The following is a 140881-nucleotide window of genomic DNA, read 5'->3' on the forward strand; positions in this document are numbered from 1 at the left end:
GAAATGAAAAAGTGAACAAATGACGATATTTCACATTTGCACTTTTTCTTCACATTTTACCATAATTTGTTCACAATAAATGAATGCGCAAAAAAGATGGTAACATTTTATGTTTGTTTCATAACTAGCATGTTGTCAGTCGTCGATTCAATTTTCCCCCGAAATGATGAATTTCTTTTTCCGCCGTCACTAAATTTTAAGAAAATACTATATCTCATCAATTTTAAATTTGCTCTGATATAGTAATTTAGTGCGGAAATTGTATTTTTGACCTGAAGAATAATTTTTACTGATATCAAAATGATTGTTAAAATAAATGAAGTCTTGTGGAACGAAGAATTTGTCATAAAGTTCGAATTTTATCTATTTTCTCCTGACAAAATTCATTAAAGTTCGTTTATCATCACAGCGCCAAATAGCGTAACAAACATTAAGCGGCAAGAGTCGCAAAATTGCGTTAGATAAACTAGTCTAATCAAAAAATCACATGACCTTTAGAAAGCGCGAAAGCGCGAAGGAAAAGAAAAAATTCTGGTACGTAAACTCATTAACGATAAAGAAAGACAAGGAAGCCCGTAATTTGCGGTTGCACCTAATGCTCCCACCCCGCTCATTCACATTATTGACTTCATTTTCTACCGAATGAGGACGTGATAGATAATTTTCAAAAATTCAAATACTGTTCGAAAAAAAATCGGTGTATGAGTAAAAAAAAGCGGCATGAACTCAAATAACTAAGTGAAATAAACAATGCCGCAGCTTTCAACCATCAATTTTCAACCCGAAAAGGTCATAAAAATCACAACTAACAACTTATGAAACCAATAGAACCTGTTCTTTAAATAAAAAAAAAATTAGTTGTCCGAGCTAATAAATTACAAAAAAAAACAATTTTGGAGCCACTGTAACCAAAATATGCTAACTGAATAGAATTTATTTTGACTTGGGTCTCATATGAACATCAGTACGTACTGTTTTAGAATGTGTTATCTGAAATTTAACAAAAAAAACCAGAAATATTGACCAGTATCAAAAAGACGTAGTTTTTTTAATAAAGACTCATAGGTTCAAATTATCGAAAGCATCGCTAAGCATCATAAACCAGTTAAAACACCATACCAGTATATTTAGGTTTGCCGCACAAGAAAGTGGATGAGCCTGTCACTAACGACACTCAAATACAATTTGACAAGTTCAATATGTCGTGGTCGATAACACGGGTCAAAGAATTCAATAAGTTGAACTTTAAATTAAATTTTGACCATAAAATATACAAAAATTAGCTTGTATTTATAGCGGTTATCTATGCGAAAATATACAGAGAAAATTTAGATTAGCTAAAAATATTTTACATGATTGGCATGTGAATAGATCTTAACTCCGAATCCCGGAGGTGATTTTCTATTTTCATCAACATTTCATGAGAATCATATATGGCTTGGGTACAATCGAGTTCATTAGTTGGAGGTCGGTGGATGTTGGAATCAGGTTTCTGTTGGTGGGAGAATTTACTTCTGACATATGATTGATAGGTCAATAAGATAATGATAGCGCCAAAACAAAATTAGAATTGAGTTTAGTTTTGTAGCCATTACTTATCGACACAGCAATAAAGTTCGTCAGGTAAGTTCTCTTTCGTTCTTTGAAACTTTAATAAAACTTCTGAGTTTTTTGATGTTTCATTGAAAACATCACATCCTCCCTCCTTTTTTAAGCAAGTTTGTGGGTATAGGTTCTCCAAATCTGTCAGGTTGTTTTCTGTTCCTGGTTGATGTTCGTGAAGGCTCTGAGATTTCGGGTTGTTGGTGCTCTGCAGATGATGTGGCTGCAGAAGCTTCATCTTGATGTGAAGGTCCCACATCTGTGTTCTGAGGTTGTGGTTCTGATTGAGATATGGTCTCCTCCACTGCTGGTTCAGTTTTCACCTTGCCTTCGTCTTGTCTCAAAATTTGGTTGTCGCTCACTAGAATAGTCCGTGCTGAGTTTTCGGGCTGTATGAAAGATGTGTTCAGGCCCTTCCTTATGATGAAGGTAGCAGGAACTGTCTTTGTGTTTTCGTTAGCCTTGAATAGAATGAGTTCGCACAAGTCGAAATCTGCTATTGCTGGTAGTCTCACTCTGCGTCCCAACAAGAGTTCAACTGGAGTTTTGCTCCTCGTCTTTGAAGTGTTGCGATGTGTCATCAGTGCCCTTTGCAGGAATTCTCCAAATGACACATTAAGGTTGGGACTCCACGCTTGAAGTGCCCGCTTCACTGTCTGAACTGCTCTTTCAGCTAGTCCATTAGCTCTTGGATGATAGACGGGTGATTCTATTTTCTTAAATCCCACTGATTCACACCACTGTTTCAGGTCACCACTTACAAATTCAGGACCAATATCAGAGACTAAAGTTTTTGGTTTTCCGAATCTTGCAAAGATTTGACTAAGATATATTTTAACTGTTTCTGATGTTCTATTTCCCGCGGGGAAGGCTTCTATCCAACCAGAACCCGCGTCAACAATTACTAAGATATTGCCTTGGTCCTTAACATAACCCCAGTCCATGTGGAGCCGTTCCCAAATGTCGGCTTCTGGCCACGTAGAGACCGTTTTTCCCAGGCTAGGCCTGTTCAATTGACAATTCTTACATTTACTAACAAAGTGTTGAACGTCTTGGGTAATGCCAGGCTACCATGCTATCATTCTGACTGATGCCTCAGTTGCATTCTTTCCGGGATGTGTCTCATGCGCTTTTGCCAAAACCAAGTGTCGTAGTTTGGGTGGAATGAAAGGAACAACACCTCTGAAGATGATTCCATTATGCAAAGGGATCTGGTGCCATTCCCTCCTTTGAAATGGAGTATCCCAAAAAGCTAACGCTATCGACTGGTTTTGAGTTAGATTTTTCTCATTAATAGTAAAGTTTTTCTCACGTAGTCGACTCTTGACTGCAGGATTCTCTTGTCGAACTGCTCCTTGGTAGTTCCATACACCAATACATTGTCTTGAAAGATCACAATACCTTTAATTCCTTTGAGTGTTGATTCGATGCAATTCTGGAAGATTGAAGAAGAGTTTTTCAATCCCTGAGGTAGTCGGAACATCTTGAACAGTCCCGGAGATGTGTTGATTGTGCATATATCTTTAGATTCTTCGTCATGTTCAATTTGATAGTAGGCATCTGAGAGGTCAATTTTGCCAAAGTATGAGGCCCCATGTAGGTTGTGGAAGATCGTCTCCATGTCCGGTATTGGGTAGTCCTCATCCATGACCTTGCAATTGATGTGCACTTTCAAATCCACGCAAAGTCTCAGTTCTCCACTCTTCTCTCTCTGCCACACCACTGGAGATGCATTAGTGACTCCTCCTGGCAGTACCGGTTCAAGGATACCTTGTCTGACCATTTGTTCCAGCTTCTCTGTGACCTTGTCTTGAAGAGGTAGAGGTATTTTTCAGGCTTTGCAGAACATTGGCTGTGTTCCTGGTATCAACTTCACATGAGCTTTGTAACCCTTCAAAGCAGGTAGGTGCTAGGCTGTGATGTTGTTCAAGCCGTGCTTGGGTAGAAGGTCTCTACCAAGTAGTTCAAATTCTTTATCAGACTGCACAACTGCAAGTTGTTTTTGAGTGAGCCTGCTTCCGTTCCACTCAACGTCACAAGTAAGTGATCCCAGAAGCGTTAATTGATGACCATCATAAGCTTCAAGATGTCTTATCTTACCATCCAACTGAGGTTTACCAAGCTCAGTCCATATTTTTGATGATATCACTGTGCTATCTGCACCTCTGTCTACCTGCATTTTTACTTTGCAGTTATTTATTGAGATATATTCCCATGTCACAGACATGCTAAAGATTTGTTCTTTAGTATAAAACATTCCCATCTCCGATGCTGGACATGCTTGCTCTGAAGAAACATTTTCTTCTTCGCAAAAGTTATTCTGTTTATTGTACTTACCTGAATTTGGTTGGGGTCTGCTTCTACACATTTTTGAGAAGTGTCCCACCTTTTCACAGGTGTTGCATTTTTTACTTAGCGCCGGACAGGGTCTACTAGAGTGTGGCTTACCTCCACACCTAGTGCACATGTTGTTGTTTTTATTAGCCGTAATTTTTTCATTTGGTTTTCGAAATGTCTTTTTGAAGTTGAACCCAACTTCTTCTTTCACATTAAAGGGCTTATTACCTGATGAAGAACTTGCAAAAGCCATTGCTTGACTTCTGAACTGTAAGCTCTCGGTCATTTCAGTAACCGACATTGCTGGTTTTGCTTTAATGTGTTGATTGTGCATATATCTTTAGCTTCTTCGTCAAGTTCAATTTGATAGTACGCATCTGAGAGGTCAATTTTGCCAAAGTATGAGGCCCCATGTAAGTTGTGGAAGATCGTCTCCATGTCCGGTTTTGGGTAGTCCTCATCCATGACCTTGCCATTGATGTGCACTTTCAAATCCACGCAAAGTCTCAGTTCTCCACTCTTCTTTCTCTGCCACACCACTGGAGATGCATTAGTGACTCCTCCTGGCTGTACCGGTTCAAGGATACATTGTCTGACCATTTGTTCCAGCTTCTCTGTGACCTTGTCTTGAAGAGGTAGAGGTATTTTTCTGGCTTTGCAGAACATTGGCTGTGTTCCTGGTATCAACTCCACATGAGCTTTGTAACCCTTCAAAGCAGGTAGGTGCTCGGCTGTGATGTTGTTCACGCCATGCTTGGGTAGAAGGTCTCTACCAAGTAGTCCAAATTCTTTATCAGACTGCACAACTGCAAGTTGTTTTTGAGTGAGCCTGCTTCCGTTCCACTCAACGTCACAAGTAAGTGATCCCAGAAGCGTTAATTGATGACCATCATAAGCTTCAAGATGTCTTATCTTACCATCCAACTGAGGTTTACCAAGCTCAGTCCATATTTTTGATGATATCACTGTGCTATCTGCAGCTGTGTCTACCTGCATTTTTACTTTGCAGTTATTTATTGAGATATTTTCCCATGTCACAGACATGCTAAAGATTTGTTCTTTAGTATAAAACATTCCCATCTCCGATGCTGGACATGCTTGCTCTGAAGAAACATTTTCTTCTTCGCAAAATTTATTCTGTTTATTGTACTTACCTGAATTTGGTTGGGGTCTGCTTCTACACATTTTTGAGAAGTGTCCCACCTTTTCACAGGTGTTGCATTTTTTACTTAGCGCTGGACAGGGTCTACTAGAGTGTGGCTTCCCTCCACAACTAGTGCACATGTTATTGTTTTTATTAGCCGTAATTTTTTCATTTGGTTTTCGAAAAGTCTTTTTGAAGTTGAACCCAACTTCTTCTTTCACATTAAAGGGCTTATTACCTGATGAAGAACTTGCAAAAGCCATTGCTTGACTTCTGAACTGTAAGCTCTCGGTCATTTCAGTAACCGACATTGCTGGTTTTGCTTTAATACCGTCTAGTAGTCTGAGTTTTGCTTCAGGGTCCCTCAAACCTGAGATAAACTTTATTTTTACCAGCTCCTCTTCAGGGTTGGCCGCTGTTTTCAGTTTTTCGAAGTTACAATAGCGTGCTTCTTCACTAAGACGTGCTAGGAAGTCGTCGTCTGACTCCCCTACTCCTTGTATAACGGACAGAAATTTAGCCCTTTCTGCCGTTACTACTCTCTCTTTAGGAGAAATATAGTTTTGAATCGCCAATCTGATGTCTTTATACGGAGTGTCTATGAAATTCCTAGGACTCATTAGGCTCCTAAGTTTAATAACTGCATCTTGCCCGCACATACTAAGGAAAAGATTGGTTACCTGTAGGTCCTGTACAGTACCGTCGTTGTTGACCTCGTCCTCTTTCTTCTCTGCGCGACATTTTGCCACAAAAGACATAATCCACGCAGTAGCTGATTCTGCATTCTGTAGATCCAAAATTTGTCTGTCTGTAGCTGGTCTGGACACCATTGTCGTGGTCGATAACACGGGTCAAAGAAATCAATAAGTTGAATTTTAAATTAAATTTTGAACTGAAAATATACAAAAATTAGCTTGTATTTATAGTGGTTATCTATGCAAAAATATACAGAGAAAATTTAGATTAGCTAAAAATATTTTACATGATTGGCATGTGAATAGATCTTAACTCCGAATCCCGGAGGTGATTTTCTATTTTCATCAACATTTCATGAGAATCATATATGGCTTGGGTACAATCGAGTTCATCAGTTGGAGGTCGGTGGATGTTAGAACCAGGTTTCTGTTGGTGGGAGAGTTTACTTTTGACATATGATTGATAGGTCAATAAGATAATGCTAGCGCCAAAACAAAATTAGAATTGAGTTTAGTTTTGTAGCCATTACTTATCGACACAGCAATAAAGTTCGTCAGGTAAGTTCTTCTTTCGTTCTTTGAAACTTTAATAAAACTTCTGAGTTTCTTGATGTTTCATTGAAACCATCACACAATGTAACATTGATATTTTGAAAACAAAAAGGACAAAGTCATTCAATCCAATAGAAATCAACTCAATGTAATAATTGAGTTCACATATACCTTCAACGAAACTATTGCGAGCAATTTTTAGTCGTCAATTGTTAGATTGCTTCAAAAATACCATCAAAAATAGTAAAAAATGGAAAACTCAATTTGGAAACTAAATTTGTTCCTATTTGACCACCTTTCAGAGCCAATGGTACTTGACATTAATGCGTTAAACAGGGAGAAAATTAAAAAAAACGCAATTATAGGAAACTATTAAACAGTCAAAAAATTTTGCAAAAGTGTCAAATTTTTGCGCGTAGTATCAAAGTTAAAAAACAATTTCACCACAGTCGTTCCTCAATTTTCGAGCCTGTATATAAACAAATTATTTTCACTCAATACTGTATTCAACCTTCAAGGAGTTTTTTCGATCGTTTATTAGCGTTAATTTTCTTGGCTAATACAAGGTTTACTGCACGCTCAGATATTGGGTCGATCAAAATCTGGGTTACAAATGAATCTTGACTCAGAATCTGTTGAATCCGCTTCTCGTTGATTGGCTCCACCGTATGCTTGTCATGCACCCTAGTAATTCTGTGTCATTGCAACAATCTCTTCCCAGGCTGACTCCCGAATAAAAATTCTCTAGAAAAATGGAATTCTCCAGAAGTGTCTTCGTTTCAATGAAAGTTTTTGAATATGTTAAGATTTTCATATGCCAACTGCAACAACTTTGGTTCAGTGTTGATATTGGTCAGTGTTAGATTTTCTACCAAAGTGAGCTTCGAAGAGCAAAATCTGCTTAGTGCGCTGTTTGCGAATACGAAGTTGGTACGTAAAAGCAGGGAAAAAAGCTTTACATTTAACGTTCCTTCGTTTTACTTTTCCTTTTTAATGCATTCAAGTCCTCCTTTAGCAGTTTGCAGGAGTCGTTCAGCGAGGTCAATTCCTCTTCGACCTTTTGCCGGAGTTTCATTATATTTTTCAAGAAATTTAACCTAACGTTTGGTCCCTTGGTTTTAACAACAACCTCAGCGGACTTATATTTCAAGAAGCTGTCGACAATAGCTAATTTTTTTTGTCACTTCTTGTTTCTCATTAAAGATTGGCCCAACCAAGTCAGTTTGAATTTCTTGAGTCAGAACTACAAGATCTGCATGAGTTTTGAGTTGCCAAGCGGGTGAATTGCGACATGTTGAAGATTCTTTGCGGTCGCCGTGCAGGGGAGCTTTCAAGTGAACGGATGAGAATGTCGCGTTGCCATAATGCACAGTGGGCGATGCGAAGATTCCTTCTGCTTCCGGGATGTGCGCTGCGATTGTTTTCGAGAAATGGCTCGCAACGAATGTTGATTAGTGCTATTTTCTCACCACTGTAAAAACTTTTGAGGCTTAGACCACGCCAAAACGGGTTAATGCTTCTAATCATATGTTTACTAGCCTGATTTTTTGTCAACACAGCCAGGGACCTCTGTAAGAACAGCTTGTTTGTTTGTCATTACCGCGAGGAATTGATTGTTGAACACCCTCGAGAACATTTCATCCATTGAGTTTTCTCCCGGGGGCAAGATTGAAGATTCGTAGAAGCAGACAATTCGCCAGGCGAGTGGGTGGTGGTTGGCTTGGTTGGTGTAAATTGCATCTCAGGAGCTTCAAACTCGTGTTTTTAGCATTTTTCTAAGTGGAATCATAATGGAATTGATGGAATTTGAATCAAATTGCTGATTTTGGGAAAAAAATGTGCTACTAATTTCAATGTCGAATTTTAGCAGAGTTAAATTATTAGTTTGCGACGGCAAAAGATCAGAAATCTTGGCGGTAATTTTTCGATAGGCTAAAAATAAGACTTCACTTGTAATCGATTTTGCTAGCGAGTATTCATTGTTTAAAGAGAAGTACATGTATTAAATTCGTTACAATCTGGTCCTTGAAGTACGAGTGAAGTCGTGATTGGAATTTGCAGTAGCAAAAGACTGGTATTCAAGTGTATTTTAACGAGCATTTGAATTGTATGTGGACTTCGCGGAGCAACCTAGAGGAAGGTAATTTGAAACTCATTTGAACTATCAGATCAATTAGTTTGAAATATTTTCCTTAAATTTGATTGCAAATTTGTGGTCTCACTATTCAATTATTAGAGTGTAGTGCATTTTTTCGAATGTGTTGCGACTGCAAACTCTTCTTCATAAACAGATATTTGTTTCAATTTTTGGTTAGATTGTCTCGGTATTTATAGTCTACCAGACCCATTGGTACAATTGGAAGCTGTTCTATAACAAAATTATAGAGAAAGAGGCGGTAGATACAACGATTCAGACAAATATTGTGGGATTTATCAGAGCAATCCTGTTTCAGGAGTGAAACTAATTCTCGGTGATCTGTAACATTTGTAAAAGGTTTGCTCTAGAGATAATAATTAAAATCATCTATTGAAAACGGTATCGTTCTTCTGTTGAAGTCAAAATTTGCGCTGCGAAAGCATTAAGTTTCTCACCATTTCAATTTGCTGTTTCAAAGCAGCTCCAAGACAATCTGGACGCATCCGACTTAACTCGCGTGGCAAGTGAAGGGTTAAAACGAAAATTTTCCGATGGCTGGGCAATTTTTCCTTTATTGTATCAAAATGAATTCCAAGTTGCTTTTTCCAACCAAAATTAACGTGCCATTTTGACAAAGTTCTCAATGAATGACGTCATTGAGCTAAAATAAGAATAAAACTACTCAAGTGATGAACCGAACCTAAAAATGAGCGTAAATTTTTAACTGTGTTAGGTACAAGAAATGTCACAATAGCTGCAGTCTTTTCGTTTGTATTTTCTGTTCAATAATTGAGGGCGAAATCTCAATTTGCGTTAGTTTTCACCCTAGCCTGTCACATTCCGACTTTTAAAAACGACATTTTCGAAGTTTAACGCAGAAGTTATCTTCATCTAATACTTAAACAACTCTATAACAATTTCAAATGGTGTTCATTGAGCTTCTGCATACGATTTAAAAATCATCAAGAAAACAGTATGTATTTGGGAGTCCGATAGGACTGTCTTAAACGGATTTTTGAAACTCGGCTGGCATATCAGTGCGTCCATAAAAATCAGTATCAAAACGGTACGCTCGGTGTCTAATAGTTTTTCAATGTTAAAAATCTGATGATTATTTTTGTAGAAGGCCTGAATCTTCAATTTAGAGTCTCGTTATTAGAATTCAGCGATGACTTCTGAGCTGCTTTAAGCAAAATCTTCATTTGTTGTTAATTGCGGGTGTCCATTTTCATATTGAAGCAATCATTAACAAGCGGCATGTTTCACCGTTCACGTAGTAACTCACATTGCATCTCATTATCCAACATACTAGCTTTGAATACTTCAAGAATTATTGTATCTTCTTCACTTCCATGTTGGCAGGTCTCTGCTTGCTCTTCAAGTTTACCAATAAAACGCTTAAAAGAATTACCATGTAATTGTTTTTTGTTGTTAAGAAAATATGGTTGTCAAAATTAATGCTTCTTGGTCTAACAAACGCAGTTTCCATTAAATTCCAAAGTTGATGTGTATTAAGATTTTCTATTTCCGACATGAGGTTTTTTCGTATTCAAATTTGCGCATCTTTTTGTTCCAATCAACAAGAAAACAAGATAAACCATTCACAAGTCACATTGTTTTCATAGCTTTTCACACAAAACACATTTATCAGTAACACAAAACACATTTTTCAGTGACTTTTTTCCTTAATTCATATGCGAATTTATCTTAACTTGTGCTTTTCGAGTTTGTCTTTCGCATTCAGATTGTTTTGATTATCCCTCTATTGTTTTTTTTCAAAATAAGGTTCTTCGGGAAGTAAAACAGCCTCCGAAGATGCTTGTAGTAGGACGTGAATTTCCTATTTTCCCTCCTTAGTGCAGGATCACGAGTCCGCTTGTCCCAAAAAGGCTCGATCCATAACGACGTCTTGGGTCGATCAAGCACTGCTGGCTGCTCCAAGTCGTAGCGCCCAAATCATTTAATAATTTTGCATTAGCGAACTGCAAATCTTAGGTTTTTGAGTCAAATTTTGCAATGCGAATTCAAACTCAAATTAAATGATGATTCCGTAAGGCGAAATATTAAACTAATTTAGGCTCGGCAGCAGAGTCATATTTTAAAATTAAGAGCATTGGGGCCAGTTCCGCGCAGCAAGAGCAAGAGAATAAAAGATAAGCAGACAAGCTACGTGGTTAAATAAGTTTTTATATGGCGGAAAACAAAAAATTAGTTGAAATAGTGATTTACAGGTGAATCACGTACTGAACAAAATTCACAGATACTTATAGACAAACATCACGGAACAAATAATTGAATTAAATTGCACACTACAGAATATGGTACCGTTGTCGGCCAAAGTTGACTGAACAAAAGAACTTAAGGTAGAGTATGAACACATTAATTGTTGGCAGCTTGTTAACTTCTCTCTCTGAAACAAAGTTTATTGGAATTAATTTAGTCCTGTGGTCTTTTTAACGAATTTTTTGGCCAAATTTTCGTCTGATAATTTGATTTTTTTCCCTAAAAACGGGACAAACCAGTTGAGCCCGGAATGCGATAAAGCTCTCTGAGAGTTTTACAGTTTACTAGAATCTAAGTATGAATTTCACCAAAACTGTTTTGGATAGTAATATGTGATGTGACGGGCGGTTCTTAATCTCAAAGTTTTAAACCCTGCTTGACCAGCCAACCCCAAAACCTCCCCCACAACAGCACCCCTTAACCCCACTCATAGTTTGACCCCCCCCCCCCTCAGCTCACTTCCTCAAATGCTATCATCCTTTAACCCCAGCAGGCTACTACCTAATCCAATCCCTCGCCCGTCGTTTGAGAGCAATTCGGCTGACGTTAGTTGATTCTATTAAACTGTTTCCAGCGTAATAAACATCTCAAACATTTCATTGGCTGGAAACACTTTCAGCTTTCGTTGCCAGTTCTATGCTTTTAAAGCTGTAACTGCGTCTGCCCAGAGACTGCAGCTGTATACTATATTTTACATGTTCCTTCAATATTTGTTGTTGTCTGTGCGCATAGTTCAGTACGCCACGTCAAATTCTGGAGGTGGCAAAAAAGTTTTCGTTGAAACTGGCATAAAAAACGGGTCGGCCAAGTTATCGTGCATGAAACATCAAAGAGAAGTTTGCATCAACGTCTCATTGACATTGGACACAATAATGTATAGCTGCAGTGACAAGACTGATCGAACAACCTGGTTACCCGCGTACCATTATCAACGACATAAGACAAAATTTCGCTCGGTCAGCCAAAAAACTGAGAGCATTCATGGACGAATGAAAAAAAAAACTAAGATTGAAAGCAGCTTAGCCCAGAAAAAATTGTTTGGAATTTCAAAATCCCTGGAGCACTACAATTTTGTGGATTCTGTGAAAGGCTTGTTCAAAGTGGCAAGAAAGTCATGGTTCCAATCCTGGACAACCGAAGCCTCACCGATGAAAGACTCAGTTCAAAATTGTGTCTTGCAGAGCATACCATCAACGAAAGACCCCTGAAAACGGTAATTGACGATCCTGAAAATCACATCACTTTTTTATGGGAAGAGAAAATGACAGCGCTCCGTTCTTTCGATCGAATGAGTGCTACCGGGATCTGAGAAAAAGTTTCAAAACGGCTCAAATACATGCTGACATGATCTTCAAAACATGTACTGGCAAATACGTTCTGCAATTGAACCAGATATTGAAACGGTCAAAGAACATGTGCAAAGCCTGAAAGAAGACGAATTAGCTTGGCTAGTGGCTTGCTCTGTGGAACGCTGTCAGTACAAATTTGAACGAATAATGGAAGTTTTCAATCTAAATGATGGTATCGTATGATTCAGAATTGCTGTATTTTGGCAAGCATTTTCAATAGCTGTTTCTGTCTGTTGAGCTAGAGCACATAGTTCCGAGCCGGCAAGTAAGAAACGCCGCGTCGGTGCAGTTCACCGTCTTCCAATTTCTGAAGAAAGTGCAGTTTGTTTTTAGAGAGAGGGGACCACTGAGCATATGGTGAATGAAGAGACATCGCAAAACAAATTTTTGATGCTTCGCTGCGTTGAAGTATACTATTTTGATGGATATCTACTGGCTAAGAGAAAGAAAATCTCTGTTCTATGAAATATCTTCCTATTCAAAATTTTGCATCAAAGTCCGACTTTCCTTTCAGACTTTCGTTTTTCAGGCGTCATCTCATGCGAAATCTAAGCGGATTGAACATAGCAAGTCAAAATATCTAGCTTTAGCAACTCATTCTGAGCTAAACGAACTAGTTTTTTCCCCACTAATACAATTTTCATCCATTTGGAGTACGGTTGACACCACTTGTCTACATCAGCAAAAATTATCAGACAGCAAGAATTAACTTCTGAAATTGAAGGTACTCTTTGAATGAACACAAAAATGACCGAAACAGAAAATATTTAGAATTGGGACCGAAAATCTGTACACAGCCTTTTTTGGGAAGACAAACGCTGAACGAACCGAGGTAGCAGCACTTGATTAGGGTAGCCTCAAAGCTATCCATGAAACCAACGTCATATCTACAAATGTTGCTATGATCACTTATATGGTAAAAAAGTGCATTTTTTCATATATTTTCCTAATATTGCTAATTTTCATAATATGATATTTATGTCATTTCTTAGTTGTTTATTTTTAATCAATTGCCAATCAATTGAGGCATTTTGTGCTACGTACGGATCATCTTTGCTTATGTCAACAAAAACAAATAGTGCAGTAACCTGACATTTACTATAAAAATATTGATTTAATTCACTTTACTTGATCAACGAATCGAGAACCTTAATTAAGTAATTATTTAACATAACTGAATGTTTGAAATAGTTCAACCATAATGTATTTAGAACCGTTAGAAGGTGTTATAAAGAGCAGTTGGCTATCAGTTGGACATTAATTTGATCCTTCTTCAAGTTTAGTTTTTCCCCGTTTAGATTACTAGATCGTGGAGTCCGCGGTTAGTTGAGCTTTCTTACCAAAAATGAGCAACATTACTATCGTTGACTGAAAACTTGCAAATTTCAGTACGAGATTGAAAATAGTTTAACGCCTAGGATGTTCTTACCTTCAATCGAACATCAAGTTACAGTCCTTTAATACGTCCGAGCAACTAATTCTTTCGACGTCATCATTAGTCAGTAGGAAAAGAGTGATGAGTCCGGCCGGCGTAAAACTCGAGAACCTGGCCGTAAATATTAATTTCCGTTGAGATTTGTGAGCAGCCGCATTATTTCGCCCACCGACCCGGACACCAACATTGACACGGACGTTAACAATAACCTGAACATCAACAACGACTCGGAGGTTAATAGCCAACTGTACAACAATAACAGCAACAAAAGGAGCAACAAATCTTCAATTCAATTTTGTGGACCAAACCGGACACCAAGACGACAACACACGGAGATTAATTTAGTCAATCTTGGCAAGCAGTGAGTTATCGATTAACTGTGAATTGACTTCAACGTTACATTAAAGGACCTTCATTGTCACACCTGGGTGACAACAAAGCAACAGAATCATTGACTTAATACCAAAAAAGTTCAAGCTACAAAATGTTCGATTTACCTTAACGTTAACAGAAACCTTGGGACAAAAAAACATTCAGCGATTACTAAGGTAATCACAGCATCAGAAGCGAAATCAGAGAAGACATAGCCTGCTATAAACAAATATTCAAATCAGTGAACTCTGCTTTAGAATTGAGCAACTGTCAAATAGCGCGGTTGTCGTTTCAACAAGAGCACGAGATATCGAGTGTTAAAAATGATCTCAGTCGCGCATTCAGAAAGAAACAAGAATGTCTCAATTGATGGGACAAGCACAAAGAAGCTTACAATTTTTATAAACCAAAACGTGAAGTTTGTCGAAAAATGGACAGAGTGTTTTTATTATCTGAAAACTCAGGGAACAATTAAAGAACTTCTTAATATCACTGTTCAGAGGGTGAAGGTTCAACTCACCAGCCAACCGCAACTCAGCTTTAAACAAAAACTTAGATTTTCGATCCGAGTGGTTCATGAAGCTACTGACAAGTCCCTGTAAGGATGAAAAATGAAACAAAATACAAGTACAGAGAACTGGATCTCAAAAATGTCCACATTCAGTAGCCACGATTGTCGGACTCCAGTAGCTCCAATTGTAAAAAAAACTCAAACTGATACATGAGACAAACTGGTTTCAGCAAATACCTCACCAGCGCTGTGTTCAGCAACCAACAGGACTGTCAAGACAAGAAAGTATAAGGCAAACTTGTAATAACAGTAAAAGAGCTACTCAATTTCTTTAGCCAAAAGATGCAGGAGTGTAAAACAATCAACTCACTACTGTCAACCGCAGCACAGCTGGAAACAAGGAACCACAATTTTGTTCTGAGTAGTTCAAAAAATGACAGACACGTTCACAAAGGAACGTCTGTAAGGAATAAAGATGAAACAGGATACACGTAAAGAGAAATGCAGCGTGTAATTTCTCCAATTACTTTAGATCCAACTGTCAGACTCCAGTAGCTCTAATTTTCAGAGCCAGCCAATTTGATGCATGAGACCAAATGGGTTGACAAACTATTTCACCAGAACTCTATTTAGCAACAAACAAGACTGCGTCCAAAAAGTTTAAGGAAAAACTTGTACTAACAATTAAAGAGCTTCTCAATATCGTTGGTCAGAAGGTGAAAGATTATGAGTTGCTCAGCTCTCCCGAGTCAACCGCAGCGCAGCTGGAATCCAGGTTTCAAAATTCCGTTCCGAGTGATTCAAGAAGCTACAGACACGTCCTCAATGAACGCGTGTGTGGACGAAGGATGAAGCAAAAAACAATTAGAGAGAACTCGAGGGTGTAAGATTCCATTTCCAGTTGCTCCAATTGTCAGGCCTGGACTAGGATAAGAACATTTCGTTCAAATTGTTTGTCTCGAAAACAACACGTACAGAATCGAACACGGATTTATACACAGATAATAACAGCAGGAGAGAATCATGGGCAGCTTCTCAAATGGCAGATTGAAAAAAGAGTCCAATTTTAGAGGTTTACTGATCAAAAACAAAAGAAACGTCAGATTAATAAAATGAGAGTTAAAAAACTAATTAAAAAAAGAATGAGCTACAGAAGATACAAAATCAATCAAATTTCTTTAATAGTAAGATGCAAGATATGAATAGTCAGCTGGAACAAAAAATGTTGGCCAAACAAGACAAAAAGATATTCAAATGGAACACAAATGTGATAGACATTCAATGAAGCAACTGAGGAGCTCGATTAATACAAGGAATGCATTAAGAAACGGGTTGATTCTAAGCAAAACGGGGCTCACATAACAAAAAAATAAGTTGAATTTACAAAAGTGCAGGTATCCTTTTTACTCATCTCCCAAAAATTTCAAAAAGCCAATCTGAAGCGTGAGACCAATTGCTTTGACGGAATATTTTATCTGTAATGTGTTCAGCCACCAACAAGACTGCCAGAGACAAAAAAGGCAAACTTGTACTCCACGAAACAGTTAAGAAACGTTGAGGAAGAATAAAAAGTAGCTGCTGCAAGCAAAAAGTACCAGTCGTTTCATGAAATTGTTTGATGAAACTAAAGATACTCTTTGTGAGAACTCAAAAATGACCAAAACGGAAATATTCACAGAAAAAATGGAACCAAAAATCAGTACCCCCTATTTTGGGAAGGGAAACCCTGAGCAAACCGAGGTAATAGCACTTCATTGGGGTAGCCTTTAAGCTATCAATGAAACCAACGAACACTTGCATCATATCTACAAGTGTGGTTTTTAGCTTTTACACGGTGCAAAAGTTCATTTTCATTATAATGCCAAATTTCTTAAATTATTCATGTGAACTTTTACTCGTTTATTAATAATCAAATGCCATACCTATGAGGCCTTTAGTGGTACGTTCTTATCCACTCTGATATGAGCAAAAACAAATAGTGGTATTTTGACATTTTTTTTGAAAAAATTGATTTAAGTTACTCTACCTGATTAACCAATCAGAAATGATTTACAATGATGTTATAGATGATATTTATCTGATCATTTACTTTTTTTGAATGACTTAAATAGTTGAACCACAATGTATTGAGTTGTTAGAAACTTTTACAAAGACCAGTTGGCTCTCAGTTGGACTACAGTTTGATTCTTCCTCAAATTTAGTCTTCTCGTTAATTTTGCTAGATGGTAGAATCTGTAAATTGAGCTTGCTTACAAGAAATTAGTAACATTTTTAGCATTGACTGAAGCTTGCAATCTTCACTACCAGATCGAACATATTTTATCACTTACAAGATTCTGAACCTCAATCAACCCTCAAGTTACAGTCCTTTAATACATCCGAGCGATTAATTGTTTCGACGCCATCTATAGTCAGTTGAAACGGAGTGACAAACCAGGCCGGCGTAGAGCTCGAGTACCAGGCCGTGAGGATGGTTCGGCTGAGATTCTTTGACAGCCGCAACAAGGACTTAATCTCCTTAGGCATATCTCCAAGTTCGTTCCTAGCTGCTTCATGTTGTAGGTGCATTTACATTTTTTGTTATTGCTTAACTAACGGCAGCGAATTAGCTTATATAGCCTTGGAACTTAAATTCAAGTTGCGAAAGTAGAGATTTTAACTAAATTCAGTAGAGCGTGTCAAGTAATTTTTATTGATATAGCAAAATTATTTGTGTAGAAAACTAATTAGATTGCAACTGCTATAATGGAAACACGCTCATTGTTATCATCTCAACTTAAACCCATTTAAAGTTGTCGTAGACATTGGAGAACAGCGTTCTTCAAAACCATGCGCCAGCTACACCTAGGTCTACACATGTTTATTAGCTGCAGGGCGCCATAAAAAAGTTCAAGCAACTCTTATCGGGATGAACCTACACTTGCAGAAACATCATTTTTACAATGAACACATATATTAAATTGCGCCCGTTTATCCTCTCGTCAGGCTCTTATTCTTTACTTGTTTATATTTTCAGCAGACCTAGAACAGACGTCAACATTTCAGTTCAAATGAGAACTTAAACATACCCGGCAGATTGCCGGAAAATAGCCGCCGTTGATTCCAATAAGCATGATTGGGACTGAACGAATAGAATATATTGAAAAAAAGATTTTTGTACAAAAATATTTTTTAAGTCCGATTTATTTTGATGGCATTTCGTAGTTGAACATACTTCTGTTTCTTAGAGAGAGGCTACAGGGGCTACTATCAACACCAATAAGCATTAGAGGTGGTAACTAAGACTTATAGGAACGACGTTCAAATAGCGGGCATCTAAAATTGGGCTTTATGGGTTTATCCCGTTTCTATTTCTGATTTAAATTTTTTATACCGACTCTGTTCATTTTGAATTGCTTTGCTTAGCAACTGATGTTCAAATTCACTTTTAGCAGAATGAGAGAAGAGAGAAACTAGCCTAGAGAAGTCAAAAAGATTTCACGCAAAATGTCGAAAAAGCGGCAAAATGGTAAAGCGAAAAAAAGTTTGACGAAGTAAAAAAAATACGAGCGCAATAATAGCCGGCTGAGAAGATGAGGGCGGCTATTAATGATTTAGTGACAAGAATCTTTACCCCTTTGTTCGGATTCGTTAAGCATCTTCACGAATCGGTCTGCCAAATCATCATCTATCTTTTCCTCACACAACTTTCGGCTGCTTTGAAGCTTTTTAACTACTAATATAGTAGTAGTGAAAAAAGGGGGGGTCTACCGCACAGTTTTAGGATCCCTCCCATCCAGTCTCGAACCTAAGTCAAAATTACACTTCAACAACTCTAGATTAATGCCTAAACCACTGCACTACCAGAACTAACTGCTGTAAGGTTCAAACGCAATATAATTCGTAACTGTTACGGTTGTTAACACATTATAAAGTGAGTATTTCAACTGAAAATATGGTCATAAAATAAAGTCAACTTGGTTCAGTTGGTTAACCTCGCTCGCAATCCCAACTGAATCAGGTCGACTTTTCGAAGCCCCATAGTTTCCACCAGATTCCAACTAAAACTGAGAAAATTCCACTGAGACGGAGCAGGTCTTGGAATTTTCCCATTATCTTTCTTTCGTTATTTTTTTTATCAAAAGCAAATAAAACCCGCCTATAAAACAGGCCTTTTTCTTACAATAGCAACACAACAAAAATGTTGAGCAACCCACCGAGTAGCTTTCGATTCATTATATACAGTGCCCAAATTCTACTTCCTGCTCAGCAAACTGTTGAGTCCCTATCGGTCAAGAGACGTAAAACAGAACATGCCCAGTTAACCTTGACCGCTCAGCGACAACCGAAAGGCCTAGCTCATTGGATTGACCAATTCACCGATTGGCAGTTTGCAGTCGTCAACCATGAGCCCAACAAAATTGAACCAAGTGCATCCTTCAGATGGTGTGATGACATCTCCACGGAGCACCAGCACATCATTGTCCATTCAAACGATAATCCTAAACACATGGAGAAAACTATCAAGTCCTTTATTCGACATGAAGGCAAAGTACTCAACGAAATCAGAGCACGAGTGTTTGTGCCCCAAAGCGCCTTTCAGACATTTAATCAACAGTTCTTGCGATTCAACGTATCGGAGATTTCAAGACGAGGAGACATCTTCGAAGAGTTCATACGAAACACTGATTCTTTAGTTGAAGACATACCAAAGCGAAGCCAGCAAATGGACTTGGTGTGGGAAATTGAGAGATCTAGTCCAGCTCGCAGAACCGAAATCAATACATTAACCGAGTACCAGAAGCGACTAATTGCAAAAATTGAAAGTCTCGAGAGCACTGACTCCCCATTCAAGGACACCATTGAGGCATTTGTAGACATTCTGGCAGCCGGTTGGGGATCATTATACCGAACTGATCATTCAATGTTTATTGAAGTCCATTGTGGACTCACAAATGCACAATGTTCATGTTGGGAATGCTGGGATGCAGCAACGGAGGATGAAGAAATTATGGAAAAAACCAATGACTCACCAAAGTAAACAAAAAACATAACACGAGATAAGAACTATTAGATAACTTGATCATTATCTATTTCATATCCTTTTAAATCAGTCGCATGTTCCAATCTGCTGACATTAATAAAGTTTTGTGTAATTTCAAGCTTGTCTCTCGAGCGTTTCCACAAAACGAAAAGTCGAAAAATGGTTTTATTGCAGTTTGCATGCTCATAGATCCGAAAGTAGATGTCAATGCAGTTGACAAATTAGCTCCATATGGTGGACTTATAGGCCCGGGAGATAGTGCACTACATGAATACTTGAAAGATTCGAAAGTCCTTCGAGTGCATGCAATTTTTCACGACGCCTATGGTTTTATGAAAGAAAAGTACAAAACCGGCCCTGGTTATATGTACATGATTTCAAACTTTCCAAGCCATTTTCTATTGGGTCACATTAGCGGCATTATTCATTGGACCGCTTTCAAAGTGCTCTTGTCAGACACTTTCCAGAAGATGCCATTTTGATATGACAACTTATGATCCAAACCTATTCACTTTGCATATTTCAAAGTTAGCTGCTATTCAAGTTATACAAAACACCAACAGCTCAAGTATTGTATTGAGGAAACAATGTTGGAAAAAATTGAATGAAAAATTCATACTAGTTCAAACAGAAATAGATTTGACTTTAAATGAGCTGCAATTAATTTCCGAAGCGGCCAAATTAGCTCTCTACTTTTTGTACTTTTTGTCTGCTTCTGAAGAGGCTAACAAGTCAAAGCCACCAAAAGTGCCCGGCCGCAATACAAACTAATAATGGCAGATTCGCCGGACTGTTCGATCGAATTAGCAAACAAAATTATTTTTGACAAAGAAGATCAGGAACGACCCCCTTGGAAGATTGGATGCAGTGTTGAAAGATCATTGGTATTCTGTATTATACATTTATTTGTGCTCATTGGTTCAATTGTATCATGTATCCTTTATTTATTTGTTTTTAATCATGATAGTGACAACAAACCTCATATCTGGTCTGTCTTGGCCTTTTGCTTGGGCTGTATAATCCCTACACCAAAATGATTAAAAGAATCTCAACCGAGCCACATTTGTTGATGATGGTGGTAGGACCCAGTGGTTCAGGCAAATCAATGTTAGTTGCTGATCTATTAGTTAATGAAAAAATATTTCAACCAAGTTTTGATATAATTTTGTATATATACCAGCATTGGCAGCCATTATATGATGAACTGCGGTCAAAAAGTGGTAAAATCACCTTTGTTCACGGATTGAATTGGAAACAACTTAAGTCCCGCGGAAACACAAAAAGGCAGCTTTTAATTTTTGATGATATTTATAATGAAGCATGCAATCAAGCAGAGTTTCTTCAGCTTGTTGTCTCAGGTAGACATCAAAACCAACACGCCATTATTTTGAAACACAATTTGTATCAAAAAGGTCAAAATGCAAAAACAATAGAATTAAATGTCACTTAAATGCTGTTGATGAAAAACCCCCGTGACATTGTTCAAATTGATTGCCTAGGGAGGCAGTTGGGTTGCCGTTCTCTCTTACTATCAGCATATAAATCAGCAACCTCAAAACCATTTGGCCACCTATTGATTGATTTAGATCCTCGATGTGATGAGAAGCTGCGTTTATGTTCACAGATCAACAGCGACGTTACCATTTTTTATTGCTCGAGCACACCGCAGAACATAATCAAACTTGATGAATCGTTCACAACATCTGAGTACTTTAGATCTCTTTATAACTCTTAAACCATTACTGCAAAAAATTTTTCTCCTCCACTGTTCCGAGACGTTTGTTAAATTCATTATTGACTGCGTATTTAACATCATTAAGGGAACAGTTTCTCTAAACCTTGACAACCAAGCAATCAATAAATTTAAAACCTTCGAAAGAATTATTTCCATATTGTGTGACAGGCGTGTGAAAATCAACAGCAAGCGGAAACTGCTGTCAACAGACAAAGGGATCAGACTACTAAAAAATGATTAACGATCCGATTCAAAAATACTTCAAGTCTACAATATGACACAGTCAGCCGCCGACGAATTCATACTAATTTCAGTAGACACTTACAAACAACTTACTACCGCCGCAATTTCCCAACCGTCCGGAGAAGAAAGTACAAAACAAGCAATTCTACAGAACAAAAATCTAGGCGAAAGCGAGACATTAGCTCAATTGAGCATCGCATCAGCATTGAACTCAAAATCAGTAGAATTGCCGGAATCAGGGAGAGAAGACGAAAAGAAAAAATTGTCCCAAGAAGCTTCGCAATTAACCAAAGAACAAGTTGAGTGTGTTATTGATGAGCTAACAAAATCAGGCTTGAGCGGAGGAAAAATTGAACGCAGCAAGACAATAATCAAACTTTTAAATGAGTCAACACTAATAAGCATAGACGGTAACACTGGAAAGCTGCATGGTAACTTCGACGGAAGTTCTTCAACATCAGACCTAATCGAATTTTTGATAAACCTGCAGCTTCCAACGAAAAAAATATCCTCGGAAGATCTCCATATTTTTAAGGAACTGAAAATAGGTAGTCACCTTGTCGGAAACAAGAGCGCAAAACAAGCGGCCTCGTGCGCACCCCAACAACATTCTAACACCAGAGGTCAGCAGCTCCCATGGCTTTCGATGTTTTAAATAACTTCAAAAAAACCTTTGCCCATACAACTATTGTAAGGTTTCTGCTTTTAAAGGCCGGAATTGAAAGGCACCCAGGACCTTCCAAAAAGAAACTAAAATGCGGATCATGTAAAAAGTTTCTTGGAAAAAGTACAAGATTAAGGCCTCTATTCTATTGCACAATATGTGGTTGGGTACACTTTCAATGCAGCGGACTTGCAAATGCCTCTGAATATGATAAAAACACATTCACTTGCACTAAATGCAAAAGCGAGAGAATAGTATCGTCGGCGCTTACAGAAAACGCCGACTATAGAAAAGCTCAGAAATTTTACACACGTATTGGGTTTCCCAGTTCATACGGCAGCGTTGATCGCTTGGCCAAGGAGACAGGCATCCGAAGGTCAACAGTTGAAAACTACCTTGCAACAAATTCCACTTTTACAAAATTTAAACAAGCCAGGCAGCGCTTTCTGCGTCTCAAAGTGCAGTCATACAGAATAAACGAAATCTGGTCTATAGATCTAGCAGATATGCAGTCAATTGCCAGCGAAAATAAAAACGTTAGATATTTGCTTGTAGCTGTGGACACATTGAGTCGCTATCTGAGAGTTGAACCCATGAAGGATAAAAACGCATCAACTACAAAAAAAGCTTTCCAGAGAATGCTGAAATTAGGAAAGAAGAAAATATCTCCTGAAAGGGTATGGGTTGACGACGGAAACGAATTTCTTGGAGCATTCAAAAACTTTTGTGAAGCAAACAAAATTATTGTTTATCAGACTCACAACGAGAAAAAGAGCGCATTCGCAGAGCGAAACATTTGATCTCTAAAGTCTCTTATTTACAAGTACATGAACGAAAGTCACACCACAAAGTACGTTGACCAACTTCCGAATTTTGTTAAAGTTATAAACGGACGTGTGAATCGAGTAACCGGTCTAGCACTGAAGAATGTATTAAACAAACACACCAGTTATCTTGTCTCATTGAACCTAAACGGTAGGCTCCAGAAACCAAAATTTAAAACAGGCGATACAGTACGCATTCGGAGGAAAATTGAGACCTTCCATCGTGGATACAAAATACAGTTTAGCCACGAAGTTTTTCGAGTAACAGAAGTTTTAACATTAGATCCCCCTACCTATAGAATTGTATCTAATGACTCAAATGAAGAGATAAGCGGAAGATTTTATGAGTCTGAGCTTGTTAAATTCCTAGAAGAATGAAAGTACCTGCAAGCACTTTTACTGTGAACCTTATTTCCAATTCCTCAACTGAAACTTTTCCCAACAATACCCTCGCAACATTTTCGAATCTGCTACCAAGAGTCATAGATCTGAACAAATCGAAAGGTTTGTGGCAAGTTGCCCTATTGGAAATATCATGGCCATCAAATGTCAAAAATGTCACAAGTGGTATTGTTGAAATAAACTGTGCCCAAAACGAAGAGAGTGAAACTGATGAAGAAGAGGAAGATGAGGATGAAGCAGCAAATGCGGGTGAACTCGAAGCTCCAATTGAACCAGCGATAAACAAGGAAGTATTCGTACCAATTTCACGAAGAAAACGAAAACCAATATGGACGACAAGAGTTGAGGAGGATCCCCCACCGAAAAAAATTAGCATTCCCCAAGGAATTTATCAATCAGCAGATCAAGTCCTGGAAAAGATATGCGAAAGAGTCTACAATTCCAGAAAACAAAAGACATGGCCTATCGAGTGGTCAGTCAGTAGACATAGCCAACTGTTACGTATCCGACCAGCAGCAGCAAAGAGGGATAGAAGCAACGAAAAGAATCAGGATGAGGAAGCCGGCTTCATAACGGCGGATACAAACACAAGCGAGGATGAAAGTGTGAGCAACGATAATGATAAAACAATCAGGTTGGTTTCGTTGGATTTGAAAAACATACTAGGCGTTGAAGACCTCTCGCCAAATTCAACTCCAATATTTCCTGTAGACATCTCTGGAGGACGCCACACAATGTTTGTTTATTGTGATCTGATTCAAGACGAAATTTTAGGCAACACATTTACCTCACTTTTAAGGACAGTCGCTCTCATAGCAAACACAGAAGACTAGGAAAACAGGAAAGGGAGCATCATCAGCTACCGGTCTTTTTCAAACCTGCAATGGAAGACAGTTGTCAAGTCTTCTTTTCAATCAATATCAATTACCCTCAGAGACGAAACAGGCCAGCTAATGCCATTTTTATCAGTCGGCCGAACATGCTTGACCCTTAAATTCAGACAAGTTCAATGATAGATACCATTTCTTCACTGTATCTATCAAGTAGCAAAGTCAATCAAATCTTAAACAGTTGAAAATCAAACAGTTGAAAACAATTGAAACATTTGAACTCTTGTTCAATCAGTCAATCAATCAAGCAATCAATCAATCACCCAAATAATCATACATAAAATTATTAACCAGCTCAGCCAATAATTAATTTATTTATCCATTCATTCAATCAATCAAACAGTTAGTCAGTCAGTCAGTCAGTCAGTCAGAGCAAACAATAACATACATCACTTCAGATGGACGCTCACTATGATGCTCAAATTGGTACAGTCGGCGGCGGCAGCAGCCCCCAAGCAGCCCATGGAGGACCAGCTCGTCAATTTGGATCAGGAGCAGCAGGGCTTGGAGCACTTGCGGTACGAGTTGGGAGATGTGCTCTACCATTATTGAAAAAGTATGCTTTACCATTGGCCAAAAAATTGGGAAAAAACTTAGTGACAGCAGCAATACCAGAAATTGGACAGGTCGTTGCAGGAAAAAAGAAAATTAGAACAGCTGCTAAGGATTCAGTGAAAAAGTCAATCTCTGAAAGTCTCGCTGTTGCACAACCGTCCAATAAGCCGGCCAGGGCGGCGCGCCGGGTTAGCGGACCGCAGCGGGGGCGACCGGCGCAAAAAGCGCGACCCGTTCCGCCCGAGCGCGTGGCCCTCCCCCGGTTGGGATCGGTGAAAAAACGTCATGACGGAAAAGCGTTATCAGCACCAGCAGGAACAACGATCGCTGGCAGCAGAAAACGGAAGAACGCAGCTTCAAGCGTCACTTCTACAAAAAAAACCAACGAAACGCAGTCGGTCCGAAATTTTTTCAAACATCAAATACTATTAGCAAGCTAGATGATAGATAGCGAGCTAGCTAGCTAATCATCAACCAATCAACCAACCAACCAACCAATCAACCAACCAACCATCATAATCAAGATCATCATTAGTTTTATTAGTAGTAATAGTACAGCAAAATGACGATACAGTCCAATTCAAATTTGGAATTCAAAAGCCTGGCAGACGACATAGCAAACCCGGTTACACACACAGCTTTAGATTTTTTCGAAAAACCGAGCGTATTGATCAATTACGAGAGTGGACATGACCAAGAAGTCTTCCCCCAAACCGGACCAAGGGGACCAACACTAGACTTTGTAATCAGTGGTGACCAGAGAAACTGTATTGACATGAATTATATTCATTTAGCCGTTCAAGCAGCAATTTACAAGCCAAATGGACAGGAAAAAATAGACTACAGTGACGGTGAACCTGTTGTTTTTACCAACAACACACTTCACAGCCTGTTCTCTCAAATTGAAATTTATCTTAACGGGATTTTGGTTGCCGACAGTAACAATACATACCATCACCGAGCATTTCTAGAGACAGAGCTAACAACAAACAGTGACAGTAAAGACTCGTGGACTATTTGTCAAGGTTACGAATTCGATTCAGCTATAGCAGACGGAGACAAAGGCAGATGGTTTACGGATAGGTTGAAAAAAACATTAAATAAAAACTACACGACGGATTTATATGGCGCACTGTATGTTGATTTTTTCACATGTGAAAAATTACTCATACCCGAGGTAGAGCTCCGCATTAAACTTTACCGTGCAAGCAACGAGTTCAGCTTAATTGCACAAGACAATAAAATGTACGCAGCAATAATAGAAAAAGCATCTCTTTTTGTAAGAAAAATAACACTGACGGAGTCAGTACGTCTTTCAATTGAGCGCGCACTCACCAAAGCGCCAGCTCGATACCCCTACATTGAATCCCTTTGTAAAAGTTTTATAATTCAGGCAGGGCAAAACTCATTCATTAAGGAATCGATTTTCGGAACAGAACCCATCCGACGTTTGACCCTATGTATGGTCTCTAACGCCCAATTCAGGGGATCATACAGCACAAACCCCTTTGACTACCAAAAATTTGACCTCAAACGTATTGAAATAGTTCGAGGTAACGGGTTGCCAATTGCAGGGACACCAATTGATACAGAAGACAACACTCGTCTGTATTATAACACGATGACAGCATTGGGTTTCAAAAACGGGGGAAACAAAATAAGTCTTGACGGCTTCGAAAACAAATACATGTCCACCTTTGATTTGACCTCTTCGCAGGAAGCATCGAAAAACTTGACCTTGTTCCCCGAACTTACAGGAGCCCCGATTACTTTGAAATTATTATTCTCAAAAGCCCTGCCGGAAGCAGTTGAAATCTTTCTAATCGGAGAGCGCTTCAGTCAAGTTTTCATGGATAGTAGTCGCAATATTGCAAAAAATCAAACACTATTACATGGATAATATCACCATAGAAAGAGTCTGTCAACAATTCAGTAATTTAAAATTCGCCTTTGGAGGAGTGTGGTCAGCTGATAACTTTCCTCGAATTAAACAAAGCGGCAAAATCCGCTTTCAGATAGTCAATACGTCACCAAAAAAACTTCCTGGAACGCACTGGATACTTATTATTTCTTTCCCATTACTTTTCAGAGCAAACGCAGAAAAGCCTGTCCGGTTCACAAACATAGTGATATGGAATAGTCTTGATATATCAATCAGTTATTTTGATCATCTGTACCGACGACTTGCTAACCTCTACTCTGATAGGCACTCTTACGAAGTGCATTCAGTTGTTTCATCGCCGCCCATTCAGTCTAAGTCGTCAAACCTGTGTGGACTCTACTGTATCTATACAGCCCTTGAGTTAATTTCAAACAGTCATCATTTATCTTTGAACATATTTTTCTCAAAGAAGACCAGAATGGAGACTATGAAACAACTGAAAATTAAAATTCTTAAAACTGTGCAAAATGTTGGACGAATGAATGAGATAAATTTGATTCAATTTTTTAATACAAAGCTGAAAACCAGTTATGTGTTTAATATTATTTAGTAATAGAATTTTACAACTGCAAGCTTTTTTGTTGTTTTCTAATGCTATAGAAGCAGACAGAAAGAAAGATTAAACAACCAACTTAATAATTTAGGTTACATTGAGTGACTGATTATTCCTTCCAATCATTTAATCTAAGAGTCGGAGTCTAAGGCCAGAATATTTTGCCGTCTCCTATATTTCGGCAGAGGTTGATCACTATCACTGCTTTCATATTTATTAATATAAGAAATCTTTTTGGGAGTGTTAGTAGTACTACTAGTAGCGACAATTGTATTCAAATTCGAGCCAAAATCTAGTGCTTCATCACTGTCAACTTCGCTTTCCGAGGCACTGCATTCTCTGGCCTCATTATCTATGAACGGATTACGAGATAGGTCGTCCAATTCAGAAGCTTCCTCTTCCAGATCACTCAAGTCACTCCAATTAACAACTGGCTCATTGTCGTCAATTTCTCGGTACAAGAAACCTGGATCAGGAGGTGCTGAAACAAGAAAAATTGTGTCAAAATCGAAACCTGGAAACACACAAAAAAATAGAAATAACCGAAAGTGTCAGCCGCAGAAGTAGCTGGGCTAATCTGGTTGTTTGGTAAAATTTTAAAAACAGGAGGTTCGCCTTCGTCTTGCATATCACTTTCTTTGCTCTCACTGTCACTGCTCACTAACTCATGCTCCGAAACAACATTTTCATCTACCGGCGGCACTTGCTGTAAACTATAATGTCCATGAGGAAGTGTGTTGATACCATTTAACTCAATATATCGCTTGTCATCAAAACAACTGAGAGCAATTTTATTCGTTGTCGAAACTTTTATCTGGTGGTTATCGGAATGAATTCTCGTCATTGCTGCTCTAGTGCTCTTTCCCGATTCAAGACATTCTAAATACTTGTCGTGATGAAGTGTTTTCTTTACGCACTTTTGCACCCCTTTAGCGCTTTGCTTGGTCCCACTTTGAAATTGAATGCTGTACATTTTTGATCGGAGTACAACACATTCCTGCAAAATTTCTCCGTTCAATTCGTCAGTCATGGTCAGAGGAACCTTTTTGTTAACCGGATCATAAAGTGGGTGTAAAGGCGGGTAATCACTAAGGTCCAATAAGTGTTTGAAACTTTGCATGTCTTCATACAGGTCGTCAGTTTCAATGCGGTACAACAAGGAATCAGTATCTTTGTACGTAACACAAATTTTTTCACCATAACGCGGTTTCATTTCATTATAATGAAAATGATATAAAGCCAACTTAGATAAATCAAGAATTGCGGCACCCACAGGGGTCGGTTTGTCCCATTTAATTTTCGGAATAGAAGAGTATACAGAACACAGGTGCTCATTAATGATTCGAAAAGATTTGAAGGTAGGCTTAGCAGTAAGTTTCTTGGCCTGGAATTCTTCTGAAACGAATTGAATGTTTTTTCTGTTTCGTTTATTTTCCATCGTTTTTCCGAAACACGCATTTGACATCAACTTATAAAAATTCTTTTCGAAAGGTGTAGCTGCTTTTTTTCGCATTTCAGTGTTTTTCTCAATGTAGGGTGACAGCCAATTCGACTGATTGAACTGAAGTACACGATGAAGCGCAGTAACCTTGAGACCTTGGCTGCAATAAAACTTCAAGTTCTCAATATGACAAATGTAGCCTCGTTTATCAAAAAGAGTCTCAACTAGCTTTGGTACAGGCGCACGATTTCCCGCAAACTTTTTGCTGTACGGTGAGAGCCAATCATCTTTGATGAAAAGTTTTTCTGGCGCAAGAGGAAAATCGTAATGTTTATCATGAATAGCAGGAGGGTAGGTTAGATCAACTTCAACAAAAAAGCCAACATTATTGTCAGCTTCATATTTAGAGAACAACTCCTCTACAGAACTACACTCCAACCACTGATAGCCATCCTTCGGTAACTTTTTCATCATAATTCCAGCGTAAAGCGAAGTGACGTCAAAGAATGCACCATATACTGACACTTGGTCAGGGTTATAGGTGCTCAAATATTTATTGTTGGCTTTGAAATGCCGAAGAGCACCAACGCCGTTAAGCCCACCACGAATAGCCTTCTCGCAAAAAAGAAGCATATCAATATCATCGACTAAACTTAATTGTACCTCGGTTGTTACCAGCATAGCATCGCAGCTCAAATTTGGAGCACTGTAAAAATACGCGGGATCTAAGCGATACACTGAAATACACACAGTTCGGAACAACTCGAAAACATCAGCCAACAAATAAACATCTATTTGTAAATAAACGTCGTGGTAATCCCCGAAATTGCGGCATTCCAGCAGCTGATACATTTCAACTGCTTGCGAATACATTTCGGGAGTAACGTCAATTTTTCCAGTTAACGTGTTTCTCCACTCTTCACCGTATTCCGGTAGAGCAGCTTGAAATTTTTCTTTTGAATCCAAAAACGAGTAGGGGAAGATGCCCTTGGCTCTAATTTTTTTGAATTCGTTGTCATTAAAATGTTGAAAACGATGGCGAAGAAGCTTCAAGTCAGAATCTTGAAGAGTTTTTGCAAGAGCGTCAAGGCTAGAAGCCATGAAGTTAATACTATCTAAAAATCGAATTTCGTGACGAACTGTTTTCTCAACTCCGGCCTTGTTGATGTAGGAACGGACAGGAACGTGAACTGAAAAAGATATGAACGTCTCTTCGGTCCGGGAGATGGCTGAAAGTTGTTCGTTATCTTCCAACTTCAGGTACTTCACAATATGATGTGCATCATATCGAGAAAGATTATGAAAAAAGACAGGAAGGAAAGATCCGACTGTCACTTTTAAATTACAGGAGTTGTGTGCAACACCAAAAATTTTTCCTGTAACATGACAGTGGTGCACAACTTTTTCTTCAGAACTGTCATGCAGCTCTCCAGAAAAACTTTTATGACAAATACAACAAGGCTCCATCCAATTCTGTAACATTTCTTGTTTACGAGTCTTTGACATGTTTAAAAATCGAAATCGTTGACGTTCCGTGTCGGCCCATCTCACCCACGATCTTAAGGTATTCATTAATACAGCAATGCAGTCATCTCCACGATAAAACTTTTCCATTTTTACATGTCCAAGGCGCACGTCAACGAGAACAACACCGAAGCTGCACGGGTACTGATTTTCGATTACTGTTGTGGAGGCACCACCGCTATTTAAACCACTTTGCATTTGTTCTGCAGCCAAATCAAAATCTTCAGTTTTAACGTCAAAAGCTTCTAAGTCAGCATAAACTACGAACGGACATTTAAATGTTTTATGCCAGTTCTTGAAAGAAAGCGTTGTTCCTTTAGCAGCCATTTCAATAATCTGCGGTTGTAGAGAAGAACACAAGGACTTGTGAAGTGAAAATTTGTCACGTGCAACACTTTGTAAACAAACTTCGCAAAACTTTCGCTCGTTGTTTTTGGAGTTCGCGGTGTTCGTTGTTCGCAGAAGAATTTTAAGCACACGATCTAAGTTTTTAATTAAACAATAATGCCAGCTGTTTTCGTCCGACAAAAGCAAAAGATGAATTCTACGAGCAATGCCAGTATACTTAGATAAATAAACCGGAAAAATATTTCGTTTTTCCAAAGCATAAACGTTTATTTTGAGATGATTATCTCTTTCAAATTTAGGAATATCGGACAGGGCCATTGGCATTTTTCTAGGATTATATATGAGAAAACTCGAATTATTTTTGTAACTTTGTGGTCGCTCCTGATTCTGCCTAACAGGAAAAAGAAACGCGAGAATAGAGTAGATAAAACACAAATTATCCCTCAAATTTTTAATATTGAGCAAAGACTTGCGCTGATTTTCTAAAATAGTAGGCGTTGGAATATAAGACCCAGCACGAAGTGGAAAATATTTTGATAACTTGAGTTCAACCATGTTTAACCGGTCAATAACCCATCCGCTGCCTGCAGTGCAAAAAACGTTAATTTTCGTGAGTAATTTATCAACGTGAGCAAAATATTCATCTGATGTGAAGCAAGTGGTCACACTCTCCAGAGGACTGTGAAAAAACGATATCGTGCTTTCTTCGAGCAAAGGTTTTGTAAATTTCACTTCTATACACAATCCTACCTTCGCAGTAACTATTTCTGCCAAACGGTTTGTAATAAAATCTCTAATTGCCATCTCGTTTGATACTAGAAACTCAAAAGGATCAAAAATTTGGTCACCAACAATTTTGAGACGATAGGATTGAAAATGTCCATTCACTGCCTTTCTCTCCCTCTCCAACTCAAACTGCTCAGCCCCACTTGTGGATGGCTGCGCCAGCTCAACACCAGGGAGAACAGAATGTTGTGACCTACAGTGTCCCTTCCAAGACTCCTCACTCCCAAAGAAAGTATGGCAAGTGTTGCAGCGAAGAGTCCTCGGAAACTTGTGCACATTCTTGAGATGACGCACCAAGTTTTTGGCCAAGGTGAAAACTACCTGACAGTGCCCACAACTGAAGTTGCTTTCCGGTAGATTAGAATGCTTTTGCTGTCTATGCAGAGCAAGATCTTTTCTGCTCTGGAACGTTTCATCGCAGAAGTTGCACGATATCATTGAACCCTACGTAAACGTGATCGGTATTTATTGCAAAACGAGCTTAAAATTTTTCGATGGCATAACAAGGCAACGATCAACCCCTTTTTCACTTCTAAGTTTGATACCTTGAAGCGAGGTGGTTTGATGTATTAGTAAATTCAAGAATTTGCAATTAATAAATATCACCGGAGAAAAAATTGGGCATAAATTACCCCCTAGTGAAGTGTTTTTAAAATTGGGTAACAAAGCACACTTTAAAGCAGGAAGTATTTCCAAGTTTCAAAACAACTGCATTAAGTATTGATCCGAAGTGCACACAAATTGAGCATAAATTAACCCCTGAAGCTGTATTTGGAAAAAATTTAGGGAGGTTTGAGAAACCCCGATGTTCAGTTTTTAAAAAGAATGCACAACGAAACACAAAATTGAAAAATTGGGCATAAATTTTCCTCTAGAACAGTGATTTAGGAATTATCAAATAACTGAATAGAGTTGTTAGTATCAAATTTGAAAAAAATTGCATTGACCAATGAACCGAAATGCAAAAATTTTGAGCATAAATTAACCCCTAGAGCAGCTTCTAGACAAATTCAATATTTTAAAAAACGTGCACATTGAACAGAAGTAAAAAAAATTTGGGCATATGTTAACCCCTACCGCAATATTTTTCAATGATCAGACAATCAAGCAATTTTTGTTGCTCAAGAATCGATAAGTTTTAAGCGAAGACAATATTGTAAAAGGCATCAGAAAAATAAGGCATCTTAAAAAAAGGAGTGTTTAAACACATCCTGGCTTCGCAGAGCTTCAACTGCAGAATTGAATTTATCTAAGACAACACATACCCTTTCTCTGTGTGTTGAAATGAATTCTTGACGCGTTGATTGGCTCCAAACCCAAATAAGAATGAAAGCTGCAGGACAGTATCGTCTTGTTGTCGCAAAAACGTGTTCCAGATGCAGGCTAGTTGTTGGAGTTGGTTGAGTCTGAAAGTCGAAAGCGGTCCGCAGGATTATTATTTAGAAAATGAAAATTTGCGAGCGGAAAAACCTGAAATTTTATCGGAGCGAAATCTAGTTTGCCGACTGCTTAAGATTATGAATACTAACAAAACTTGAAAGATGTTCTCCAATGCACCACAAAAGAAAACGCCGATGACACCCCCTAAATGGAATGCGCCGCAAGGTAAAAACCGTAAATTGCGGTTATAAATTTCTCTTCCGTCGAGATACAGACTTATCTGAGATTGATAACGGTTATAAAAAGCCCACAAATCGGCAAATTACCATCCTAAGCTCTTTCACAAAAACAAAATTTAAACTTAAAACTAAATACACTACAAATGTCTGGTTATCTGTTTGAATACCAAACCTCTACGCGCTTTGTGAGAATTTGGAGAGAAGATAACACGGAGGGCGCAACAATTGAAATATCGCTTTATAAATATTCGAACGGTGAAAGATTTTTGTACCAAAATCTTACATTACCTGAAGAACATTTCAGGTCCCTAATAAACACGGTGATGATGGACACTGACCTTATCAGAGTTATCACTGAGGGCAAAATCAATGCAGATGGACGTCTCGTGATACATATTGAGGCGTGCGAAAGAATGCGGCTTGATTCAAAGAATTGCGAGGTGATACGAGACATCAAAGGTAGTATCGCACTTTATAATTTCAGCAATATGTGATATTAGTCGAAGAGTTGAATTTTAATTAAGATCCTAATTCACCTAACCCTATACAGAAAACGATTAAAACAGCTTTCGTGAGTTTAATTATGTTTCTATTTAGATAACGATAAAGTCTACTACCGACTTTCAATGAAGTATTTCGACCCCGATGACCTGATGCTATCAGTGTTCTTCCAAATCAAGAAATTTGAGAACAAAGGCGAAATGTGGGAGTTGAAATATGTGGCTTTGGGACTTCGAGAATTTACAGCCCTTCTAAGATACAATAAAGAAGGTCATCGAGCAACTCTCAAAAGAGAAAAGCCAATCGCAATAGTTAAGCCGAGAAAGCAAAAGATCATTAAAGTGAGAGCAGCGCCCGAAGATGACGACGTTATTGTCTTACCGTCTGACGAAGAAAATTATTGATGAAACTTTTGATAAACTCGATGATAATTTGCGCATAAATATTCCCTATACCATGAAAATGCTTTCTTATACCAATTTCGAACCATTTCGTTAATATAATTTTCTAAAGATATTGCTATTCAAAGACAAGTAAGCTAAAGCATTACACAACACAAAGCTCAGACAAAATTGTTTAACTTACTTGAAGTTAAAATTAAGGAACCGGTTTTTGATTGTAGATAAAAAGCTAAACGTTGCAAAGAGAAAACGAAAAAGTACACATACGGAGTTTACAGTATAATAAAATTGTTCAACAGAGGTTTGATATTCAAAGAAATTGAACAAAGTTGTATACCAAGCTAACTATTCTGTTTGGCAAATGTCAATGGTAAAGATAAAGTTTGAACGGTTTGAACTAACCTTGTGAGAGAACCTGAATAAAAGCATTTATAAAACATAAAAATCATGATCCTATGGCCCAGGTGGTTAGGCAGCATCTAAAATACAAAAAATAGTTGTTAGAAATATATAGAAAGTGGTTTCGAGGCTACTAGAGGGAGGGATCCTTTTTCTGTGCGGTAGACCCCCTCATTTTCCACTACTTATAGTTCATCTAACGCAGTGGTTAATTGTGCTGGTCGCTCTTGGAATTCCAAATTTTCATGCCACACATTTGCTACCGCTTATTCCAGACCGATTAAAAACACGACATCGTCATAATTTCTAAATCTAACAAACAACACAATTCGATATCAATCAATCAATTTTCTTCAGTTCGGTATGTATAATCACAGTTCTTTTCCTCGCCATAATCACTGTCGCCAAAATATTGTCACAAATTAGACATTAACACCAGGAAGTCCACAATTGAAGACATCATGCCCCGTAAGTGCGCTGGAAACAGCCACAAAACTGTCGATTGTGCGAAAGATTGCGTGTCAACATCTCAGTAAGTTTTCTTCATGTTCAGAGTTCTCTTCCAAACCACGGGGTGACTTTCTTCTGTCTAAAACGGATAAACAGTTCTCTCTTCATCAACAATTCCGGTTATTGACCTTGAGTTAGTAATGGTAGCCGACCCGACTACCATCGGAGGAATAACTTTCGAATGACAGATGCGGCCGTGAGTGATTCTATTGCAGCCATCGTCAGATGAGGGGGGGGGGGGGGGGGGGGGGGGGGAATGGCGGAGGAAAACTTCACAAATGGGGCTTCATAAGACGTTGGTAAAAAAATTTGGGGTAGGGTAACAAAAATCATTAAGAGGCTTCAAATGACGTTTTTCTTTAGAGTTTATTATATAGCACTATAACCACTAACAAAATTTTAAGTGAAAAAATTACAGCAATTTCGTCGAGCTTTTAACTTTTTGAACCCTTCCCAAGTTTATTGTGTGCATATTATTTGCACCCCCCCCCCCTTATAGACCTCCGCATAGTTGAACATATAGAACCTCCAATTGCGGTAATTTGATAAAGCCAAACTATCAATTTAAGTTGGGTCTATGATGAGAATGTCGAAACATTTTGCCTACCCAAAGAACGGGGAGTATAAAAACGGATGCCATATGATCTCTGAAATCCAGATGACAGGAACAAGGAAAAGAACATGCCAGATTTTCTCTTAGTCGAAACGAAACATCAACAACAATTGGACATAATTTACCCAAATTTGCTCTACCGAAACTTGCTCTACCACTACTTGAATAACTTATAGATAACCGACGAACGTCGGGCGAATCGCTCTCAATCGACCGCCGAGCGGTTGGCTTCGGTAGATCCCAGCTTGGGCTAAGGGATGCTAGCATTGGGGGGGGGGGGTCAAGCGTCGGGGGATCAAATGGGCCTAAGAAGTTCAATAGTGCGCTTCAAATAATCACATTAGAGGTTAACATATACCACTATTAAGATTTAAAGTGAAAAATGGCACCAGTTTCGGCGCACTTTTCATTTTAGTATTAATTTGCCGCCAATTGAATTCAGCTGCTTGAAATTGTGATTGAGAGAGAATTTTAGATCACGCAAAAGTCAAGGGCGTAAAAGTCACTCGAAAAGTCCAAATTGTCAAGCGAAAATTTTGCAAAAAAAAGACACACGTTTACAATAATTGCTATGAACTTCGTTCCAGAGCAATAAAACATAGCCGGCAGATTGCCGGAATAGCTGCCAAAGAATAGACTTGCATGCCGTATAATAGAGATAGAAACAGATATAGATCTAAATTGGAAAAAAATCAACGCCGCAACAAAAAGCTAGGTTAAAATCATTTAGCGATAAATTATTAAAGCATGTTAAGATTCAATCCGCAGAAGCCTTTTATTAGGGACCTTTAATGCGTAAATGGCTTCCTCTGAGCTTAAAGTAATCCAGTTTAAACTTAAGTTCTAAAGTGCAAAAGTCATTTTATTGAGTGAGGAAAGTCATGTATGATCAAAATCTAATCACGCAAATGAACTGAAAGCTTTTGATAGAGAGAGAATGAGAAATGACTTCACGCGCAAACAACGTTAGTGAGAAGAAGAAGTCATTCAGAAAATTTGACGTTTTCACCTTTGCTGTGTGAACAAATGTAAAACGAAAAAAAAAGAGCGTCAGACGACGAAACAAAAACATAGCAGGACAAGTCCTGATATACAATTCAAAGAATTGAATGAAGAACTTATAAAATTACTCTACCTGGCCAGCAGATCAATTCAACGATGCCAGCCAAAACAAAAACAATATCTCAAAAAATTGAGAAACAAACAATCAAACAAACTAAACAAATATATAATCATTGATAAAACTTTGAAGCTTTTAACCCTAAGGCAAAATCTGATCCCTTTAAATATACCTATTTCAAAAATATGTTCAAAACCAATTTTTGTTTCTAAAATTGGTGCAGTATTATATCTGCAAGGCCTGAAAAAACTCATTGGCCCTTGAAGATCGATTAACTCGAAAATTTTCAAAAATTGAAAAAAAATGATATCCATTGAAAATTTAATGAAATGTTGATGAAAATCGTGATATTAATATCTTAAGAATCATTTCTGAAGAAATGATTCTAGTGTCTCTAGAGGCTATCCATTAAACCAATTCCAAGCCTTAAAAAATTAATTGGTTCAAAGATCGATAGGCAATAATTTTTATTAAAAATTACAAATTTCAAAAACAGAAAACCGAAAACAAATCCATTGACACTAACAACTATGCAGTAACTTTTTTCAGAACGTGAAATAGGTTTCCTGACACTTGAGAATGGACGAATGTCAAAAATTGACAAAAACTAGGAAACCTCAAAAAAATTGCAGATTTTATCAAAAAAGAAAGCTAAATTTCGAGACATTAAAAAGTTGAAAACCACTCCATTGTTACTAGAAACTATACACTATCCTATTATCAAACCTTAAAGGAAATTCCCTGGCCCCTGAATCTGGAAAACGCATAAAATGACAAAAAATTTCAAAAAAAAACTTTCCAAAACATACAGCTCAAAAAAAGGTCATAACAAGTACTTTTGTCTCGCAAAAGGCCTTAATCAACTTTTAAAAACTTCAACCCAAGACTAAACATACCCTGCAGATTGCCGGAAAACAGCCGCCGTCGATTCCAATAAGCATGATTGGGATTGAAAGAATAGATATTGAAAAAAAAAGATTTTTCAAAAATATTATTTAAGTCCGATTTATTTTGATGGTATTTCGTAGTTGAACATATTTGTTTTTAGAGAGAGGCTACAGGGGCTACTATCAAAACCAATAAGCATAAGAGATGGTAACTAAGACTTATAGGAACGACGTTCAAATAGCGGGCATCTAAAATTGGGCTTTATGGGTTTATCCCGTTTCTATTTCTGACTTCAATTTTTTATTGTGACTCTGTTCATTTTGAATTTCTTTGCTAAGCAACTGATGTTCAAATTCACTTTTAGCAGAATGAGAGAAAAGAGAAACTAGCCTAGAGAAGTCAAAAAGATTTCACGCAAAATGATGAAAAAGCTGCAAAATGGTAAAGCGAAAAAAAGTTCGACGAAGTAAAAAAAACATAGCAGGACAAGTCCTGACGTACAATTCAAAGAATTTTCATTGAATAAACAGAAAACTAGACCTAAAACGGACTATGAATGGATTGGGAAAACCATTTAGAACAAAATCCTATCCAAAAAATCGAAAAAACATTTAAAATCAACGTGAAATTGCCGCATGTGAACAAAAAACCGCTAGCGAGAAAGCGAATTTTTGTTCAAACACCGTTTTCTCACTCTACTTTAAAATTAGAGCGAAAAAACTTCACGCCGCAAAACCACTCGCTTTTTCGCTCCATTTCCTGTTTCGGCGTGACCAAAATCACTACTCCAATTTGACTTCAAAAATCATGAAAATGTGTGAACAGATCTTAAAAAAAAGACAGCGCCCCAACACAATTCAAATTCTTTGAATTGTAAAAATAGGAGCGCTATAATAGCCGGCTGAGAAGATGAGGGCGGCTATTAATCAAGCAAAAAAACTTTAAAAAGTCACAAAAAACATGGAAAATTGCACCATTTTGAGCCCAAAAACTCCTAAAAATGACCTTTTAACCTTGAAGTGAGGCCATCCCAGCAGCTGCAACACTCTAAGCACTTGAAGGACTGCTAACGTCCACTTTGGGCCTCTAATGAAACTTAATGCCCGCTGGGCTACTGAAACTTAATGCCCGCTGGGCTTTACCTGTTTATCCCGTTTTGAAAGATTAAAGTCATTGAAAAATGTGTGAACACATCTTAAAAAAACACAGCGCCCCAATACAATTCAAATTCTTTGAATTGTAAAAAAACCAAGAGCACTGCAATATAGCTCTGTTCAGCTTACAGCTTCGCAGCTATAATAATTAACATACCGCCGTATCATCCTCTTTGTAAACTTTAATGGTCTTGTCTGCTTCGGCTGTAATAAGTCGACTGCCTGACTGGTCAAACTGGACTGCGTAGATGCCGGCCTCGCTGTCGAGAGATCCCGGCTGCACCTGGGCTTGGATCTTCTGGAAACAGTAGCCACTACTCCAGTCCCAAAAGTGCATGCTTCCATTGTCGGCTAAAACATAAGGAAGAAGTAAGATCCTAAGCAGCGTCGACTACCATGTTTAGAAAAAACAGATCTCTAATCAGAATAGACGCCAGTTTAATGCTTGACAATTGCAATAATTTCATTACTTAATTAAATTTTCGGGTCTTTCACATTATAGCACCCCAGCAGCTTAGTTGTCATTTAACGTATAGCCACAAATCAACGTAAACATGCCATAATGGAGGAGAGGGGGGGTTGGGCCTATAATGGGAAAATTTGACTTTCTTCAACTTGCAACAAGTATAATCTGCTTATTGCCCATTTCCGTTTTTCCGGGTCTGTATTGAAAATTTCATATCTTCAACTAAACGGAACCAAAGGGATTACAAGTACTGCAAAATTGAGTCGAGAACAATTGAACACTAGTTAACAGAACACATAAAAAATGACTCCCACTATATTAACATAACCGACTAAACGTCGGAAGAATTGCTCTCGAACGACTAGTGGGAGCTCTAATCAATTGCAGCCTGCTTCAACCTGGGGGGAGGGAGGGGGAGCGTAAATGGGACTACGAATTTCAATAGTGGGCTTCAAATAACCACATTAGAGGTTAACATATACCACTATTAAGATATAAAATGAAAAAGGCACCGTTTTGGCGCGACTTTTCATTCGACTTTTAGTATAATTTTCATTTGACTTTTAGCCTAATTGTTGGGATAAACTTATTACATAGAACGCTATGATCATGATTTTCCTGTGTGTGGTGGAGATCCCTTAAGGGAATTTAGAAACAGAATCGTCAAGTTTGCTCTGTGGTTCGCTGTTCCCTGCTCTTCGTGCTCTGTCAGTGGTCCTGCGTGCTGTTGGTGGTCTCGGGTCTACGAACCCCAGGTTTTGTGTGTTTTCTGGGGTCTGTTGCCAAACCGGGAGGAAACGACATCTAACCACCAGGTTGTACTTTTGCATACTGTTGCCTACACATACACTTGCTTACTTTATATATATTTATATAGTGTATGTGAATAAATAAATTATATATCTATCTATATATATATATATATATATATATATGAGTATGCTGTGTGTCTGTGAGTGTGCACCTGTGTTTGCGCGTGAGTTGAAGCTGATTGTAAATGCGTAAACCAGACAAGACTGCTTTATATTGCAGGTGATGAGACAATTTGCTGCACAGATCCTGCCCTGGAAGGCACAAGATTTAGTAATTGGCACATCCAGGACAAAATATATGGAAGGCAGCGCACTGGGAGCAACCATCCACTCATATCGCGGAGCTAACCTAATCGACCTCTTCAATGTAGTCAACCAGTATCTTCCCCTCAATTTGAGACCAGTATGAATTGTCGCAGGATTCAATGATCACCACTACTCATGCTCTCACTTCATTGAATGCTACCGAGTTCTGTCGGATATCATATATTATAAATTCCAACCGCTTATTGTCGTGTCACCTGAAATAACTGCCGCTTCAAATAATAAACTTGTTAACAGGAAAATATATTTCATGAACTTGGCTCTGCATCGATTTGTTCAATTTTATGCAGTTCCTTTGATTATTTCACCATATTTTTTCTTCAGCAAGTCTGCTTTTTGTTGAGATGGAATTCATCTCTGTCTACGGTAACCATTTGTTTACCTTGTATCTACATAGTGTGATATCCTTTTGCAATAAATTTTATGCATAGTGATATTCATCTTTATCAACAATCTACACTCGGTGAACAGCCTCCCTCTGACAATGTCAGATACTCAAACCCATTGTTCTAAATGTTCTGTTCACCTCCGAGGAGGTGGAGTTGGGTGCTACGGTTGCGGTACATATATGCATATCAAATTCAGCCGCCTGTCAACTAAAAGCGATCACCATCCAAACTTCATTTGCAAACACTGCAGTCAACCTGCAAAAATTGACCCTCAAGAAACAGCTTAAAATGACCCAACACCCTCAATTGAGGCACCCCCGGAACCGAGCGGATTTTTGAAAAATTTTCAAGACGAACAAATAGAAACACTACGGAAAATATACAATGAATAAGTTCACTGGAAACCAATCTTTACCATTAGCAGAAATAAAGTAGGCTTCAAAATTGCAGATGTTATGAACATCAATCTCACCAGGACGCTTCGAGATGGTTCTCAGACTGAATGCACTATGATTTGCACAATGATACTGCCGCAATTACTTCTCACAAGATCCAAAAGTGAAAATGATGCTTCAATAACATAAACTTTGTCTAGAAGACTCGATCTGTGGATCAGGTGCAAATTCGACGACCTTTTTTTATTGAAGCCAAGGCACTTCAGGAACGCTTAAGGAAATTAAATAGAAAACGAGAAGTGGATGAATTCAAAGCCTTTGACAATTAAATGGAGTCTGCTAAGATATCAAATGCATTACGATGTCTTTCTGACGATGCAAAGGGCGGTGTGCTATCAACGTCCGATAAAGTGACTATCAAAGGAAAAAACTGCACCGTACTCGATCTTCTACAAGAAAAGCATCCATGTAGTCAGATCGCTGATCTTAAAAACGTAGTAACTGACCTGAAAAATCGAGATTTGCCGTTCCATCCTTCTAGTTTAGACAAAATTAATGGCTCTGAAATAAAACGCACCACAATGAAAACAAATGGCAGCCATGGCCCATCCGGTCTTGATGCAGGCGAATGGAGACAACTTTTGACATCATACAAATCCTCCTCAATCTATCTTTGCAAAACAATGTCCAAACTTGCAATCAGTATTGCCACCGAAGAATTAGATTTCTTGAATTCTTATAACGCTTGTCGTCAGATTCCACTAGATAAATGCCCTGGGGTTCGACCAATTAACATTGGCGAGGTCTTCAGACAAATTATAGGTATGAGTATAGTGTAGTGCGTTAAACGAGATCTCCAATTACTTGGGCGAAACGTACAGATGTGCCTTGGACAAAAGAGTTGCATCGAACATGCTATCCATGCACTCCGGCGGCACTTTCTTGAAGGTCGTACTGAAGGCATCCTACTGATTGATGCCAGGAACGCGTTTAATAGCTTGAATAGAGATCTAGCTCTGAAAAAATAAAGCTTTGTCCTTCAATTTATACAGCAATCAGAAACTCGTATAAGACCCCATCAGACCTCTTCATTGATAAAGAGTAATCAAGTCTCAAGAAGGAACAACACAAGGTGATCCAATAGCCATGGCAATGTACGGAGTTGCTACAATTCCTCTCATCCACATGCTCGAAGATCAAAATTTGACTCATAAATGGTACGCAGATGACGGTAATATGGCCGGTAGCCTGGAATCACTGCGAATCATGCTAGATAAGCTCTATGAACATGGCGGTGCATTCGGTTATAATGTGACCAAATGTCATCTTATTACAAAACCCGAGTTTGTTCAGAAGGCGAACAAAGTTTTTTCGGGATTAGATATAGATGTTATTGAAGGTCATCGAGTTCTGGGTTGTAATTGGTTCTGATGAAAGTTGTAACGATTTTCTGAAAGAAAAGTCAGTGAACTACTCTAACATGCTTGAGAAGCTCGCCAAACATAGTAAGGTGTCCCCTCAGAATGTGTACAAACCATTTACGAACGGATTGCAACACAAATTGACTTTTATTGCTAGGACTACTCCAAACGCGGATAGTCTGCTGAGGGAAGTCGAAAAAATAATTGATAAAAATCTTATACCTTCTATGTTGAATCATCTCTCTTACAATGACAAATACTGGAACGTTTTCTCTCTTCCTCTTAAAGAGGGTAGGCTAAGCATTCTTCTTCCTGAAGACAGGGCAAACGAATATGAAAGATCTATTGGATTTGTGAGCCGTTACAGAATCAAAACGCTATAGATGCAGAGTTTCATCAGGAAAAAATCAGAAAATCAGAAAAGAAAAACAGGAACAAGCTCGAGCGAAAAAGTTGGCAATCAAAGATCTCATCAATGATAAAGAGGCATATTCTCTAGATTTGGCTATAGAAAAAGGAGCATCACGCTGGCTAAACGCACTTCCATTGAAAAGTTATCATTTTGATTTAACCAAAGGAGAGTTTAGAGATGGAATTGCTCTTAGATATGGAAGTGATCCCGTAAAATTGCATCAAGATGCTCATGTGCAGAAAAAATTAATGTAGCGCATGCTCTTCATTGTCCAAAAGGTGATTATACGCACATAAGACACAATGACATCCGTGACTCTTTTGCCAACCCGCTCAATGAGGTCTGCGATGATGTCGAAGTAGAGCCGTCTTCAGTCTTTGCAAGGGGAAACCTTCGAAAATAGAACTACCACTATTGATGACGACATTCGACTAGATATCAAAGCTTCGTTTCACTCTGATTTCTTCGATTCACTCTTCAGCAGAACGTTCTTTGATGTCAAAGTGTTTAATCCGTATGCGAAGAGTTGCCCAAGAAGCATACCGGATTCCTACAAATATCACGAGTCCATCCAGAAGCTGAAAAACTAACAAATGATAATCGATGTCGAGAAAGCCGCGTTCTGTCCGTTAATCTTCTCGTGAACAGGAGGAGCTGGTCCGTCAGCATCAAAAGCCATACAGAGATTGGCTTCCAGGATCAGTGATAAGAAAGAAGACTCATATTCGGACGTGATCACGTACATAAGGACAAAATTAAGTTTCGCTCTTTTGCGTAGCTCCATACTCTGCCTCCGTGGCGCGCGCTCCATGCGCCGGCACCCTGCAGTAGAAGCGTCAAAAGGAACCATTGTAGAGGAAGGGAGGCTGTTGTGCTAAATGCTATATTTTTTCTAATCTTGATTCAAAATCACTACACATTATACTTTAACTGCTATTTACCATATCTATTTTGTTTATAATTCTGATGCTTTAAATGCTTTATCTCTTGCATCTGATGCTTCAATTTTTGACTACTGTCAGAATTTATAAATACACATAGGAGTTGACTTGCTGCCCCCGAGTTGACCCACTACCCTTTTAGGGGAGGGGCTTTCTCTTAATTAACCCATTTTGACTTTTAGTATTAAATTGCCGCCAATTGAGTTCAGCTGCTTGAAATTGTGATTGAGAGAGAATTTTAGATCACGCGAAACGCAAAAAGTCAAGGGCGTAAAAGTCACTTGAAAAGTCAAAATTGTCAAGCGAAAAATTTGCATAAAAAAAGACACACACGTTTACAATAATTGCTATGAACTTCGTTCAAGGGCAATTAATAAACATACCCGGCAGATTGCCGGAAAACAGCCGCCGTTGATTCCAATAAGCATGACTGGGATTGAAATAACAGAAGATATTGAAAACAAAAAAGATTTTCGTACAAAAACATTTTTTTAAGTCCGATTTATTTTGATGGCATTTCGTAGTTGAACATACTTCTGTTTCTTAGAGAGAGGCTACAGGGGCTACTATCAATAACAATAAGCATTAGAGAGAGGTAACTAATACTTATAGGACCGACGTTCAAATAGCGGGCATCTAAAATTGGGCTTTATGGGTTTATCCCGTTTCTATTTCTGACTTCAATTTTTTATACTGACTGTTCATTTTGAATTGCTTTGCTGAGCAACTGATGTTCAAAATTACTTTTAACAGAATGAGAGAAGAGAGAAACTAGCCTAGAGAAGTCAAAAAGATTTCACGCAAAACGTTGAAAAGGCGGCAAAATGAGGTAAAGCAAAACATTTTTTTATTCGACTAAGTAAAAAAACATAGCAGGACAAGTCCTGAAATACAATTCAAAGAATTGAATCACAGACTTAGAAGTACTCTACCTGACCAGCATATAGCGTGATCAAAGCTAGCGAAAACAGAAACATAATCATCTCCAAAATACTGAGAAATTAAAACAATAAAAAACTGAACAAAATTATACTCATTGCTAAAACTCTAGAAGCTGTTACCCCTAAGGCAAAATTTGATCACTTTAATTATACCTATTTCAAAAATACGTTCAAAACCAATTTTTGTTTCTGGAATCGGTCCAGTATTATATCTGCAATAACAGAAAGAAATTCTTTGGCCCTTGAAGATCGATTAACTCGAAAATGACCGAAAAATTAAAAGAAAAAAGAATTCAATTGCAAATTTTAATGAAATCTTACGGAAAATCGTGATATTAAAATCTTCAGAATTGTTTCTGTGTATCTAGAGGTTATTAGACGCCATCCCGTAACCCATTTACAAGCCTCAAAAATTCATGGGCTCAAAGACCGATAGGCAAAAATTTTTAGAAAAAATTTAATTTCAAAAAATAAAAATTCTTTCAGTAAAATGTAAAAACCCCTTCACTTGCCCCCTAGCAACTATTTAATAACATACTATCAAACCTTGGATGAGGTTAGCTGGCTACTGAGGTGAGAAAAACTGACTAAAAGACAAATGTTTTGGAAAACTTAAAAAAATTGCAAATTTTATCAGGAAATTTTTATCATTCGAAAGGTTAAATTGTTGAAAACAAATCCATTGAAACTCACAACCATGCAGTAATTTTCATCAGACCGTGGAATAGGTTTTTTGGTTTTTGAGAATGGACAAATACGAAAAACTGACAAAAACTTTAGAAAACCTTGAAAAAAATTGCAAATTTTATCAAAAATGTGCTAAAATTTGAGACATTAAAATGTTGAAAACCAATCTGCTGTTACTAGAATATATGCAATACCCTATTATCAAACCTCAAAGAAGGGCTGGAAAAACTCCTTGGCCCCTGAAGCTGGAAAAACTCAAAAAATGACAGACATTTTCAAAAAACTTGAAAAAAATTGCAAAAATTAGTATCATTTCGCGTGTTTGTGTTTGTAGTACCAAAACATATAGCTCCTAAAATAGTCATAAAAAGTAAATTTGTCTCGAAAAAGGCCTTCTTCAACTTTTAGAAACTTCAACCTAAGGCTAATCAAACAAAACACTCAAAAAATCACAAAAAAAACGTGAAAAATTGCACCATTTTGAGCCCAAAAACGACCTTTTAACCTTCAATTAAGGCCATCCCAGCAGCTGCACCACTCTAAGCACTTGAAGGACTACTAAAGCCCACTTTGGGCCTTCAATGAAACTTAATGCCCGCTGGGCTTTACCTGTTTATCCCGTTTTGAAAGATCAAAGTCATTGAAAAATGTGTGAACACATCTTAAAAAAAACACAGCGCCCCAATACAATTCAAATTCTTTGAATTGTAAAAAAAAATAGGAGCGCTATAATAGCCGGCTGAGAAGATGAGGGCGGCTATTAATTAGGGTAATTGGGGGGGGGGGGTTTCTAAAATGATGAAGACAAGGATTGTACTAAGCTCAGACTGACCTGCAGACACGAGTACATTATCAGCATTCACTCCCAGTGCATTAACAATGGCATTATGTCCCACGAAGTTCTGCATGAAGTCACCCTCTGGACATTTCCACAATTTGATGTTATCAGGAGAGGCAGTCGCAAAAGAATACCTGTAAAGTAAACAGAAGTAAACAAATAAATGGTTTGAAGATTAGGAATTCATAAAAATTAATGGTTACGTGACTCTGCTTGAAGTCACTGAGAACTTCTGGCGTTTAACGAGAACCGCGAAGCGATGTGACTTCTGCAGTCACTTAACCATGCTTAAAACACGAAACCCGCACGTTTTAAAATGACGAAAGTCAACTTCGGGCAAAGTAGTAACGTCTGGCATTTCAACATCTGGCACTGCAGACTTTCGGCATTTTAAAATGTGCACGTGAGTGTTTTAAGTCACCAAAAATGTCAGTTTGACTTCCAGGCGCGAGTTCGAAAGGTCGCAACAAAAAGCGACGAAGACCACGAACTAAAAACCATAACTGGAATACTATGAAAACTACTCGAAGGATTCATCTATTAAAAAAATAATCTCGAAAATCTAAATACTCTATTATAATATTAAATTCAAACAAAAAAAAACAAAAATGACGAAAGCAAGTACTGAAACAGCTGATTTTCACGAACCATGTGATGATAGAGATAGTTTGTATTCACTAAATGACTCGCCAAATGGTAGAAAAATCACTTAGCTATACATGGCGAGAGAACTAAAAGGGAGAAAATCAGAACATAAGATGTAAATGCTTTTCAGAACACTGCCCTATAATTAATTGACCACCACTTTGTAATTTATCATGTTTGATAAATCACTCTCGACAAGCCAGACAACGAGCTTAAAAACCATTGAAAAGAAGCAACTTCAACAACAGTAAAAATACAAAAAAAAAAACACTTTCAAGTATCTCATCTAAAAGAAGAAAATCACTATATTAACTACACCATTAAAAATTGAACAAACGATTAGAGGGAAACTATCCAAAAGTTTTCTGAACATAAACAACTTTTCGAACAAAACATCTTGAAATTGAGACTAAAAATTGACAGCTAACCAAACGCAACAAAAATACGCAACGAAACCTAAAACATCCATACGCTATAAAATTAAGCAAAAGAAACCACAAAACACAGAAGTTCATTTATAAGCTCAACTGTATGTTTTATGTGGTCGAAAGCAACCTGATATACCTGTTTACATTTGTGGCAAAAATCACCTTGATCAGAAAAGACTGGAGTTGAACACTGAAATACTGCTTTGATAAGACGCACATGGAAAATTTTGTAAAACTGCTTAAGCCTAAGCAGATTAGCCTCCAACTTCAACTGTTAAAGAACATACCCGAAAGAAACCCAGAAACGACTCTAAGAGTCATCTTCACCGAAAATTCTGTGAAGACTAAGCACAAAGAACTAACAGAACAATCTATTAGAAGTAGAAAAATTTTAAAAACTCTGTTCACAGATTACAAGTAAACATGCAAGAAAACTGTTTCAGCCAATAAAGACTATTCAAGGCTCATACAAAATCAGCCAAGAAATAAGCTCAATAAGTTTCTTAATTCTGATGAAAAAGAAAAACTGAAATTTACAAAAACCCTTCAAAATAGCCAAAAAACTTATTTTATTACAAAACACAATAACACCAGAAAGCGCAGATTATTACAGAGATCTCATAAAACCAATCACCTGTGCTTTACATGTTTATCCCATTTTTGAGGACAAAAGTTAAAACCTTCAGACAAAAAATTGGTGCAGCAAAAATCGCATAAAAAACGAAAGACTCAAGAATCGATTGGAACTTAACTTACGCCCTAGCCAACTGATAAAACTATTTACTTCAACATACCATTGAATTTGAATCTACAGACGGAGGAAACAAATTAGAATGGAAAAGCAAAAAACATTTTGACAAGTTGCGGACCCAAAACTATTGTTCCTAACTTAGTCTGATATAGTTATTTATCTTCGATATAGGACAGAAAAACTTGAACGATACACGAAAAAAACCGAGCAAAACGAACAAAATAAGAAACAAATCGAAAATGATTAAATTATTTATATCTTTCTCTAAAAATTGCCATTTATCAATAATAGTCCATTGAGCACTCACATGACATCCATACGCACTGGAAAACAATTAAAACATTTTAAAATCAAGAAAAATTTTCAAAATTGGTTCACATATTTTAAGCAGATTTGGCTTTCAATTCGTTTCAATTAGTAAGAATACCTCAAAAAAAACTCAGTATAAACAACTAAACATGAAAATCTTTTCTGAAAGGCAGATATACAAAAAGTAGGCAAAGAATCAAACAATCGACAAACAATTTATACCGATTAAATAAATCAAAGATCACAAAAACCAATCTAAAAACCAATGTCCGCAAAAAATTATTACAGTGTAAACGCGAGAACGATAATAAAAACCTCTGAAAATGTCCAAGGGGATAAATCAAAAAAGAGCCCAAGATTGCATCTGAAAGCCTAATATTTGATTGAGATGGTCGAAAAAGTCCCAAACAAACAATTACTTGTAAGGTTTAGAAAACCCCACTTTACTAGAAAGAATTCATTGAAAACCAAAAAAAAACTGCTTCAAAAAACCGCAGGTAATAAAAAATTTCCCAGTTGTTTTTCTCTGTCGCCAAGAAATGCAAAAAAAACCTGCTTCGATAAAGCCGCACGAGATCAAAAAATTCCCGAGTTGCTTTTCTGGCTCTGCCGCCAAAAGTCAGCACAGACGTCACTTTTCTAAGGCAAGTTCAAGAAATTTATCACACCTATGACCTAGAAAGCCATGTAAAATGCAATAAGAAGTGACGTCGAATACACAGTAACAGCCGCTGGGGGGCAGAAGTCACCAAAAAATGTCAGTTTGACTTCTAGGCGCGAGATCAAATGGTCGCAACAAAAATCGACGAAACCACGAACTAAAATCATAACTGGACGACTGTGAAAATTACCCGCAGGCCTCGCCTATTAAGTCACTAATCTCGAAAAACTAAAATAGTTACTATTATTAAATTCAAACAAACGGAAAAAACAAAATGACAAAAGCAAGTACTGCTAACACTTTTATTGAAAGTTGTGACTACAAAAAAAAGCAAATTTCGGCGAAACATGTGCTGATACAGATAGTTTGCATTCACTTAATGACTCGCCAAATGAAAGACACCACTAAGCGATACCCGACGAGAGAACTAAATGGAAAATATCAAAACATGAAAAGCTGTAAACGCTTTTCAGAACAGTGCCCAGAAATTAACTGCCTACCAACTTGTAATTTATTATGTTTCGTAAATCAATCCCTACAAGCCAGACAACGCGCTTAAAAACCATTGAAAAGAAGCAACATCAACAACAGTAAAATTTAAAAACACTTTCAAGTGTATCATCTACACAAAGAAAACCCTAGATTAAGTCCTACTACAACCATTAAAAATTGACAAAACGAAGAGAGAAAAACCATCCAAAAGTTCCTTGAATACAAACAAACTTTTTGAACTAAAAATCTTGAAATTGAGACTAAAAATCGACAGCTAACCAAAAGCACCAAAAATACGCAACGAAACCTAAAACATCCATACGCTATAAAATTAAGCAAACGAATCCACAAACCACAAGTTCATTTTTAAACTCAAGTGTATGTTTTATTTGGTCCAAAGCAACCTGATATACCTGTTAAAATTTTTGGCAAAAATCGCCTTGATCAAAAAAGACTTGAGTTGAATACTGAAATACTGCTTTGATAGGACACACGTGGAAAATTTTGTAAAACTGCTTAAACATAAGCAGATTAGCCTTCAACTTCAGCTGTTGATGAACATACACGCAAGAGATCCGGAAAGAACTCGATCAGTCATCTTCATACGAAAATCCGTGAAGATTAAGCACTGAAACTATCAGCGCAACATCAAAAAAATTAACAATCCATCAGAAGTAAAAAAAAATTGGAAACAATCTTTTTTCACAGAATACAAGTAAACATGCAAGAAAACTGTTTCAACCAATAGAGACTATGATATGTCTCAATACAAAATTAGCCAAGAAATAAGCTCAATAAGGTCTCTATTTCTGATGAAAAAGAAAAACTGAAATTGACAAAAACCCTTCAAATTAGCCAATAACTCAATTTAATTACAAAACAAAATCATAACGCCAAAAAACGCCAAAAAATTTTACAGAGGTCACATAACACCAATCATTTGTGCTTTACAAAATTATCCCATTTTTGAGGACAAAAGCTTCGAACAAAAAATTGGTCAAGCAAAATCACATGAAAACCGGAAGACTCAAGAATTGATGGGAACTAAAACATAACTTACGCCCTAGCCAACTGATAAAACTATTCACTTCAATATCAACTATTATAGTGTGAATCAACAGACGGAGGAAACAATTTAGAAAGGAAAAGCAAAAAATGACAAGTTGCGACTCCAAAACTATTGTCATAACACACTGTCTTTAAATATCTATGTTCGATATAGGCAGACAAAAACATTATAAACGATACACAAAAAAAGCCAGCAAAACAAAAAAATAAGAACAAAATCGAAACCTCTGTTAAAATATTTATATCTTTCTCTAAAAATTGCCAAGTATCAATAATTGTCCATTGAGCACTCACATGACTCCCATACGCACTGGAAAACAATTTCAAAAATTTAAAATCTAGAAAAAACAAGATTTGATTCCCTTCTTTTAATAAAATTTGGCTTTCAGTTCTTTTCAATTAGTAAGAATACCCCCCCCCCCCCCCGAAAACTCTGTATTAAACAATTAAAATTATGTATTAAAAGTTTTAAAAAAAATGAGAAAAAACTACATAATTTGGCCAATTTTCTTCGTCAAAAAACTCAAATCGATGAATCAAAAGCTCAAAAACCAATCTAAAAATCAATAGCAAAAAGAAGTACCCCAGACAGTGTAAACGGGAGAACAATAACAAAAACCTCTAAAAAACGTCCAAAGGAATAAATAACAAAAACAGCTCAAGATTGCATCTGAAAGCCTACTATATGATTGAGATGGTGAAAAAGTCCACAAAAAAGTCCAAGCAATTACTTGTTAAGAAAGTTTAAGTAAACCCACTTTACTAGAAAGAGGTCATTTAAAAGAAAAAAAGCTGCTTCACGCATGTGATCAAAGAATTTCCCAGCTGCTTTTCTCGCTCTGTCGCCAAATGCAGCATGATCAGAAAATCACTCTTTCTTCTCTCAGCTATTCAATTCGTTCAGCCGTTTGACCTGACCTAAACACTAAGTTTTGACCTGTAGATATACACCAAAAAAATATCAATTAAAAACATAGCTGGCACATTGCCAGAAAATAGCCGTAATAGCTTCGTATACACTCAGTCTCGTTTTACTAAATGCGGAGATTTAATATTTTGATAAAGAATCTCGTTAATTTATTGCTATTCCTATTTCCTATTAGCTGCTCATAAACACCCTTCAATTAGAGTGACACGCACTCACTTGACCTAATCTATTTGAATCAAAGTGAGGAAACTTAAATTTCAGAGTGAGGAAGTCAATTCTGAGAGTGAGGTAAGTCAAGTGTGCCCAACAACTTAATCTCGCTAATAAACAAAAAGCTCAAATAGGAGTGAAAAATGACGTCACGCACGCAATTTAGTTGAAATTGCACGAACGAATGAAAAAAAAGCAGATTTGAAGTGATTGTGACGCCATATGGTCGTAACAAAATTTTTGACGGCAAAATAAAAACAAAAAACCAAGAGAAGGCCAGTAATAGCTATTAAAAGGACGCGCCACCAATACTCCTCTTTCTATCGTAAAAAGACCGCATGACTAATATAATTGTTTATTACTTATATAACTTTATTTGAGAGCAATTAAAAACTCTCTTCGATCCGCTTTCCAAATTTATTCAGGATTTCCTGTATCAAATTCATTCAAACAACGTTAATTTAGAAAATGACACTCCTTTAATACTCTTCGATTCTTAAGTCAATGAGTCCCAATGAGTCCAATAATAGCTTCGCTATCACTTCGCAGCTAAAAATAGTAATATTGAAGAGTTTACTAACAGTTTAGGGTGTAGCACCAGTCCCCGGACACTCTTCTTGTGATTGGTCAGTGTCGCCCTGCACTTTCCAGCCGCCAGATCCCACAGTTTAATTGTGGAATCGTGACTAGCTGTTATCACTTGAGGCTCAGCCGCCTGACACTTCACACTTGACACGGTGTTTGAATGCCCTATAAAGAATCAAACTTTTTTTTACTAACTATTGCCTTTCACAGTGCATAAATCTCTCTTAGCAATTGTTAACAAAACATTTTGTAACCTTGTGCAGGTAATGACCATCAAAAACATAGCTAGCAAATTGCCAGAAAATAGCCGCAATAGTTTCATAGATCAGTAGTTTCAATAAGAAGGCAAAAAATACAGACCGAAAAAGAAACTTATTCTTTTCATTAAGGGCTGAGATGTTAAATTTTGATTAAGAATCTGTATGATTTATTGCTGTTTCTATTTGTTGCTCTTAAATAATCTTCAATTAGAGTGACAAGCACTCATCTGACCTTATCTCTTTGAATTAAAGCAAAGAAAAGTCAATTTCAAGTGAGGTAGTCATTTTTGAGAGTGAGGTAAGTCAAGTGTGACCAAAAATTTATCACGCGAATGAACAAAAAACTCACTCCACTAAGAGTGAAAAATGACGTCACGCACGCAATTCAGTTGAAATCGCAAGAACGAATGAACAAAAAGTGGCTGTGACGTCACATGGTCGTAACAAAAATCTTGACGACGAAATAAATTTAAAAAAACCAAGAGAAGGCCAATAATAGCCTCAGCTATCGCTTCGCGGCTATTAAACAAATAAGAAGTCCTTATCATTAATATATACCATAACAAGGCTGCAAATACTAAATATAACGCACTATAAGTCTGGCAAATTGCTTTCAAATGACGAGCCAGGGGTGCATAACTGCAAAAATTCGTTAACTAGGCCAGCGGCGCAATCAATATGGCGAGTACAATATAAGTATGAGTATTAGGGGCAATCGGAATTTCAAAAATTGCAAAATTGTCCTCTTTAGCCTTCTTCTAAAGGCCATCTTCTTTCATAGCAATATTTGATCGCTGCTGATCAACTACAGAGCAAAAATGAAGCTTTGGGTTTCTTTACTGTGAACTGCGGGTTACACGAGCTATTAATGACGACACCAAGACCAAACATAGCGATATTGAGCCAATAAAATGTTTAAAAAATGTGAAAAATGACAAATCAAAAAGTCGTTTGGTTCTGGAATTCTACGCACGCCAAAACTTCACTTTTTCTGACCTGATAAAGAGTGAATACAAGCTTTAGTCCTCATGTCCCAAATCCTAGTAGTAGCATCACGACCGCAGGTTGCCAAAACATCAATTGTAGGATGCAAGTCAATAGCGTAAACTCCACTTAGATGGCCATGATAGTGTCTCGTGGCTTTGTTCTGCTCTAAGTCCCAACATTTGACCATTTTGTCCTCTCCGCAGGAAAAGAGGTACGGCTGTCGAGGACTGACGACGAGACCTCGCACTGCGCTGATATGACCAGTTAAGGAAAGTCGAAGCTTGCCCGAAGCTAGATCCCAGATCTGAAGAAAAAGAAATTTAGACTCGATATCGAGTATTAAACCGAAATGTGTTTTTTCCATACTCCCCACATTATGGTATGATTACAGTCGGGGGGGGGGGGGGGGGTGTAAAGGAACTATCTAGAAATTCAACTAAATGTAACTATCTAAATAAGCATGTCAATCTTTTGACACAAATGAAGCATAACCGACTAAAGTCGAGCGAATTACTCAAAATACCGGCGAGCAGTTGGATTTGTCACTAGCTAGCGGCACGGCTGAGGCTAGATTTAGCTTTAGGGGTGCTTCATACTTCAGCAGAAGCTGTTCACAAATTGAACTATGAGATGTTAATGACTACCTTGATGGTTCTGTCTGCACTTCCAGTACAAAACCAGTCGTTTGTGGGATCCACAGCTATAGACCTGACCCAACCCAGGTGGCCACTGATAACCTAAAACAAATGATCAAATCACAACCAGCTGCTTAATATTGTTGTAACAATCAAAAAGCGCGCATTATAAATTTGTAATTTATGATGATTTAAGTATGATGATAAGTACTTAAATGATGTCCTTTCGGAACGCATTTGAAGTACTAAAAAGTGAACTGAGTAGTAAGTAAATACTGTCTCAAGAGAGGGGGGGTTATCCTAGACGGAAAGGGATTAAGGGGATTAGGCTGCCTTGAAACTCATTTTTCCGTCATGACAACCCTAGCGACGGTTGATTTGAAAGCTATTCACGAAATTTACAAGGAATTGAAAAAGGATTATTCTCAATACGGTGAAAGGTTTGTTTATTTCTTGGCAACATGTCAGTAGTTGGATCCTGAACTCGATTTGGATATTGCGATGAAAATGAGACCTTATGGTGGACTGATTGGTATTGATAATTCTTCTCTGGACAAGTATTCAAGTCTTACAAAATTTTGAGGTTACATGCTATACTTCACGACGCTTCAAGTTTTGTCTTTGAATATAGTGAAAAAGGGCCGGGCTATTCGTATGTCCTACCCTGTCCAGTGACAAACGAGTACCTTTGTCACGTGACAGGACGTGCCTTCTGTCTATATGGAAAAACTTTTAAAAGCAATTTATTCAGTTTGCTGGAATGTTGAAATCACGACCAGTTGTTCTTGATTTTGAAGGCTTTCGACATAAAAAGTCTGGTTTTATTATCAAAGAACTAACTGTTTCGACAGAAAATTATTGTGATAATGTCATTTTTACCCCCAAGGTTACCCCCAACATACTGTCTTCGAGTGAGAGACGATCATACAGTTGGGTGTCAAAATATCTCCATGGTTTGAATTGGGAGAGTGAAGATTATCCATATTGTTTGCAACAAATTTTTGAGAGCATAGCACTCCGATTTCCCTTGGCAACTTTTTATGCAAAGGGAACAGAAAAAACAGAAACTCTTCAGAAACTTCTCAAGAAGGACGTTATCAATTTAGAGATTTTATTATGCCCAAAAATTGAAAATTTGAAATTTTTTCACTGAACGATAAGAGCCTTCAAGCTGAAATAAGACAAAGAATTGAAAAGAACAACGTACAGTCAATTGGTTTCAGAGACAAAACTGACAGAGTAAATGCGAACTACACAATTACTTTTATTAATGATAATCAAAACTCACAATTTGTAACTTATGAAATTTATATGAAATAACCAAATTTAACTTTTTTAAAAAGAATTTATTTTGAAATGAGTAAAGCAGAGGATCAGTTAGATACGGGCGGGGCAATAGCTGACTTAGTGTTTGATGATAATCATCATGAAAGACGATCATGGAGGTTTTGTAATTCAAGGATATTACGATCAGAAGTTGTTTATTTTACACAAAATTTCATTATAATTTTTCTCATAATATTTTCTCTCGTAAAACTTGTGTTTTTCCAGCTGGAATGTGAAGAGTCTACATTTTGGTTTTCTCTTCTTTCTTGTACAGTTGGATACGCTCTTCCCAACCCAAAATTATGAATAAAATCATTTCAACAACTGACCGGTTGTTTATGGCCGTTTGCGGTCCGTCATGTTGCGGAAAAACAGAGCTTTTTTTCAGAATGTTACTCGAAAACACTTTTTCTCCAAAGTTCCTCTCGATTTTTAATTTATACCAACATGAACAACCCAAATTTAAGTCAATAGAGACAAAATTAAACATACAATTTACCAAATTTTCAAGCTTCGATTTGATATCGGAGCTTGAAAACTGTCTGTTGGTGTTTGACGATTCATGCGAAGAAATGTTCAATGACAAAGAGTTTTCGAAATTGGCTAGAGCAGGACGTCACAAAAACAGTGTAATTTACGTAAAACACAATTTATTTAAGCAAAGTAAATGGTCACGAACTAATGATCTTAATACAACACACATTTTATTCAAATCACCCCGTGACATTCAACAGATTGATTTAATTGGTCGACAGCTTAATAACACGCAATTTTTGAAAGATAGCTACGAGCTAGCAACCAAACAACCCTTTGGTCATTTACCGATCGATCTGGATCCAAAAACAGCGGACGTTTTACGTTACTGCTCCAATATTGTTCCACCAGGACCATCCGTTTTTTACCGTCCCCCAGCTAAAGCTGTTATAACGAATTTGAGTAATGAGAGAGAAAGAGCTTTGAATGCTGCGGCGAATGTTAGACATCGGACATAAAATCAAGAACTAATCAAGTCGGCACCAAATAGTTTTATTAACTTTCTTTGCGAGTGTTTGCTTAATGTTGTCAACGGTAACGTCCCCGTTAAAAAAACTTTGATACAAGGCCAGGAAAAATCATTTAAAAAACTTTTATCAAAACAAACAAATTTAGAAAATAAAAGGCAGATTTTTGCGAAAAACACGGTTCTTTTGAAAGGTATTGCTCTCTCGTGCTACCTTCATCTAAGGAAGTGAGAACGTATACTGAAGAATTTATTTTAATTCCCAAAAGAATGTTCATGTCAACGCAACCGGCAAAAAGTGAAATCTTTGATAATCCTGTTTACAAACAGAAAGCCACGCAATTGTCTCTCATTCAAAGGAACATGTTTCAAAAACCGGAAAAAGTGAAAAAGAGGATGGAGCAGTCCAGACAGAACCCAGCATAAATGTTGCAACAGTCCATGAGGAAAAAGAGGAGCCCATGAGTGATGACAGTGAAACTGAACCTATTGTCAAAAAAAGTACAACTACAACGTTTCAGTCAATAATGAGAGATTTGGGAGTGATGGAGAAAAACAAAATCGCAAGAGTAGAAATCATTCTCAACAAGATATTAGAATCCCCGACGGTATCCATTGAAGATCCAGGTGGTATCATTCATATTAATAACCAACCACTTGGCTTAAAAGCGTCAACTTTTTTGTATAACACACAGCAGTCAACAAAGAAAATTGATATTCAAAAATATTCTAGAGCGTTATTAGCTCTCGAACTTTCACCTCATTTAGTGTCAAATACCTATGCCAAACAGCTCTTTGAAGCATCTGAAAGCCAAGAAGACATTTTTGCAAGCCCACGAGGACAATCAGGAAGCGATTATCAAGTTACCAACCAAACAAAAACGTGCACAAGAAAAAGAGACGGCAAAAGACGAGACCAAACAGCAAAATTGGTCTTACTTCTTCTGAGAAAAAAACGTTAGATCAACTGTATTTGAAGGGACCTGCATCGTTTGGAAACCCAACGCGATTAAAAACCCAAAGAAAATTATCGTTTGGTAAAGTTAAGACATAACTGGAAACCAAGCCATCTTTTACAAAATATCGCCCAATTCGTTTACGATTTCCTAGACTTAAAGTAATAGTAAAAGACATAAATGAAATTTGGTCCGTTGACTTGGCTTATGTGGATAAACTAGCAAAATACAACAGAAATGTTAATTATTTATTGTTTGCGGTCGACTGTCTTTCCAGATACCTTCGTGTGGAGCCCTTAAAAACGAAGTATGCAACGGAAACTGCCTCGGCCTTTAAAAAATGATAAAAAACAAGCAACCACAAAAAGTGTGGGTTGATGATGGTACACAGTTTCTTGGAGCCTTCAAAACCTTATGCAACAAACGAAAAATTCATTTATACAGCACTCTTAGTGAAAAAAAAGTCTGCATTCGCAGAGAGGAACATTCGATCACTAAAAAAACATTATCTACAAGTACCTTGAAGAAAAGTGGACATACTCCAACATTGATAAACTGGATCAATTTGTGAAAACAATTAACTCACGGGTCAACCGCGTAACCAAACTTGCTCCAAATAGAGTCACTAAAAAGGATGTTCCACGACTTGTCTCTTTGAGCGCTCAAACAATCAAATTTCAGAGACCCAAAATTTACGTTGGAGATTTCGCTAGAATTGTCAAAAAAGACGAAGCCTTCAATAAAGGGTATAAACAATCTTTCAGCGACGAGGTATTTGAAGTCGAAAGCTTAGCAACCTTCAATCCACCAACGTATTCACTTATTGATGCAAACGGTGACAAAATTGAAGGCAAATTTTATCAACCAGAGTCACAGCTTGTTCGTATAGAGAAAAATGAGTTAAACCGTTTCACTGATGAATTCACTGTGCACGTTATTTCATCTGCTTCAATGGAAATTTTTGACTCTAATACCCTCAGTTCATTTCGAAACTTTTTCAAAGATGAAATTCAACTTGCTGGTGACTGGAGAGTAGCGCTCAGTGAGATCATTTTCCCCACAAAAAATGAGCATATTGTAAATGGAGACATGGTAGTATATAGCTTAAAAGGGTACGAAGACAGCCAGAAAAGGGCTACTGAAGCCAATGTGATCTCTTGTCCTTATAACGGGGAGAAATTGTCTATCAAGACGGAAACATATAATTCAGTTGTTGACATACTAACTACTATCAAACGAACTGTTGGACTACCAAACTTTTCATTCAGAGAGATCAAGAAAACTGGAAAGTTTGAAATTTTGATGGGGAAAACGAGGGAATTACTATCCCAAGTAAAGAAATTCCGAGCATTATCGGTTTTTCGGGCATTCCAGATGGCAGTGGAGTACACTAGCGTACAAAATGAAAAGCGCAACATTAAACAGACTAAGGAAGAGTGATAAAACGGCAGCATACTATGGAGAATTTCCCGTTGATCTTTGCTCAGGAAAGCATTTAATTTTTATATATATGAATATTATTGAGTACCAGTACGTTGGTGATAAAAAAGCCCCCTTGCTTTGAGTCATTGATTCAAAACAACGTCTGAAAAGCGGTGTGTCTGCGAGCTTGAACCAACTCATCGAATTGTTTTTTCCAATTTAGATCACAAAAAACTCTTATCAAACACTATACAATCAATATCGATTGAGCTTCGCACAAACGGGAGAATTGGTTCCCTTTTCGGGAACCGGTAAAGTCATTTTAACCCTTCAGTTCAAAAAATTTTCCAATTATCATGGACTCTTATTACGCTAACCAAGCAACATCCTTACCACATTTCTGTGGCCACTACAGGCAAAGAGGCAGCGGTTTTGGTGCACTAGCTGCGGGAATTGGGCGGGTTACTTTACCCCTAGCTCGACGTTTCATTCTTCCTACTGCAAAACGTATTGGAAAAGAACTTTTAAGGCAAAGTGTTCCAGAGTTGTTAGACGTTGTCGGCAGTAAAAAATCACCCAAACAAGCACTCAAAAATACAATAAGCAACACTGTTAAAAAACAAATAGGGGGATCAAGACTTCGGCAACAAAGAAAAACGATTAGGAGTCGCCCAAAAAAATCACCAAGAAATATATTAACCAAACAAAAGCTGGTCATTTCAAAGCGAAAACTTCCAAAGAAGTCGGTCTGATTTCTTCTCTCAAGTTAAATATGATCGCTAACCTGTTACCAAACGAAGCAACGCATAGATCCTTGGATCTGTTTGAGAAACCAGCGCTCTTGGTGACTGTCGATGGTAGTTTTTGTCAAAAATTGGGACCTGTTAATAGTCCTGATGGACCCATGTTAGAGTTCGAGGTAACTGGTGACCGTAACAACTTTATTGATTTACAGAAGTTGTTTTTGGAAATCAAATGCAAAATTGTTCAGTCTTCGGGAGCTGATCTCAAATATGACGGGACAGCTACTGCTGACACTGCTAGAACCGATGCTCCTTACTTTTGCAATAATGTGTTGCATTCACTGTTCTCCGAATGCAGTGTCAGCCAACGGATTGAACACCTAACGCAAATGGAAATTACGCACACAAGAGTTTTAAATAAACTGAGTTCTCACATAACAAAGATGCAAAGAACACTTGGTTGGCACGTCAAGGCTATTCTTACGAAGAAGATCCATCTGCAATAAAAGCAGCGGAAATTGCTCGAAGAAAAAACTCAGTCCGAGAGTCTGCAGAATGCACTTTTTATGGTAAAGTAGCGGTAGATTTTTTCACATCTGATAAACATTTGCTCAGTGGTGTGACACTTCGTATTGCATCCAGAAGATCTATTGATGATTTTGTTATCGTTTCTGTGGTACGGAAGTACCCGTCAGGAACTGAAACAAAGACTCACCTACTATTATAAACACTACTAACACCCATATATTATTATACTATCAACCCATTCGGGAATCTGTTCAAACTTTAGTTCATTTCATTCAGTCTCAATCACTTGATGACTCAATTCCGTTGTACGCAGTAAACTTTCTATCACTTGTCTTAACACCTATGTAAATTCTAACATCTGTACACAGCGATGACAGGTATTGTCTGGTCTCGCCTTTATCTCTCTAAGCCGTGAACTTATTCACCGCTTTCTGCCTGAATCGTGAACGAAAATAGTTGAATTGCGAAAGTTTTAGAACTGCTCTTTTATTCATCTTGACATGCCGCAGTCAGCAATAGCTAAATCCCCAATAGGGGTAACATTATATTGGGACAACGGACCACAACCAAATATAGTGTGGGAAAAATGGTTTGAAACAGTAAAACTGGCCATAACAGCCAAGGAAAATATACAAGTAGTAAAACTACTTAGACCCAGACCACAAAACGCAGAACTCGATTACCCACACGAGCCCCTTTATGAACCTCCCACATCAGACGAAACAACAGCCAAGAAAAGGCAACGAGAACAGCGCACCATTAAAAGAAAAGTTGACTGGCAAAATCAATGTTTAGCAGTGGAAGACAAAGGCCCCTACATAGACAACACCCCGTGGGACGAGGCCGACACAAAAATAAAAAGCCTCATTTACCTTTCCCTAGGCCAAGAGGCTACGAACATTTTTCACCAAAGAAATCCCCACACGGAAATGTCAAAATGCACAACAGATGCATTTGTCGAACAATTAAAGGAAACATCTAAAGAAGTGAGAAACGAAACATTTGACCGCTTCCAATTCTTTAACTGTAAACAAGAACAAAACGAATCACTGGAAAAATTCCATTCAAGAATCAAACAAAAAGCAGCACTTTGCAATTGGGAAGTCCTAGAAGATAGTCTAGTAAAAAGCATCTTCATTCAAGGCATGAGAAACCCACAAATTCAAATGGACCTATTATCGGAAGACCGGGACCCGATCGGAACACTACAAAACGCACTGGCAAGAGAAAGAGGCCAAGAAAACCAACAAAAGATGACAAACACAAGCAGATGGCAATTCGAAATGAATCCACAAGGACCCTCAGACGTACAATACATAAGACGCAACAATACACAATACAGACAAAACATACAACAACGCACAGGTATACTACAAACTCCAAAATCAGGACCAATCCCAGACTGCTGGAAATGCGGATACAAATTTATACCCGGGCATCTTAGTAATTGTCCAGCAAAAAACGAGATATGCAGGATTTGCAAGAAAATAGGCCACTATGCCAAAATGTGCAGAGCTGAAATGCCACCCCGACCAACACAAAAACCACCAATCAGAAACAATACACAAAACAGAAGCACAGCATCGACTATTCAAAACAACAATTACCACCCAAATTCAAGAAGAGTAAGAAACATTAAAACAACTTCTACAGAGGACTTATCAAATGCAGAAAGCAACAAATCAGAAGAAGATGAATCCATCGACCCAGAGAGCGCATGCTACATAAGAGAAATGATGGACGACTGGAACACAATCAATCTAGTTAAATGAGACTGGAAACAAACAAAGGTTAACATGATAAATAAAACCCAAATGGGAGAATATTGGTTAGAGACCCAATCGGGAAAATGTAAGATACATTGGCTAGTCGATACAGGAAGTCCAAGAAGCTTCATATCACAACAAACAGCAAACAATTTGATAAACAAAATCGGTAAGGAAATACAAAACAACACACCCAAACTAGGAGAATTTCGATGCTTCAACAAGAATAAAATTAAAATAATCAGCACACTCAAGATACACCTCTCGCCAGGAAACTCAGTAGCAAAAGATTGTGAAATACTGGTAGTGCCACACAACACCGTGAACCTACTGGGCAGGGACATACTACAAAAACTGGGGATCCACCTGACACAAACAAAACAAGGTGAGAAAACAATTAATTTCATCAATCCGGACCAAAAACAAATAACAAAATTTTCAAAAATTTCCCACACCTATGCACCCGTTTGGGAAAATCAAAAAACCACATAGCCAAATCAACATTTAAGCAATATTTCAAACCAACACAACACAAAGGAAGAAGGGTACCCATCCACCTAAAAGACAAAGTCGAAAAAGAACTAAGAAAACTAATAGAAGACAAACAAATAATTAAATTAGAAAATTTCTCAGACGAGTATTTCATAAGCCCGGTAGTAATCACGGTCAAAAGTGACAACTCTATCAAAAAAGCACTCGATTCAAAAGAACTAAACGAAGCAATACACAAAAACAAATATCAAATGCAAAGCATTGACCACCTAATGGACACTATATCCAAAAAAATAAGCGAACAAAAAAACAATCCAGGCACATTTTACTTCTCCAAAAATTGATTTAAAATACGCATACAGCCAAATCCCACTACACAAAGACACACAAAAACACTGCAACTTCAATATCCTGGGCGGAAACGCCACAGGAACATATAGATTCATCAATGGCTTTTACGGACTCAATGACATGCCTGCAACATTTCAAAAAGCAATAGACTATACATTAAACAATATAAATTCATCACACGCATTTTTAGATGATATTATAATTATCACCAGAGGATCCCTAGACAATCATGAAAAAGAAATAATGAAAGTACTATCTAGACTAAACAAAGAAAATCTAGCCATAAGCCTTCATAAATGCGAATTTGCCCAAACGGAAACCATATGGCTCGGTTACAGAATAAGCCCGAACGGGATAATCCCAACCGAAAAGAAAACAAAATCCATCTCAGAAATGGACCCACCTCACACGTTAAAACAACTTAGATCATTCATGGGTAGCATACACCATATGATAAAATTCATTCCCAACCTAGCAGAATTAACAGCACCCCTGAGACCATTATTATCAACGAAAAACAGCATAAAAAGTTCCAAGCTAAAATGGTCAAGCGAACATGACTTAGCATTCAATAAAATCAAAACCGCAATAACACATATCGAAAACAAGCACTTCGACACAGCAAAACCCACACGGGTCAGATGTGACGCAAGTAAAAATGGACTTGGAGCGTGCTTAGAACAATATTTACATAACAACTGGTACCCAATAGCATACGCTAGCAGATTCCTAAACAATAATGAACAAAAATACAGTACCAACGAATTAGAATTACTAGCGGTCGTATGGTCATTAGAACATTTCAAATATTACCTATACGGCTCCAAATTTGAACTCCAAACAGATCACCAAGCACTCCTTTTGGCCCTAAAAAACAACAGGGGAAACAAAACATACCAAAGCCGCCTGACCCGTTGGGTAGACAGATTACTACCTTTTCACTTTACAGTACAACACGTACCAGGAAAAAACATGGGATTCGCAGATTACTTTAGCAGATATCCGATCTTTCCAGCACCCCAACCGCTCGAGAGCGACAAAAATTATGTAGTAAATTTAAAAAACACATTTAAATACACATTAAAGAACGCGCTAAGAATTTCAACCAATCAGAATGCGCAAACAATAAAGCACATAAAGCATGACGTAAGAAAGACTAGTAAGCAAAGCAAACGAAGCAAACACGCTTTTTGCCAAAATTCTTGTTCAAATCAGTCGCACTTGTACAATCACTCTAACTCTTCTTTACTTTACATTTCTTTACATTCTTCAAAAACAATTCCACATTCAAATTCCTATAATTCACATTTCCATCAAACTTCAACTTCAAATCATCCCACAAATTCCAACGTATTCGTTTGTACCCGAAATAAACCATATTCTAAAACCTTTAATAAGCCAATCCATAATCGCCCCCGAGTCAAAAAGATGAATCCTCTTCAAGAAAACACTACCGTAAGCAACCAACCCCAACAATTAGACCCCCCAAGATCAGTTACTATCGCAACACAAACAGATATTGACAATAACTTAGGAAAAGGAATAACCCCTCTAGATCCCACTCGAGTAAAAAACCCCTTCGATAACACCCAATCGGAAAACAACAACCCATTATCGAATTTACACAAAGTAATGAACGAAAATTTTATATCAGAAGCGATAAAACTAGATAACCAGAGCAATAGGATCCGCAAAATGATCCAAAACCAGGACTGGCTCGCACTAAAACACTATTCCCGCTATTGGCATACACTCAAAAAGGACCTATCCGTAAATGAAAACGGCTATATCCTTTATGACGGCTAACTTTATATACCTCCTAATTTACGCGATATTGCACTACAATCAATCCACAAAACCCATACGGGACAGGCGGGAATGATGTACATGGCGCAACTTATCTGGTTTCCCCGCATACACCGGGAGATCGTCATAATGGCACAAAGATGCAAACCGTGCACAGCCATTGGTAAGAACTTAAAGTCAATTATTCCAAAAAATAAACACACACATCTAAACAATCTACAAGAACCTAATGAAGAAGTACAAATAGACTTCACAGGACCAACACTAGACAATAACAAAGATACTTACATTCTAGTCTCGGCAGACAGATTTTCTAGACACCCCCACGCAAAGGCATACCAAAATTGCAACACCGAAACAGCAATTGAGTTTCTTAAAAGTTACATGACATTCCACGGTATACCAAGATCACTAAGATGCGACCAGGCACAGGCATTCAAATCTAAAAACTTCGAAATTTTCTGCAAAGATAACAACATTAAATTAATCCTAGCCCCAGCAGGAGATCACAGAGGGACTGGACTAGTTGAACGTATGATACAAACAATAAAAAGACGACTCTCGGCAAAAAACAGATCCCAAATGGGACAAAGAAACATTAGCCGATAAAATCACACACAAAATAGAAAACATTAGACTGATCCCCAACACAACAACACGCATCACTCCGTTCGAAGCACACTTTGGCAGAACAGCAAACACACAGTTAACAAACATACTAAAAAAGCCAAACCACAAAAACTTATCATACAATAAAATAAAGAATTTCCATTTAGACAAGAAGAAACTGAAGCAGGCCATGCTGAGCGAGGCAGGCATCGGGAATCAAGACTCTGACTCTGAGCCCCATCTGGACATACAATACCAGTCTCCCGGCGCCGAATCAGACTCAGACGAAGAACCCCTGGCCACAAAACGCGCACCTACGGCGCAAAAATGTAAGACCATTTCTCCCATAAAAATCGTACCCGACAAACTAAGCATTACATTTGGAGATAAAACATCAGTATTAGTAAAATCAAGAAACCAAGTAGCAAAAAAAAACAATAATGCGCAGAGTAAAGGAACCACGAGGCACACTTAAACCCCTATGGAATATAATCCCGGACGGGACAATAACAAATTACACACCCCACACAATCACAATCGACACACCAAAAAGAAAAGATACAGTAATCAGAAAAAGCGACATAGCCATAGCCACTGAAACAATCCCAAATAAACCTAGACTGATAGACTTCGTAGCGTGCGAGACTGTCGGCGAATATAAGAGAAATAAAAAATTAAGAAATTCTATTTAGATGAGAAGAAACAAAAAGAAATGGGCAGCGGAACAGTCAACACAACAACAGGATGAACCCCAACTGGGCACAAGCAGACAAACACAACAAGCCGCCACCAAGAAAGACACCACAACGAAACAAAAACAAAAACAAAGGAAGGGCAAAGCAGGAAGCCCCAGAGGAAAAGCACAGCAGCCCACAAAAAGAACACACGTTCCACAATTCGAAGCCAAATCAAAACAGGCAGCACTAGCCCAGTCAAAACTCGAACAAGCGAAACGAAGGCAACAACGATACTCCTCCATTGTAAGCACTGATCTTGACAGGTGGAACAACTCGGATACTGTAGAAGTCATCAATCTAGTATCCGACTCGCCATTACACAGCCCGATAACAATCGTCACTTCAAGTTCGCCGAAAGACTTTATGCACACACCTAACAAAGGCCGAGGATCCGTTGAGCGAATTGTGCAAAAACTACCCATAAACAAAGACAACATGAAAGAAACTCCATCCGCACCAGTTCGGAACATAGAGCAGCTTATACAACAAACACAAAACATAAGCACGGAACCCACCCGAGCCATTCAACAACAACAGCAACCAACAATTACACAGATCAGCCCCAACATAGAAGACGAGGTACCGGTCATCATCCTCATAGAGTCGGACAGCGACCACAACATCATGCCAGAGGAACCACTAACAGCGCCAATGACTGCAGCACAAGAACCCCCACCCACGGAACCCACAAGGATAGCAAACAAGGATACCAACATCTCCATAGAGCACTCACTGTCTGACGACGAGAGATGCAGGAACCCGGATCATAGTGATAGCCCGCAGTCGAGCTACAGCACGGCCCCTTCGGAAATCCCGCACCGCACAACCCTAGAACAGAGCCCCATTTCATCATTGGACCCAGAAGACGTTGACCACCTCAATCATATTTTCGACATATAAATGCCGAAAAATTGGAAAAGGCGGAGTGTGGTACGGAAGTACCCGTCAGGAACTGAAAAGAATCACCTACTATTATAAACACTACTAACACCCATATATTATTATACTATCAACCCATTCGGGAATCTGTTCAAACTTTAGTTCATTTCATTCAGTCTCAATCACTTGATGACTCAATTCCGTTGTACGCAGTAAACTTTCTATCACTTGTCTTAACACCTATGTAAATTCTAACATCTGTACACAGCGATGACAGGTATTGTCTGGTCACGCCTTTATCTCTCTAAGCCGTAACTTATTCACCACTTTTTGCCTGAATCGTGAACAAAAATAGTTGAATTGCGAAAGTTTTAGAACTGCTCTTTTATTCATCTTGACAGTTTCCGATGATGCTGCAAAACATTACAAGGTGAAAATTGTTGAAGCTAATTTGTACGTTCGCAAGATGACATTGAATGACGAGGTCGTGTCTACCAATAAAACCTTGCTTACTATCCCTGCTGCCCTTCCCTACTTTGAAACTTTGACAAGAACGTTTTTGGCTTCAACTGGTCTGCATATTTGAAAGCAAGAAGATATTTTTGCACGAGAGCCAATCCGAAGATTAGCCATTTGTCTCAATACAAACGAAGCTTTTTTGGGCAACACCATGCAAAATCCATTTCATTTTCAAAAATTTGACTGGGAACAGATATATATTTATCGCAACGGGTTAGCAATGGCTGATAGCCGAATATCTACAACTGATAACAAACGCCTTTATTTTAATACAATATCAGATTAAGCCTATATTGACAATGGACACGGATTAAGTCTGTCAGACTATCCCAACCATTTTATAATGGTATTTGATCTGACTAGCACCCAACAAGCTTCTCATGACTTCATACATCCGGAGCTAACAAACTGTTCCATATCTATCGAGTTGAAGTTTTCAGCGGCCTTACCGACCAACATTGAAATTTTTATCATTGGAGAAAAAGCTAGTACAATTTTTGTTGATACTGCGCGACGAGTGTCAAAAACCATATTCTAACAAACTGATGGAAGAAGACGAAATTAATGGTTTAATTCAGAGATGTCAAAAACTAAAGCACAAATTTCGAGGTGTATTTGCAGCAGACAATTTTCCTTTAAAACTGAAATCAAACACTTTTTTAATAGTAAACGCACCAAAATCTCAAAGTCCTGGCACGCACTGGCTCCTCATTTGTAAAAAAGCAACCATCTTCTGTTTGCTGATCTCCTTGGACGATCCTTGTCTTCATACAAGAATGTTTATCAACGACTTGGAAAAAATAATGTACAGTTTCACCAATTACTTGCACACCAACCAATTCAAAGTCAAAACTCAGAATTTTGCGGACTCTTTTGTATTTTTTTTGCTCATATAATATTTGATAATAGAAAAATTGTAAATTGTAGTGATTTTCAATTGATTCGCTTTGCTCTTCAAACGATGCTCTAACAAAATAACATTGAAATAAGTTTTTTTAAAAACTGAATTTTTTTCTTAAAATACAAGACGAACAAATAGTAAATCAGAATCTATGTTTAGTTTTCCAAAACCACTCATAAATATATCCATAATCTGACAAAAAGCACCAGAATGAGGACCACTCAAAATTGATTCCACTCTTTTCAAAGTTTCACTACTAAATTGATCAGTTTCAGTTTTCGAAGAAATTGTAGAACACGTAAAATTGTGAATTGTTTTCTGTGGTACAATTGATGTAGATCTTGCCAATGTTTTTGAGATTCCGCTAGTGACCGCTGTGGATTTTGGTAGCTTTGTTGCCGCTTTTGCCAAGGGTGGAAGTCGCTTGCGTACATTTCTTAAATCCATTTTCTCTCCAGATTTGTTATTAAAGTCAACGGCAAGCTGTTATTTTGAAAATGTCTCTCCTTTAAATTCCAGACTCGTTAAAGTTGAAAATAAGTGTCTGAAGGTAGTGAAGAGACAGGGAACTGCAAAAGTTTTGATTGGCTTCATGGTCTCAACATCTATTGCACTCTCAATCAGAACGTGAAAATGGTTAGTGGGTAACTGACAAAATTCAGACTCAAAATGAGGACACACAGCATAGTTATTCGAAGCTGTTAAGTTTGGCTTTTCGTCAGCAATAAAAAACTTGAACTGCTTTTGAAATTGTTTGAAATAGTTGGGAGATCGCTCAAACATTGCTTCCACCATCTTTACTACACTGATCAAATTTCTGCTTCTTTGCTGGGGGTGGTTTTGATGGGGAATCTTGCGTTGCAGAATCACGTATTTTTTCTGCTTTTTTGACTAAATTTCCAAACTCTTCTCGAGTCAGAGAAATTCTCTGTTCAAACTCGTAATCCTCGGCCGCTTTCTTGAACAACTTTAGAAACACATATGTTCCGGTTCTCTCGTACGTTTTTAAAGTTGCCCTGACCAAACGCTTTTCAGTTTGGGAAATGTCAAAATAGCAATCACCAAACTGTGTGTCTTTTGAGGAAGTAAAAGGCATGGTAGGCAACTTGTTTTATCACTTTCAGTCAACAAACTGTAAATAACTACGAAGTTAGGAGGCGCGGCAAGTTGGGATCAAACCAATGTCGTCATTTTTTAATTAAATCCAAGTGATTGGTAAATACAATCTCAAGTACATGGCGTACTTGAGACTGTTCATTTTAGACTTTTATACGTATGTGACCTTAGATAATAGTTAATTAAAACCATACCTCTATAAACCATCAGAACATACTTGCGAACAAAGATAACAAGTACACGTGTTTTGAATACAAAGCAATAAATTTATCAGCACAACCCACACTTCTGTGTGGGAGAGAGTTAAACGTTAAAAGAGTAGGGACCCATGTATTTTACAAGTTGATTTAGAACAGATGTGACCCTAGATAGTATAGTGCAGAGACCACAACGCAATTTACATAAAACCAATACAAAACAGATGTGACCCCAAATTCCTCTGTAAAGGAACCACAGTGCGCCTAGTAAAAACCACATGCTATATATTATGAAACTAGGTGTGACTATGCTCCAATCATTTGTTTGGTCTTAGATAAGGTGAACCTTGCGAAACACTTGTTGGGAAAAAATTTTGTACTTGTGTTCATTTTCTTTTGCTCTTACTTAACAGTTAATTATTGAAACGAACTTGAACTTCAAAACAATGTCTGTGAAAATTCTTTCGGAGTCTGCTATCTCCTTTGAGAGAACTCTTGTTTACCAAACAGTGTTTGAAAATTTTGTCGTTCTGATACAACAGAAAAGAAAAAAACGATTTGTGGTACACTTACCAGCATTGTTTGATACCGAAGCTGTTTATTACCGCTATTGCTGCCCTACCGGAAAAAACGGAGCCGGCTGAATCCAGTATCATTACTTCTGGAGGACACTTACCACCAAAAACTATACCACAAATGCTTTCGACTGAAGAAATTTTACGGAAGAAGTGAGACGTATCTTGTACAGATACGACTGCGATTGTGTGCCCTTATTCGAGAATCAACTTGGCACATATCAAGCCTACAAAAATTTGGGTGATATATGGGGTGTCAAATCATCACCCTCCTCAACGGACAGTCAGCCACCGAGTGTTTCAGTCAGTGTTCAAACAACTCCTGCTGTGGATCCAAACCCAACTTTTACTCCAACCCCAAGCCCCTCACTCTTTGAGGATTTCCAGAGGAAGAACAAGATCTCTGACAATTTTGCAAATACAAGCCAGTTTGATGTCAATATTTTATCTGGTTCAAACTTTCAGACACCACAACAGCAAACAAATTCAGCCGATTTCAAGACACCCAATTGCGCGGAAACTCCAGTAGTATGCGCAGCACCAAAAAAACGAAGACAGGAAGACTCTAATGGACTTTTTTGAACTCTAAAAACTTATTTAATATTGAATTGTATTTCCTTTTGTGTGTCTTGTGTTACTATCTTTTGTGAATAGCTCGCTAATTGACACTCCTCTTTTAATCTTTTTTACACAGCTAGAAGACTTAAGAATCAGAATTTCACAAAAATGGACATGTTCAAACATGTTCACAAGAACAGCAGTGTTTAGTGAGACAAAGTTGAGAGAAAGTTTCGAAAATGGACAAGTTCAAACATGTTCAGAAGGTAATATATTACAGAAAGCAACCAAGCTTCTGATTGGTTGAGAGAAAATTTGTTGAGAAAGCTATTAAAATGTAAAATTAGGTTTGAACAAAAGCTTCAAAAAAAATGCATAAAGTCCTTATCAAACAAAAACCTCATTTAGCAAATCGTTCCTGGTATGCTGGTATAATACCTGCGCTCCTGTTGGTTATACCTTCAGGTGATAGTTAAACTAGCAAAACATCATTTTTTCAGCGATAAGGAGGAAAAAAAAGAAAATGAGATTTTTTCGGTTTTTTGCTGAATAAATTTTTTTCGACGGAACGAAAAATCAAAACCTGAACGTCATTACCAAGCGATTTTTAAGGGCTATCGATATGAATAAAAAAATAACCACATTTTTTTAAAAAAAAGTCACTATCAGACACTGCACTACAAAAAAGCTCATAGCGGTCGTCAATTTAAACTCAATCCTTCATGAGAAAATTAATCATTAATTAACAGCTAATTAGCACCTAATTAGTCTAATTATTAGTAATTAATGAAAAAAAATTCCATTTTTATTTACGGATTTGTAATCAGTGATACATGCTTGTCACTTTTGGTCATAAGGGTCAGGGCCGAAAAATGGCTCCTTCACCGATTTTCAAAACATCTGGACATTAACATCTGGCATTAATTAGCAATTGAAGTACCCGAAATAATAATGATACACCACGTTTTTTTTAAAACAATTTTTTGGGGGCTGGAGACAAAATCATCTCATAACAGCTGTCATTGAAAAAGGCTTACAACAGGGGGGTGTCATTAGCTGTCATCTGATGACATTGATTGATCATGATTTACAGAAAACCTAACTTTTTTCATGATAAAGATGAGGGATTTCTTTCTTGTCGAGTCCTACGTTTTAGTGTCCGGGGAGCATTTTTTGATATGACGCCCAACATCGTCAGACGAACCCATCGGTATCTACAGTGAAAAAACTACAAAAAATGGCTTTTTTGCAACATTAAGCGAAAAAAATTGAACATTTCATTTGCTTTTAGTGGACTTATTAGCTGTTCAAACACCATGACAGTAATAAAAACTGTGCACCATAACCATCTCAAGCATCCCTTGTACTTAAAATTTAAAAAAGTGTTGAAATAAGCGATGTTTTTGGAATGTTTTTCAAAAATTCTGAGGAAATCAAATCGAAATTTTCTTTTTAGGTAGTCTACTGAAGTGTAATATTACATCTAAAAGGTTGAAACACAAATGTTCCCTCTCCCTTTATGTCATTAGAGCATATTAGCTATCAAAATGAAGAAAAAAGATTAAAATATTTCATTGAAATGTCATTAAAAATTCATAAAAGTTTACTTTAACTAAACCTAAAATTTAACAAACCAAAACGTTGCAATTGATATGCTTTGTCGCATCACATATAGCTAATAACTAAAAAGAACTACCCATGCTTTTAGACGTCTTTTTGTATATTGCACTAAATATTCGAAAATCTCAAAAGTTTTATCATGTCAGTATTGTTCAGTTGGAAACGTAAAGCGCTACTTTTAGTTCAACGCAACTTGATATGTTCATAGTAGTTGACTTAAGCTGGGACAAAACGCGCGCTCATATTATCCAATCAAATTCGAAAATTTTGAAAGTTTGAATTGCGCGGTTAATATAAGAGACTCGTGTGGAATAGAAAGAAATTCGCCATTTGAAGTTGAATTACATGTTTACGAAAGTTCTCATTATCTCTGCTAACTTTTGAATTTTGAATTTTCCAACTATGGTTTTCAATTGCAAATATTGTTCGGCAACTTTTGCTAACAGGGGAAATCAATCTCGCCATCAGCATCGCTACCACACCGACGTAGTAGGTTTACCAGTTGTATTTGTACATTCACTTGTAGAAAACTTTCTGAACTGGAACAACACATGAGGACTTGTCATCAAAAATTTACAAACTGTTGTCGGTCCTGCTATATGGGTTTTAACGACACCAGACTATTTGCTCAGCATATGAGTTCTTTGCATTCTTTACCTGTCTTTGGCGATCAATTTCAATCAACTCAAGCGCCGGCTGAAACTGCCTTTAATGGTACCCTTCAGAGCTACCATCTGCCGCCATCAACAACCCACAATAGAACAAAAATGCTCCAGCATAAACCACAAGTCGATTCGCTTATAGAACAAAAAATCACAAGGATCGCAAAAAGTTCAATTTAATGCTCATCTTCAACTCCGAAAACCAAGTCAAAACGAAGATCAGGAAGATTAGCTAGAAATTTATGCAATTTCGCTCATGACACCCGTTTACAGTCAGGGACTTAGCAGTGAGACCTTCTGGACTATGGTCGAGACGATGATGATAGTGCTAACGACATTTGCCTCTAATGGTAGTGGTTGGGTGCGTGAGAACGTTATCAAAGTAATTGTGAACTTTGCCCGCTACAGACCTATAAAGGCTCTTCTTTAATTGCATTGCCTTCAAAATTACAAAATTGCCGCGGTTTACTTAATATTCGTAACCATGAGGACGTAAAATCGCTTCCCTTACTGTTATATTGCTGCATATCATATGCACAACAATATTAGCTTAGATCGACCAGGAAGGAACTACAACACAGACAAAACTTCAACCGAAACTTACAAGCAAGCCAACCTTCATCAACCAACTGGACACTTCGATATGCCCATGGGACTAGAAGACATCGATCAGTTCGAATATCTCAATGAAGTTCGAATCAACGTTTTTGGTTATGATGGTAGAGACTTATTTCCACTCAGATTGTCAAAGTTTGTCTCAAACTTTACAATGGATCTATTGCTTTTATACAAGCTGACTGTTACCATTATTTATTGATTACCAACTTGGTTAAAGTATTCTGTCAACTCCGAAATACCAAATTCCGCTTTGCGTTTCATATTTGCCGGAATTGTTTCTGGTTGTGTGAAGAAGGCCTTGCAAAGCTTACCGAACATATGGAGACCTGCTGAGAAAATGCGCCGGCTGTTGTTCGATTACCAGCTCCAGGAAAAACTTATATAAATTCAAAAACTTGGCCGCTACCTGGTTTGTTCCATTAGTCATTTACTTTGACTTCGAATCCTTCTTGTGTCCAGTAGCAGGATGCACGCCCCATGGGAACAACGCATACACCAGAGTTATTGAAAAACACGAGCTCTGTGGGTTTTCACTTGCGGTAATTGATCACAACTCAACAAAACCCATCTTCTTCCGTGTGCACAGCTCTGAAGATTGCATTACTAAATTTGTAAACATGTTACACACACTAGCCAAGGATATATACAAGCGCAAACGAGCTTTTCCTTTCTTCAGAGGTGACCGTAGCCAGCACCCGAAAAGTGCAGCTAGCGAATGTTGGATATGTAACAAAGCCTTTGACGATAATGATGAACAGTCGTCAATTGATCTGGATCACTGCCACTACAGCGGACAATTTCTTGGCTGGCCTCATGAAAAATGCAACCGAGCACGAAGGAACGTCAACTTTACCCCTGTGGTGGGACATGATATACAAAATTATGATCTTCATCACATGTGCAATCTTGTGAGCCAACGACCACTGTAAGTGTAATTCCATCTAATGATGAAAAATACATTTCCATGAACTTTGGAGTGCTCGTGGAGACCATAACCCTAGATGATGGAAAAGTGATCAAAAAGTATGAAAATCTGAGGTTTATTGATTCATTCAAAATGATGAATTCGTCTCTCGAAAAGTTGGTTGAGATTTTATCAGGAGATCATTTTGGAACACTTGCTTCTGTCTTTCCTAACCTATCCTCAACAGAGTTGAATCTCTTCCAGCAAAAAGGATATTACCCCTATTCATATGTTAGCGGTCGAGAAAAGTTCAGCGAAAAATCCCTACCGCCACTTAATGAATGGCGTAACACTTTGGAAGGAAACGCAGTAACAATAACTCAAGAAACTCGAACCACGCCAAGACGATGTGGAACACTCTGAATTGTGAAACTCTACAAGACTACCACGACGCATACCTAAAAACCGATTGCGCTCTTCTCGCATGCGTTTGAGTTCCACAGAAAGCTCAGCTTCTCCACATACAAACTCGATTGCATGCACTTTTACACACTGCCAAATATGGCTAAGGGAGCATCCTTCAGAATATGCAATGCAGAAGTCGAATTGCTTACAGAACGCGAGCACCTCGTTATGATAGAAGGCGCAGTACGTGGGGGAGTATGTTCAGTCGACGAGATGAGAAAGTTTACAGCAAATAATAAATTTTTACCAGATTATGACTCTTCACAACCCTCGACATTTGGCTTCTGCGTGGACGCAAATAACCTATACGGGGCGTCATGCAGAATGAAAAACTCCCTAGTCAGATTTTACGCTAAATTCTGATATTACACTGGCTGAGATACTAAACTGTCCTGATAACCCTGTCGGTTACTTCGTGGAAGTCGACTTGCATTATCCAGCAAGTCTACACGATTACCATCAGGACTTCCTCCTCGCACCATCAAAAAATATTGTTGAGGATGACTGGCTCAGCGACTACAAGTAAATTTGCGAGAGAGTCATAACTTACCCCCCTCAAAAATTCCGAAACTGTTGCAGACTTTTTTCGACAAAGAACATTATGTGCTGCATTACAAGCTGTTGAAACTGTATGTTAACTTGGGATTAGTGGTTAGGAAAATGCATCGTGTGCTACAGTTTACTCAAAACAATTGGTTAACACCCTATATAACCCTGAACAGTGAGAAGAGACAAGCGGCTTCAAATAAATTTGAGGAGAGTTTCTATAAACTAATGAACAACGCCGTTTATGGGAAAAACTGCGAATTGAAACGTCGACGGATGAAAATCGAGCTTACGAGAGACACAAGACGAACCCTAACCATAGTAAGCAGGTTTGAGTTTAATAAATTCAGCTCTCTCCTCCCGCCCAAGAAAGATCTATTGGGATACACCAACTATAGTAGGGGCCACAATACTTGATCTGGCGAAATACTACATGTATCAGTTTCAATATGGAACAGTGCGATCTTCATTTGACTGTCGATTACTCTATAGTGATACTGATAGCTTGCTATACCGGATCAATTGTGAAGATCTCTACCGTGAACTGGAGCAGAGCAATGTTCTTGATCAGTTTGACTTCTCAAATTACCCAGAAGATCACAAACTGTACAGCGAAGAAAATAAACGCGTCGTCTTCAAATTCAAAGACGAATTTGCTGGGGATTATATTAAAGAGTTTATATGCCTGAAGCCAAAGTTGTACATTATTACTTCCGCTGTTGAGTATATTTTACGTTTGATGATTCAAGAAAAAACTAACAAAGTAACAACTAACCTTGTATGATTGTCATGATTTGACTGCTTTTTTCTTTTCATAGGTAACCGAAAAATGTCCGCCAAAGGAATAACCAGAGCAGCCTAAAGTTTGCTTCGACATGCAGACTACAATAATACACTTGTGACTGGTAGTACACTGCGCGCTGAAAATACAAGGATTGTTTCTAAAAAGCATGTTCTACAAACGGCTTCAACAAATAAAATATGTCTCTCTGCCTTTGATAATAAACGCCACATTTTGAACGGGGGAATTAAAACACTACCATTTGGCCACTAAAAATTGATCACTGCCGAGTCAAAGATTTTTCTTGGGATAGCGATGAAGTAGAGTGGGACTACGAAAATGGGGAAAATTATGCTCACCTTCTCCTAGATTCGAGTCCAAACTGGGACCACAATAATAGTTTTGTGCCGGATACAACAACAAGTGAAAGCCCGGAAGAATGGGAAACACCCTACCCGGGATTTGCAATGACAAGTATTATTAACGAGGACGATATTGAGAGCGATTATATCGTAGATTTTGATGCTACCAAAAGCTCCAGCTCTTCCTCCCCTAGCTCATTCATTGATTATGAAGCTAATGAGTGCAGTGAAAGTAGTAGCGATTATGAAGAAGAACCAGCATTTAAAATTGCGCGCAGACAATAAACTTGTACCTAACTGCCTAAACTGCGGCTTTTGAATTCCTAACCGTGTATATTTTGTGTTTATGTGTTTATTTTGCTAAAATAGGTTTCAATAAATTGTTCACTTGCAGCTCTTATCGGAACGAAATTGAATTTAGACCAAAGTTGGCTGTTTGACCCAAAACAAGTTTGCCGCCTTGGAAATAGTCTTACATAATCACATCTGGTAAAGAATGAAAGTTAATCCCTTTCCGTCTAGGATAACCCCCTATTCCTATTATCCCATGTTTAAGTATCGTAGGATAACCCCCCCTCTCTTGAGAAAGTATTTACTTACTACTGAACTGTTTTAAATAGTGCAAGTAATCTTTTGTAATATGCTGATCTCTGAGCAATTTTTTATTAATATTATTATTAAGTTTCCATCTACTTGCCTTCGAATGATTTAATCTCAAACTATTCCGTTTCTATTGATGAAAAGGCAAACTCTGCAAGCAAGCGAGAGAACATTTACTTACCATTGGTTTTATTTCAGCAACAGACATCAATTCTAAATGCTCGCAATTGAAATCACTCAGAAAAAAATCAAAAAGTCAAGCGTGAGAAAGTCACCCAAGACGAAATCCAAAAAATGTTCTAGAAAAACATAGCCGGCAGATTGCCGCAGAATAGCCGCGATAGACGCTTAGGGCCTTCCATGAATTGAAGCAACTAAAGAAATAAAATAGACAGATTGGACCAGCAGTCCTTTAATAGACCACTAGAATTTTTGGCTAGATTCGGACAGTAATTTTCATAATACACATACGCTCTATAAGGAAAAAGCCAAAATGGAGCTTTTTCAGTATTAATATTTGAAATCAAAAACTTAAGACTCTAAACTCAAGAATTAGGGTATATAAGTTTGGCACTACTTAGATGTACACTATTGACTTTTAACTAGTAAATGATCATAAAAATTACAGTTCATTAAGCGGGTTCAAAAGACAATTTTTCGAGTGGGGGAAAGTCAAGCAATTGACGTAAAAGCAGAAAAAATGACGTCACGCACACAAATTATAACTGCAGAGTAGTAGAAGTCACTGAAGTCATTGAAAAAGTCAATTCCAAGAATTCAGGTGGGAAGAATCATCGATGGAGACGACGAATTAAAAACATAGCCGGTAGAGTTCCTGAAAGGACTCGAAGAGTCGTGTTCGTGAATGAATTATCTCAACTGGTTCTTAGCAAAGGGAATACTAAAACAAAACAAATAGAGTCAAGAAATGAAGATAGCCCATAAACTCAAATTACATTACTCTTATACAAAAAACAAACTCAATTTTTGTACGCAATTAGAAACCTCAAAATACGCGAGCAGCAAAAGTCAAGCCATGTTAGGGTACCAAAAATTTATTTTGGAAAAAAAATGAATACTGTAAGAAATGGCCAGAAATTTTTACAAAATAAATCAATACAGTAAATTCTGTCAATCAAAACACTATTATACAATATAAAAGCAGTAATCAATTGGTAACTGAATACACTTTATCGCTTTAACAAAAAACATTCGTTATCGCTTTAAACCAAAATGAACGCAATAAATCTTAACAATGATCAAAAAATTAATCATGAAAACACAAAAGAGACAGAACAGTATTCAAATGCAAAAAATCGCATTTTACCAAAATCAAGCCCTAAGAAGATCCGCAGAAAAAGTGTCATTCAAAATTTGCAACATTGAAGCTAGCAAAACCTTAATGCCATATTATGTTGAATAAAATGAATTGCAAACAAAAAAAACATTGATAAATTCAAAGGAAAAAGACAAAAATTATTAGTTCAAATCGATAGTTTTCAATTTAGAGAAGGCAGGGGGAAAAACTAGAGGTCTTAGGAGAATGTTAGTAACATGCCAGATTGAGGGGAATACATATATTGTGAAGATGAAAAACTACGCAATTTCTGAATAATCAAAAAACTAAATTGGAAACTCTAATTAGAAATCAACATAAAAATTGAGCTTAAATATATGGATATACATGGAGTTTCTGTTATTCAGCAATCGAGGGTTAGGAGCATTACGCAGCCATCTTCCTGAGAAGTGAAAATAGCTCAATTGCGAAACAGTAAAACTATTTTTTTAAAAAATCTTCAATATGGTAATAATTTGCGCTTAATTTCGAAGAGTTATCACCTAATTAGAACCCAAAAACACCAACGGTGCTTGAAAAACTTTTTATAGTAAAAAAACTCAAAGTACAAAAATATTTTAAAAATTTTGAGAAAAACCGCCAAAATCGGATGAGTATGTGAACAATTTTATAACATAGCTGGCAGATTGCCAGTAAATAGCCGCAATAGCTTCCTAGATCTGCAGTCTCAAAAAAAAAACAGTAAAACAGACAGACCAAAAATATTCGTCTTTTCATTGAAGGCTGATATGTTATATTATGATTAAAAATCTGTAAAAGTTTTTTCTGCCTCTATCAGCTGCTCTCTAATAACCTTCATTTAGGGTGACACACACCGATTTGACCTCATCTCTTTAAATTAAAGTAAACAAAAGTCAATTTCCAAGTGAGGAAGTCAATTTTGTGAGGTAAGTCAAGTGTAACCATAAATTTAATCACGCAAATGAACAAAAAAACTCGCTCCACTAAGAGCAAAAAATGACATCACGCAGGCACTTTAGTTGAAATTGCATGAAAGAATGAATAAAAAGCAAATTTGAAGTGGTTGTGACGTCATATGGTCGTAACAAAAATTGCGACGGCGAAAAAACCAAGAGAAGGCCAATAATAGTCCCAGCTATCGCTGTGTGGCTATTAAAACAAAAACACCACGTCAACAACACGCATCCAATTCATGAATTTTTTTAAAAAAACGTTGAAATAATTAGTAATTAGTTATAAAGAAAATCCGCTCAAAGAGCCAAAAAAGAAATTAATGAAAACAGCCAAAAATTGAGAAATATGGGCCAATTTTGCACTTGAACGCATTATGAAGCTCACAGAAACATTGTGATATCGAATTCAAATGGTTACATAATCATTCAGCATCGATCAAAATTTTCTACAAAAAACCAAGTTACAAAAAAAAATTGGGCCAAATGGACGAAAACACGGCTAAAAACTGTCATCTATATGCACCAAACTCTCAAAAACTCTTTTCAATTTTCAAAGTCAAAAAGTCATTCACTGAGCGCAGCGCATGAACAAAAAATTTTTCTCGCTCAGAAAAAGATAGTTCACACGCAATTTTACTTACATCGTGGTTCTTTTTTACGACTCGAAGAGGAGTATTGGTTTTAAGGTTTTTTTTACCGGAAGTACTATTTGTTCAGAAGGCGTTTTGACTTAATAGTCAAAGTAAGTAAAATTGCGTGTGAACTAAAGTCAAAACGCCTTCTGAACCAATAGTACTTCCGGTGAAAAAAACCTTAAAACCAATACTCCTCTTCGAGTCGTAAAAAATAACCACGATGTCCCCAATAATAGCCGCTATCGCTTCGCGGCTATTAAAAACGATCAAGCAAAAATTTTGCATAAAAAGCCAAACACGTTTACAATAATTGCTTCAAACTTCGTTCGATAGCAATCACAAATATCACCAACCCTATAAAGCTTCCAGGGTGGATGCCAGTTTGGTTTTGGAAGTGTGGGTGCCTTTTTGATGAGAGCTGATTTTGTTTGTTGCTCGTGAGGTGCTGCAGGGTTCAAAAGGGCCAGCTGGTTAGACGCACTGCGTACAAGAGCACCGTCGTTCAAATTCGAACCATCGTCTGCGTTTTGATCTGCTGGAACCAGCTTTGAGCCTAAAACAAGAACGCAAAATTAACACAAAATAACCAAAAATAATGGAAAATTGCTCAGATTGTCAATGACCTCTATGGTTGGGAAAGCTCTAAACGAGTTAGAGCTCGATATAAGCAATTGATTTATTTTCTTTAATATACACAATGTAACTAAACTTTCGATTAAGTTGTTTCCAGAAAACTGATTTAAGTCTGCTCACGACACTTATGTGCAGCTAATAGGAATAGAGCAACTTCAATCACTCATTATTCTACACGTAATAGTCATCGAGCGCGCTGTGTTACCGGTAGAATGTTGTGCAGGGGTGACGTTTGGGGCTAGGTAGCTGGGTCGGAGAGGGTAGTAGGTGAGATGGCGAGAGTATTTGGGGTAGGGCGAGAAGAGGGGGGTGTAGTTTGGATATGGAGAAGTGACTGCTATGACGACGAGAAAACTGCTCAAAATGACCTTTCGACCTTGAGCATTACCAGCAGTTCCTACTATTACCATGTATTAGTAAAAAAGCTACTGTTAAAGTCATGTTCAAAAACAGAAATCAACATTCTTAAAATGGAAGTCTGTGTCCAAAAACAAAACTCAAAAAGTTCAATTCATGAAAAAACTTGCTTCCGCTGAAAAAAAGACCTCTAGAAAGCCAAAAGTCGCTAAAAGACCACAGTGCTAGCATAATTGCTGCAGGCTTCGTTTGGGAGCAATTAGTAAAAGGCCAGATGTCAAAATAAGAATTTTTCACGCTTTTGAAGTAAAATTAACATTTAAAATGCTACTGATATCTTATGCAATGACTTTTGAACCAATGATCCCGAGCACTATAACTAGTTTACATATGAGAGAATCTCGCTAAACTGCTATTTTTTGTGCCCAATCTCCATGTAATAGCCGGCATTCAAAAAGATTCTGAAATGTTATATTTTGATTAACAATCTGTTTAACTTATTACTTCTTCTATTAGCTGCTCTCAAATAAACTGCAATTACAACAACACAGACTCAGTTGACCTTGTCTCTAAAGTAAAGGAAAGTCAATGTCAGAGCGAGGAAGACATTTTTGAGAGTGAGGTTAAGTCACAAGTGCACAAAAAATTTATCACGCGAATGAACCAAAAACTTTCTCCAATAAGAGTGAAAAATGATCGTCACGCAGTAATAGAATTCTTGACGACGGAATAAAACATAAGCTGACTAAAGTCGGAAGAATTGCTCTCGAACGACAGGTGGGTAGGAAAAAAATTACACCGCCGGGATTCGAACCATTGACCTCCCGACGCATAACCACCTGCACTGACCACTCGGCTATCAGCACCTAATTGTTGCTATGCTGCAACCGATTTTATATTAGCAACAAGCTTTACTTCGAAGCAATAGAGATCACTCAAAACTGAAGAACGAAAGCGTGAAAAAGTCACTTGAGAAGTCAAAGAATGTTCTTGAAGAAAAGCACAAAATGGTCAAGCAAAAAATTTGCATAAAAAAGACGATCACGTTTACAATAATTGCTATGAACTCCGTTCAAGAGCAATTAAAAACCAAGAGCAAGCCAATAATAGCCCCAGCTATCGCTTTGCAGCTATTAACATAACAGACTAAAGTCGGACAAATTGCTCTTCAACGACAGGCGAGGTTTGATTCTATTGTAACCTTCATTCATAAAGGCAGGGGTCTGATTGCAGCCAGCTTCATTCAGGGACAATATCCTCCCAAGAGGATTCAAATGATGTTTCCAGAACCGGTTACAGACTATTAAAAAAGCTCACTTGGAAAAATGAATTTTAATTTTTATTTCAAAAGAAAGACTAGGCCACCTTACGAAAACTAAACTTGCGAAGTCAGGCAGAACAAGAGCAATTCAAAAACAGTCAAGCGAAAAATTTACATCAAAGCAAAAATACATTCAAGCAAACAAAAATTGCTTTGTACTTCAGTCGAGAGCAATTTCAGGCAAACCGTTATACAAAGGATATAAAATTAGTTTAAAAAAGCGAACCATTGATTGCGCAGGATAAAATGGATGGAGTCAAAACGGTCCTCTGAAATACTGATTTATCCCAACTTACCGTTTTTCGCATACTTCTCAGTTCTAATTTTGAAAAACCAGCTGTACACAAATAAACGGGCCGCTCAAAGTTTGTAGGCAGTAAAATTAATATCTTGGGATATTCTAGCCGTAAAACAGCTTTTGGATCTGTATGTTTTGATTACAACAAGCCACAAGCATCTGTTATTCATTTTATGCGTAGAAAATGTGAATTACAACATCCTCATATATACATACGTAAAATGAAGAGAAACATAAAATACTTACGCTAAAGTTTTTGTCCAGTGCAAAGAAACAATATAGTTTAATACAGAACAATAAAAAAATAGTGGGGGTCACAATCAAAATTTGAGCGTAAGCTTAAGAGGGATAAAAAAACATTAGAAACCGTTCAGACGTCCCTCGTAAATGGCAGAATTTTCCGTTCTTTCGTTTTTTTCGCAACGACCGACATCATCTGAGGCAGAGGAAGTAGCTTCTAAGAGAAGCAAAACTGATCTTTTGTTCGAATACCGGCAGCGTACGTCAGCGTACGGTTCACTGCGCTTTTCTCTGATCTTAGCGGCGACCTGTTTAAGAGCTCTTGTAGCCGTAGGTCCCGCACCGCCAGTGCAGGCAAAAATTAGCGGGTTAAATGTGCTATGCTCTACGCTAATCACGCGTTGTTCGTATTTCGCATTTTCTATAGACTCATGATAATTGTGAGCATCTGGTAAGCTTTTAGGACACAATTTTATACGCGGGTTGAAGATCTTAACATCAAAGAATGCTCGGACAAAGGAGTTCTTCCATAGACCTGTGACTTTGATGTCAAGTCTTGAATCGTCATCAACAGTGGTTGCATTACTCGAGGTCTCGCCTTTGAAATGTGCATTTGTTTGCAATTTCCGCTTGGTAATTTGTGTACCAACTGTTGAACCTTAAGCTGAACAAAGCAGGTCAACAGGGTAAGAAAAACGCTTATTTGGTTTGACATCGTCCAAAAAATGAAAAAATTAGGTTCCGAATTTAGGTATGAAGAAAATTTCACGATTGTTTTAGTCGGGAAAAAGTTTAGTCGGGAAAAAGCGATAATAAATTCTATAGCTATGTAGAAAGGATAAAGAAAAGTCAATGTTTTTTACATTGGAAACTTTTTAAATCAAAATTGGAAACTTTTAAAATTAGTATTAGATTGCGAACAGTTCAGAAAACTTGAAAAGAGTTGTGATAATATCGTAATGGAAAATGAAAAAAAAAACTAAACACAGAACTTTTGGATTTGAGGAAAAAAGGGAAGATACCGGTTAAGGTATACGAAGCTTTAGGGTCCGCTGGAGCACAACCGGCAAGGTTGTATGGATTAGCTAAAGTACACAAAAAGAAAACCCTCTGAGACCTGTTCTCTCTATCCCGGGAAGTTGTTACAATAAACTTAACAAGTTTCTAACACCCTTATTCCAAAATATTGAAGGAGTAAACAAAGAAGCTAACACCAATGACGCACTGCAGCAAATAAAACTTGAAAAAGATGAACAAATCCTATCATTAGATGTGAAAACTTTATACACCGACGTTCCCGTAAAGGAAGCCATTAACTTTGCCCTGCGATCACTTTATGCTAGGGACGATAAACCAGACATACCTAGAACGACAATGAAACGTCTGCTCGATTTAGCCGTCACAAACGTCCATTTCAAATGCAATGAAAGTTGGTACTGTCAGAAAGACGGGTTGGCAATGGGTGCGTCCTTGGCAGTGATTTTGGCTAACCTTTGGATGAAATCGTGGGAGCCACAATTGAAATACAGACAACTAAATGTAAAACCAACACACAATTTAGCACTTGTCGCAATTGCAAACAACTTGTGATAGCACGTTCCAGGTGTGTTGAGTGTGAAATTTGCAATAGATGTTTCCACGCAAAATGTCAGCAAATCAGTAACACCGAATATGATAGCATTTATCCAGTTCTGGATGTGCTCATTCTGCCGTGCATAAGACTGACATTAACCATTCGTCTGAAACCAAAGTTTTTCTAAGATATGTTGACGATATTGTGAGAACAAATAGAGGTGACACAAAAGAGCTGTTAGATGCGGTCAATACCCTCCATCCAAATCCTCAATTTACATTAGAAACAATGGATGACAAATAGAGTTTCCCATTTCTGGACATGTCAATTAACGTAAAACCTGAGGGGACAATTTTTTGCACATGGTATCAAAAACTATCAGATACTGGAACAATTCTGAACTATCGTAGCTGTGCACCCCTTCAACATAAGAAAAGCACAAAACAGGGAACAATACACCGCCTGTTCCGAGCCACCAGCAATTTGGAAGCGTTCCATGAAGCATGGACAAAAAATGAAGAAATTTGAGAACGTAATCAATATCCTAGGCATTGGGTAGGGAATATTGTCAAGAATACAATTAACCAGCTGCGAATGAAAGAACAAAGCAAAGAATAATACGCGGGTGTAGCCGTAAAACAGCAAACTACTGAGAAACAACAATTTGCATTACAGTACAGAGGCAACATCTAATGAATTTGTTAAGAAGCTGAGAAAAATTCATCCTGTACAGACAATTTTCACCACTCGGAAACTTAAGAGCTGTTTACCTAGTCTTAAGTCTAGCTTTGATAAAGACCTCAAATCCCCACGTGGTTCATGAACTCACTTGTAAGGGATGCAAATCCATCTATGGAGGGCAGACATGCCGACATATTACCACAAGGGTTGCATAGCATGCCAAGGCGGCGCACCGATGTGAATACATGCAATTGAGTGCAACAGTGATTAAAAACAGCTTTCCACGAGAAGATATTAGATCAGTGCGGCAACCAATCTAAGTTAAAGACACTAGAGGCGCTCTATATAAGAACACTGAAACCAGCCATCAACACGCGCGACGAATACCGAACACGAGAATTGACACTGAAAGCTTAGTTTGGAGATAAAATTCCAACTTGAAAGAAAGACACGCTATGAAACGAAAGTTTCAACTTTACAATTGAACAAAACTAAAGTAAGCTTAAGGTAATTTATGTAGGTTTTTTAATAAAAAACATGTCGATATGCATCTCCTACATCAAATCGAAAATGTGTATTTACTCAGATGTAAAATTTTGTAGATACGATTGTAGATATGTAAAAATTCGTTTAAAATTTTCTTGAAATTTAGTGATTTGCAATTTATTTTCTGGCTTTTCAATTTAGCATTTTGTATTGTTTATAACCTGACGATGAACTCAGAGTTCGAAAACGTTCGTACGAAAGTTCTAAATAGACAATCCTTTTTAAAACCTTCATTAAAATTACATTGGAAACTTTTAAACCAAAAATGCTCATTCAAATCTATCATCTGTGAAAAATAGCGCCTTTTGAAAAAATAATTTTAAAAGGCGCTATCGGGCCTTTTGAAAATATTTTTATAGCGCCCTTGAAATATTTTTTAATCCCCATAAAAAATCCCCGTTTAAGGGGATTATCGTTCAAATATTGGACGATAAGTTTTCAGAAAATTTTAGTTTTTGATTTTATCTTCTATACTAATCCGCGATTTTTCGCTCTATGGGCGTAAATTTGAAAGGAATTTTGAATGAGAAAAAAATCGATCCACCGACCGTCGTATTTGTTAAAAGTCAATTTTAATTTTGAATAAAGTTTTTCAACATAAAAAACCGACGCCACCTAAATCGTCGAACACAAGGGATCTGCATCAGAATCAGTTCCACCACTCCACCTTTACTTACTTGCAGGTCTGCCAGATTTTGGATCCAGAGCACCCATGACAGGGTGAATAACAGCATCAGGGGCGTGTTGCTTTCTGGCAGATTTTGGATCATCAACGGGCATGTGCAAAATGGGTCCATACTGATCTCGCGCTTTAATGGACATTTTGGACTTGTACCTGAAACGGATGAACAAAAGTCAGGCAAGATCCTTGATTGATTTTTTGGATCTTTTCCGTTTGTGCCCCCCCAGTACGTTATGCTCCCCCCAGTTACAGAGCACGTGTCATTACATAGTAAATCATTATGTAAAAATATTGCACGTGCATCTGGGGGTTGCAAATAATATGCACCCACTAAGCTGGGGGGCACAAACGGAAAAGATCCGATTTTTCTTAGACTGAGAGGTATTTTTTCTAATCTCATTGTATTAATAGCTAGTCTTACAGTGTACTGTCGGGCTCTGGCATAAATCCTTGTTCGCTGACAAACATGTCATATGTTCTCTTCAGTGAACGAAATACTAATGTGTGAACTGTATGTTTCTGTACCGGTTCGTTCACACCTGAAGCCATGATTGACTGAAATCAAAGAGGATAAATAAGTATTACAATAGCCACATACAATAAAAAGGTCAATTAAGAGAAAGCCCCTCCCCGAAAAGGGTAGTCGCTCAACTCGGGGGCAGCAAGTCAACTCCAATGTGTATTTATAAATTCTGACAATAGACAAAAATTGAAGCATCAGATGCAAAAGATAAAGAAAATAAAACATCAGAATTAATAACAAAATAGACAGGGTAAATACCAATTAAAGTATAATGTGTAGTGGTTTTGAATCAAGATAAGAAAAAATATAAAGCATTTAGCACAACAGCCTCCTTTCCTCTACAACGGTTCCTATCGACGCTTCTACTGCAGTGCACCGGCGCAGGGAGCGCGCGCCACGTAGGCAGAGTATGGAGCTACGCAAAAGAGCGAAACTTAATATTGTCCTTATGTACGTGATCACATCCGAATATGAATCTTCTTTCTTATCGCTGATCCTCGAAGCCATCTCTGTATGGCTTTTGATGCTGACGGGACCAGCTCCTCCTATACACGAGAAGATTAACGGACAGAAGGCGGCTTTCTCGACTTCGATTATCCTTTGTTCGCATTTCAGCTTCTTGACGGACTCGTGATATTTGCAGGAATCCGGTATGCTTCTTGGGCAACTCTTCTCATACGGATTAAACAATTTCACATTAAAGGACGTTGTGCATAAATGTGAATCGAAGAAACCAATAGCTTTGATATCTAGTCAAGCGTCGTCATCAATAGTGGTAGTTCTATTTGCGAAGGTTTCCTCTTGCAAAGACTGAAGACAGGGCTCTACGTCGACATCATTGCAGACCTCATTGAGCAGGTTGGCAAAAGAGTCACGTATGTCATTGTGTCTTATGAGCGTATAGCCACCTTTTGGACAATGAAGAGCATGCGCTACATTAAAGTTTTCTCCACATGCGCATCTTGATGGCAATTTTACGGTATCCTATCCATTTCTCAGGGCAATTCCATCTCTAAACTCTCCCTTGGTTACTTCAAAATGATATCTTTTTAATGGAAGTGCATTTAACCAGCATGATGCTCCTTCACGATTGTTTTAGTCGGGAAAAAGCGATAATAAATTCTAAAGCTATGTAGAAAGGATAAAGAAAAGTCTATGTTTTTTTATATTGGAAACTTTTTAAATCAAGATTGGAAACTTTTAAAATTAGTTTTAGATTGCGAACAGTTCAGAAAACTTGAAAAGAGTTGTGATAATATCGTAATAGAAAATAAAAAAAAACTAAACGAAGAACTTTTGGATTTGAGGAAAAAAGGGAAGATACCGGTTAAGGTATACGAAGCTTTAGGGTCCACTGGAGCACAACCGGCAAGGTTGTATGGATTAGCTAAAGTACACAAAAAGAAAACCCTCTGAGACCTGTTCTCTCTATCCCGGGAAGTTGTTACAATAAACTTAACAAGTTTCTAACACCCTTATTCCAAAATATTGAAGGAGTAAACAAAGAAGCTAACACCAATGACGCACTGCAGCAAATAAAACTTGAAAAAGATGAACAAATCCTATCATTAGATGTGAAAACTTTATACACCGACGTTCCCGTAAAGGAAGCCATTAACTTTGCCCTGCGATCACTTTATGCTAGGGACGATAAACCAGACATACCTAGAACGACAATGAAACGTCTGCTCGATTTAGCCGTCACAAACGTCCATTTCAAATGCAGTGAAAGTTGGTACTGTCAGAAAGACGGGTTGGCAATGGGTGCGTCCTTGGCAGTGATTTTGGCTAACCTTTGGATGAAATCGTGGGAGCCACAATTGAAATACAGACATCTAAATGTAAAACCAACACACAATTTAGCACTTGTCGCAATTGCAAACACCTTGTGATAGCACGTTCCAGGTGTGTTGAGTGTGAAATTTGCAATAGATGTTTCCACGCAAAATGTCAGCAAATCAGTAACACCGAATATGATAGCATGTATCCAGTTCTGGATGTGCTCATTCTGCCGTGCATAAGACTGACATTAACCATTCGTCTGAAATCAAAGTATTTCTAAGATATGTTGACGATATTGTGAGAACAAATAGAGGTGACACAAAAGAGCTGTTAGATGCGGTCAATACCCTCCATCCAAAACCTCAATTTACATTAGAAACAATGGATGACAAAAAGAGTTTCCCATTTCTGGACATGTCAATTAACGTAAAACCTGAGGGGACAATTTTTTGCACATGGTATCAAAAACTATCAGATACTGGAACAATTCTGAACTATCGTAGCTGTGCACCCCTTCAACATAAGAAAAGCACAAAACAGGGAACAATACAACGCCTGTTCCGAGCCACCAGCAATTTGGAAGCGTTCCATGAAGCATGGACAAAAAAGAAGAAATTTGAGAACGTAATCAATATCCTAGGCATTGGGTAGGGAATATTGTCAAGAATACAATTAACCAGCTGCGAATGAAAGAACAAAGCAAAGAATAATACGCGGATTTAGCCGTAAAACAGCAAACTACTGAGAAAAAACAATTTGCATTACAGTACAGAGGCAACATCTCTAATGAATTTGTTAAGAAGCTGAGAAAAGTTCATCCTGTACAGACAATTTTCACCACTCGGAAACTTAAGAGCTGTTTACCTAGTCTTAAGTATAGCTTTGATAAAGACCTCAAATCCCCACGTGGTTCATGAACTCACTTGTAAGGGATGCAGATCCATCTATGTAGGGCAGACATGCCGACATTACCACAAGGGTTGCATAGCATGCCAAGGCGGCTCACCGATGTGAATACATGCAATTGGGTGCAACAGTGATAAAAACAGCTTTCCACGAGAAGATATTAGACCGGTGCGGCAACCAATCTAAGTTAATGACACTAGAGGCGCTCTATATAAGAACACTGAAACCAGCCATCAACACGCGCGACGAATACCGAACACGAGAATTGACACTGAAAGCTTAGTTTGGAGATAAAATTCCAACTTGAAAGAAAGACACGCTATGAAACGAAAAGTTCAACTTTACAATTGAACAAAACTAAAGTAAGCTTAAGGTAATTTATGTAGGTTTTTTTAATAAAAAACATGTCGATATGCATCTCCTACATCAAATCGAAAATGTGTATTTACTCAGATGTAAAATTTTGTAGATACGATTGTAGATATGTAAAAATTCGTTTAAAATTTTCTTGAAATTTAGTGATTTGCAATTTATTTTCTGGCTTTTCAATTTAGCATTTTGTATTGTTTATAACCTGACGATGAACTCAGAGTTCGAAAACGTTCGTACGAAAGTTCTAAATTGACAATCCTTTTTAAAACCTTCATTAAAATTACATTGGAAACTTTTAAACCAAAATTGCTCATTCAAATCTATCATCTGTGAAAAATAGCGCCTTTTGAAAAAAAATTTTCAAAAGGCGCTATCGGTTCTTTTGAAAATATTTTTATAGCGCCCTTGAAATTTTTTTTAATCCCCATAAATAATCCTCGTTTAAGGGGATTATAGTTCAAATATTAGACGATAAGTTTTCAAAAAGTTTTAGTTTTTGATTTTATCTTCTATACTAATCCGCGATTTTTCGCTCTATGGGCGTAAATTTGAAAGGAATTTTGAATGAGAAAAAAATCGATCCACCGACCGTCGTATTTGTTAAAAATCAATTTTAATTTTGAATAAAGTTTTTCAACAAAAAAAACCGACGCCACCTAAATCGTCGAACACAAGGGATCTGCATCAGAATCAGTTCCACCACTCCACCTTAACTTACTTGCAGGTCTGCCAGATTTTGGATCCAGAGCAACCATGACAGACCAAAAATGCTCATTCAAATCTATCATCTGTGAAAAATAGCGCCTTTTGAAAAAATATTTTTAAAAGGCGCTATCGGGCCTTTTGAAAATATTTTTATAGCGCCCTTGAAATATTTTTTTAATCCCCATAAATAATCCTCGTTTAAGGGGATTATCGTTCAAATATTAGACGATAAGTTTTCAGAAAATTTTAGTTTTTGATTTTATCTTCTATACTAATCCGCGATTTTTCGCTCTATGGGCGTAAATTTGAAAGGAATTTTGAATGAGAAAAAAATCGATCCACCGACCGTCGTATTTGTTGAAAATCAATTTTAATTTGGAATAAAGTTTTTCAACAAAAAAAACCGACGCCACCTAAATCGTCGAACACAAGGGATCTCCATCAGAATCAGTTCCACCACTCCACCTTAACTTACTTGCAGGTCTGCCAGATTTTGGATCCAGAGCACCCATGACAGGGTGAATAACAGCATCAGGGGCGTGTTGCTTTCTGGCAGATTTTGGATCTTCAACGGGCATGTGCAAAATGGGTCCATACTGATCTCGCGCTTTAATGGACATTTTGGACTTGTACCTGAAACGGATGAACAAAAGTCAGGCAAGATCCTTGATTGATTTTTCTTAGACTGAGAGGTATTTTTTCTAATCTCATTGTATTAATAGCTAGTCTTACAGTGTACTGTCGGGCTCTGGCATAAATCCTTGTTCGCTGACAAACATGTCATATGTTCTCTTCAGTGAACGAAACACTAATGTGTGAACTGTATGTTTCTGTACAGTTTCGTTCACACCTGAAGCCATGATTGACTGAAATCAGCGAGGATAAATAAGTATTACAATAGCCACACACATTAAAAAGGTCAATTAAGAGAAAGCCCCTCCCCGAAAAGGGTAGTCGCTCAACTCGGGGGCAGCAAGTCAACTCCAATGTGTTTTTATAAATTCTGACAATAGACAAAAATTGAAGCATCAGATGCAAAAGATAAAGAAAATAAAACATCAGAATTAATAACAAAATAGACAGGGTAAATAGCAATTAAATATGATGGGTAGTGGTTTTGAATCAAGATAAAAAATAAAGCATTTAGCACAACAGCCTCGTTTCCTCTACAACGGTTCCTATCGACGCTTCTACTGCAGGGCACCGGCGCAGGGAGCGCGCGCCACGTAGGCAGAGTATGGAGCTACGCAAAAGAGCGAAACTTAATTTTGTCCTTATGTACGTGATCACATCCGAATATGAATCTTCTTTCTTATCGCTGATCCTCGAAGCCATCTCTGTATGGCTTTTGATGCTGACGGGACCAGCTCCTCCTATACACGAGAAGATTAACGGACAGAAGGCGGCTTTCTCGACTTCGATTATCCTTTGTAGGAATCCGGTATGCTTCTTGGGCAACTCTTCTCATACGGATTAAACAATTTCACATTAAAGGACGTTGTGCATAAACGTGAATCGAAGAAACCAATAGCTTTGACATCTAGTCAAGCGTCGTCATCAATAGTGGTAGTTCTATTTGCGGAGGTTTCCTCTTGCAAAGACTGAAGACAGGGCTCTACGTCGACATCATTGCAGACCTCATTGAGCAGGTTGTCAAAAGAGTCACGTATGTCATTGTGTCTTATGAGCGTATAGCCACCTTTTGGACAATGAAGAGCATGCGCTACATTAAAGTTTTCTCCACATGCGCATCTTGATGGCAATTTTACGGTATCCTATCCATTTCTCAGGGCAATTCCATCTCTAAACACTCCCTTGGTTAATTCAAAATGATATCTTTTTAATGGAAGTGCATTTAACCAGCATGATGCTCCTTTTTCCATAGCCAAATCTAGAGAATATGCCTCTTTATCATTGATGAGACCTTTGATTGCCAACTTTTTCACCGGAGCGTGTTCCTGTTTTTCTTTACTGATTCTCTGAAGAATTTTTTCCTGATGAATCTCTGCATTTATAGCGCTATGATTCTGTAACGGCTCACAAATCCGAATAGATCTTTCATATTCCTTTCCCTGTCTTCAGGAAGAAGAATGCTTAGGCCACCCTCTTTGACCGGAAGAGAGAAAACCTTGCGATGTCCGTCGTTGTAAGAGGGATGATTCAACATTGAAGGTATAAGAAATTTATCAATTATTTTTTCTGCTTCCCTCATCAGACTGTCCGAGTTTGAAGTAGTTCTAGTAATAAAAGTCAATTTGTGTTGCAATCCGTTAGTAAAGGATTTGTAAACATTCTGAGGCGAGCTTCTCAAGCATATTAGAGAAGTTCACTGAATTTTCTTTCAGAAAAACGTTGCAGCTTTTATAAGAACCACTAACTGAACCCAGAGCTCGAAGACCTTCAAAAAACACCAACATCTAATGCCGCCGGAGTGCATGGATATCTTGATCGATGGCACTTTTTGTGAACTTTTCTGCAGGCACATCTGTAAGTTGGAGATCTCGCTTAACGCACTTCACTATACTCCTACCTATAAATTGTCTTAAGAGCTCACCAATGCCATACCCCAGGGCATTTATCTAGTGCAATCAGACGACAGTCGTTAAAAAGAATTCAAGAAAATTAGTTCTTCGGTGGCAATTCTGATTGCAAGTTTGGACAATGTTTTGCAAAGATCGATTGAGGAGATTTGTATGATGTCAAAAGTCAGCTCCATTTGCCTGCATCCAGACTAGATGAGCCATTTGTTTTCATTGCGGCGCGTTTTGTTTCAGAACCATTAAATTTTTCAAAAATAGAATGGCGGAACGGCGAATCCCGACTTTTCAGATCGGTTACTACGTATTTAAGATCGGTTTTATGACTACATGGGTGCCATTCTTGTAGAAGATCGAGTACGGTGCAGTTTTTTCCTTCGATGGTCACTTTATCAGATGCTGATAGTACATCGTCTGAAAGACATCATTAAGCATTCGATATCTTACCAGACTCCATTTGTTTGTCAAAGGCTTTAAATTCATCCACTTATCGTTTTCTATTTAATTTCCTTAAACGTTCCTGAAGTGCCTTGGCCTCAACAAACAGGTCGTCGATATTGAACCTGATCCACAGATCGAGCCTTCTAGACAACTGTTGTCGTTGCTTTAAGGCCAAAGGTTTCACCTTGCAACGGTTGAAGCTGAGGATACAACTGGACATCATGACAGACATCACTTAACAAGTTCGCAAAGGAATTGCAAAGTTCATTATGTCTCATGTGGGTGTATTTTCTTTTCGGACTGTGGAGGTGTGTGCCACAGTGAAGTGTTCATCGCATGCGCATAGAGTTTGCATCTTTACCAGGTTCCAACCATAGCGAAGGGAAAGACCATCCCGAAACTCGCTCTTTGTTAGGTCAAAATGATATCGCCTCAATGGCCTAGCGTTCATCCAGCTCGATGCTCCCTGTTTACTAGCTAAGTTAAAGGAGCGGATCTCATTCTTATTGAATTCGCTCTAAATTCTAGTCTTTCAATTAGAGATCAAGCTCTTTCTCCTTTTTTATATATAATTTAGTTCTAGATTATATAATTGATTTTAGATAATATATTCGCTTTAGTTCGACTGCGGGCAGAGATAGGGATCAGCTGATCTGATCGTTGATATTCTCTAAAACAGTCTCCAGGTTTAAGGATGTTCATACAACTCTCCCTTATTGGCAACAAAAAGATATTCCGATATTTTTCATTTTTCGCGGGATTTTTCTTAAAAGATTAGCTAATAGCTCATCGTTGATTGATGTCTAAGATTCTTTAAACAGGTCTCCAATATCAAGTGTTGTAAGAGCCAAGGTGGTCAATATAGAATGAACTGATGAAAAAAACGACTTCTAAACATTTTGAGGTGAAATATTGACATGAACAGCGAGCATTTTCTGCGTTTTTAGTGATATTCCTACAAACTTCTTTTCCGCTTCATCAATAACTATTACGCTACCAAGTACTCCACAGACGTTAACTGTTTACTTTCATCGTGAAACAAAAACTGCTGGGCTTTTTCAAAGAGATGTTATTGGGTAATAATATGGCGCTTGGTAAATTTTTTCATATGGTCAAAAAGTTTTTTTTCAGGTTATCAAGAGATCCGAATGTCTTCCAATTGTCCGCATACCAATTTTGATTTGTGAAGCAACCGTCAAGAAGTTCAACTAAGCGAAGAATTGCAATTCCACACATCGGCATCGCGAGGGGATCACCTTGGCTTTTAACTTCCTGAGAGTGTATTCTTTTGTTTGTTTGTTAAGAGACAAGTATGATGGTTCACGATATAATTTACAAAAATAATGATAGAGAGGGGCAGAATTTCTCAATGTTTCTTAAAGCAAGATCACGGTTGAGACTAATGAAAGCGTTTTTTCTGTTGATAAGCAAGATCGCTTCCAAATCTGAGTTCATAAAAGCAGCTCTCACAAAATTAATGAAATGTTCAATTCCTCTTTTTTGAACTCTACATAATTGTTGGTCACCACCTAATATCCTGAGGTTGGTTTTAACACAATTGACAACAAGTTTTCCAGTAATTCGCCTTAAGACTTCCCCAATTCATATAGGTCATGTACTGAGGTATTTGGTAAGGGCTAACAACCGACTTGAATTATACGGAAGAAGGAAAGCCAAATGAGAAGTTGCTATGCGTATTGCTACGTTAGCAATCGTTGCGCATTTATCAGTCAAGGACACCTTAAAACATGTCAGAAACCTTCGCCATTCGTTGGAGTCCACGCCGGAAGGGCCGTGGTTTCCATGCTTCATGGCAGAATTTCTAACAATTGAGGCATTGAGTTTTTCAAAAGTGGACTAATGGTACGGTAAACTTTTTCTTCGATGTTCATTGCCCACTAGATAATTCAAATTTGCTTTGCGTGGTTCCGCTTGTACATTGCGTATGACATCAATGACCGTTTTCTTGTCAATTTTGTCAGTTAAAGAAAGGACACCACCCTTCGCTTCTTCTGTAAGACTTCGAATGGCATTGGAAATTTTTCCTGTTCAGATTTATTTATCAAGTTCTTTGTAATCATCAACAGATCGTTTTGCTTTAAGTCTGCTCATACGTTCCTGGATATCTTTTGCTTCAAGAAACAAGGAACCTATGTCCAACTTCATTCATTGGTCTTACCGTCTTGCAAAGGTTTTGTTATTTGAGGTTTCAGCATCCGTTCTTGTTCTCGCAAGAATGAGATGAGGCATCAGCGTTGCCCATTAAATTGTCGTTTCCGCGTGAGAATTAACTAAAGTGACAGAGAAGATTTTTTCAAAGTATCGTGAACTTAAAGCCTACCTTGTTTCTTGGCATTATAAAAAATTGCTTTCCAATGTACAACTTGTTTGTAGATGTTCTTCAAGAACTCTTTTTGTATGTTTCTGTACCGGATCGCTCCTACCTGATGCCACGATCTACTGAAATCAGCAAGGATAAAATAAGTACTACAATAGACAAATTTATGTACAGACCTCTTGATGAATAAAAAATATAGAATGAATAAATCTCCCTTACACGAACATATGGCACCAACAATTTTGCCCGAGTAAACATCAAATGTGGAGAGATATTGAGTGTTGATGTTGCGATTACGTTCAATGTCTATGTCGAATACAACACTGCTAAGGAAATCTGCAGGTTCTGTTTTCCAATTTCGAACGTATGTTAGAAAAAAAATAGACCTTTGCTTGGGCCACCGTATGTTATGCGCCCCCAATTTACAGAGGCCGTGCCATTAGTTAGTAAATGACTATCTAAACATATAGCACGTGCGTTTAGGGAGTGCAAATAATATGCACCCAATAAGCTGGGGGCAAAGATTCCAAAAAAAAACACACATTAAAAGCCACTCAGCCATCCCTCATGAACAATGGTAGAGCATGGCTCTGGCATAAGTCGTTGTTCGCTGACAAACATGTCATATGTTCTCTTTAGTGAACGGAATACTAATGTGTGTACTGTATGTTTCTGTACCGGATCGTTCACACCTAAAGCCACGATCTACTGAAATCAGCAAGGATAAAATAAGTACTACTATATCTGAAATTGCGTACAAACCTCTTGATGGATAGAACATACAATAAATCTCCGTAACATGAAAAAAAAAACAAAAACTAAACTAGGAAATGCCCCTTCCCAACACTTGGTAAATGCCTAGTCCGGTGCCCTTCCAACTCCACGTCTTCATAAAGCATTTTCGATTGTTCATATCTATCAAAAAATGACTATCAAAAATTTGACACCAACAATTTTGGTTAAGTAAGCATCAAATGTATAGAGAGCACGATTTTGTGATTACGCTCAATGTCTATTTTGAATACAACAGAGGTAAGGAAATCTGTGGGTTCTCCTTGCATATGTTAGAAAAAACGGATCTTTTCCGTTTGTGCCCCAGTACGTTATGCGCTCCAAATTACAGGGCTTGAGCCATTATTTAGTAAAATACTATGAAAAAATATGGCACGTGCGTTTAAGGGGGTGCAAATAATATGCACCCAATCCACTGGGGGAGGGGCAAAAACGGAAAAGATTAGAAAAAGGAAACAATAAAATGCAGTCAGCCGTCCCTCATGAACCATGTTAGAGCATGAATTTTCAGTAGAGTCAATTTTGTGTGGCCAACGACCAGCTCGCCGCACAGGAAACAGCTTCAGATTAGATGAAATTGATTTTAGTTCGAATGACGCAAAAGACGTCCGCGTTCGGTTTCTTGCGCTTTTCGCGGCGTTCTGGTTGATGTTTTGGATCTATTGTTTCGCCCCCCCCCCCCAGCTCAGTGAGCATACATTATGACCCCCAGGCGCACGTGCTATTTTCTTACATAGTAACGTGCTATATAACAACATAGAATTTGTAACTGGGGGTCATAAAAAACACTGGGGGGGCAAACAGAATAGATCCGCTTTTTTGTTGTTCTCTATCCAGCGCTTCCGGTTTCGTCAAATACAACGTTTGAATATGCCACGCTCTACCTCACTCACTCGTTCTTATTTCACTTCTTACTCGTTGTACTTGTATGCATCTGGCAAGCTTATCGGACTACATTTTGCTAGTAGGTGAAAGATCTTAAATCTCAGATATTGAATCAAATCTTAAATATCTAATAACTTTCAGCCTGCCAGAAGTTTATTCAAGATCAATCAGAAACACAACAAAAACTTCTGAAGAACCTAAGCGAGTTTGCCAAATCGTCACCGCAAGCAGCCTATCACTGTTTTTCCCGAGGCGCTCAAAGTAAATTGACATTCTTGCTACGTACAACCCCAAAAGCTGATACCATCCTAGCTGACTCAGAGAACATCATACGTAGAAGTCTAATACCGAATATGACCGACCAGGACTCCCCCGATGATGGTATGGGATCCCTGTTAAGTATACCTGTAAAGAATGGCGGGATGGCAATCAGAGCTCCTGACGATTTAGTCTCCGCGTATGACCAATCGAAACTTCTCAGCAGCCCACTAGATCATTTTGACGTAACAACAGCGACACCCAAAACAAACAGAAGTCAGAAGAAATTCTTGCAAACATGACCGAAGATCTCAAATATTCAGTACAACTAGCCAGTGAGAAAAGCGCGTCTACATGGTTGAATGCACTGCCAATAGAACGACTTGACCTCTGGTTAACCAATACCGAGTTCAGAGACGCCCTATGCATTCGATATGGCTGGCAATTCAAAAATATTCCCGAGAAGTGTGCGTGTGGCTCGAAATTTCTTGTATCCCATGCCCTTCACTGCCCTAAGGGAGGATATCCAATAATCAGGCATAATGAAGTAAGAGACCTCTTCGCCGAGCTTATGCGAAAAACTTGTTACGATATCGAAGTTGAACCTCACCTGCAGCCTCTCAGCAATGAGAGCCTAAAACCCGCAACCTGCAAGGAAGAGGAAGCACGATTAGATATCTCAGCTAAAGGCCTATTGGGTTCTCGCTTTGAGAAATCATACTATGATGTTAAAGTCTTCAACCCGTTTGCTCCAACAAACAGACGTATTGGAATAAAAGAGAGCTACAAGTTCCACGAAACGACGAAGAAAACCAAATACCTGGACAGAATTGTTGAAGTTGAGCATAGCTCTTTTATCCCTCTGATCTTCTCGACCACAGGAGGAGGCGGCCCCAGCTCCACAATAGTTATAAAACGACTTGCATCAAGAATTGCTGAAAAGACGAAAGACACGTATCCTAACGTCATAAATTTCATCAGAACATCCCTGAGCTTCGCCCTACTTAAAAGCACAATCTTTTGTATAAGAGGCCACAGAGGACAACGCTCTTACAACTCTTACAAAGAGGAGTCTTAACCCTGTGCATTTAAGGCCGAAGTCAACCCATAAATCTGTACATATAAACCTAATTTGAAACCTAACGTGAACTTAAATGTATACTGCTTCATACCAAACTTTGACCTCAAGAAACTGACTGGTAGTTTATTCGTTTCATTAGGAGACGAGGTGCTCATTTTTCATTCTAACAGCACACAGTGCACTTTGAATTTTCGTCTTTACGATCAGTTGCTTTGATTTTGCTCTTTTTGTTTGACCTCGAATGATGTTAGCACCGTTCTGTTATTGTTGACCTTTATTGAATTCAAGTTATTTCCATTCCAGTATAATTGATTATGACTAAGATCAGAAGCCTGACTCAGTACTGCGCCCGATTATTCTAAAACCAGGAAATCATGACAGCTAATTAAACACGTCATTGAAAACTCTTTTTTAAAAAATGCCGTAGACTAACATTGAAAATTATCCTTTTATCCCTCTGCTCTTTTATCCCTCTGATCTTCTCGAACACAGGAGGAGGCGGCCCCAGCTCCACAATAGTTATAAAACGACTTGCATCAAGAATTGCTGAAAAGACGAAAGACATGTATCCTAACGTCAAAAATTTCATCAGAACATCCCTGAGCTTCGCCCTACTTAAAAGCACAATCCTTTGTATAAGAGGCCACAGAGGACAACGCTCTTACAACTCTTACAAAGAGGAGTCTTAACCCTGTGCATTTAAGGCCGAAGTCAACCCATAATTCTGTACATATAAACCTAATTTGAAACCTAACGTGAACTTAAATGTATACTGCTTCATAACAAACTTTGACCTCCAGAAACTGACTGGTAATTTATTCATTTCATTAGCAGACGAGGTGCTCATTTTTCGTTCTAACAGCACACAGTGCACTTTGAATTTTCGTCTTTACGATCAGTTGCTTTGATTTTGCTCTTTTTGTTTGACCTCGAATGATGTTAGCACCGTTCTGTTATTGTTGACCTTTATTGAATTCAAGTTATTTCCATTCCAGTATAATTGATTATGACTAAGATCAGAAGCCTGACTCAGTACTGCGCCCGATTATTCTAAAACCAGGAAATCATGACAGCTAATTAAACACGTCATTGAAAACTCTTTTTTAAAAAATGCCGTAGACTAACATTGAAAATTCAAATCTGATAGCAAGGGAAATTTTGATCATCCATAATAGCCACCTGCGGTCAATTTACTACATTTTATTGAACTGATATTGGTACTTGATAAACACATAGGAATTTGATTTAGAAAAAGAGCATTGTTAATTTCCTCTTGTACACATTAGAATAAAAAACAAATGGTAGAGGAGGCAATGTATTATTTGAAAAGTATTATGCCCACAAACCTAATATTTGTTATTTTTTTGAAACAGTTGATCCATACTTTTTTGTTTTCTTCCTAAAACTGTTAGTTTTTTGTTCACTTGTACGTCTCATGCTGTCAGGGGACATTGAATTGAACCCAGTGCCACATCTGGAAAATTTGATTGAGTATTCAAGTTACTTAAAAAACAGAGGAACAAGTGTAGTAAACCATAGAACTTAAAGTATGAGACGCTCATAAAATACATAATGAACAAAAAATTCGAAATGTTCGAAATGGGAGAACAAAAAGAGATGGTTACTAGGAGTAAACCGAATTTCAAAAATAAAAAGAAAGCATCATAAATAATGATGGGAATCATCACGGAATGTCATCTTGACGGGAGACGTCAAGAAATGTTTGTTCTTGACGGGAATTCGTCAGGCAGGTAAACCTGTTATCTGTTAGTTTAACTAACAGGGACCCGTGCGGTAGAAAAAAACAACGAGAAAATCCCAAAGAGATTAGAGAAAATGGGTAAAAATAACCTAAGATTAATCAACCATTGATAGGACCGAAACCAAAAACAATATTCAAAACTAAACGTCATATAATTGAGCAGCTTTTCTCTTATTAGCTTTACACCTTCTCATCCATTGAAACTTATTGTATTTTCGACCAATAATTCTAACTTTAAATTGAGCAGTTTGAATATTCAGAGCTTCATAATTAATTAAAGTCTTAGACTTAGAAGATTTTCATCAGTAACCCCGAGGTTTTAAAGTGCTTTAGAAAAATCCCCAACCCAACCCGTAACCGTACACAGTGCACGGATATTACACTGGCGACAGTGATTTTTGAAAAAGTTATTATTTTGAAAACTTTATCAAAATTGTCGATAGGAAGACGCAAGTAAAAAGCACTCTAACCCCGAGAACCCGAGAATCGAATTAATCTCGGGAAAACAAAAAATTTGGGATAACAAATCACCAGTTCCACCAATTTCCACCAAAGTTTGTGGGAGTCAGTTCCAGAAGTCACAACGGAATCAGTCGCAAGTGAGAATTTACTCGCGTGGGGCTAATTTTTACTCGTTGGTGAAGAGAGAAAATTGGCTGTGTGGAAAGACCGCATCATACAAAGTGAGTACAAATAAAGAGTTTTCTCTAGTTTTTGTCGTTGGTAATCGAAACTGATCGCCACTGCGTTAGTCTTGTTAGTCTAGGAAAATATTTCTTTCTCTCGATCTTAGTTGCCAAATTGACTTGTAGATAACGAGCGCATAACCATCGGAAAAAAACTGCAGGATATTTGCGTTGTAAAACCAATTAGAGGAATTGCGTTCATTTGTACTCTGAAAATTATATAATGACTTTTTCTGAAACTACCATTAATCAAAAAAAACAAAAAAGCAAAAAAATGTTGATCAGGTAACAATAAGCAGGAGAAGGCAAAAGAAAATTAAAGCACCTAATATCATCCTTTTCGTAATTAGAATATATATATATATATATATATATATATATATATATATATATATTATAAACATAAATAAAACAGGAAAAATCGGAATTCAGCTAGTGTTATATTAAAATAATAAAGAGAATTTAGGTGGGAAAGTCGTCTATAAGAATGTAAATTATAATTTCGTTAAAAATTAAGAAAAAAATAATAAGTAAAAAGGAAATAACATATTGAAATAAGCGTTAGGATTTATAAACAAAGGTTTTTAAACATTAAAATAAGGAGAAATTCAAAGAAAAAATTAGAAAAACACCTACCAGGGACGATTTACTTGGTAATTATATTATAGAAACTATTATTTTCAACATCTAAACAAATTTTTTAAAAGGGCACGATGCAAGTAGGGGAACAGTAAAATGCCAACGGGCTCGACCTCTAGAATGCTATTACCGGAAGCGTTTACCGGTTCCAACGGCTTGGAAGGCTACGTGACGCTTTTTGAGCTATTAGCGGAACTACAAAATTGGAAAAGAACTGAAGGAAATCCGGCCTGCGAAGTTGATGAACGGCCGCATTACTTTGCACTTAGGCTACAAAAATCTGCCATAGAGTTCTATCCCACACTACCGCAAGCTACAAGAGAAAATTATGATGAATGCGTTAAAGCTTTTTGAAAACACTATAGCGAAAAACCAGTCGTTTTCCAGTGACGGCTAGCTCACCGCTTACAGCAACCAGGAGAACAACTGACAGATCTTCTGGGAGATTTAAAGCAGTTGGCTTTGAAAGCTTAACCAACGGAGTCGCAGGACATTAGAGACCATCTCGTTCTGAGAGGATTTCTAGAAGGAATCAACCATAGTCAGGGGTGGTTAGATCTCAGAAAGCAAATCGGCGACGAAGATATGAAAATTGAAACAGTTTTAGAACGAGCATTGCATCTAGAAGCTGTAACAAGAATTGAAGAGGAAGAGCAAACAACAAAAGTTGCGGTAATTAGACCGGATGAAACGAAAGATTTAGTGGAGGCCGTCACCTGGCTTGTGAACCAATTGTCAGTAGATGACAAACAGCGAGAGATCCGTCGAAACCAATCTAGGGAGCGAAGCAGTTCCCGGAGAAGGTGGGGTGACGACAGACGTGATAGAGAACAGCAACAAGATCGTGGGTTCAACGATCGGCGGCGATTGCCATAGCCAGGACCTAGTCACCGAGACAGATCTTTCAGAAGAGATGAACCGTCTAGGAGGAACGACAGGCAGGGTTTCAAGTGCACAGCTTGTGGAGAAGAAGGGCACATTTCGAGGAACTGTCAAAATTGTTTCCTATGTGGAAGTTCCCAACAATTGAAAAGAAACTGCCCTTTGAAAAAGAAAACCACTGAGCACTGTAATGTCATTAGAGCTTGTTCGAAAAACACAATTAAATGTCTAAACGCAGAAATCAAACTTCATGGGAACAGATGCGTTGGATTAATAGACAGTGGAAGTAGTATATCGCTTTTAAGCTGGTCCACATACGAAAAACTGGGCAAACCGGGAATTGTGCAAACATACACAAAACGAGTGTTAACAACCAATAACTCAATTGTCAAAATAATAGGAAGGAAGAGTAAAGCTGTCGGTACAGTTGCAACCAAGACTACCGGAGGTTGAACAAGAATTTGTGATAACGGCAGACGAAGGTATAGATTGTCTGCTGGGAATTGATTCCCTGAAAACCAACAAATGTGTATTGAACTTACACGAAGAGACACTATAGAAACTATATAGCAGTCACTTTAAAATTTCAATACCGCTTACCACAGAGAAATGCAAGGTGTTCAGGTTTTTGCAGTTGCGGGACAAAACACTTATATACAGAGTAGAAACGAAAGGGTAACGAGAATTAGATTAGCTGATGAAAACGGAGAGAAAATTCCGGGAGTGGAAAGCTTTGTTGAAGCTATTAAAGATTTTGAACTAAAGACTGGTTTGTTTTCTGCCGCATGTATGATATCAATGAAAGATGGCTCTAGTTTGATAAAAGTCTTAAATCTATCGGACGCACCAGTGACCGTGTATAAAAGCATACAAGTAGGAATTTATTTTGAAAACAAACAGAACCTAGTTGTGAATGGAAATTTCACAAATCAAAATAAGCCAAAAACATTGGAAACTTTTCGAATGCAAAAACACGCAAATTTGGAAGGTTCTAATCTAGATAACAAGCAGAAAGAGAAAGTACAGGAATTGTTCGTGAGACAGCAACAAGTTTTCTCCCGAAACTTGACTGACTTAGGATATTGTGACAAAATTAAACACCAAATTAAACTCAACAAAGATGCGCAGCCGTTCAGAAGAAGTTATTGCAGTATGAGCTTTGATAAAAGAAAAGCAATGAAAAAATTTGTCGAAGATCTAGAGGATGCAAAATTAGTTGAAACAACCCATTCGTATTGGGCAGCAACATCAATATTGGTGAAAAAGAAAGATGGCAGCAACAGACTAGTTGTAGATTATAGAGGCTTGAACAAAAAAAATCGAGAAAACCAGTTGGCAGCTACCAAGAATAAATGACGTTATTGACTCTCTAGACGGAAATTGTTACTTTTCGAATATCGATTTGACATCGGGATATTTTCAAATGGCGCTGGATGAAGAGTCCCAGAACGTGACAGCTTTTGTAACTCCAATGGGACTCTACAAGTGGAAGAGACTACCCATGGGTTTGGCCTCAGCGCCAGGAGCTTTCCAAAATTTAATGGATTTGATTATGGCGGGACTCTCTTATGAAGTGGTTTTAGTATACCTGAATGACATAATCATCTTCGGTAGATCCTTTGAGGAGCATCTCAGCCGTCTAGATCTCGTACTTGGACGACTTAAAGACGCTGGATTGAAGATAAAAGGCTCAAAATTTAGATTTCTTTCAGGAAAAAATTCATTTCCTGGGACACATTGTATCAAATCAATGCGTAGAAGTGGATCCGGAGAAAGTAGCGGCAGTCAGTAAAATTAAAAGTCCACGAACAATAAAAGAATTGAGAGCAATATTGGGACTAGTTGGTGTTTACAGAAGATTCATACAAGATTTTGGGAAAATAGCAGAGCCGCTTTATAAGCTATTAAAGAAAAAAGAACGTGTTTCTTGGAGCAAAGAGTGTGAATCAGCAGTTGAACAACTAAAACAAGCATTACAGAAATCACCAATATTGGGTTATCCGAATGACACGGATCCCTATACGTTAACCACCGACGCCTCTCTGCTTGGCATTGGCGCAATTATTTCCCAAAGACAACAATGGGTTGAAAGAGTTATTGCATACGCAAGCAAAACGCTCAGCAAAAGTCAACAAAACTATTCTGTGACAAAAAGAGAACTTTTTGCAATAGTTTATTTCACTCAACAATTCAGAAATTATCTTTTGGGACAAAAGTTTTTAATTGTTACCGACCATAGGGCCCTCACGTGGTTATATAGTTTTAAGGAACCAGACGGATTATTGGCCAGATGGATAGAAATGCTTGGAAAGTTTGATTATGAAATCAAACACGAAGCGTGAAAAAAGATCCCTCACGCAGACTGTCTGTCGGGAGTTCCACAGACCGAAGACTAAGTCAAAATCTTCGATCAAGTGAACCAAGTAAATACGGAAGACAAAAACATCTGGTCCATTGGACTAGGGAAATCTGTTGAACAACTATTTGAACATCAGAAAAATGCAGCCGACCTCATTATACTAAGAAACTGGATTGAAAACGGGAGACGCCCTCAAAGAAAAAACATGGCAGGAGCCTCTAGAGCCCTGTGGAAACTATGGACTGATTTCAGAAACTTACAAATTGAAAATGATCTAATCAAGAGACAAAAATGTATTGACGAATTTAGCAACTTAACACAAATAGTCATTCAGAGATCACCTATAAAAGAAATGCTACCTTTCTGTCATGATAATTGCGGACATTTTGGTATGGCCAAGACATTTGATCGGGTTCGAGAACGATTCTACTGGCCCGGGATGAAAAAAGATGTTCACGAGTGGGTAAGTTCTTGCGAAGTATGCTGTCAAAAGAAGTCTCCACACCAGAAACACATCCACAGCCTGACAACGTGGAAAACAACTCATTCGTTTTGGCAATTCGCCTTGGACATTATGGGACCGTTACCTGAGTCAAGTGGAAACAAATACATTCTGTTAATTGGAGATCAGTTTACAAAATGGTATGAAGCAATTCCCATGAGCAACCAAGAAGCTTCAACGGTAGCTAAGGCTTTTGCAAACGTATTGGTTTCAAGGCTTGCTGGCCGGCAATTCTCAATAGCGACAAGGGCAGTAATTTCATGTCGAATCTTTTCAAGAACATGTGTAAAGAGCTGGGAATTAACAGGACATCAACAACAGCTTATCATCCTCAAGGAAACGCAATGATAGAGCGCACCAATCGCACAATCGAAGAGAGTCTTGCAAAATATGAGGGTGAACATCGCAACAACTGGAGCGAATATCTTCCGCTAGTAATGATGTCATTCAGATCATCAATTCACTCTGTTACCAAGTACAGCCCCTTTTACCTCCTTTTTGGACGACCATGCGCGCTACCGATTGATTGCATGTGTCAAACAATGCAAAACCAAAATCTACCCAGCCTTGGGTGATTACGTCGGTTGCTTGAAAGACGAACTACAGACGTGCCATGAACTGGTTCGGGAAAGCATGGATGTGGAGCAAAAAAGACAAAAAACCTACTATGACCGTAGCACATTTGGACCACAATATGAAGTAGGTGATTCAGTAATGGTGTTCAACCCCACAATGAAGACTGGCCAGACAAAGAATATTAAATCCTTAGACAGTGGACCGCAAGTAATACGTGAAATAATCAACGATCTAAACTTTGTTATTGAGGATGTGAAAACAAAAAAACAACAAAAGGTCCATTACGATCGACTCAAACGTTTTAACAGTAGAAGTGCTACCAATGATAAAAAAAGAACCTAAGAAGGCAAAGAGTGAACCGAGAATATCCCAAAATGACCTTACGGAGGACAATGTTTTTGTGGAAATTGAGGTAGTCACTCCAAAATTGAATGACACAGGAAGAAGAGAAGTGAATCCTGAAGAAAATAATAGTCAGAGTAACAATAGTACTGAAGCTCACATTGAGACAGTCAAGGAGGATTTGTTTGAAACACCAATGGGTGGGAGTACAAGAGAATCAATAAACACTAACACAAACAACAGAAGCAGAAGCACAAAGATACCTGCGCCTAAAGTAGCAACACAGCAGAATCGGGATAGCCTGGTGGCCAGATCCGAAAGGATTGAAGGCGAAGAATTTCCAAATAGAAGCACGGCTTCTACTTGGCTAAGTGTTAGCAAACGGCGATATCAAAAAGAAGTACGTTGAGCATATCAAGACCACGGAAACTCAAAGATTATTTTTTATTCAATGATAACGATTCAGATGAAAAATTTGATAATGATGTATTTTTTTTAAAAACGTGATGTGACAAACTGCAGATGGCATGGAACCCACATTGGAACGTGCAGCTGAACTGGAAACTTCTCCAATTGGTTAGCATAGTAAGTTTTTCACAATCCTTGAAGATTGTGGGCTATGATTTTGAGAACATTCTGCAGACGCAAAAATTTGCCATGACGAAACGGACGAAATGCGAAACGTCACACATAAATGAGGAGCAGGTAAATAAAGGAGGACTCATCTACGCCGGGAGCAGCAGGAGTAAACTAAAAAAATGCATGTACAGGGCTGCATATACGGTAACTGTGCTGAAAAAAATTGGTTGGTATGACGACGTTACTTACTTAAACGAAAAATCACAAATAATTCCATCGTTTCACCCAATAAAAGAATCAGTCTGCCAAAACCTATGGCAGGGACACAAAGCGCAGTTACCGGGTCTTGGTGACTTTGAATTCAATGCTCCTAAGGAAGTCCTTAATGAGATGAATGTTCACCGAACCGACGCAGAATTTGTTCAGAAGGTATCAAAAACATTCATGAAAGGCGGAGATGAAAAAAGAGTGACTTATGTCTACCCCGTGGAGTGGATCATTCCAAAATGTGAAACACAGAAAAGTGATATCATGATAAATGCTGAAATTTTCATGGGGACTTTGTTCATTGAAACTAGAGAAGCGAATGAAGGAACATGGTTATATTTTAAAGACCCTCTGAAACAGGAGCAGACCTTGTTATATCAAGGAGACACTTTTGAAATAGATTCAGTACAATATTTGTTCGACCAGGACAAAAAACCAATTATGTTAACGATAGTTAAATTTTCAGACTCGATAACAGCAAAAATAGTGCGCGCTGAGAACAAAAGTTCTCATTAGACGAGAACATGACGAAAACTTGACGAGCACATTAGACAGAAAAAGAAATTTAGTTATTCAGTTGAAAAACAGGACAAAACAGATAGACAATTTTCAGCTTTTTGAAACAAACCACAGAAATTTGTTTTACACAAAGGAAACGTTGACGGCCATGGAACAAAATTTTTCACCAACAGATTTATCTGAGACAGATAAAACTCGGCCAACTTTTTGTGTGGAATTTTCGAGGCATGTCTGAAAATCTGAAACAAATAGAGTTATTAAATTGTCACATAGAAACAGAGCTATGATTTTAACGACACCAATTATCGGAAACTCACATCAAATTTTCTTAAATCAACAAAACGCTCTGGGTACACACTCAGAAAGAGCGGGATGAATACTTTATGTCCATAGGTGCGCTAAATTTATCGTACATATTGTCAAAAACCAGTTTTGTACCAAGGAAGTACCAACTAGGGTGTCTTCTGACAACATTTCAGAAGGAATTAGATACATGGACCCTATTTCAAGAGTATTCTATAGAAATTTCACACTAATTAATTGCAATCCCATGTACCCGAACGCTCCTCTTAAACTGCTGCAGAATGTGTAATGGATAACATATGGCAGACGAATACAACTGATTGATAAACCCAATGATATGCCTAATTACAGAGTTAACGTCAATTGGTCAAACTCCGCGCCAATGGAAGGGTTTTTCAATGACAAAGACCTTGAACTCAGCAAGAGGGCCCAAAGATTAAGGAATTCGAGAAAAACGATTGCAGGAAGAGAAGTTTTCCTGGGACAAAGAGGTTTATATGAGCATGAGACTCTAGAATATTTCAACACGTACTTGAAGTACAAACATCACTGGCATGAATTGCTGATTTTTGAATACCTGGCTAGTGAAGTGAAACAAGTCTGGCATGTGGCCAGGGAAATAACCATCAGTTTGATTACTATTTTTATTGGACTAAAAATCAAATTTTGTTTGATACGTGTGGTTTTTTCAATCGATATGCTACGCAGTGGCACCAATCCTGTGATTGCTCTGCAACCGATTAACCCAATGGGGGAATAAGTTATTTTCATCATCTAAAACAACGTACTAAGGAGCAAAAATTGACAAGAAAAAGAACAGTTGAACTGTGTGATGGTAATACAGACATTGTAGTTATAAAAGCAAAAAAGGCTAAATCTGTACCAGATATGACAGAAATTGAGATTGACACATTAGATTAATTTAAATGTATGATATGTAAGAATGGCAGAACCAACAATCGGCGATTATTGCTACTATCTACCCGAGTTGTTCGAGGTCTGGTCGATAGTCAGCCAACAAGTGTATTGGATTGTTGGAGTAACCTCAAATAAAAGATACGTGGTGCCATTGACGCAGCTGCAATCACCCAATATAGTGGATAGAGCCGCAATTAGTGTTATGGAGTTAAATGGGATGCATCACAGAATCGAGGAACAGCAAAAAAAAAGGTTGACAACAGCGAAATGCTGGGAACTGCCGGGGCTCGGCTCGAAGAGGAGCTCCGGCAGTTAAAACTTGAAAGTCAAAGGTTAAGCGATCAATTGCTTGAGACCGAACGACTGCTTGAATACGCTGGGAATCAGCGGGAGTCCTGCAGGAGGCAGGTGGAAATATTGAAGAAAGAGTTGGCGGAAGAGGTTATGAATGTAGCCGAAACAAAGACAAGAGAATGTATCGCTCAGGTGGATGTGCGGGAGTGTTTAGCTCGGGAGTTGGAGAATGCCGAGATAGATATCAGAAAACTAAGGACTAGGTAAGAACAGAACAAATCTCAAAGAAGGTCATCCAGAGGAGACTGGAGGCGATCAACGCGCAGAGCCCGTGCAGTCGACCTCCGAACTTTTATGAGCTTCTATTCCTGCCACAGGGGGCCACAACCAGTACTATCCGGAAACGTTTCAAAACGTTGGCAATGGTCTGTCATCCAGACAAGGGTGGTCGGGAGGACCTGTTCAAAATTATTCTTCAGGCAATGAAAAGAAAATTATGGAAGATGAGGAGGAGCGTAAGAGGGAAGCAGTGTAGTAAACCATAAAACTTAATGTATGACATGCTCATAAAATACATAGTGAACGAACAATTCGAAATTTTCACAATAAATGGGAGAACAAAAAGAGATGGTTACTAAGAGTAAACAGGATTTTAACAATATAGGAAAAGTATCATAAATAATGATGGGAATCATCACGGAATGTCATTTTGACGGGAGACATTAATGAATGTTTGTTGAGCTGCCTTTCTCTTATTAGCTTTACACCTTCTCATCCTTTGAAACTTGTTGTATTTTCGACCAATATTTCTAACTTTAAATTAACAGTTTGAATATTTACAGCTTCATAAATAATTAAAGTCTTAGACTTAGAAGATTTTCATCAGTAACCCCGAGGTTTTAAAGTGCATTAGAAAAAACCCCAACCCAACCCGTATCCGTACACAGTGCACGGATATTACACAAGCCACTCGCCCTTATTTTTCCGTATTAATTGTCGAAGCTTGAAGAACCAGTTTGAAGAGTTTGTAAACATTTTGCAAACAGCTCCCATTAATACGTATCTCGCTGTAACTGAAACCTGGTTGGACACAGATTGTAATACTGAAAATAACTTTTTAACAGCATCGCATACTTTCTTTGGGAAATGTAGATCAGACAAAACAGGGGCTGCAAAGGGCGGAGGAGTAGGTATTTTTGTCCCGAAAAAATTCACCGCCGATATTAAATAAAGCCTTGAAACGGCTGATGAGAGTTTTTTTGAATCCATTTGGGTTGAAATAACTGACCCTCTGACTGAAAAATTTTTTGTCAACGTTTCTTATTGCCCAAACAAACGTCTTGGTGAGTATTTTCTTAAACAGTTAAGTACTGAATTATCGGGGGCATATAGTGATACAGATAACGTTATTTTGCTGGGAGATTACAACTTGAATTATCTGAACAAGACAGAAAAAAGTAAACTAGACATTTTTGCGTTAAACTCAGGATTAGAAATTGTTAACCTAAGGGACGCTACCAGAGGTACTGATGAAACAATTACACTTATTGATCACAGTTTCGTTTCAAAAGATCAGATAATTGCCTACAATGTCACAACAACCCCTTTTAACTTCGACCATTTTCTTGTTATCTTCGAATCAAAACTCTCATTTAAATCAGAGAGTGACAACATAATCGCCATGGGAAATTTTCGACTTTTCTCACGCTCTAAATTCAACAGAGATCTTGCCCTCGCCGAATGGTGTAGAATGTACCAGTGTGAGAATGACAACAATATGTTTGATTCCTTCCTCGATATTTTTGAGAAAATTGTTGAAAAACACGCACCAATTCAGAGTGTTAAAAAAGGGGAGAAACATATAAGAAATCTAATTACTGGTTAACACAAGTGTTGAAACATTTGATTGCACAAAAACGTTTTTGTTCAATAAATGGAAAAACATTCCTGACAGCGAGACGTACAAAGAATTTAAGCGCTTAAGAAACTTAGTTAATAGGAGACTAAGGGAGGCGCACAACAATTTTTGCATAAATTTCTTCCAAAAACTACCAACAAGTAAGGAAAAATGGAAAGTCATTAAACAAAAGACCACTCCGAATGAAAAAATTGTCAAGGTTGATGAAATCAGATTAGACAGTGGTGAAATTTCAAGGAAACCAAAAAATATTGTCAATTGTCTGAATAGAACATTTGCTAATCTAGGTGTTTTCAAAGGTTCGGATATTGCTTGTAAATACCCTGATAAATTTAATATTCACATTCAGAACTGTGACTAGAAAAGAACTTTATTCAGCCATTGACCCGCTGGACGATAACAAAGCAGCAGGACCTGGTGAAATCTCAATTCGACTCATAAAGTGTTGCAAATTAGCTATAGGCATACATCTACAGTTCGCCTTAAATGAGTGCATCAAGGAGAAAGTTTTACCATCTAAAATGAAACCAGCCTATGTAACACCAATTTTCCAAACAGGTGATAAATCAGATAGCACAAATTATCAACCAATTTCTGTAACTCCGAGTTTTGCAAGAATTTTTGAGCGCCTCCTTTTGACTCAGATCATGGAGTTCATTGATAGGCATAAAATTATAAACAAACAAATTTAAATATAGAAAAACATAGAAAATTATAAATCCAATTCGGATTTCAGACAAAAAAGTCTGCAACAGATGCAGTTCTACAACTGGTTGAAACCGTTTCGGGTAATTTAGATCAAAGCAAAGAAACTGTTGCTATTTTTCTAGACCTTGCAAAAGCGTTTTAGTCCATTTCGCATAACACTTTCCTTTAAAAAATTGAAATGAATGATTTTTCCAGGAAGCGGAAGAATTACTGTTTTCATTTCTTGCCAACGGCAGACAAAAAGTAAAACTTAATGGCATATTCTTTGATTGTAAAATTTTGAATCGCGGTGTGCCACAAAGAACTGTTTTAGGACCACTCATTTTTCTTTTATATGTGGACGATTTTTCATCTAATATAAGCACAACGGAAAAGGTAATTCAATTCGCAGATGACACAAGTTTTGTCTGTCGTGGACAGAAAGGTAGCTTACATAGAAAAGTCACGGAAATTATACAAAAAACAGAAGAATATGTAGAGATGAACAAACTAACGTTGAATACAAACAAAACAGAATTAATTTTTTTCTCGCGCAAAAATTCTGATTTCGAATCTATTTTTTACAAAAACGAAGTTCTCACAACACAAAAAAGTTGCAGATATATTGGTATTCAAATTGAAAGGATTCTTAGTTTCGAGGAGCAGCTGAATAAAACCTTGAAAAAAAGGCTCACGCTATAATATCAATTTACCTTATAAGACATCAAGTTCCCCTGAACGCGCGCATTCTTCTTCTCAAAATCACTTGTGTTTTCACACTTATCATTTTCTGCAATCTTTTTTCAAAATTTATCTGCAAAAAACATAAAACGCCTTAACGGACAGATTAACTGGGGTATAAAGGTGTGCTTTCTACGCAAAAATTATGACAAAGCGAGGGATCTGCTGATCCAGACAAAGACCCTACCAGCTGAGCTAATAATAGCAAAAATGTCGCTAATCAAGTTTCATTATGATATCGCTAGGCAAGAAAATTCTGAAAACTTTTACGGGTATCTGAGTCTTCATCAAATTACTCGAACAAATTACTTCAAAATTAGACCAAAATGCCAAAACCAGCTTGGCATGGAATGAATTCGATTGTTCGTCAATGCGTACAAAAATGGAGTAAGTTATCACATTGGCTTCGGTTGGCAAAAATGAAAACGTTTTTAAGAAAACGTTGAATGATTTATTGCTCTCACAACATGAAAAAATTCCTTTGAATAGTAAGGTAGGAGCTTTTAATAGTTATTTTTATTTTTAGGAAGAAAACAATCGAACGAAAATTTTATAATGTGATTCTTTAAGAAATTTGTTGATGTTTATTATATTATTTTGTTTGAATGATTTGAAATGTTTTTTGTTTCAGGTATATTTAACCGTATGGTTATAATTTTAACTTACTTGTTGCAAAAAAATGTATAGTTAATAATATAACATTATGTAAAATTATAAAATCAATAAACTATTCAACTAAAATGTGAAATTACATTAGTAAAAATGGCCTAAAATGCGATTATAAAATGTTCTCACAATTTTATATGTACATCATGAAGATTAAAAAAAATTAAAATCTAATGCTCTCAATGTCATCTTTCATAACAGTTACTTTTGGGTTGCTCAAAAATTTTTCCAAAAATATGCTTTCAGTTCTTTTTTAAGGAGGTTTTCGATGTTGTTTTCAGTCTAATATTAGAAGGCAGACTATCATAATATGGAATGGCTTGTGCAATAAAAGAATCAGTTAAAAACTTATATTGCTTTCTCACATCGAACGTTATTTTTCTGACCTGTCATATTGTTTTATTCTCAAGGTAGAGAGGTTCAATTTTATATAGTGGAAGATCGTTGCTGAGAAGGCGAAAAAAATTGTTTTGAGCAATGATATTTCAAGAGAAAAGAGACTGGTAATATTTTGTTGCGAATTTTGAGATCTGTGCTCCGATCGTATTTTCTCCTATTAAAAATGGTTTTTGTTCCCCAATTCAATTGTTTTTTTGAAGTTGTGAGTAATGACTTATGCAACCCTGTCAAAATTAAACCGGAATAATGTAGATGACTTATTACTATTGCATTAAGCAAAAAGATTTTCGTTTTCTGTGGTAAACTTTTACTTAGTGCGTTCAAAACCTTTATTCCACAAGCCATTCTTTGAAGACAGTGCAATCCTTTTTTAGAATCTTTGCTAAATCGTTGACGTAAGTATGAAATAATAGAGGTCCTAAAAAAGTATCTTGTGGAACTCTGTCCAATCTGATTCAATTCCATTTAGGACACTTCTTTGAGATCTTTCATTCAAATAACTTTCTATCAAATTGGTAGCATGTTCTTCAAAACCTATATTTTGAAGTCTCCGTAACAGTATTTTGTGGTTTATAGAATCAAAAGCCTTTGAAAGATATAAAAACGCACCTGTAACATTTTTTTCTTGTTGAGTTTTAATCTTATTTGTTCTGTCGATTTCAGGATAGAATCAATTGGTGAAATTTGTTTTCTATAACCAAATTGAATAATAGACAATTATTGCTCTCTTTCTAGGAAACTTGTGATCTGCGAACTGAATGCCTATTCAAAAATTTTTGACAAAGCAGAAGTCACAGAAATAGGTCTATAATTGAGAGGGTCTTCCGGATAACCTTTTTTGATGAGTGGAGTTAAATAAGCTTTTTGAAGATCTTCTGGAAATTTTCCTTCTGTAATGAACTGATTAATTAGATAACATAGTGGTTCTGCTAGCGCTGTTTTACTATCTTTTTTTGCAAAAGCTTGTATTTTTGAAGGACCGAGTGGTTTACTTGTATTCAATGAATCTATGAGTACATTTGTTTCCTTGGCTGTTATATATTGGAATGTGAAACACTTTCTCGGAGCAGTTTTAGGAGGAATGTTTTTTGTTTGTTGTTAGCCAATATACTCTCCTTGAGTAAAAAATCTGTAATTTAGTAGATTTGCAATTTACTTAGACTTTGTTATTCTATTACCAAAACTGCTTAAAAAAGAGTGAATTCTTGTTTGAGTCTATTCTTTAATACGAAGATCTTGAATGAAGTTCCATCTGGCTTTTTCACTGTTTAACTCCATAAAACTTGAGAGAAGTTGTTTTTCTTTTTGACGAATTGAATTGTTTTTAATTTTGTTATCGCTAATTCCTGAAAACTGTTTTTTTGTTATCTCACATAGCCATATTTCTTGAAGCGAAAACTTTGGCTTGTCTTTTCTAATATAACAGATTTTAATTGGAGCATATAGTGCTAATGGTCTTTCAATAATTCTTTGAAATTCTGATAACATCATATCTCCCGTTACTGCACCGTGAAAGTGTCTCAAGTCTGAATATTCACTAAAATTTTGGAATGCTAGGGCTGAATAGTTTTTTTTGTCAAAAATATTTTTCTTTGTTGTTTTTGATTTTAGCATCACAGATTTATGAACTGTGATCTTTGCGAAATGATCAGTTTTCAAAGTTGTTTCCGCTACTATGCCTGTTTCGTAATAAGAAGTAACTGAAGAAGAGTTAGTCATTCTTGTAGCTGTATCAACATTCGATGCTTTAAGATGATATGGAGAAATTACAGATTGTAGCAGATTTCTCTCGAGTTTTGCAAAAAAGCTTAAGTTATAGTCTCAAACAAGTATAACAGATTTTCTTTCAGCCATAGCAAGATCAATTCCAAGGAACAATTTTTCCAAAAAAAACATATTTGCAAGTTTTTTTTCGGGACAGTATGATAAATTTAGTAAGCATTTCTTTTTTGTATGCTAAACTCAACCTATAAAATTTCAAAATTTGCATCCGGAAAGCAGTTGAGATCATCGCGGAGACCATGTTTCAAGATTTTCGGAATGTACATGATAATACCGCCACCTTTTGTTTTTGCTGTTTGAATGCGATCTTTTCGAAAACAGTCAAAATTTTGCCTATCTGCAAGCCAAAATTCTTGTGGATAATTTTTTGACAAACATGTTTCACTAAACGCATATTTGCAGTTGTGACCAATGTCTTGAATGAGTTCTTTCAACAGCAAATGCTGTCTTGCTAAACTTCTGTCATTTTGACGTAGAATTTTCATTCTGGACTCAAATAATTCTAACTCTTTCATCATTAGTGCATATGGAAAAATTAGTCAAGGGTTTTTTTTGGATATAGCCACTTTTTAGTAGAAGGTACCATTTAACAATCAAGAAAAAAGAAAGGTTAAAATTTGATTTTGAGGCATTTTGTTTAATGTTACAGCTTCATTTGAATGAAGGTAATCGAGATGCATAAGGAAAACTTCTGTAAAAAATTTTGTAAAATTATCGGAGTACATGAGTAGTACACATACTATAACAATGAGTCGAATACCTGCCATTTTAAGCAAAATCTGATCATAAAGCATTACACGTTGCATAACAGCTTAAAAACAACAGATACTGCAGCTAATATCCATTTGTATAACGATATGTTTAACTCCATGGTTTGTAAGTGTTAGCCCTACTCACATATGCGTTTTGAGAATATTGTAATGATTGTAAACGAAAAGAATTACAAGAAGTTAAAAGAAAATGACTTAAAACTGCTGAAAATTCAAATGTATATCATCGTAATAAAGAGAGTTGTAATTTGCCATTTGACTCATGTTGCAGACAGGAAGTATTTTGATTTCAGTGTATTCTTGTGTAAAATACTCGCGCAGTTTTTCATTGAGATCATAAATTTTGTTGTTTGTCTGTTCGTTTTTGGCAAATGTTTTAAGGGAGGCACTTCCATCAATACTAATGTTTCGGGGCTGAACTTTTCCTTTATTGCAGAGACAAGATCTTTGTTATCCGAGAAAATGTTTTCCAAATGATAACTTTTTGTTTTAGAATAGCATTTTTCCCATCCTGTAAATTAACTGTTTTCATCTTTTTTTGATCGTAACCGTGTATTAATTGCAGTTTCTCCTTTGTCGTCGAGCCTGGGTACGCATGTGAATTAGAGTCCTGAGGAAATGTCCAATCTCTTGCCAGGTATTTGATGATACAACTACCAAATAAAATATTTTCTGTTTCTCATCGATCTTTATTGTTTCAAACTTTCAAACTTTCGAACTAAAACGTCATTTTCGCACTCATGTTAATTGTTGGTGTTATTATAGATGAATTAGTTACTACCTGTGCCGTTTTTTAAGGAATTCACTCACGGTTACCACATGTTCGGCGATGAGACGGTCCTTCTCTTCTAATTTTTCCTTTTGAGGATTTGTGAGTAGTTAGGCAGAAGGAATTGTTATTTTAAAGATTAAATTCAGATTTTAGCTTAGATGGAATGATCGCTGTTAAATCATTGAATGAAAGCCATTAGTTGGTTCGTACCAATCATGTATATAAGTGCTAGAAAATTGGCTGACAAGGAATTTAGCCGACAAGGAAAAAATGAGAAATTTAGCCAACAAATTTATCATAATTGGTAATGAAAGTATATATTTGGTCCATAAATTAGTAGTTCGGTTGGGATAGATTCATGTCAAGTCCCACGGGCCGCTGAAGCATGGCCTTGGCCCTCAAGGCATGGCCAGATGCGGTAAAATACGGCGATCCGACCACGGATAGCTCATCGTTACACTAGTTGATGAAAACTGGGTATAATTGACGCTTTTGAAATAGTGTTTTAAATTGGCCAATCACAGATTTAGAATAAGTTTTATTGCTCATTTTACTTAAATTATCGGTTAAATTTCTCATTTTTTGGCTGTCGGCTAAAAGCCCTGTCGGTCAATACGGCGGCCACCATATATATATATATATATATATATATATATATATATATATATATGTATATATATATATATATATATATATATATATATATATATATATAAATACGGAGGGTCTTAAAGTTAAGAACTTCTTTCTTTTCTTCTGTACTTTTCTGGGATTCCTCTTTGACTCGAGAAGTTCTCATTTTTCAGTCCTGAGCCAGAACATTTTTGGTCTTGAAACTAAGACAGATTTCCTGTCTTGAATTGAGGACTTTTTTAATTCCTGAAGTCGAGAATTTTTTGACTCTGAGTTCCAGACATTGCTTCTTTCAGTCTTTAAATTTAGTCTTTTTCTCTTTAAATCCTTTATTTTTTTTCTGAAGTTGCCTTGAGCAAGAGCGACATCAGTTTCCTCATTGCTAAAGCACTCATTGTCTTGCTCAATAAAGAAGTTGTTATCTTCCCATGTAAGGAATTATTCGACTGCTAGACCTGGTAGCTTTTTTGGCGCCTTCGAATAATTTTTCCAGTTTTCTCAGATAATTTACTATAATTTACTACTCTAGTGTTGGAAATATCGTTTGTACCGCTTATATATTTCTTTCCCCGGGCCTCGAAGAAGATTCTGCGTGTTCCTCAGCAGCCTTGTTTATTCTATTTTAAACTATAGCAATTCCTTTCTATTGTTCCATAGCAGCTTTTTCTCGGAGGTATCATTTGGAGCATTTGGTGGGCTGTTAGCATTCACATTTAATGGTTAATCTTCCTAATTAGGTCTTCAGTCTCTGTGGACGATTCTATCTCAAGTATATCGTCATCATCTGAGCTGTCCTAATTGACATTTATCTCTTCTTTTTCTGTTCTTCTTCTCTTTGCCTATGGCTCATGCTTAAATGATTTTTCTCGTGTCTTATAATATGCTAGTCGGTCAAAAAAGACTTTACTAATTTTCTTATATTTTTATCTGCCACTTTGAAGTTTAAACCGTTTATGATTTCAAAAAGATTGTGAAGTCCTATTTGGAATAAAAGGACGTTTCATGTCTCTATTTTTTGCCGCCAGATTGAAGACTAATACTTCTTCACATATTTTGTAGCCCAGTCATTGCCTACTTTGGTCATAACAGGTCTACTGGCGTTCTTATTCGACCTCCATGAACACTCTTACTCTCATCAGCTGATGGGTCTCTTGTAGTCTTTGCTTCTTTGTGAAGACGTAGTCATTTGGTGTTGGATTTGTTGTGGTCTAGGGTGTGCAATAAGTGCAGTTCACAGGTAGTGACAGAGCAAGACGCAAAATCACATACGGTGGGCAATACTTTGTTACACTATGGATTGTTGATTGATCGGCCATCATCGTTAGAGCTATATACTTAGTCCACTCATGTTCGTGTTCGCCTAAGTCTTTGGAAGGGCTTTCATTTTTAGTGCGATTTTATCAATCTATCATTGCGTTCGCTTGTGCGTGATACGATGTTGTGGATGTCCTCTGTGTTCCCCGTTCAGTTCAAATATTACCCAATAACTTGGATTTGGAGTTAAAACCTGGGTCACTTCGTAAATTGACTGGACAGCCGAATCTCACGATCCAATATTCAGTAAAAGCTTTTGCCACGGTTTTTGCTTCATGATTGGGTAAAACTTTGGCTGAATGCGACTTACTTAATTCATCCCCAAAAAGAAAATTAATTTTTTCCCTGAGACTTGGGGAGTGAACAATGATATCGAGAGATACGTGCTAAAATGTATGACTAGTTTTGTATTTTGTGAATGCATGTCGATTTTTAAGATTGGTGCCTTTTCTTTTCAGGCATGGGTCAAAAGATTTTCTCCAGTTTCGAACATCTCTTCTCATGCCCGGACAGTAAAATTTATAACAAACTCATTTTCTGTTTTCTCTATCCCAGAGCGACCTGCGCTAGGGTACTCATACAACAATGGACATTCTCTCCAATAGTGCTGGCATTTGATGACCATTCTCGAAGTTGGGTTGTCTTTGGTTTTTTTGACCCAAAAACACCTTCTGTGAGACACAGATTTGTATACTGAACCCAGTGTTTCATTAAATCCTTGGAAGCTCCAGTTCTTATTCTGTTGGCTCAGGTCTCTCTTGGTTTAAAACTCAAGAGTACATTTCGTTGAGAAGTTTGTCACTTTGTTACAATTCTCTGAGTTTTACTCACTGTAATTGTGTAGCTGCCAACCTCGTCACCCATAATAGTTGATGTTTTTTCTCAACGTCGTTGCATATAGCGCCAAAAAAAGCTGTTTGTTCCTCAATTTTTGTTTTTTTTGCGCGACAGACAGCCAGTACGTGGAATCTTCTTTCCTGTTTTATGTTTGATGTCAGAGTCAAATTGCCTAAGTTTGTGTACGCATCTTGCGACCAAATCGTCTGGAGCCCGGAAGCTGTATACTCATACAAGGGTCACCTGAATGTGACTAAATTAATAATTTTAAAAATGTCGCTTAAAATGAGCAATTGCAAATAATTCCCGCCTAGTTGCGGAGTAATAACGTTGAATTTTATTCAGTGCTTTGCCTTAATACGAACTAAATATCTTGGATTCCTTTTTTGTATAAGGACAGTCCAAAGGCCTGTTAGAGAAGTATCCTTAGTCAATGTTTGCGGATCCTTTTTATTTGGCTATCTTAAAACTGGGACTACCATGAGTTTCTTCTTTAAATTGTTTAAGTCACATCTGCACCACGTTTTCCATTCGAATTTATTCGATTTGCTTGGTCATCTGTAGTTTGTAAATAAACTCAATAATAGCCGACATGGGCCTGACGTCTTTCATAGAGACTGGTTCTTCAATCCTTCTACCCTCCTAAATGTTTCTTGGTCAAACCTCTACTCCTGTATCAGATAAAATTTGAAACAAGAAGCTAAAGCGCTTTTGGGGAAAAAATCGCTTTTTGATATTTTGATCTTTTGTCCGTTCTCTGCTGAATGTTCGAAAACCATTTCCAAACTATTTCAGATGTTCTTCAAAATATCTTTAAAAATTGATAACTTTGTCAAGATAAACCAGAGCTTTTTGGTAAGAGGCCAGCAAAAAATAGTTTAGTAGAAATCTGTTCCCATATATACAGGCCTAGAGGTGTCATGAAAGCTGTTGAAAATTGACTCCCTTCTTCGAGTGCCATTCAAAAATTTATCGAAAAGCTATTTGTTTTCAATAAGTACATGTTTACTGCCAGCAATGAGATCAATAATTCCTGGACACGGGCGGAATGTTTTTTCTCTCTGTTTGCTCCGACCACGATATTATAATACTAAATGATCTATTTGATAAAAACGGTCGTTTTTGGAACGAGTACTGATGGTGCTGCCCAATCGGAGTGTGTGGGTTTAATTTCATTCCAAGACTTCAACAACCTTTTTCATGGCTTTTCTTTTCTCCGTGACCATGGTTTCATACGTGCGTGTGAGTAGTGCATCATCCTCCTGCAGTTTTATTTTATGATGAATCGAGTCATAAAATTCCATATCGAGTGAGTTTTGCAAAAAAATTATCTCACAAATTTTGTACTGTGTTCTAAATCCTTCCTTGCTCCCAAGACAAACCCATTGAACTTCAGCTTACTCAATTCCGTTTTTAGGTCTTATTTTTTTGGTTGTTTTAATGAAATCTTTTCAATGTTTTCTGCACAAGCGGGTCTTGCATTTTTTTGAAAGCCTTTGTTCTAAAGTATGTTTCGGAGCCCAAACAAAACGGCATTATCAACTACGCCATTCAGCGATCTTGCTACCAAAACAGTTGATTTTTGCTCGAACTCTTTCATTGGTTCGACTACAATTCAGTTTGGTTGTGTTTTGTTACCTTCATCATCACCAGTGTTGCATTTAATGAAAACTGCGCAACGTCGACGTAGTTCATGATGTTTAGCAAGGGGTTAAAAAAGTTACTGATACCTCGCAGTGATGAGAATATTTTTAGAGCGTTCCCAATTTTCCCACAAAATAGTTCATTTTTACATGTACTTAAATTTTCTCCATATTCTACATTTTCTTCATACTCTTTCTTTATATGCTATCTTTTGAAACGGACTAACAAATTGAAGTGTAGAACTGAAAAAATTTGTTCATTTTCAAGTTAAGAATAGCTATTCAGAAAACACAGCTGCTTCAGCGAAAAACTATTTAATTAAGAGGCAACTAGTTGATACATCAAGCAATTGAACCGCTCCAATAAAGGCTATAACTTTGTTGCGCATAGCAAACAGCTTAGTTTTACCAAGGTCTCCCCAGCTAGAGGACAAGACTAAAGAAACAGAAAAATCCCCCAACTATCGGGTGTAACTATAGAAACTTGCATATAGCAAACTTTTGAATTTTATAGAGCGTTCTCCAGCTATCGGATGAATAGACAGAAATAGAAGAATCATGCAACTCTGGGTTGGAACAATAACAACATGAAATGTTATATTCCTTAAAAATTCCCCAACTATCGGTATAGATTTCGATGAATTACAAACAGTGAACAGTCTCTTATTTATAAATAGCAGCTCTCAGGTATAGGGTGAGAAAAAGGAAACGCAAGAATCTCCCAACTATAGTGTTGAACTCTAGAAATTGAGTGTAAGCTTTCCTTAAATGTTCATCAATTACCAATTGGAGTGTTACACATTAGATGTTGCAAACGAGACCTTGGTTTTATGGGGTTACCTCCAATTATCGCAAAGTATAGAAACCTAATTTCTTATGTTCTTTAATATAACAATTGAATGGTCATGCTTTAGATCACGCAATTGACATGACCTAGCTTGATATCAATTGCGCGGTCTTCAAAAACAAGACAAGGTGTTTATCTATCATGCTTTCTCAAAGTAAGCAAGTCAACTCGCTAGAAAAAACAAATTACAAGAGAAAATATGTATCTATAATAATTCAAAAAAAGTAACTTGACTGGATGATGATTTTGTTGGATTTCAATTTTCCTTTTGTGGTGAGTGGACTTAGAAAACAGTTTTTTGGCGACAAATTTTAGAGTGGAATTTTCTTCAGTGGATTTTGAGCTAGTTTTTAAGATTTGATGGAATATTTTTCAGCGACAGAAGATAACGATTCCGTTTCTACTCAGACACCTAGCCTTCAATCGCAAAAATCTATAGCTAAGCAGGGATTACAGAAGCAGGTTAACAATTTTTAATTATATATTGTGATATGTGTCCCTCAACCAAAACTTTGTGGTGTGCGATTTAACCCAACTTGGAAATTCAAAACTGTAAAAACACAGTGCGTTTACGAAGAAGCCGTTTTTTGTCATTTTTAATCTATTTAGTGTTTTTTTTAGCGTTTCATTTCCTTCCATCGAGAAAAGTTGGATTCTTCATAAAGGATATTTGTCCCCGATTTTGTGTTCCTTTAAGTCTAAGATCTAAATTAAGGGCTCTTGTTGAAATCACTACACATCCATGAACAGCTGATGAAGCTCACTTGAATTGTTTGACATTATAATAAGACGTGAAAAGTCGTTTCAGGGATGCAGGTTTTTCTCTTTGGTTGCAGAATGACTCTTTTAATCAAAAAGGAGAGTACGAGTTACACCAATATTGATTTTCGAGCTTTGAAGTTTATTAGTACTTTTTTCTGGTGACAGTTTTGCAATAACGAAATTGATCAATTTCCGAAGAAGTATTTTGATTAAATTCTCACACTTTAAACCTAGGGGCAGCAGTAAGGAGTCTTGTTGAAATGAATACACACCCATGAACATATGTTGAAATTCACTTGAGATGTTCACCATTATAATTAGACGAATTCAGAAAATTCGTTTCGGGGAGTAGGTTTTTCTCGTTGCTTACAGAATGACGAATGACCCATATAACCAAAAGGTTGGTGCTTTCGATTTTCCACAAAATGGAAATTCGATCATTGATTTTTATTTTCTGCAGCTTAACAGCCACTTGTATGCTCAAAATGTGTATCTTTTTACCGTATCTAGTACTTCGTTTAGGTAATATTTGCAATAAAAGAATTTCTCATTTTCCATAGGAGTTGTTTTTGTTAGGCTGTTCATTAAATTTAACTTCCCAAACTTCAAGCCTAGGAGCTGCAGTAAGATATGTTGTTCAAATCACATCACGTTCGTGAACCACTGATGACATTAACTTGAATTGGTAGCCATTATAAACAACCCCAAAATTTCGTTGCATGGTTGTAAATTTTCTCGTTGGCCTCAGAAGGACTTCTTTTGATAAAGAATCTGGGTGACCGAATTACCCCAATTTCAAAATTCGAGCTTTGCAAATCTAAATTCAACTGCTGAAAACCATTTTTATTGCGAGAATGTGTATCTTTTTTTACATATCTAGTACTTCGTTGTGGTGACAATATTTGCACGAACAGAGTGTATCAATATCTCTAGGAGTTTTTTTGCAAGGCTATTGATTAATTTCTTACCCTTACACCCTAGGGGCTGCCATAAGAGGTTTTTTTCGAATAAGTACACATCCATGAACAGCTGATGACATGCACTTGAATTGGTAGCCAATATAAATAACCCCAAACTTTAGTTCGATGGTTGAAGAACATGATTGAGAAAATTTACAACCATGAATTGAAATTTTGGGGTAATTTATAACGGCAACTAATTCAATTGAATGTCATCAGCAGTTCATGTATATGTACTGACTTAAAAGAGAACCCTTACCGCAGCCCCAAGTCTGAAAGGGTAAGAAATTATTCAACAGTCAAGCAAAAAAACTCCTAGAAATTGACAAACTCTGTTCGTCCAAATATTGTCAACAGAGCGAAATAATAGATATGTTTAGAAGACACACAATCTAGGAATAAAATTGGCTATTCAGCAGCAAAAGGAGTAATGAGAGATCGAAGTACCATATTGTAGTAAATCAGACACACCAACTTTGTTCAAATAGGTCATTCTGCAAGAAGCGAGAAAAAATTACTTTCCTTAAACGTATTTCCCCGCCTAATTATAATGGCAAACGATTCAAGTGATTATCATCAGTGGATCAATACCGTGATGTGATTTGAACAACATCCCTTACGCAGCTCGTAGGCTTGAAGATTGAGAAATTAATCATGAGCCGAGCAAAAACAACTACGAAAATTGAGAAATTTTGTTATTGCAAATATTGCCGCCGCAACGAAGTAATAGATTTGTTAAAAAGATACACATTCTAGGAATAAAAATGTTTTCAGCAGCAGAAATTTGATTTCCAAATCTCGAAATATAAAATTGGGATAATTCAGACTCAAAGTTTTTTTTAAAAGTGGTCATTCTGAAACCAACGACAAAACCTTCAACCATGGAACGAAACTTTGGGGATATTTATATTGGCTACCAATTCAAGTGCATGTCATCAGCTGTTCATGGATGTGTACTGATTCGAAAAAAAACTCTTATGGCAGCCCCTAGGGTGCAAGGGTAAGAAATTAATCAAAAGGCTTGCAAAAAAAACTCCTAGAAAAAAACTGTCGTTGGTTTCAGAATGACCACTTTTTAAAAAAACTCTGAGTCTGAATTATCCCAGTTTTATATTTCAAGCTTTGGAAATCAAATTTCTGCTGCTGAAAACAATTTTTATTCCTAGAAGGTGTATTTTTTTAACAAATCTATTACTTCGTTGTGGTGGCAATATTTGCAATAACACAATTTCTCAATTTTCGTAGTTGTTTTTGCTCGGCTCAAGATTAATTTCTCAACCTTCAAGCCTACGAGCTGCAGTAAAAGATGTTGTTCAAATCAAATCACGTTCATGATCCACTGATGATATTCACTTGAATCGTTTGCCATTATAAGTAGGCGGGAAAATACGTTTAGGGAAAGTAATTTTTTCGCTGCTTGGAGAATGAACTATTTGAACAAAGTTGGTGTGTCTGATTTACTACAATATGGTACTTCGATCTCTCATTACACCTTTGTGCTGCTGAATAGCCAATTTTATTCCTTGATTGTGTGTCTTTTAAACATATCTATTATTTCGCGCTGTTGACAATATTTCGACGAACAGAGTTTGTCAATTTCTAAGAGTTTTTTGCTTGGCTGTTGAATAATTTCTTACCCTTTCAGACTTTGCGCTGCGGTAAGGGTTCTCTTTTAAGTCAGTACATATACATGAACAGCTGATGACATTCAATTGAATTAGTTGCCGTTATAAATTACCTCAAAATTTCAATTCATGGTTGTAAATTTTCTCGTCGGCCTCAGAATGACCCCATTTAATCAAAAAGCTGGGTGTCCGAATTACCCCAATTTTAAAATTCGAGCATTGGAAATCTAATTTCCTTTGCTGATAACCAGTTTTTTCCTAGAATGTGCATCTTTTTTTTTACATATCTAGTACTTCGTTGTGGTGATAATATTTGCAACAACAAAATTTCTCAATTTTCATAGGAGGTGTTTTTTGCTTGGCTGTTGATTAAATTCTCAACTTTCAAGCCTAGGAGTGGCAGTAAGGGATTTTGTTCAAATCATATCACGTTCATGAACCTGTGATGATATTCACTTGAACCGCTTGCCATAAAAATCAGACCGGAAATTACGTTTAAGGGAATTAAATTTTTCTCGTTGCTTTCAGAATGACCTATTTTATCAAGGTTGTTGTGTCTGGTTTACTACAATGTGGTACTTCGATCTCTCATATATAATTTTTGCTGCTGATTAGTCAATTTTTTTCCCTAGATTGTGTGTCTTTTTAACATATCTAGTAATTCGTTCTGTTGACAATATTTGCACGAACAGAGTGTATCAATATCTGTAGGAGTTTTTTGAAAGGCTGTTGACTAATTTATTAGCCTTGCACCCTAGGGGCTGCCGTAAGGGTTTTTTTTTTGAATCAGTACACATCCATGAACAGCTGATGACATGCACTTGAATTGCTAGCCAATATAAATAACCCCAAAGTTTCGTTCCATGGTTGTAGGTTTTGTCGTTGCTTTCAGAATGACTTTTTTTGATAAAAAATCTGGGTGACCGAATTACCCCAATTTTAAAATTCTAGCTTTGGAAATCTAATTTCGACTGCTGAAAACCATTTTTAATGCGAGAATGTGTATCTTTTTTTACATATCTAGTACTCCGTTGTGGTGACAAAATTTGCACGAACAGAGTGTATCAATATCTCTAGGAGTTTTTTGCAAGGCTGTTGATTAATTTTTTACCCTTGCACCCTGGGGGCGGCTGCCCTAAGGGTTTTTTTTGAATCAGTACACATTCATAAACAGCTGATGACATGCACTTGAATTGGTAGCCAATATAAATATCCCCAAAGTTTCGTTCCATGGTTGAAGGTTTTGTCGTTGGTTTCAGAATGACCAGTTTTAAAAAAAACTTTGAGTCTAAATTATCCCAATTTTATATTTCGAGCTTCGGAAATCAAATTTCTGCTGCTGAAAACAATTTTTCTTCCTAGAATGTGTATCTTTTTAACAAATCTATTACTTCGTTGTGGTGGCAATATTTGCAATAACAAAATTTCTCAATTTTCGTAGTTGTTTTTGCTCGGCTCATGATTAATTTCTCAACCTTCAAGCCTACGAGCTGCGTAAGGGATGTTGTTCAAACCACATCACGTTCATGATCCACTGATGATATTCACTTGAGTCGTTTGCCATTATAATTAGGCGGGAAAATACGTTTAAGGAAAGTAATTTTTTCTCGCTGCTTGCAGAATGACCTATTTGAACAAAGTTGGTGTGTCTGATTTACTACAATATGGTACTTCGATCTCTCATTACTCCTTTTGCTGCTGAATAGCCAATTTTATTCCTAGATTGTGTGTCTTTTAAGCATATCTATTATTTCGCGCTGTTGACAATATTTCGACGAACAGAGTTTGTCAATTTCTAGGAGTTTTTTTGCTTGACTGTTGAATAATTTCTTACCCTTTCAGACTTGGCGCTGCGGTAAGGGTTCTCTTTTAAGTCAGTACATATACATGAACTGCTGATGACATTCAATTGAATTAGTTGCCGTTATAAATTATTCCAAAATTTCAATTCATGGTTGTAAATTTTCTCGTCGGCCCCAGAATGACCCCATTTAATCAAAAAGCTGGGTGTCCGAATTACCCCAATTTTAAAATTCGAGCATTGGAAATCTAATTTCCTTTGCTGAAAACCATTTTTTCTCCTAGAATGTGCATCTTTTTTTTACATATCTAGTACTTCGTGGTGGTGACAATATTTGCAATAACAAAATTTCTCAATTTCCATAGGAGGTGTTTTTGCTAGGCTGTTGATTAAATTCTCATTTTTCAAGCCTAGGAGTGGCAGTAAGGGATTTTGTTCAAGTCATATCACATTCATGAACCTGTGATGATATTCACTTGAACCGCTTGCCATAATAATCAGACCGGAAATTACGTTTAAGGGAATTAATTTTTTCTCGTTGCTTTCATAATGACCTATTTAATCAAGGTTGGTGTGTCTGAGTTACTACAATATGGTATTTCGATCTCTCATTATCTATTTGGTGCTGCTGAATAGCCAATTTTTTTTCACAGCTTATGTGTCTTTTCAACATATCTAGTATTTCCTTCTGTTGAGTTTGTCAATATAAGTAGGGAATTTTTTGCTAAGCTGTTGAATAATTTCTTACCCTTTCAACCTAGGGGCTGCAGTAGGGGTTCTTTTTTAATCTGTACACATTCATGAAAAGCTGATGACATTCACCTGTTTGGTAGCCAATATAACTTACCCAAAAGTTTCGTTTCATGGTTGTAAGTTTTCTCGTTGGCTTCAGAAGGACCCCTTTTAATCAAAAAGCTGGGTGTCAGAATCATCCCAATTTTAATTTTCGTGTTAAAGAAATCTAATTTCTACTGCTGAAAAACATTTTAATTGCTAGAAAGTGTATCTTTTTCACATATCAACTAGATCATTGTGGTGACAATATTTGCAAAAAAATTTCTCGATTTTCACAGGAATTGTTTTTGCTAAGCTTTTGATTAAAATCTCGTCCTTTCAGTAGGTGTTTTTGTTGAAGTCACTGCACGTCCATGAGCCGCTGATGACATTCATTGAATTGGTTGCCATTTTAATTAGACGAGAAAACTTGTTTCATGGATGTAATTTTTTCTCGTTGCCTTCAAAATGACAACTTGAATAAAACAAATTGGGTAGCTGAATTACCCAATATTAAGTTTTCAGCAATGAAATTTATTTTCTGCGGCTGAAAATCATTTTTTAACATATCTAGTACTTCGTTCCGGTGACAATGTCTGCAAAAACAAAACAGGTCAATTTCCGTAGGAGCAATAATTGCTCTCTGGCTGATTAAACTTTCACCCTTCAAGCTTAGAAGCTGCAGTAAGATTTGATTTCTTGTTGGAATCGATGTACGATAAAGAACTGCTGATAGCTCTCACTTGAATTGTTCGCTAGTATAATGAGACAGGGAATGTGTTTCAAAGAAAGTAAGTTTTTCTCGTTGAAAGCAGATTGACTCTTTTAATCAAAAAGTTAGGGTGTCCTAACTACCTCAATATGTAATTTCGAGCTTCAAAGTCTTTTTTTACTTTGATCAGCCACAATTAATCCTAGAATGTGTATCTTCCTAATATATCTAATACTTCGTTATGGAGACAATATTTGCACGAACAAAATTTGTTAATTTCTGGAGGAGATTTTTTTGCGAGGCTGGTAGTTAAATTCTCAACCTTCAAGCTTAGAAGCTGCGGTAACGGCTCTTATTGAAATCAATGCACAATCAGGAACCAATTTTGGCTGTCACTTGAAAAATTCGTCACCATAAATAGACAGGGAATTTGTTTTAAGGGAAGTAGGTTTTTCTCTTTGACTGCAGATTGATTATTTAAATAAAAATTTGGGGTGTCCAAAGTACCTCAATATGTAATTTCTGGCATCAAAATCCCCTTTCTGTCATTGATCAGCACCATTTAATCCTAGAACGAGTATTTAGGCTGTTGACTAAATTCTCACTCTTCAAGTCTAGGAGCTGCTGTAAGGGTCCTTATTGAAATCACTGCACGTTCAAGGACCGCTGATGGCAGTCACTTGATTGTTCGCCGCTATAATCATACAAGAAAATTTTTCACAAGGGAAGTGAGTTTTTCTCGTTGACTGAGCATATGGACTCTTTTAATAAAAAAAAAATTGGCGTGTCCAAAATACCTCAATATGTAATTTCGAGCTCCAAAACCCTTTTTCTGACGTTGATCAGCCCCATTGAATCCGAGAATGTGTATTTAGGCTCTAGAATAAACTCTCATCCTTGCAGCCTAGAAGCTGCAGTAAGGTTCTTGTTGAAAACACTTCAGGTTCAGGAACCACTGATGGCAGTCACTTGAATAGTTCGCCACTATGATCAAACAGGGAAATTTCTTTTAAGTCAACTAAGTTTTTCTCGTTGACTGCAGATTGACTCTTTTAATCAAAAAATTGGTGTTTCCTAATTACCTCAATATGTAATTTCGAGCATCAAAATCATTTTTTTACTTTGATCAGCCGCTTTTTATCCTAGAAAGTGTATCTTTTAAATATATCTAGTACTTTGTTATGCAGACAATATTTGCACGAACAAAATTTGTTACTTTTTGTAAGAGTTTTTTTTCTTGGCTGTTGATTAAATTCTCACCCTCAAGCTTAGAAGCTGCAGTAACGGTTTTGTTAAAATCAATGCACGATCATGAACCGCTGATGGCTATCACTTGAATTGTTCGCCACTATAATTAGACAGGGAAATTTGTTTTAAGGGAATTAAGGTTTTCTCTTTGATTGCACATTGACTCTTTTGATCAAAAAGTTTGGGTTTCCAAAGTTCCTCGATATGTAGTTCGTTTCGAGCTTCGAAATCCCCTTTTTGATGTGGATCAGCAACATTGGATCCTTTAATGTGTATCTAGGCTGTTGAATAAATTCTCACCTTTCATGCTTAGGAGCTGCAGTAAGGGATGCTGTTGAAATCACTGTACCTCTAAGAACAGCTGACGGCAGTCAGTTGAGTTGTTCGTCACTATAATCAGACAGGGAAGTTTGTTTTAAGTTTTTCTCGTCAACTGCACAGTGACTCTTTTAATCAAAAAATTCCGGTGTCCTATTTATCTCAATATGTAATTTGGAGCTTCGAAATCCTTATTTTGACTTTGATCAGCCACATTTAATCCTAAAAAGTGTGTCTTTTTAATATATCTACTACTTTGTTCTGGAGAAAAAATTTTCACGAACAAAAATTGTTAGTTTCTGCAGGAGTTTTTATTTGCTTGGCTGTTGATTAAATTCTCATCCTCAAGCTTAGAAGCTGCAGTAACGGTTTTGTTGTAATCAATGCACGACCATGAATAGCTGATGGCTGTCACTTGAATTGTTTGCCACTATAATTAGTCAGGGAAATTTGTTTTAAGGGAATTAAGTTTTTCTCTTTGGCCGCACAGTGACTCTTTTGATCAAAAAAATTGGGTGTCCAAAGATCCTCAAAATGTAGTTTCGAGCTTCAAAATCCCCTTTCTGACGTTGATCAGCCCCATTGAATCCTAGAATGTGTATGTACGCTATTGACTAAAATCTCACCCTTCAAGCCTAGGAGCTGCAGTAAGGGTTGCTGTTGAAATCACTGTACGTCTATGAACCGCTGATGGCAGTCACTTGAATTGTTTGCCACTAAAATCAGACAAAGAAAATAGTTTTAAGAGAAGTAAGTTTTTCTCGTTGACTGCACATTGACTCTTTTAATCAAAAAATTCCGGTTTCCTGTTTATCTCAATATGTAATTTTGAGCTTCGAAATCCTTATATTGACTTTGATCAGCCACATTTAATCCTAGAATGTGTGTCTTTTTAATATATCTACTACTTTGTTCGGGAGAAAATTTTTGCATTAAAAAAATTTGTTAGTTTCTGCGGGAGTTTTTATTTGCTTGGCCGTTGATTAAACTCTCACCCTCAAGCTTAGAAGCTGCAGTAACGGTTTTTTTGAAATCAATGCACGATCATGAACAGCTGATGGCTGTCACTTGAATTGTTTGCCACTATAAATAGACAGACAAATTTGTTTTAGGGGAATTAAGTTTCTCTCTTTGGTTGCATATTGACTCTTTTGATCAAAAAAATTGGGCGTCCAAAGTTCCTCAATACGTAGTTTCGGGCTTCAAAATCACTTTTCTGGCGTTGATCAGCCGCAATGAATCCTAGAATGTGTATGTAGGCTGTTGACTATAATCTCATCTTCAAGCTTAGAAGCTGCAGTAACGGTTTTGTTGAAATCAATGCACGATCATGAACAGCTGATTGATGTCACTTGAATTGTTTGCCACTATAAATAGACAGGGATATTTGTTTTAAGGGAATTAAATTTTTCTCTTTGGTTGCACATTGACTCTTTTAATCAAAAAGTTTGGGTGTCCAAAGTTCCTCAATATGTAGTTTCAAGCTTCGAAATCCCATTTCTGATGTAGATCAGCCCCATTGGATCCTTGAATGTGTATCTAGGCTGTTGAGTAAATTCTCACCTTTCAAGTTTAGGAGCTGCAGTAAGGGCGGCTGTTGAAATCACTTTACGTCTAAGAACAGCTGATGGCAGCCAGTTGAGTTGTTCGTCACTATAATCAGACAGTGAAATTTGTTTTAAGGGAAGTAAGTTTATCTCGTCAACTGCATATTGACTCTTTTAATCAAAAAATTCCGATGTCCTATTTATCTCAATATGTAATTTTGAGCTTCGAAATCCTTATATTGACTTTGATCAGCCACATTTAATCCTAAAAAGTGGGTCTTTTTAATTTATCTACTACATTGTTCTGGAGACAATATTAGCACGAAAAGAATTTGTTAGTTTCTACGGGAGTTTTTACTTGCTTGGCTGTTGATTAAATTCTCACCCTCAAGCTTAGAAGCTGCAGTAACGGTTTTGTTGAAATCAAGGCACGATCATGAACAGCTGATGGCTGTTACTTGAATTGTTTGCCACTATAATTAGACGGGGAAACTTGTTTTAAGGGAATTAAGTTTTTCTCTTTGGTTGCACATTGACTCTTTTGATCAAAAAGTTTGGGTGTCCACAGTTCCTCAAAATGTAGTTTCGAGCTTCAAAATCTCTTTTCTGACGTTGATCAGCCCCATTGAATCCTAGAATGTGTGTGTAGGCTGTTGACTAAATTCTCACCCTTCAAGCTTAGAAGCTGCAGTAACGGTTTTGTTGAAATCAATGCACCATCATGAGCAGCTGATGGCTGTCACTTGAATTGTTCGCCACTATAATTAGACAGGGAAACTTGTTTAAAGGGAATTGAGTTTTTTTCTTTGTTTGCACATTGGCCCTTTTAATCGAAAAATTCGGGTGTCCTAATTACCTCAATATTTAGTTTCGAGCTTCGAAATTGTTTTTTTTTACTTTGATTAGCCACATTTAGTTCTAGAAACTGTATTTTTTAATATTTTCACGAACAAAAACTGTTAATTTCTGTAGCAGTTTTTTTTGCTTGGCTGTTGATTAAATTCTCACCCTTCTAGCTTAGAAGCTGCAGAAACGGTTTTGTTGAAATCAATGTACCATCTTGAACAATTGATGGCTGTCAATTGAATTGATTGCCCCTATAATTAGACAAAAAAATTGTTTTACGGAATTAAATTTTTCTCTTGGGTTGCACATTGACTCTTTTAATCAAAAAGTTTGGATGTCCAAAGTACCTCAATATGTAGTTTAGAGCTTCGAAATCCCCTTTCTGACGTTGATCAGCCCCATTAAATCCTAGAATGTGTATGTAGGCTGTTGACTAAATTCTAACCCTTCAAGCTTACAAGCTGCAGTAACGGTTTTGTTGAAATCAATGCACCATCATGAGCAGCTGATGGCTGTCACTTGAATTGTTCGCCACTATAATTAGACAGGGAAACTTGTTTAAAGGGAATAGAGTTTTTTTCTTTGTTTGCACATTGACTCTTTTAACCAAAAAGTTTGAGTGTCCAAAATACCTCAATATGTAGTTTCGAGCTTCGAAATCCCCTTTCTTGCATTGATCAGTCCCATTGAATCCTAGAATGTGTATGTAGGCTGTTGACTAAAATCTCACCTTTCAAGCCTAGGAGCTGCAGTAAGGGTTGCTGTTGAAATCACTGTACGTCTATGAACCGCTGATGGCAGTCATTTGAATTGTTTGCCACTAAAATCAGACAAAGAAAATAGTTTTAAGAGAAGTAAGTTTTTCTCGTTGACTGCACATTGACTCTTTTAACAAAATGTTTTAGTGTCCTTTTTACCTCAATATGTAATTTCGAGCTTCAAAATTATTTTTTTTACTTTGATTAGCCACTTTTAATCCTAGAAAGTGCATCTTTTTATTATATCTAATACTTCGTTCTGGAGACAATATTTGCATGAACAGAATTTGTTAATATCTGTAGGAATTTTTTTGTTTGGCTGCTGATTAAATTCTCACCCTTCAAGCTTAGAAGGTGCAGTAACGGTTTTGTTGAAATCAATGCATGATCATGAACAGCTGATGGCTGTCACTTGAATTGTTCGCCACTATAATTAGACAGGGAAATTTGTTTTAAGGGAATTAAGTTTTTCTCTTTGGTTGCACATTGACTTCTTTGATCAAAAATTTTGGGTGTCCAAAGTTCTGCAAAATGTAGTTTCGAGCTTCAAAATCCCTTTTCTGACGTTGATCAGCCCCATCGAATCCTAGAATGTGTATGTAGGCTGTTGACTAAAATCTAACCCTTCAAGCATAGGAGCTGCAGTAAGGGTTGCTGTTGAAATCACTGTACGTCTATGAACCGCTGATGGCAGTCACTTGAATTGTTTGCCACTAAAATCAGACAAAGAAATTTGTTTTAAGAGAAGTAAGTTTTTCTCTTTGACTGCAGATTGACTCTTTTAATAAAAAACTAGGGGTGTCCTAATTACTTCAGTATGTAATTTCGAGCTTTGAAATCCTTTCTTGACTGTGACCAGCCACATTCAATCCTAGAATGTGTATCTTTTTAATATATCTAATACTTCGTTCTGGAGACAATAATTGCACGAACTAAATTTCTTAATTTCTGAAGGAGTTTTTTTTGCTTGGCTGTTGATTAAATTCTCACCCTTCAAGCTTAGAAGCTGCATTAATGGTTCTTGTTGAAATCAATGCACGATCATGAATCGCTGATGGCTGTCACTTGAATTGTTCGATATAGAATAGATCCGAGATTTTTATGACTACAATTTTTCATAGATTTAAATTTTAAAACTTTTTGAATTATGGGGTCAACCCTGCTTATCTTTTTTATGTTCACGAAAAATGACCTGGAATTTTTGCACATGCGAAAAAAGTGAGCGTGGGGGGTGGGGGTTGATCAGTTTAGAGAGACTGTCTTACCCACCATAATTTTGTCCAAATTTACCCCCAATTTTGCCCAATTTTGCCCAATTTGCAAGCAACCCGGAGGCTGTTAGCCAGCACCTGATACCACATCTTCGCTCTCTGGCACTGCCGATCAAATGGGGTAAAAATTGCAGGGAACTGTAAACTGCCCGTGTAATTGGAGGGATAAATTGATTTTTGTTGATTTGACCGGTTGGGTGTTTTGTTTACCTTGTGGGAATCTGATTGTTTACTTGTTTACTTACGCAGCGCATCAAACCAACACATGTGTATTTGATAATTGAGGATTAAATTGAGGAGATCATTTTTGATAACAATCGCGATTAGGAAGGATGTTGGTTATAAATTTCCACTATTTACTTTTTAGTTATCGTTGAAAATTATAATAGCAAATTATAACTTTTTCTTTCTCGTTGTAACCACTTTTACAAATCAAAACAAATTTCCCTCGACGATACTAGCTTTCAGCAAAAAAGGTAAAATTTTCGGCACATTTGAAATCTCACAATTAAATGTTGATTTTTTTTTAAAAAATGGAAAAATAAACACACTTATTGGCACCTCGATTTTTATTTTTAAGTGCTTATAAGATATAGATAGCTTTAAATGCAACAGTTTTCTGACGTTGGCTAATAAACAATAGAACAATTTAATCTTTTTTGTTCGTTTCATAAACAAATTGTTTGTTTCATATACTCTTAGCACTTTTTAAAACATAAATTAGTCGGATTTTCATTGAAATTGTATTGAATACATTCTTGTTTTCTCTTTCACAAATTTGCACGGCAAATCAATTTTCACAGAATGACTTATCGGTATTTGCTTCACATTTACAAAAATCAGCAACCTGACCTCAAACAATAAAATGCAATTTTTAAAAAGCTTTTAAAATAAATGCTCGAAAATGGAATTAAACTTTCGTGCGATCTTATTTGTTTTGCTCTGTTTAGTTCAAAATTCAAATCCGCTTTAAACTCGGTTTAATTCTGTTACTTTTGTCTAAAATTTGACTAAAATTTCGTCTTTTAGGACTCTGACCTCAAGCGAAACTATCAGTCATTTCATTTTATTATTTTAACTTTCCTTTGAATAATTTTTATGAGCATTCAACGTGTCTTCATCATTGTAATAAACATCTACACTTTATGGCCTGACTAAATGCCAAATTATATCTATATATTGTAAGTTGCATTTTGATCATTTCTTGCCAAACTTTTTTCCGTTTATTTCAACCTTTAACTTCAAAAAGCAAACTTATATCGATAACTCTTATTCCTAGAAAAGCAAAAAAACATACATACATACAGGGGAGGCAAGAATGAATTTTGTCACAAACCCTAAACTGAGTCCTGCGTGAAATAAGTTTAACTTCTTTATGCGTCGATTTCTTAACCCAAAGTTTGACTGGTTTATTGGCATATATCAACGTCAATTTTTTTGCAAACACTTTTGTGATTTTTCTACAAGTTCAGCATAAAATTCTCTGAAAGATAATTCGCTCTTCAATTTTTTAATTTTTCTGTTAGTTAAAAATGTCTTTACTGGATCACCGAGCATACGATGTTATGTGACGACAATTTCATGAACAAAAAACAAGTAAAAACAAGGTAACAAGGTTTTCAGATTAGATTTTACAATGATTTCTGATGTTCGTTTTTGTTTTAAAAAATGCATTCATTCAACCTCAAAAGTAAAAACATTACAGTCCTAAGTAAAAATTGAGTTTAAATATGATGTATCGTTGACATCTTTATCTAAAGGGTCTTATAACTTCTTGAAGTTTTGTAAAGAGATGTTGTCTCTCTTCAATTATTTTCGGTTGTTTATTTTTAACAGAATTTTCTATGTTTGAATAAAATTGGGATTCATTTAGAGCCATACATCTGAAAACAAAACAAAAACTATTTATTGACCTCTCTGTTAATTTTCAAACTTTGTAATTTTTTTTAAAGTGAAGGTGAGTGCGTTTATACAACTCTTGGAGATTTCAATATATCGAGCAAAATAGTTTTCGTTTGTTTCGTATAAAATGTTTTCGTACAAAATTCTTTTTTAACTTCTTCAAGTGTTTCGCTGTATACACGGCGGGTAAATTTGAAAGTAAAAAATAATCTTTTTGAAATGAACAAAAGTGCAATCATACCAATCAATAATTGAAAAGAATGAACAGTTAGACAGAGTAATTCTTGCACTTCATCAAGAGTATAATTTTGAAGGCTAATTTTATCTTAATACTTTGGACTCGAAAACGAGACAACTGAGGTAAAACAAATAAATATTAAACGATTCTTCCAATTTTTCAAGCAGTGGATTCGTATTTCTGAAGAAGTGTATTGAACTAAAGTTGAAAAAATAACTAGAGTAAACAAAAAATCAGTATCTTTTCTCTGTTTAGATGTGGCTTCAATTCATGACTTTGAAAGCTCATATTGAAGCCAGGTCATTAATTCATGACATTTATTCAACTAAATTTTCATCTCTCGGCAGAAAGGAGTATTTTGTCAAAACTAGATAAATAACGGTTTCAACTCCTGACTCCCAAAATTACAAAAAATTAAATAAAAGAAACTGTTGTTAAAAATGGCTTGCGTAAGCTGTTTATGCATTCAATGGTTTACCCAATTCTCTGCTTAATGAATTGCTGGTCAGAAAACAAAATCTTTTTATGAGACCCCTGAGACTGCAAATTCTTATACATGGATCTGTTTTGTTTTATCGGCAAAACGTTCAAAAGTACTTCTTGAAAACCAAATTTCTCGTTTTGCGAAAAATCATTTGACATAGAAAAAACTATGAATAGGGTTTCTAAAATGATCGGTTGTGTTTTTCAGTATCTCAGCAATGAGCTAACATCTGGGCGTCATTATTCTAGGCTACACGTATCGTTTTAAATTTTTATATTGAATTAAATATAGTTTTTTTTGTTCTGAATATAGCTTTTTTTGTTGTGAATACGATTGAAAACACTGATAGTCTTTTTGATTAGATGGACTCAAACAACTCAGTTAAGTAGCATTAAAGACAGATTTCAATTGAAATTCAATATGTAAAAGTCCGAACATAGCAAGTAATTTTCTTGTTGTTCTCTTATGTTTGGTTGATAAGAAAAACAATTTTTGATCATGTATTCCACTATCACTCGTTTTGAAGACACTGTACTTTGAGAAGAGTGAGAATTATATGAGCTGAAAAAAGAAATGAGAAATTGGCCAAGCTAATAGATGATTTCTTTTTTGAGAATTGGTTGACTGAAACCTTTAAGGCTCTAAACGCTGATGACCAAACTTTAAATTTTCTGAGCATTACAGATTCAATGGCAAAAAAGAGCTATTGTGTTGTAGTTATGCAAGACCGATAAGACAAATAATTTAGAAAAAAAATAACTAGCTGTTAAGTTCACTGAAAAATTGTTAGGTTATGTCGCATTTTTTGCCTCGAATTGTAGCCAAATATACACAACTTGTACTTTTACCCACTCTTGTACATTTGCGCTTTTCGTTTGATTATCATTCAAAAGAAACTTGAGACAGTTAGCACAGTCAGGTAAGAAAAAGAGAAAAAGAGTGGTTTCGAATCGAAATTAATATGACAAAGTCTGAGCATAGCAGGTAAAGGTCTTGTTGTTCTTTTACGTTTGTTTGATAAAAAAGTCAATTTTTGGTGATGTTTCAAGCTATCACTAATTTTGATAACAATTTTTTTGATAGGAGTTTAAGGAAAGCGAGTAAAGAAGAGATAAGAGTTTAAATAGACATAAAAAATTAGTATCATGAATTAATAGATGGTTTAATTTTTGAGAATAGGTTTGACACAAAAACTTTATGGGATCAAATGGTGATGATCAAGCTATAAATTTTTGAAAAACAACTTCTACGCAAAAAACAGAGAAATTCTTAGTTTTTGTAATTGAAGAATACTAATTTTTCTTTCAGAGGTAAAAACTGAGTACATTTTTTCAAGTAATTTTACGTCTCGAGATCAAAGTTAGAAAAAATTAATAAATGTTAAATCACTCAAGTTTTTTTAGGGTATGTCACATTTTTTTCATTTGTTTTATTCATCCGCGCTACCAACGATTGCCGTTCCATCGATTGCAGTTCAATTAAAAAGGACCAGTCAAAGTGTTGCTACAAAACATGTATTTTTACCAATATCCTTAAAGATTTTACAAATATCTTTTTAGTTTATTTTTACCAATATTCTGTAGCACATTATTCTCGTCTGCCACAAAAATAGCATGATCAGGGGTCATATTTAGGTCAAATGATTATCCAACCCTTTATTTTTTAAAAGGAACACCAGAGTTTCTTTGCAGAGAAAAAAATGATACAGATTTTTAAAATTTATTTGAGTTGGCGCCATTTTTCTATCTTGCTTAGTGGCGCAATAGTTTCTAATGATTGCTGCTCGATTAAAAGAAATGAAAATTTCACTTTCATTCGAATTGTGGGCGCTGCTGTGTGTGCAATAAAAACTTTTAAGATAAATTTACCTGAAAAACCACATCAATTGTTAATTAATAAACCTAATTACAAGAAACATTAAATTAATTTTGCCGTCTTTCCCATTATAGCTTCCCATTCTCCTTTTTGCGGTGGCGAAGTATGATATTAACTACGCTACGATCAACAAAAGATTGTTTTTAACGACCAAATGTATCGAAATTAGCTATACTTAAACAATAATTAAATTTATTCGAAAATTTGACTCGAATAGCAGCGAGGTCGAAGGGTCAAATTTCAGAGAAGACTTAAAAAGGGGCGCATTTTTGGGTCCATCACGGTCTTTTAACAGGTCGAACTTTCAACTATGACATTTTAGAAAGTAGTTCGAAAACAGTATCAAAAATTGATTTAGAAAAATTAATTCTAATTTTCGCCCCTCTTAATAACAAATATGGCGGCCATTCCTTCTGACGCCTTGAAAACTTATTTGCGTTTTGAGTGTTAATGTTGAAAATGTTCCGACTATTTTTTATACTGTATTAAAATGGGCAATAACAAAAAAAATTTTGAATTGAAAATTTTCATTTTAACAATGACATTTTTCTGAATTAAAATGTTATTTACGTAAGCAACTGAACTTAAATTAAAATCCGAGTAAAATTTGTCATCATTATTAAAACTATTCTTGTGATTCTATTGTTAATTACGATCGCAGTACAAGTTATTCGGGCTAGTAACTTTAAAAGCTATTTTTAAATTTAAAATTAAATAATTTTGAGTGGCCGGTTGAGAAGATTTATTGGAATACATTAACCTAGTCAAATTATAACAAACAATTTGCAAAAAAAATTACAAACTTTTGTAAAATTAGTTGTCTAATAATCCATTTTTTTTGCAATTTTTTCACAATTTTCAATTTTCAAAATAATTTGACCATAAAGCTCTGTTTTGGCTTTATTATTTTATTCATATAACTCAAAGATGGACGTCCGACTATTACTAGATTATTACCGCCGTTCATAGCATATCATCAATAACATGAACAAATTATACCTAGATTTATTTTCACCTGTTTTTCCAAAATGGCTTTTTACTCGAAACATAATAACAATATCAATTGTACAATAAGGCGATATATCGCAAAT

At 37.0% G+C, this 140881-nt stretch overlaps 2 protein-coding genes across 2 annotated transcripts; both read right to left on the reverse strand.

Moving 5' to 3' along the window:
* Window positions 1–34561: 34561 nt before the first annotated feature.
* LOC142352305 (pleiotropic regulator 1-like) lies at window positions 34562–87004 on the reverse strand. The gene is made up of 9 exons (XM_075404837.1): window positions 86835–87004; window positions 86409–86566; window positions 80436–80635; window positions 54147–54239; window positions 53512–53806; window positions 52252–52420; window positions 46173–46312; window positions 38710–38903; window positions 34562–34856 (listed from the first exon to the last, which is right to left on the reverse strand). The coding sequence occupies exons 1-9, from the start codon at window positions 86960–86962 to the stop codon at window positions 34797–34799; spliced, it is 1437 nt and encodes a 478-aa protein (XP_075260952.1). The 5' UTR covers window positions 86963–87004; the 3' UTR covers window positions 34562–34796.
* Window positions 87005–87689: 685 nt separating this feature from the next.
* On the reverse strand, window positions 87690–91561 carry LOC142352089 (pleiotropic regulator 1-like). Its single transcript, XM_075404456.1, has 3 exons — window positions 91434–91561; window positions 91177–91334; window positions 87690–87844 (listed from the first exon to the last, which is right to left on the reverse strand). The coding sequence occupies exons 1-3, from the start codon at window positions 91559–91561 to the stop codon at window positions 87690–87692; spliced, it is 441 nt and encodes a 146-aa protein (XP_075260571.1).
* Window positions 91562–140881: the final 49320 nt, after the last annotated feature.

The sequence above is a fragment of the Convolutriloba macropyga genome, chromosome 13 (genome assembly GCF_964194025.1).
Source record: "Convolutriloba macropyga chromosome 13, txConMacr16.3, whole genome shotgun sequence".
Lineage (NCBI taxonomy): Eukaryota > Metazoa > Xenacoelomorpha > Acoela > Convolutidae > Convolutriloba > Convolutriloba macropyga.

Excerpts from the sequence above, each read along its gene's own strand:
- LOC142352305 (XM_075404837.1), bottom strand. The coding sequence starts at position 86,962 with ATGGCTTCAGGTGTGAACGAACCGGTACAGAAACATACAGTTCACACA. Across the intron at positions 80,636-86,408 it reads AAAATCTGGCAGACCTGCAA|GCTCAAAGCTGGTTCCAGCA; the intron begins GTAAGTAAAGGT and ends TTCTTGTTTTAG. Across the intron at positions 38,904-46,172 it reads TAATGTACTCGTGTCTGCAG|CCGACAATGGAAGCATGCAC; the intron begins GTCAGTCTGAGC and ends CTTATGTTTTAG.
- LOC142352089 (XM_075404456.1), bottom strand. The coding sequence starts at position 91,561 with ATGGCTTCAGGTGTGAACGAAACTGTACAGAAACATACAGTTCACACA. Across the intron at positions 91,335-91,433 it reads CCAGAGCCCGACAGTACACT|GTACAAGTCCAAAATGTCCA; the intron begins GTAAGACTAGCT and ends CATCCGTTTCAG. Across the intron at positions 87,845-91,176 it reads AAAATCTGGCAGACCTGCAA|GTGGCTATACGCTCATAAGA; the intron begins GTAAGTTAAGGT and ends ATTGTCCAAAAG.